Source organism: Salmo salar, chromosome ssa23 (genome assembly GCF_905237065.1).
Source record: "Salmo salar chromosome ssa23, Ssal_v3.1, whole genome shotgun sequence".
Lineage (NCBI taxonomy): Eukaryota > Metazoa > Chordata > Actinopteri > Salmoniformes > Salmonidae > Salmo > Salmo salar.
This window is the reverse complement of record NC_059464.1, coordinates 31,406,886-31,528,781: the sequence shown is the minus strand read 5'-3', so window position 1 is coordinate 31,528,781 and position 121,896 is coordinate 31,406,886. Positions and strand designations below refer to the sequence as shown.

General features: G+C 41.4%; 2 protein-coding genes across 6 annotated transcripts; both read right to left on the bottom strand.

Moving 5' to 3' along the window:
* Positions 1–319: 319 nt before the first annotated feature.
* On the bottom strand, positions 320–46,240 carry tle5 (TLE family member 5, transcriptional modulator). 2 transcript variants are annotated; one of them, XM_014169692.2, is made up of 7 exons: positions 45,217–46,240; positions 14,792–14,880; positions 12,022–12,085; positions 8,220–8,264; positions 6,684–6,746; positions 6,255–6,329; positions 320–3,831 (listed from the first exon to the last, which is right to left on the bottom strand). In XM_014169692.2, exons 1-7 carry the CDS (start codon positions 45,241–45,243, stop codon positions 3,604–3,606), a joined length of 591 nt encoding a protein of 196 aa, XP_014025167.1. In that variant the 5' UTR covers positions 45,244–46,240; the 3' UTR covers positions 320–3,603. The 2 variants fall into 2 exon arrangements, with proteins under 2 accessions (XP_014025167.1, XP_014025168.1); XM_014169693.2 differs by having other exon boundaries at positions 320–3,828; positions 45,217–46,238.
* Positions 46,241–46,481: 241 nt separating this feature from the next.
* Positions 46,482–115,565, bottom strand: LOC106584406 (guanine nucleotide-binding protein subunit alpha-11). 4 transcript variants are annotated; one of them, XM_014169689.2, is made up of 8 exons: positions 114,624–115,562; positions 114,336–114,461; positions 61,562–61,746; positions 60,229–60,383; positions 57,141–57,269; positions 54,516–54,645; positions 52,399–52,552; positions 46,482–51,993 (listed from the first exon to the last, which is right to left on the bottom strand). In XM_014169689.2, exons 2-8 carry the CDS (start codon positions 114,454–114,456, stop codon positions 51,803–51,805), a joined length of 1,065 nt encoding a protein of 354 aa, XP_014025164.1. In that variant the 5' UTR covers positions 114,457–114,461; positions 114,624–115,562; the 3' UTR covers positions 46,482–51,802. The 4 variants fall into 4 exon arrangements, with proteins under 4 accessions (XP_014025164.1, XP_014025165.1, XP_014025166.1 ...); XM_014169690.2 differs by having other exon boundaries at positions 114,628–115,562; XM_014169691.2 differs by lacking the exon at positions 57,141–57,269 and adding an exon at positions 57,800–57,928 and having other exon boundaries at positions 114,336–115,565.
* Positions 115,566–121,896: the final 6,331 nt, after the last annotated feature.

Sequence of the window (121,896 nt, the reverse complement as noted above, 5' to 3'; positions counted from 1 at the left end):
CACTACCATTCCTCGACTACTCCATCCATCTGTGACAGACGGACATGGACGGACACCTCAGCAATTATCCAGCAGTGGAGAAATGACACAGGATGTTTTTAAATCAACACTTCCGCCGTGTGGAGTGACAATGAACTACAGGGACCTCAAAGCTCCACAGGCATTCAGGCTGCTAGGCTAGTATTAGTCATCAAAAGGTCATCCTTCATTTAGTAGTAATACTGAGAAATGTATAGTAACATTACACCATTGATGCTTTAGCTCCGTGGCATTGCCTCTGGGACAAGATGCACAAGAACAAAACAGGACAGACAACAAGTGATTTGATTGACTTTATTTGTAAAGGCACCAAAAGTACTTCCTTACTGCAGAACATTTCATTTATTTATAGTAAATGTTTGTTATTTTTATATTTCACCATTTCTTTAAATGAAGCTATAATTACATGACACAAATTGTTTTGTTTTTTTGGGGCCAAAGTATGAACTTCAGTATTTTTTCATTATACACAAAATATGTATTCAAAAAATGACCTATACAAAGCTTAAAATGCTTACAATGCTTCACGCTATGGGTAAAGGGCAAACAGTGGGTCAGGGGTTAAAGAGGGACAGGTATAGATCAAAGTACTGCAGCTCCTCTAGTGTCACATCAGTACTGTAGGACAGAGCACAGGAATCATCCAGGACAGACACAGAAGATGCAGCCATATACCTGGGGTGTCCAATCAAAAACGCATATTTTGACCATTTGGCAAAACAATGTTACGCATCTAAGAAAACCAATGGTCCAAACATCATATCTCTATCATAATCCATTCAAAAGTTATTGGAGTGTGTACCCTTGTAGGATGGCCAGAATTAGGGTGACTAAATCAATGGAAGCCAGAGAAAAAACAGGGTCAAAAATCTGGAGAATTGCATTGTGTCAGCTAGGCTGGATTCTGTGCAAGAATTAAGGCTACTGGTTACCTGACAGGCCCACTTTCCCGTTGAACTCATCTTCCTCCTCGAAGCCGCAGGACATAAATTAGAGGTAATATGGATATCGATTTGAGACATGATGTAGTACTTTCTTATTTTAGTACACGGTTTTCATATTAATTCAAAATTCCTATTCCTTTTTGAAGAGTCCTCACAAAAACAAGCGTTATCTCCAAAATGTCAACAGAGCAATGAGTGTATTTTCAAAGCTTTTTACATTTAATTCAGCTCATGCCAATTTAGCTTCATGCGACCAGCGGAAACTTTGAAGACGACCACAAAATGTCAAATCCTCAAAAGTTATGCGAAACCTGCACCGCTATGTCAACAGAACTCAGTGCTTATTACCGGATGCATTAGGTTACGAAATCAGACTTTTGGGATATAATGTTAATGATATGTTAGAGAGACCCCACTGATCCATTCAGAACATGAAGAATCTTATTTGTCTTGGGAAAATGTATTTTAGAACATAAGTGAAATGATCACCAAAGCGCGTTTTCACCCACTCTGAGCAGAGTGGGTGGACACCCTACATATACACATAAAGCTTTAGATGTATAACTGTATACATAGACTGGCCCTCCACTACTAAACAAATACATCGTTAATTTAGCGGAATCTCTAAAAGCTTTTTACTCTCATTCTATTTCATAGCGATAATATTCAAACAAAGTGTATTGATCACAGAAAATGTGGACCAAACTTTAAAACATTTCTTCGCTAATAGAAAGGAATAGTTCCCCAAGAGACATGCGTTTGTGTGCATCGACCCACACGCGTTGCATATCACTACTGTTTATGTCGATAAGAGTACGTTGTGCTGTTCACAAGCAGTATTAGACTTAAAACAAAAGCCACATGTCAATCCCAGGTTCACCACTGACTGACCAAAGTTCAAATCTATATTACAGAGGTTTATGAATGCATTCACATACGGCTATGAAATCAGAGTTTTCTTGTGACGCTTTATCTAAGACATTTACACAGATCTCTACACCCTCACAGTGTAACCCACCATCAAACAGAGAGGATGTCTATTAATATAAGGGGAATACAAAAAACATACAATACATCACACGCTGTATAACAGGCTGGGATCAAAACAATGGTCAGACAATAACACCAATCCCTTCCCAATCATACAGTAAAACCAGCAGTCAGCTTCACATCTTCTATACCATTCTCCATAGCTCTAAAGATGCCTCGACCTTCAATCTTTAGTTCTAGCCTACAGCGGCACTTACAGGTCCAGTTAATAATTGCACACTTTCTCCAACAGGCTGAGAGAAACATGTTGGGGTTTGTAGAAAATATATATATATATTTTTTTACGTAAATGCACACCAAAATGATGGCGATTTGTGCTTTATCTACTCAAATGACTGATCAAAAACTTTCATTTAAAACTATTCATTGGCCATGGACAATGCATCCACATTTGTGAGTGCTGTATATGTATTCTATACGAGAGCTAAATCATGCATCATTTCTTCTTACACGAGACTCATCTTTTGAGTGAAAAGATAGTGGGCGCAGTGGACATTTTGTTCTATGCCGCTGCCTAACATGAGACCGAGATGTCAACCTGTTTCCTAGAATAGACCAGAGATCCCTGTTCAAAATAGGTGACTCAGTGGATGTCAGAGCTGCTTTCTAAAAGACTTACTGCTTTCTAGTGTTGAAGAGGCAACGGGCACTCTCCTACTGCATCACCACCAGGGAGAGAAAAGATCTGAATGCGTTTTCTATCTCGCACAATGTTAATCATCGCTGCGATCTGTACATTCAGACTGTTATGATAGTATTGATAGCATGCCTTTCATGGAAGCGGTCTAAAGTAGCTCAGTGGGTTAGACAGGGCTCTCTGGGGACTGGAATTACCAAGTTACACGCTTCACAAGAACACTGACATCTTTCAACTACTCTCCTTAACCTGGGGAGGAATCCTAACCTGAAAATCAAAGTGAGGCCAACAAATTTTCAGAACATTTTCTCACTGATATCAATGCAGGATTTTGACGTTAGGATTCAGACATTCACAAACAGTTTTTGCTGTTGCTTGTCTAAAAGTGTGTTTATGAAAACAGTATTGTGAGAGTTACCCCACATCAACCAACCGAATCAAGTTGACACAACAGAGGCTAGAGATCTGGGTGACGCGAGCCTGTCTGTTGGATCTCTTCTGGTTTGTTATTCCACTTATACTATGTGACATTCAGGCTCCCAGATGGGCCTTGGTAAAAGAGAGAGGAAGGAGACGCTCAGCCAGGGTGGCGTAAAAACACAGATCCATGTACCACTGGGCCATAAAGGGAGCAGAATGAGGGAAAAACAAATGAGCAAAAAGACAAGTCAAGATCAAATCACAAAAATAAAACACAAAATAAAAAGATATATACATGAAAGAAATGATAGTAAAAAAAAATCTATACTGTACACAAATTGGAGCAGTTGGAATGACGGCAAATGCATCAGATAGGCCGTAGAATTCTAAGTGGGAGGACTAAAAGGGGGAGATGGGGTAGAGGAGAGGGACTGGCATGGATAGATAGATATACAGGACCACAGCCCTCTGATGCAGCGGTAGTTAATATGCGGTGGAGGGCAGGAGGGAGCTTTAGTCGGACTTGTCCCCGTCCTCCTCACGGTGGCTGTCAGCTCCCTCACGAGAAGCCTTCTCCTCCTTTGCCAGCTGGGCCTGCGAGGCCAGGATGGAGGAGAGGGAGAAGAGGCCTGAAGAGGAGGTGACGGCCGGCAGGGTTGACTGACTCAGGCCCAGGGGCATGGGGGTCATGGGCAGGGCCAGACCCTGGAGCTGGGACAGCTGGTGAGCCTGGAGCTGCTGCTGTGGACAACACACACACAGCTCAAACACAGGGGAGACAGAGAGATGGGTACATATGGCTCTCACACATGCACACACACACATATATTGGCAGTCTTGCACTTTTCTTAAAAGAACTACCTATTTCTTTGAAAATAAGTTGAAATTGAAAACTTTTGGTCTCCAAACGTTATTGGATTTTCAACATCGCAGAACCATACATTATTTTGTAAACTTAAGTTGACAATTTGAAATGTAACAAATGAAGACAAATGGCATGGATAAACGTATTGGCACCCTGGAGCTAATATTTCACTGCACAACCTTTGGCAAAGATAACTCCGAACAAATGCTTCTTGTAGCCACCAATGAGCTTGCTGCAACTTTTATTGGAAATTTAGCCCACTTTTCTACAGCAAACTTGTCCAAGTGCTGTTTCTAGCTCTTGCCATAGGTTATGGATGTGGTTCAGATCTGCACTCTTCACTGGCCACTCCAGAACAGTCCAGCGCTTCTTCTTGAACCATTCCAGGATGCTTTTGATGTGTGTTTGGGGTCGTTGTCCTGCTGGATGACCAACAACCTTTAACCTCTCTAGGGTAGGGGGCAGTATTTTCACGGCCGGATAAAAAACGTACCCGATTTAAACTGGTTACTACTCTTTTCCAGAAACGAGAATATGCATATAATTGGTAGATTTGGATAGAAAACACTCTAAAGTTTATAAAACTGTTTGAATGGTGTCTGTGAGTATAACAGAACTCATATGGCAGGCCAAAACCTGAGAAGATTCCATACAGGAAGTGCCCTCTCTGACCATTTCTTGTGCTTCTGTGGCATCTCTGTCGAAAATACAGCATCTCTGCTGTAACGTGACAATTTCTAAGGCTCGCATAGGCTCTCTGAAGGCGCCAGAAAGTGGAATGAGATCTCTGCTGTCTCTGGGCTAGGTACAGGAGCGCTGTTTGTGAGTGGTCAGGCTGGTGGCTCAGAGACTGGAGATGTGCGGCCCTGAGAAGTGGCCATGTTTTTCTTTCAGCCTTTGAACGAAAACAACGTCGCCCGGTTGGAATATTATCACTATTTTACGTGAAAAATACAATAAAAATTGATTTTAAACAGCGTTTGACATGCTTCTAAGTACGGTAATGGAATATTTTGAATTTTTTTGTCACGACATGCGTCCGCGCGTCACCCTTCAGATAGGGACCTGAACGCACGAACAAAACTGAGGATATTTGAACATAACTATGGATTATTTTGAACCAAAACAACATTTGTGGTTGAAGTAGAAGTCCTGGGAGTGCATTCTGACGAAGAACAGCAAAGGTAATCCAATTTTTCTACTAGTAATTCTGAGTTTACTGAGCCTCGATGTTGGCGAGTGTCTGTTTAGCTAGCCTTGATGGCCGAGCTATCTACTCAGAATATTGCAAAATGTGCTTTTGCCGAAAACCTATTTTAAAATCTGACACCGCGATTGCATAAAGGAGTTCTGTATCTATAATTCTTTAAATAATTGTTATGTATTTTGTAAACGTTTATCAAGAGTAATTTTGTAAATTCACCGGAAGTTTTCGGTGTGTATGCTAGTTCTGAACGTCACATGCTAATGTAAAAAGCTGGTTTTTGATATAAATATGAACTTGATTGAACAAAACATGCATGTATTGTATAACATAATGTCCTAGGAGTGTCATCTGACATATATGCTAGCTTGAAAAATGGGTGTGTGATTATTTCTGGCTGGGTACTCTCCTGACATAATCTAATGTTTTGCTTTCGCTGTAAAGCCTTTTTGAAATCGGACAATGTGGTTAGATTAACGAGAGTCTTGTCTTTAAAATGGTGTAAAATAGTCATATGTTTGAGAAATTGAAGTTATAGCATTTTTAAGGTTTTTGTATTTCGCGCCACTCGATTCCACTGGCTGTTGACTAGGTGGGACGATTTCGTCCCACATACCTGAGAGAGGTTAACAGTCACTGTTTATAACACTGGACTCCAAAAACCCTTGATAATATACTGATTTCACGAGGTCCTGCACACATTCAGGACCAGGGGCAGCAAAGCAACCCCACAGTACTATCAAACCTCCCCCATGTTTGATTGTAGGGCGAGTGATCTTGTCTTTGAATGCTTCATTTGGTCGTTGGTGCCAATCATTTTGTCAATGCCGTTAGTCTTTATTTGCTCAATTAAAATGTTAAACTTAAGTTCACAAAAAATAAAGAAATAAAAATAAAACGTGTACAAACTGTGCACATCCATTCCACAACTGGTTCTTCACAAAGACCTTTTTATCATCATCAATATCATCATCATGTAAAGCACCAAACATAAAGCTCCATTAAAAGCCAGAGCATCAGATGCATCATCATAATGAAGGATTGATAATGATGAGTGTCAGACCCATAGAGGACATCCTGGAGGGAGCAGCCTACCCGGATGATGGAGTTCATCTCTGGAGGGGTGACCTGCTTGGCCCTCTCAATGGCCCCCAGGACCTGCTGCTGGTGCTGGGACACACACACACACACACACACACACACAGAGGGGGGTTAGATGGCTCAATACTACCAACACTGACCCTGTGCTCCTCACCCATTCAATTATTAAGTCACTAACACAAGGCTGGGCTTTGATGGAGAATCAATGATCCACTCCCATGTTGTAATGGGTCATCTCGTCATGGACACAAATTAGCATATCTTATCTGGATCACAGCAGAGCGCTCTGGCCCCTTTCATTACAGGGCTCGCAATGATGAATGGAGATATATATGGGGGAGAGTAGTCCAATAAGAATGATCTCATTCCAGGCTGCAGGGCACCGCGTGGGGTAAGGGGTCAGGGGTTAGAGGGTGTTCTTACCTCCTGGGACAGATAGGGGAGGACTTGGGCACAGATCCCGTTCAATCTCTTCACAATCTCAGCCTGAGGAGATAAAACACATCAGCACTTAGCTTCATTTAACACCACCTCAGTCTCACATCAACATACACCCCACCCTCCCAAAGGGCACTTCACAAGCACACATATATATTACTTTACGTTCCAGCAGTAATTATCATAACAAACTTCAATATGCAAAGCAGTGTTAATTGTGTTACTTTCTAATTCAGTGTGATATCTGAGAAGACACTCATTTACTATGCACCGCCATTCCAGACAAAACACCACACTTATCACTCCATCATCATGCACACTGACATCGCGCTCTCCTCTTAAAATGCATTTTGTGCCTCTTTCTATATGTGAGGAAGAATATGATGCACACACAGGAAAGTAAGAGGAAATGCCAAATGTTCTGTCAGGTGGGAGAACAATTCATTCAAGCTAACCGGAGAGGGGGTCTTGCAACTGGCAGGGATGGGATTTTGTTTTTAAAGTGGAGGGAGACAAAGAAGAAACAATAACCCCTTTTCAATATATCCCCAGCACACGCTGACTAAACTGTCTACAGCTCCTCAGCTGGAGAGAAGAGAAAGCTTGGGGAGGAGAAAGAGAACGAAAGAAAAAAAGGGAGAAAGAACGAAAGAAAATGAGAACGAAAGAAAGGGAGAAAGAGAAATTAAAAGGAGAAAGAAAAAGATAGAAATGGAGAAAGAGAAAAATTGAGAGAAGACAGTGAGAGAGAAAGAGCAGGCTGAACACAAAACAGACGTGAATTCTCCTCGACATTCAGTTCTACACATCCCCTTCAATTTCAACCCTCTAATGCTGCCGCAGTTCATCTGCACCCAGTCACACACACACACAAAGGCACACAAAGCATGCACACACACGTGCTAACATAATTGGGGATCCACACACAGCCCCCCCCCCCCCCTCCCCTGATTTTGTAAATATTTCATCCCCGCCAAATAAAGGAGTAGGGGTGATGAATTGTACTCATGAGGCAGAGCGGGGGGCTGTGTGTGTATGAGCGTGTATGTTCTCGAGCGTGTGTGCACGACTAGATTTTTCACTGCGTGTTCTTTGCTGCCGGTGTGGCTGTCAGGGAGGAGCCGTCAATCTTTTAGCGCGCCAGACAAGGTCACAGATAAGGCCGGGTCCACAGAGGCCCATCGCTCTCCCCCAGTAGCCGGCCCATAAATTACCACCCCACACCCCCCAGCAACCCCCCCCCCTCCGATCTATAGGCACCGGATTAGCCCCTTAGACAGCAGTATGCTACTCTTCACTGACCATGTAGTAATACACAGAGACTAGAGCTTTACCCTGCGCAGTACTGTACTGCTCCTTCCTTTAGAACAATCCCTCTGAATAGGGATGTTTTCTCAGCGATGCCAGAGAGAGATGTTTCACTGTCTGTCTACAGGGGGCATGATGATAAGAACCGATTCTCATCTCCGACAGCACCGCTGAAGGAGGGTTTCCTATTAACGTAGACAGAGAGAGACTTACCTGCTTGTGCATTTCGATGTTCAGCCCATAGGACATCTCATAGTACTGTAAAGCAGAAGGAAGATGAGGCGTTGTTATACAGTATAATAACAGAAAGAGGGAAACTCCATTATGTCCTGTGAAGTGTAGACAGATTGTCTAGCAATATGCATTTCCTTCTGTCCCACAGAGCCATCTACAGGAGACATCCCCTGGTTGTCATGCATCATGTCAATACTGTTACACCAGGTAAAACCCTTCACACACACACCCACCCAGTTGTCCTCCTGTGTCGCTGTGAGACGGAAAGAGATGGTGTGTGTGCTCGGTGTTAATGAGCAGGCCAGTGGCTCAGCATTAGCCCTGTTAAATCACCAGCTCTGTCTGTGAGGGCACAGGCTCCAGCATTCAAAAACACACGCGCGCGCGACGGGGAGTGCAGGCTGACCAGCCCAAACTGCACATCCCTAAAGCAATTATAGTGCTGGGGAAATGGAGGTGCTGGCGATAGCAGCCGGCGATGCAGGGGAACCCGATAGGCAATTAAGGGAGGGTGGACCAGGCTGGGGCTACACACACACTGATCCGCTGATGGATACGAGTGCAGCGCTGCACAGATTAGATGAGATTAAGCCAGTCAATGGATCAATTAGAGACAGAATCAGACAGCTACACGGGCCTTGCCAGAGACAATGAGATTAGCTAGAGGTGGAGAGTATGTGTTGGGGGGAAGAGAGAGATGACAACAACAGAGACAAAAGGACCACAGATGAGACTAGAGGAGGAATCATAAGAGGGAGGAGAGACAGAAAGACTGAAAACAATGACATGGAAAAAAGAGAGAGAGATGGGCACAGGGCTACAGAGAGGAAGCGGTGGGAGAATAGACAGGAGACAAAGGTAAAAGAACAAGATGGTATTTTCAATATTGCTGTATGTTGTAGTTGCTAGACTGAAATGGTGCCAAATTAAATTTGTTGTAAAAAAATGTCCTAGAATAAAAAAGGTGAAAATATGTTTTGTTGACATATTGTTGCAGTGTTAAACATCCCCCTGCCTGTAGAGGTGGTATGAATGCAGTTTTTCCCCTATATTCATTTAGCAGCGGTGCCCCAAATATACACTGATCAAAAATTAAAAAACGCAACAGTTCATATAAAGAAATCAGTAAACTGAAATAGGCCCTAATCATTTCACATGACTAGGAATATAGATATGCATCTGTATCCCAGCACGACACATCTCCTTCACATAGAGTTGGTCAGACTGTTGATTGTGGCCTGTGGAATGTTGTCCCAATCCTCTTCAATGGCTGTTTGAAGTTGCTGGATATTGGCGGAAACACTGTCGTACGTGTAGATCCAGAGCATCCCAAACATGCTCAACGGGTGACATGTCTGTTGAGTATGCAGGTCATGGAAGAACTGGGACATTTCCAGCTTCCAGGAATTGTGTACAGATCCTTGCAACAGAGGGCCGTGCATTATCATGCTAAAACATGAGGCGATGGCAGCAGATGAATGGCACGACTATTGGCCTCAGTTACTCGTCAAGGTAACTGTGCATTCAAATTGCCATCGATAAAATGCAAGTGTGTTCATTGTCCTTAGCTTATGCCTGCCCATAACATAACCCCACCACCACGGGGCACTCTGTTCACAACGTTGACATCAGCAAACCGCTTGTCCACATGACGACATACACACCATCTGCCATCAGCCCAGTACAGTTGAAACCGGAATTCATCCATGAAGAGCACACTTTTCCAGCAGTCTGCAGTCAGGTCAAGACTCTGGTGAGGATGACAAGCACTCAGATGAGCTTCCCTGAGACAAAAAAAAACAAACAATTTGCAGAGGGATGTACCTGATTGGCAATGATGTTCAGATATCCTGTGGCTAGGGCTGGGCGATATGGCCAAAATCTCATATCGGTCATTTCATATCCCGATAACGATACATAACACGATATACATATTCTGTCAATTCAATGAATAAATAATTTATATAAAATGACCACATCCGCTGCCATCACCTCATATTTCTTATTACATTTTGAATTATACTCAACAAATTAACGGTATTTGCATTTGGTACCTTGGGTCGAGTGTTAGCACCAACTCACGAATCGCCCGTTTCTCGACCGTGTAAATTGGGGCCATGTCTTTGCAGATGTAAGTTGTAACGGCAGCTGTTATCTCCTTCCATCTTCGTGATTCTTTGCCATATGGTGTGCCGCGGGCAAAAGCCTCTTGCAACGTCTGAGTCGGGGGTTTGTTTTGAGCACTCAACTGTACTTTTTTGGGTCTCATCCGTAGACTCTCTCCGTACTGTTTCACATGATTCTTGCGTAGGTGGTAATAGGTTAGTGGTGTTTGAGCCTGTTGTCGGGACCGGCCTGCAGCATATTTTGCAGAGGACGGTTTTCTAGTCCGTGTCAGACTTTTCATACCCAAACCACGTCCATGCGACCGAAGTAGCCCTTCTCTTAGGTACGAGCTCCGTGTCTCCGTGCTCTGTGTCACGTTCACTCTCCTCCATGTTTGTTTGTGTGGCAAATTTCCTTCCACACCGCACGTGTGTGAAACGCAAAGCGACGTCTAATTGACGAAAAATATTGCTGTAAAGAGTGTGATTTGCGACACAACTAAATAAACGATAGAGCATAATATGAAACGATAGACGTTTTTCTATCGTCACACGATATATATCGTTATATCGCCCAGCCCTACCTGTGGCATTCAAACATTGCTCAAGACTACCAATGAGTGCCATGAAAACACACCCCACACCACCACCAACAGCCTGTAATGTCAACACATGGCATAATGGATGCATGTACAGTATTCATGTGGTTTCCTCCAATCAGCTTGAAAGAGCAGGAACCCGGGACTCATCAGACCAGGCAATGTTTTCCAATTCTCCAGGGTTTTCGTTCCTTAGCCCACTGGAACCACAGTTTCTTGTTTTTTTGCTGAAAATAGTTGAACGCTGAGGTCGTCGGCTGCCATACCCCATTTGTGTCAAGGTATGACGAGTTGTGCATTGTTTTATGGGTCTTTGGGCACCAATGTTGTACTGGACTGTCAGTTGACTAACTGTAGCCCATCCGTTGCTCTGCACAATTTGTGTCAGCCTCCGTTGTCCTCTTTCATCAATTACCTGTTTTCGACCACAGGCTGGATGTCCTTTGGAGGGTGGACCATTCTTGATACACACAGGAAACTGTGGAACGTGAAAAACCCAGCAGCGTTGCAGTTCTTCACACACTCAAACCGGTGCGCCCGGCACCTACTACTATACCCCATTCAAAGGCACTTAATTAAACCTTTTGTCATGCCCATTCATCATCTGAATGGCACCCATACACACACCTATGTCTCAATTGTCTCAAGGCTTAACAATCCTTCTTTAACCTGTCTCCTCCCCTTCATCTACACTGATTGAAGTGATATGATGACATCAATAAGGGGTCATAGCTTTCACCTGGATTCACCTGGTCAGTCTACGTCATAGAAAGAACAGTTCCTAATATTTTGTACTCAGTGTATATGTACCAAACAGACCTAGCAGTCACACACATGAGCGCACAGCCACCGCTTGCTCCTCATCTCCCTACAGTGCATCAGTTATATTTCAGATGGTGTCAACATCATTACATTGTAATGCATTTGAGTAGAATGTCCTTTTAAAAAGTGACATTGACAGAGCAGGGTCACTCACAGTACCGCACACACACACACACACACAGTAGCACACACACACACAGGCTGACACAGGCAAACACACACACACACACACACACACAAAAAAAAAAACCTCACCATGATATAATGACGTTGCATCTCAGACTTCTCACTGGCCAGCTTGTCACACTCCAGCTTCAAACTGCAAAGAGATCAAAATAGAAAATCTTTAGGCTCCAGGAAGCATCACTCATACCTCTTCAGGAAGACAGGAAATGAATTCATCCTTCCCTCATCGGATCTAACAAGGTGTCAATCCACCAAAAGAGAAAAAAGCCTCCCAAATAAACCCTAATAAAATACCCATATTCACACCCAGAGTGATTTAAATTTCCTGCCTATAAAAAGCGGACGGTTGGTGGATGACGTGGATGTGCAGCTCTGCTCTGTGATGCGTCGCAGACAGCCATTAGCTGTAATCATGTCACAGCGCTCGCTGCAAGAGTTACAGGAGGTGACAGGACAAAGGAGGCCAAGTCTCGACTGTCACACCACTTATCACAAGCTTTCATATTGGAATGGCGTTGGTGTTGACATCCCCCTCTGTAGAGCGTTCCAGTGCATCAACATTAACCAGGAGGGAGCAGTTCTGAATATCAGACCAGGGTTTATAATGGTGTGTTTACGTTAAGATTGTTTTTGGGATCTGTGCTGTCCGCGTCACTGTGAATGAAGACTCAAATTAGGCAGAGCGTTAGCTGTGGTGAATCCTCATCATTGTCCCCAACTGGGAAAATGCTGCTCATAGCCACCGCTGATTCTGTCACTGACATGGAAAAATAGTTGATGCAAATGGGATCATATCAGCGGCGCTGTTAACTCAGCCCAAAGTGAAAAGGTTAAAGGATTCTTTATTTATTTTTTCACAACCAAATCTCTATTTCTGATGTATATGCCATGTTATAGATGGGTCCAGACACCTTTGTGATTTGACTTGTTTTTGATAAACATAAGTTTATACTATAAGGACAAACCCAGTCTGTACTTCTGCATAGGGGACTAGAAGATTAGGGATGAGATTCAGAATGACAATACACAGAGCTTTGCCGTTTTTGAAAAGGAGGCATTTGTGTTTGTTCATGTTTTTTCAGGGCCCTCATACTGCACAACTCGAGAATGAGGAAGTGATTCGTTGTTTGGGGTAAGTCTATCAAAAACAAGTGAAATCACCAAAAAACAGGTGTCTGGACCCTTCTATAACATGCCATTTACATCTAAAATGTAGTTCTTTTTACAAACAAATATTTTCCTTTAAAGAATAAACCTCATTACAATTCAACAGCAGTCCTCAGATTCTCTGACCAAACAAGTGCTCAGGGGGGCGCATTTCATTGACAGCACCCTCTCTCCCTCCATCCATCCGTCTCTACTCCTCTTTCGCCTGCAGCCTTCACTTAGCCAAATCGCTTTTTCCTCCTAAAAAAAATAATATCTGCAGCAGCGCGTGCGCAAACACAGGGGTTGGTTGTCATGACGACCAGCCTCCCCTGCTGCCACCCTACCTGAGAGCGGATTGTGATTGTCTTTGTGCGCATGTGATTGGTGGAGGTGGCCCGGGGGCTCGGAGAGACACTCTCAAACGACACTTTGATGGAGTTTTATTGCCGCTCCTTCCGCCTCCAAATCGCTCCTGCTGTCATCTTTATTTTGATTTATGTATTCCCTGATCTATTTATGCATGTGGTGGGGGGGGGGGGGCGCACGACAGTTACAATGCTCACTACTGTGCTCAGGAGACCACCTGCAGAACATTTCCCTAAAAGGGCTGAACGCAGCGTTCTACAAAGCCTCGTCTATGGCTCCTCAGCTCAAATCATTAGGCAGCGTGTATGCAAGCTCTGAATACGGCGTAGAGAAAAGGTATTCTTTCAACTGCTTCTGAAGGGGGTTAAACGGTGGGGCGGTGGGTTGTCTGGGGAATTACACACCAAAGCCCAGGCTCTGAGGTGTTCCTACTACACTAGGAATGGACTGATGATCAGAGACAGAAATTTCACACAATGAACAAACATGCAGGCTTTTATCTGCTTCTCCTCTGATGAAGCTCAATAGAACAGGGAGGAAAGAAAACCTCAGCCAATACACTTCCTAGTTCCTATACCACAGGTAAATAGACGGAGGGAATCAGAGGCAGTTGTAGCCCTGCTGCTTCAAAGGCTAGAAATCCATAAAGCGGAAACCTTCCTTGGGTAACATGAGATCCACGAACTCCACACATTTAGTCATGAATCAAACAGAGCAATACACTGTACTCTGGTACATCTCAATCCAGGTAAAAAAATAAATGACCTTGTACCATCTAGCAATTGCCAATCTTGTTATGTTGTGGTTATTGCAGGACATCAATAACAGTAATTTATATTACATGAAAGAGAACAAAGTTCTAGACTAGGGTTCTAAATAGAACTGACACACACATCCATTGGTCTGCTCTTAAAACATATGCCCTATTTTCATGTCTTCTCCTGCGGAACAACAGCACACTCCTAGAATACGTATTCTTTCAACTGCTTCCATCTGCCTCTGAAGGGGGTTAAACGGTGGGGTGAAATAAAATGTATTAGTCTTGCTGTGATTTATTTGATATTCTAGTCATGTAGGTTATTCCAGTGGGCTTTTGCACAGAACTATGTGCAGCAGTGTACTCTAGTACTGCACACTGTATACTTACGCAACATAACTCATAGCAGAATATAATTAAAGTGTTCTAATCTGTACACTCACCTACAAAGATATGGTTATTCTCAGAGTATTCACAAATGGCAGACAGGTTTAGTATCTTAACCCCTAGTTCCTCAGATAAGCCTTGGTTGAAGGGTTTGTGTGAGAAACAGTGCTAAATGGATACCTGTGGTATTGTGCTTGGAGGAACTGGAACTCGTCCTTGATTCGGTCACACGAATCGGAGGTTGTGAATTTCAGCTGCTGCGATGAAGCCTGCAAGACAGACAGACAAACACCATCAAAACACGTCAGTGAAATAAAACTAGTCTGGCCTGGCTCACACTAGGGTCGTTCCACCTCAAAAAGCACATAGGGATTGACAGAACCCATCTAAGATGATCGTTTCTGTAGTTACCGTTGAAACATTTCGGAGAAATTAAGCCAATTGATTGCACCCAAATGTACCATTTTAAATTATAGGATTCAGATACAGTACCTTCAGAAAGCATTCACACGCCTTTACTTTTTCCACATGTTGTGTTACAGCCAGACTTTAAAATGGATTAAATTGAGATTGTGTCACTTGCCCCATAATGTCAAAGTGGATTAATGTAGACATTTTTACCAAATAATAAAAAATGAAAAGCTGATATGTCTTGAGTCAATAAGTATTCAACACATTTGTTATGGCAAGCATAAGTAAAAATGTTGCATGGACTCAGTGTGCAATAATACAGTGCCTTCAGAAAGTATTCACACCCTCAACCTTTTTCCCAAAAAAATGTGTTACAAAGTGCGATTAAAATGGATTTAAATTGTCAATGACCCTACACAAAATACTTGAACGCCAAAGTGGAAGAAACATATATTTTTTTTAAATTGATGTAAAATAAAATAAATATATCTTGAATAGATAAGTAGTCAAACCCATAATTCAATACATGTTAGAACCACCTTTGGCAATGATTAGAGCTGTGAGTCTTTCTGGGTAAGTCTAAGAGCTTTGCACACATGGATTGTACAATATTTGCATATTCATTATTTCAAAAAATTGACTCTGTCAAGTTGGTTGTTGACCATTGCTAGACAGCCATTTTCAAGCCTTGCTATAGATTTAAGCCACTTTAGGTCAAACTGTAACTGGGCCACTCACGAACATTCAATGTCTTGGTAAGCATCTCCAGTGTATATTTGGCCTTGTGTTTTAGGTAATCGTACTGCTGAAAGGTGAATTTGTCTCCCAGTGTCTGTTGGAAAGCAGATAACCAGGTTTTCCCTCTAGGATTTTGTGCTTGGCTCCGTTGTTTCTTTTAATCCTAATAAACGTCCTAGTCCTTGCCAATGACAAGCATCCCCTTAACATGATGCAGCCACCACCAGGCTTGAAAATATGAAGAGTGGTTCTCAGTGATGTGTTGGATTTGCCCCAAACATAATGCTTTGTATTCAGAACAAAAAGTTAATTTCTTTGCCACATTTTTGGCAGTATTACTTTAGTGCCTGATTGCAAACAGGATGCATGTTTAGGAATATATTTTTTTGTACAGGCTTCATGCTTTTCATTCTGTAATTTTGGATAGTATTGTGGAGTAACTACAATGTTGTTGATCCATCCTCAGTTTTCTCCTATTTATTTATTTAACCTTTATTTTACTAGGCAAGTCAGTTAAGAACAAATTCTTATTTACAATGACAGCCTAGGAACAGTGGGTTGGTTAACTGCCTTGTTCAGTGGCAGGACGACAGATTTTTACTTTGTCAGCTCGGGGATTCAATCTAGCAACCTTTCGGTTACTGGCCCAATGCTCTAACCACGAGGCTAACTGCAGCCCCAATCACAGCCATTAAACTAACTGTTTTAGAAAGTCACCGTTGGCCTCATGGTGAAATTTGCTTTTATGGAGGACTGGCTTGAATTGTGAGGATGACCACAATTTACTTTCATTATGAGCAAAATCTTAGTTTCCTACTCAAAGTTGCAAAGGAAATGTTGTGATCTAGTTCATAAAAAAACACGAGACCAGCGCAATAGATGAGTGTGGTGGTATAGCAGGAACAGCGGCATCTAGTGGTCAAAACCTGATAATTTCAAACTACTGTATGGTAAATAATGCAAGAGACATCAATTACTAATGTCTCTGAACAGGGTATGAAGAAGCAATACTCCAAGCCCCAGCATCATACTACTTGTCAAACAGAGAATTGATACTGTATACTGGTTGTTGCGGTGGGATTGTGGATAACAGCGTCTGCTAAATGACTTAAATGGATTGGCCTGGGGTCTGTGGGTGGCTGGAGAATTCTTTTGGGGGGGCCCTCATCTTACTCATTGGTAGGAAGAAGTTTTGTCCAAATCGGATGTAGGGTACTATATTTATTGAACTTATTTGAATCCTATAAAGTTAAAATGGCCAATTTGGGTGCAATCAATTAGCTTACATTTTCAGATTTTAAAAGAAGTATACAAAATAATGTTTCAGGAATGTCAATCTTACCTGTTTCTAACTACAGAAACAATTTCAGAAAAATCTGAGATGGTGGGTGTCATAGTTTGCTGAAATGACTCAACAGTACGAGTGGGTATTGTATGGTCATTACACTTTACAAGCAGTGGTGGTAGTGGATGTAAACTATAAAACGCAACATGTTAAGTGCTGGTCCCATTTTTCATGAGCTGAAATAAAAGATCCCAGAAATGTTCCAGTCGCACAAAAAGCATCTCTCTAAAATGTGCAGAAATTTGTTTACATCCCTGTTAGTGAGCATTTCTCCTTCGCCAAGATAATCCATCCACCTGACAGGTATGTGATATCAGGAATCTGATTAAACAGCGTGATCATTACACAGGTGCACTTGGTGCTGGGGACAATAAAAGGCCACTCTAAAATGTGCAGTTTTGTCACACAACGCCACAGATGTCTCAAGTTGAGGGAAAGTGCAATTGGCATGCTGACTGTAGGAATTTTCACCAGAGCTGTTGTCACAGAATTGAGTGTTAATTTCTCTACCATAAACTGCCTCCAATGTTGTTTTAGAGAATTTGGCAGTACGTCCAACTGGCCTCACAACCACACCAGCCCAAGACCACCACATCCAGCTTTTTCACCTGCGGGATCGTCTGAGACCAGCCACCTGGACAGCTGATGAAACTGGGTTTGGACAAGCGAAGAATTTCTGCACAAACTGTCAGAAATAATCCCGGGGAAGTACATCTGTGTGCTTGTTGTCCTCACCAGGGTCTTGGCCTGACTGCAGTTCGGCGTTCAGTGGGAAAATTCTCACCGTTGGTGGCCACTGGCACACTGGCGAAGTGTGCTCTTCACGGATGAATCCTGGTTTCAACTGTACTGGACAGATGGCAGACTGTGTGTGTGGCGTCATGTGGGCGAGCGTTTTGCTGATGTCAACGTTGTGAACAGAGTGCACCATAACCGTTGCGAGAACTTCCAGTGCGCGTTTACAGTGACGACTGAGGCTGTACCCCTACAGTTTTAGACAGTAGCCAATAGACTCTCAATAGACAATAGCCAATAGATTGTGGCTATCAAGCATAATGTAGGCATACCAACAAAACCAATGGAGCAAATCCCATAACATTTTCACATATATAACCTACAGTAGCCTATATGTGGTGTTCAATGCTGGCCTACATTGCATGAGACTTAAAAAGTTAACATTATGAAGGGGTTGAATGCTTTTTTACTTGGTCTGTAACACCATGGGCCAAATAGGTGACTGTACATTGTATGATGCAAGAAACCACTTCAAAATAAAATTAGTTATTATTACCATACAGAGAATTAGACAATGTAGGCTACCCTCTGCTGATTTGCATATTCAAGCCTCTGAAAATACTACACTGCCCCTTTAATTAAGACATAAGCTTTATACCTGACTGGCTTTTCAAAGACAGCTTGAAATGTAGCCTACACATTTTGTGCTCTTGTAGGAAGCAGTAACTACCCATTGCTGACCGATACTTATCCATAATTGGGCTAATTACTCGTTAACTAGCAAAGATTATCAATAAATGTGCACACGCTCTGCTCTGAAACATGCATTAACTCACGGGTGATTGAAAGCCCACTCGTGGGCTACCTGCCAATAGAATTCTACACTGTTGCGCTTTGGCTCTGCCTACAAAGTCACAGACTGAATTTTGAAAAGTTAGATTATTTTTGGGGGATTGAAAAAGTGGCTGCTATGATGTTGATTCGATCACAGAAAAAAACATCTATATAGTACAAACTAATGGGGCGAACTCAATGAAGTCTTTCTCTGCGCGCCTGGAATTTCTTCAGCATGGCAGTCCTGGAGGAGGTGTGCGGCTTAAGAGGGAACATTGGTTATGGTATGGGAAGGCATAAGCAACAGACAACGAACACAACTGCATTTTATCGATGGTAATTTGAATGCACAGAGCTACCGTGATGAGATCCTGAAGCCCATTGTCGTGCCATTCACCCGCCGCCATCACCTCATGTTTCAGCATGATAATGCACGGCCCAATGTCGCAAGGATCTGTACACAATTCCTGGAAGCTGAAAATGGCCTGCATTCTCAGACATGTCACCCAATGAGCATGTTTGGGATGCTCTGGATCAACGCGTACAACAGCGTTTCAGTTCTAGCCAATATCCAGAAACTTTACACAGCCATTGAAGAGGAATGGGGAAACATTCCACAGGCCACAATCAACAGCCTGATCAACTATGTGAAGGAGATGTCTCGTGCAGCTTGAGGCAAATGGTGGTCACACCAGATACTGACTGGTTTTCTCCTACCTTTTATTGAAGGCATCTGTGACCAACAGATGCGTATCTGTATTCCCAGTCATGTGAAACCATAGATTAGGGCCTAATAAATTAATTTCAATTGACTGATTTCCTTATATGAACTGTAACTCAGTAAAATCTTTGAAATTGTCACGTTGTGTTTCTTTTTTTGTTCAGTTTAGTTGTGTCTTTGTGCCAGACTCACTGCAGCTTTATACCCAAATAGGAACGTTTTATATATTTTTTTGCAGATTGCATAATGGGTCAAGTGGGAAATCTCTAAAATGTTCCCACTCTAAAGAGTTTCAAAGCAAGGCATAACTGCATATATTATTTTGCAAATCGGCAATTTCAGCAATAATAACAGCTATACAAAAAAATGACCTGTCACATTCAGAATCCCATTCAAGACATTGCAGAATTGATGTTTGTGATTAATCATAAATGGGCTTCTTCACTAAAAAGGAGTCTCACTACATTGAGAGTTTGGACAACACTTACAACATGTTGGAATACAATTATTTTCCTTATAATTTAAACAATGCAACCAGTTTGGAAATGTGCACCCTCCGTCTTGCTGTAGATACTGTGACGTCAGGAGGTACGCCTAATAGAAGACACCTTTTCCTAAAAAGAACACAGCTGGTTCCAGATCCGACAGATTGACTGACTTGAGGTTTTGCCAAACCCGTTTTAACTTTGAAAAGATTTACAGACTTTTGATAGTCAGTATGTTAACAATCCTAAGACAAAGGAAGGCTAAATGCTAGGCCACATTCCCTACAATCAAAACACTTGGAGACCAAGTGAAAACCGCTACATACAAGTAGGCCTCATCCATTACAATCATCGTTATCACTAAGCAAAATCTCTACACAAACATAGCCTACAGGCTCCAAGTTCCAATTGATCTAACCTTTAACATCTATCCAGCCAACTGTTGCAAAGACAAAGCAAACCGTGGCTATAGTCAGCCTGACGCTGCAGGTAGCCCCCAGACAGAGCTAGGACTGGGGACGGGAGGGAATTTGGCTTCCTCAGTGTGTAACAGTATGCAAACACTTAATATACCAAAAGGTTATTGGAGTCAATAGCCTCAGAATTTATATACCTCGACATTGCTCATTCTGATATTGCTTGTGACAAAATGTCAATCTTTTATTTGTCACTTTTTGGATTATGTGTGTATTGTTATTGTATTGCTAGGTATTACTGAACTGTTGGAACTAAAAACATAAGCATTTCGCTGCACCGGCGATAACATCAGCAAATCTGTGTACGCAACCAATAAACTGATTCGATTTGAGGTACTCTAGGCTATATAAACATGCAGTAGTACTGAGTCTACTGTTGATGGTGCAGTGCTGCAAAGTGACCGAAACAAGAGTCTCTATGGGGCCTTAGAGCACACAACAGATGGATGCACATAATGTTAATGAAATACTGCCGTAATATTGTGACACATGCCATCTGGTGTGACGAAAAAAGGTGCCTGCTCGCTGTGAGAGTGTAAAACGTGTGTGCATGTGTGTACGTGCATGTGAGAATGTGTATTGTAAGTATGAGTGTGTAAGTGCGCAAATGTGTGTTTTAGTTTGTGAAGTCAGCACGTCTCAATGCAGAGAGAGATAAGCCTCCATAAAGATGCTCTGCTGCTGCCAGTGAAGCCAACACCTAGTCCTTGGAATGAATCATGCACACGCATACATAAATAAATCCAGCCTACTTTTACACTGCCTCTCTCACAAACACACACAAGTACTGTTCACACACAGCTCCAAAATGTAGGACAATCCCTAATTTGATTCTGCCCCACTCCTTTGAGATGCAATTAAAGCATTAAAAAGCTTTGTGCTCTGGTGGGGCAATAGTCTTCACTGACTACATGGGATTCATCATTTCAGGAAATTTGCAGCCCCCACCCATCCCTTTCCTCCTCCCCCACCCAGCCCAACTCCTGAACACCCCCCCCCCATATAATCCAAGTGAAATCTACTCCGCACCATAATGTCTATCTTAAACAAGGATTACAAATCCAATCCTGTTTCTGCTCGGCAGATCAGACCACAGGCTATGCTTCATGCATGCGCACACACGCCGACAATAACACAGAGTATCATCAGAAAACATCCTCCTCAATTGTAAATCCTGCCTGAGGGGAACAGCAGCGTGGGGATTGCATTTCCTGGAGCTCCGGCTCCCTGTTTACATCTCCACGGTAAGGAGAGGAAGGGGGGGGGGATATTGGATATTGCCATGACCAACTTCTGCATCACCACATTCAGGGTGGAACAGAACCAGCAGGGAATCTCTCATAGACAGATAATTAGAGGGGGATAAGGGAAATATGATACGCAACGCAAATCTGTTTACTAACGCATATGGACATTTGAACAACACTTAACACAAACCTACCTGAAACACAAATTGTTTACTGCCTTAGATGGACTCCTATAGCGACAGTAAACAAACACAGCACACAGATGTGCGTAACGTGGGGGACGGGGACAAGACGCCCCCCCCCAATATTAGAAACACGTAAATTTGACCCCATCCCCAATATTATACCATGATCAGTTTGATGGATTTGAAAACATTTTCAGACTGTAAAGCACCAGGCAGCTACTGGCTTTATGTGGCTTTAAAACTGACTCAGTTCCTCATTTTCTACAAAACAAAAGTATACTGAACAAAAATGACAACAGCTCTGGTGGACATGCCAATTGCATGCTCAATCAAAAATGAAGATATCTGTGGCATTGTGTTGTGTGACAAAACTGCACATTTTAGAGTGGCCGTTTGTTGTCCCCAGCACAAGGTGCATCTGTGTAATGATCATGCTGTTTAATCAGCTTCTTGATATACCACACCGGTCAGGTGGATTAATTATCTTGGCAATGGAGAAATGTTCACTAACAGGGATGTAAACACATTTGTGCACAACATTTTAGATAAATACATTTTTGTGCATATGGAAAAATTCTGGGATCTTTTATTTCAGCTCATGAAACCAACACTTCACATGTTGCGTTTATATTTTTGTTCAGAATATGATTAGATCCCCAACCACCAAATATGCTTTCGGTTGCGCCCGGTCCCCAGAGGCAACCGGCTGACATACTGCTTTGATCTGCAGTAACAGTTCAGCGGCACGCACTTGCTCTCTCTCTTTGTGGTGTTCGCTGAGGAGAGGTAGCTACAGGGATCATAATTAAGGGCGTGCCGTAGAAAATATGTCTGGGATGGTTCTGGCATCATAGATCCAAAATCCATACAACCACTGTAGGGCTTGCATTAAAACATGTTAAAAATGCAAATGAGGTTGATGCCACAGATCAGAACGTTTAGCTTAAAATGTTGATATGTGTATTTCTTCACATTATAAGCACACCAATGTTTATAAAAAAATACCTCAACATTTCTATGGTCTTACTTTGGCAAGGCTACTTCGAAAGGTAAGCCTAAGACATGCCTCAGAAAATGACAAAATCTCCAGGTTTTAAAACAATTACATTAATGGTTAAATAGTTTCAAAATGCTGACTGCCTCCTCTCAGATTGCAAGGTGGGTGATGGGTGATGCGCAATAGTCACTGGCCTTTCTCTCCGCTCGTGACCATTTAATTCTGAACAAACTGTGCCTCGAGTAGGCCTGGGTGAACAGAATATAGCCTTTAGACGTGAATGTTAATTATCCTACATCACATATTTATGTAATTAAAAGTCTCATTACATTTTCTGGCGCCTCCCTCATGTCAGCATTGGTGTGGACTTATCATATAGGCTACACTTTGAGATGTAGACAAATTATTTATGTACAGGTAACTGCCAAAATAAAGGAAACACCAACATAAAGTGTCTTTCTGGGGCGTTGGGCCACCATGAGCCAGAACAGCTTCAATGCACCTTGGCATAGATTCTACAAGTGTCAGGAACTCTATTGGAGGGCTGGAACAACATTCTTCCACAAGAAATTCCACACACTTTAAACTAGAGGTCAGCCGATTATGATTTTTTTCTATGCCGATACCGATTATTGGAGGGCCAAAAACGCTGATACCGATTAAATCGACCGATTTTTTAAAATATATTTGTAATAATGACAATTACAACAATACTGAATGAACACTTATTTTAACTTAATATAATACATAAATAAAATCAATTTAGCCTCAAATAAATAATGATACATGTTCAATTTGGTTTAAATAATGCAAAAACTAAGTATTGGAGAAGAAAGTAAAAGTGCAATATGTGCCATGTAAGAAAGCTAACGTTTAAGTTCCTTGCTCAGAACATATGAAAGCTGGTGGTTCCTTTTAACATGAGTCTTCAATATTCCCAGGTAAGAAGTTTTAGGTTGTAGTTATTATAGGAATTATAGGACTATTTCTCTCCATACGATTTGTATTTCATATACCTTTGACTATTGGATGTTCTTATAGGCACTTTAGTATTGCCAGTGGAACAGTATAGCTTCCGTCCCTCTCCTCGCTCCTACTTGGGCTAACCACAAACACATCGACAACAGCCACCCTCGAAGCAGCGTTACCCATGCAGAGCAAGGGGAACAACTACTCCAAGTCTCAGAGCGAGTGACGTTTGAAACGCTATTAGTGCGCACCCCGCTAACTAGCTAGCCATTTCACATCGGTTACACCAGCCTAATCTTGGGAGTTGATAGGCTTGAAGTCATAAACAGCGCAATGCTTGAAGCACAGCGAAGAGCTGCTGGCAAAACGCACGAAAGTGCTGTTTGAATGAATGCTTACGAGCCTGCTGCTGCCTACCACCGCTCAGTCAGACTGCTCTATCAAATCATAGACTTAATTATAACACAATAACACACAGAAATACGAGCCTTTGGTCATTAATATGGTTGATTCCGGAAACTATCATCTCGAAAACAAAACGTTTTTCCTTTCAGTGAAAGACGGAACCGTTCCGTATTTTATCTAACGGGTGGCATCCCTAAGTCTAAATATTGCTGTTACATTGCACAACCTTCAATGTTATGTCATAATTACGTAAAATTGTGGCAAATTAGTTCGTAACGAGCCAGGCGGCCCAAACTGTTGCATATACCCTGACTCTGTGTGCAATGAACGCAAGAGAAATGACACAATTTCACCTGGTTAATATTGCCTGCTAACCTGGATTTCTTTTAGCTAAATATGCAGGTTTAAAAATATATACTTCAGTGTATTGATTTTAAGAAAGGCATTGATGTTTATGGTTAGGTACAGTCATGCAACGATTGTGCTTTCTTCGCAAATGCGCTTTTGTTAAATCATCCCCCGTTTGGCGAAGTCGGCTTTCTTTGTTAGGAAGAAATAGTCTTCACAGTTCGCAATGAGCCAGGCGGCCCAAACTGATGCATATACCCTGACTCTGTTGCAAGAGAAGTGACACATTTTCCCTAGTTAAAAGAAATTCATGTTAGAAGGCAATATTAACTAAATATGCAGGTTAAAAAATATATACTTGTGTATTGATTTTAAGAAAGGCATTGATGTTTATGGTTGGAGCAACGTGTACCTAAGCGATTATATGCAACGCAGGACAGGGTAGATAAACTAGTAATATCATCAACCATGTGTAGTTAACTAGTGATTATGATTGATTGATTGTTTTTTATAAGATAAGTTTAATGCTAGCTAGCAACTTACCTTGTAAGAACTTACCTTGGCTTCTTACTACTACGTTAAATAAAGGTGTACATTTTTTTTTTTAAAGGCCAAATCGGCATCCAAAAATTCTGATTTCCGATTGTTATGAAAACTTGAAATCGGTCCTAATTAATCAGCCATACCGATTAATCGGTCGACCTCTACTTTAAACCCCTATGCTCCTTTGAGAGTGTCTTTCAAAGTCACTGAGATCTCTTCTTCTAGCCATGGTAGCCAAAATAATGGGCAACTGGGCATTTTTATACATCACCCCAAGCATGATGGGATGTTAATTGCTTAATTAACTCACGAACCAGCCGTGTGGAAGCAGCTGCTTTCAATACAGCCTACTTTGTATCCCTCATTTACTCAAGTTCTTTTATTTTGTCAGTTGCCTGTCCATTTATGAAACCTTTATTTGAATATTATTCCAGTGTTGGTCTTTTTAGAGGCACATTTTTTTAATGTGAATTTCTTGCTCATTTGACAGACCCATTTATTTATTTATTTCAGTAGTACCCTTATTAGCCTTTTAAAAATCACTGAATGACCTAGGTCCATGAATAAACCCATGTTGGCATTTCAAAACAAAAATAAACAACAAATGTTAATTTGGGATGGTTGAAATTGCACTTCGGGACGATTCTGGTATGATGAAAAAAGTTAGTCTCTAGCCCTGGGCAGCTATATTCATGAGTGTCCCCATGTACAAATGTTTGAACATTAAAAACAAGTAAAAGTTCATGAACATTTCATAAATGTATTCCTATGTTGTGAAACTAGTAAACTATCAGTGATGAGATTGTGTAAAGAGTTGTACCGACTGATGCAATGCTGAGTTGTCTATTTTAGCTAGGCTAACGTTAGATGGCTAGCTAGCACAGTATCTGCAGTTTCAAATGAGCAGCACTCAGTGAGTCAGTGTTCACTCTAGTGAAAAAGTAGCTAGAGCCCTTAACTTATGGCTTGGGGGCGCTATTTTCACATCCGGATGAAAAGTGTGCCCAAAGTAAACTGCCTGCTACTCAGGCCCAGAAGCTAGGATATGCATATAATTGGTAGATTTGGATAGAAAACACTCTAAAGTTTCTGAAACTGTTTGAATAATGTATGTGAGTACAACAGAACTTATTTGGCAGGCGAAACCCCCGAGGACAAACCATCCAGAAAAAAAATATTTGAGGTCACTCTTTTCAATTCTAAGGTAGTTGCTTGCAGTTCCTATCGCTTCCACTGGATGTCAACAGTCTTTAGAAATTGGTTGATGTTTTTCCTTTGTGTAATGAAGAAGTAGCCCTGTTCAGAACGAGGGTAGAGTGAAGTGTACTGTTTGATAGAGGCGCGTGACCTGAAAAGCACGCTCCACTTTGTTTTCCTCCGGTATTGAACACAGTTTATCCCGTCTAAAATGTTATCGATTATTTACGTAAAAAAAATACCTAAAGTTGTATTAGGAAAGTTGTTTGAAATGTTTGGACAAAGATTACAGGTAATTTATGACATATTTTGTAGTCATGTTGCGCGAGTTGGAACCGGTGTTTTTCTGGATCAAACGCGCCAAATAATTGGACATTTTGGATATATAACAACGGAATGAATCGAACAAAAGGACCATTTGTGATGTTTATGGGACATATTGGAGTGCCAACAGAAGAAGCTTGTCAAAGGTAAGGCATGAATTATAGTGTTATTTCTGGCGGGAAATAACTGTCGGGATGAAATATGATTGTCTGTTTGTTTGATGGGGTGCTGTCCTCAGATAATAGCATGGTTTGATTTCGCCGTAAAGCCTTTTTGAAATCTGACACGGTGGCTAGATTAACAAGAAGTTCAGCTTTAATTTGGTGTATTGCACTTGTGAATGTAATAAAGTTACATCTTTTTTATATTTTCTTTGGAATTTGGCGCTCTGCCATTTCACCGGATGTTGTCAAATCGATCCCGTTAACGGGATTTGAGCCATAAGAAGTTAAATAGAGGTCAAAGAGGATAAAAGTGCAGGACATATTTTTGGGAGGAGTACTGAGAACTAACTGAATGAATGGCTACATAGCTAGCTAGCTAACTTCACTGTACAATTCAGAATAGACTGGCACTATGTAGTGAGCTAGCTAGTGTTGTGTCTTTGCTATGGATTAAATGATATGACATGCTATTTTATAAAATCAATTCTCTAATTAATATTATCTGATTAAACTAATCATGTAAAGGTAATTAACTAGGAAGTCGGGGCACCATAGAAGAATGTTTATAGAGCTGTTGTCTTCCCGAATAAACTCTTAAAGACCTGGTAATCTTTTATATCAGCAGTCAATTATAAATCGTCACCTTATTCAGTCTCATCTGAACGTCGTAAATTCTTGGTTATCTTCACTAACCCTGGCTAACAAGTTGAATCAGCAATACAATTTTTTTTATTTATTAACTAAATAATCACACAGAATTACATATACACAGGAAGGATCATACATTGATTACTAATTATGTCATAAAAGAAAACATCCCTAGCGGAATAAACTGATATGACGGCTGGTTATACAAAGAAAGGGGGTTGGGTTTGAATGAAAGCCTTACCTTATGAAGCTATGCCATCGTAAATCAGAATCTTATGCATTCTAAATAACCACCCATTCGGAAAAGGAAAATGCAAGAAATATATTTACTCTGAGCTGCGCTTTAATAGATTGGCCAAAGATGGAAGGCTGGGTTGCCCAGCAGAGATCTCCCTTGTCCTTTGAAGAATATTTCTGGGCGGATACGTTGTAGTACAGTCGTCGTGTGGTAGAACGGATACGTTGTAGTACCCAGTCTTTCTGAAGAGATTGTTCGTCCTTTCCTAGGCCACACACATTTACAGCGGCTGCTGAAAACTCGACGTCTAGGTTGTATCACTTCTTTAGTGAATAAGAGTTCAAAGTTCATACCAAGTTGCCATACTATAAGCTCATGCTATATTCTGGCTGGTATCGTCGAAATTCATCCTTCCAGCGTGGCGATCGTCACCTCCATGTTGAAATTAGCCCTTTTAAACGTATGAACATCAGTCCTCACGTCGTCGGGAACACAATGTTAATTTCGTTCAACCATTTGCAACCAGAGCTCACGCTGAGGTTGGCTTAGTTCGCCGTCAATTGGGTCACGGGGGCTCTTATAGAAATTGAGAAAATTTCCAAATCATTTCCAACCATTCACGTGGGCGTGGCCACTGATTGAGCATTTTTTTCTTATGAAAACAATGCTCTCATTTTAAAAACTAAAACTACATTTCATCTTTTCACAAATAGTTTCATATTTAAACATTTAAGTTGATTCTATGTGAATCTGATAACTAGAATGTGTAGACTTTCCAAGATACAGTTTATGTCATCCTATCATCAGTAATAATGTCTCAGACAACAACTGATCTGACATCATATTCTTTAAGTACCAACGGATACTTTCAACTGGTTGGATTACCTAAAGATTGTTCTTTTCCCCAACCTTTTGATGTTACAATACTCTCTTCTCTCTATGTTAACAAAGGGCTTTCCAAGAGACCATTCTGTAGAGTGGAGAGAAAAGGGGGGAAAGGTATTTACAGAGGGGGGGGGTCATAAACCACCCCCAACCTGGCAACGTCATGACACTAGCTATACCTATTGCCACATAGTAAATAAATAATTTAGCTAATAAAAATAAAATAATTCTGGTTAATAAGCTAACCCAATCATTGTTAAGGCCATCCATTTTTCCCCCATATTATAATGGTATTTGGTCATGTGATTATGGCAGGGTTCAAAGATAGGAGAGAGAGCACCGCTCACGTTGAGACAGGGAGAGGACGAACAGGTCATCAGGTGAGGATTTGAGTTATAAAAGCACCATCAGTTCAACTCATCTTCACTGACTGTAGCCCAAGTGCTATAACAAATGTTGTTGCCTGCATTTTGATTTCATTTGGTTGTCATGGAGATTGAAGACGTGGCTGCTCTTAACAATGACACAAAGCAGATTGAACTGTTGCCGTCTGTCATATCCACCAGGAGAAGCTGGATACCATAGATAGGAAAACAATATGCCCAAATGTCATTTCTGGCAGTGACCCGCATAAACAGGTATTTGGTGCATTTAAGCAAATTGAGGCTGTAGAGCTGACCCCTCTCTGTACCACTATATGCCCACCTTTGTATAAGGTTGCAACCGGTTATTGACTGTTTTGAATGTGTATGTTTTTTACTTTATGGTGAATGATGAGTGGTTGCCATGTATTTTTTTAATCTATTGCTTGAGCATGACGCCATACTGATGTTCATGTTGAAGTCTACTGCTTGATCCATATTGAAGCATTAGGTTTTGACTGTCACTGAAATATTTTATGAATTAATACAGCAATTAAATTATGTAACCAAGTAAGAAGTTTCTGGACTCAGACTGCCTCGACTCCTTTAAAATGAACTAAGTATTAGAAATTTGTTATTCAAGACCATATACTAGACAAGCGTAGTAAAGGGTACACAAATAGAATAATGGGTTGACATTTAAATGCCGCTAAAGGGGTGGGGTGGTGACTTTCTGAACTTAAGAGTAAGAACACAGTTTAAAGTAATATAGAAACATTGGTGTGGGGGGGGGGGGCATGCCCTTGGACCACCCTGGAGGTGTGTTGACACCGGAACTCATTGACCCTGACCCCCCCAAAGTTACAGCCTTGCACACAGACCTACATAAGAGGGAATATATTACAACAGACGATAAGATCTTCCATCCAAGAAGAGCTCCCACAAACAATTCCATCTAACCGCCTCAGCTTAGAGGTTGTAAAGCAGTGCACCCAGTAGTGAGCGTGAGCTGGCTGGCTCAGGGCTAACCCCTGCATGTTAGGGGCTGAGGAATTGGATTGTGTCTTAAGCGCCGGACTGGGCTTTAGACACAGCAACAGGGAGTCTAATCCAGTTTGGGCCAGGAATTTGATTATTATCGCCATGGACCAGGCTGGGGCTTACCCCCATTCCAGAGACGCAGTTATCCCCCACCCTGAGCCCAGCTGATTTGACCTCGTTAAGATGCTTTAAAATGTGATTATTCTACTTTTATCACTTCTAGTGAAGTGCACTCGCAAACATAGGCTGCCCCCACCCCACCGCAAAGCCGGCCAAGAATGGCAGTCAAAACGCACAACGCAATGACATGGAGGGCATACCAGCACACACAAGCCAGGGCAAGAGCACAGGGGCTGTAACAAGCCGAAGGAGACAGCCGCACAAGGGGAAATTTGTCACGAGCGGGGAAAGCAGTGAGGGCAACAGGGCTGTAGGTTTGGAGACCATGGGCAAGATTAAAAATATCCTGGTGAAGGAGGCTGTGAGATTAGAGAGTGTGTGGTTGTGCCTGTGATTGAGGTCTCGTTCTAAAAAGCAAGGTTATTACTTACAAGGGTCCAAAAGGGCAGTACAATGATTACTCCCAGCTTCAGAAACAAATAAAAAATGGACAATGAAAGCAGAAGGCTGGAAGGCCTGACATGCATCGGACACTAAAATGCTCCCTCTGGACCCTGACTCCTATCTGCTAAACAACAAAAAGGTAGCTACCTGGCTAGTTAATCCCAGCTGGCCCACAGCCTAACCCTGGGCACTACCAGTCCAGTCTGGGAGTGCTTCCTGCCATCGATCTCTGGGGTTTTCAATGAGCTCCAAGATTAGGTGTTTTGTTGCTCAAGTCTTTCTCCTGCCTTGCGTGTATGAAGGGAGAGAGTACAGCTCTCTTGTCTGGTCTCCGCAGTGCCTGTGTTCTGGCAGGTCTGGGGCCTGTGCCGGGGTTGGCCAATCAAAAGCCCCCTCGCCTAGCCGCTTTGTTCCAGTCCAGTGCTCTGCTCAGGGGTGCGGTTACACCCCCCCCCACACCCACACAGCCACTGCTGAATACTGATGGAGGCACTGCTCCACTTCTAACCCCCCTCCTCACACACTCCCACACATACTGCTTGTACCCTCACTGACACACACACATTCAAACATCCTCATCATGCTCTGCTTTCTCTTTCATCATCCTCCACTTTGTCCTTTTCTTTCTCCTCTCTCACACACACACACACACACACACACACACACACACACACACACACACACACACACACACACACACACACACACACACACACGTTCGGGAATAAGGTATGCAGACAACAAAAGGCCAACCCACACAAACAAAGCATGCAATCATTTATGAACACATAAAACAGAGGCTCATAAAATATACCCCCACACATCACTCAGAGAGAGCGGCCAGATGGGCGGTAACAGGTGTCTCTTCATGCAATCTTCAGGTCTCTGAATAATAACAGAAACAACTCTTTCAGGTAGCACAATATAAATGCTGTGGTTCTTTCACTTCTCTAAGGATTTGAGAAGTAATGAATTCTAACCAGGAGCTCAAAATATATATTTTTTTACATACTCACTTGCAGCAATGGCAAAGTCACATTTTCAACACTATTTAGCCTTAGCATTTCATCTAGTTGGCAATCACTGAAATTGCTTTTAGTGAAATAAATGTTTTTTTGGGGGCAGAACCAGTCTCGTGTGTTAGTCCTCCATAACTGGGACGTATGAACCCAGGATGGGGAGAGGTGTATGGTGTTCATACCCTGCATAGAATGTGTGTTCATGATGGGGAATTGGAGACTGTCCCAATCCCCCAACCCCATAGTCACTTGATAACCAGCCAGTGTGGCCCCCCACAAAAATCCATATCACCTGTGACCCGTGGCTTGCACTCAGCCCCTCAATAGCTGTGCCCCCCCGCGGGGTTGGTGGGGCACTGGGCCCTCTGGCATACTAATGAGCAGCCCTGACATCTGCTGGCTGTGTGTGTGTGTCAAGCTCCACATTTAATTTGTTAAAAAAAACAGAATACAGATGAGACCATTGAAGCCACTAAGGATATCTGTGTGTGTTTTAAGACATGTCTGTACCCTTGTTATTGAGGTTGTGTATGGGTGAGTAGGAGAGTGTGAAAGACACGGGAAATCTGTATTTTAAAATGGGTGTGCAATCATTAGTGCATTGACGAGTGGATGTCAGCTTTGGCTAGAGAAAGGTGAAGATGGCACCCTTGTGTGTGTGTGAGACAGCGAGAGAGTGAGCGATTGAGCAGGGGTGGGTGGGAGTTTGTTTAATGGGCGATACAGGGGACCAGGGATTTAACCCCCCCCCCCCGTTGGAGGCTTTGGATAAAAAGGCTGGGGGCTGTACTATTAATTCAAGTGGCCTTAATAATGCCTGTGCATCCTCTGCCCCGACCCTCCCACCATGGCATCAGATCTGGGAGGAAACGAATGATAAAGCGAAACAAGCTGTGTGTGTGTGTGTGTGTGTGTGTGTGTGTGTGTGTGTGTTGTGATGATCATGTACCTGTGAATCAAGGCCAAACTTCTTGTATTGTCTATAGGTTTGAGATTTTACTCCCATATTGCCACATTTAGCAGCGGCGACAAGCTGTTCTGTGGGTTCTACTTACAGCAGAAATAGCTTTATCCATCATCTGCTTATCACTCACAACCAAATGTATGCAAATACACCTGGGTTGAAACACCTGGTGCTGGTAACAGGGGCTTGAAAGATGAGAGATCATGTTGTAACTGCTACACTACCGCCTGGACTGTAAGCACATTCGCTTTCTTAAACCTCATTTGCACAGGAGTAGTTTTATTGGGGGAGATAATTATGTGCACGAGCACAAACTACCACATCAGTAATTTAAGTCCCATCCAAATCTGCCGAATATTCCAGCCGAAAACCTACTAACTCCAAGGTCCTCTGATACTACTAGTCCTGTGCGACTCGACATCCCTGTTTTGAGAGACATGTCCAAGGATAACAGGTGTTGCTCGAAGTTTGAGCAAGAAAACAATTGATTCAAAAAATGAATGCTTAAAACAAATGTGCTGTGCAAAGCCTATATATGAAGGGCCTACATGTATAAACTTTCACGGTGAATGCTTTTGTTTATATGTTGCGACAATGAATTGAACATTGCCAAATGCACACGTAAAAAAAGTGTATATTTAATGCAACCCTTGCTGTTAATAGATTCCAAAGCAGCAATTCAACTAAGCTAAACTTTTTGAAATGACAAGTTCACTATCATCCATAACACATGCATCTCAAGTGAAAGTGCGCTGTTGAGCACACATCTGAAGGCTGGGGGGATTTTAGGACGTCTTCCACTGCGGATGGCTAAAATATTCTAATGATTATGATCACACTTCCTTCATTCAAATATTATGGCGACACTACACCAAAGAAGGTTTGGTGCAATTTAGAAACTTGGGAAGCCAAGCTCAAGTTATCAGTGTAACCTGTTATCGCCTGGACATGTTGAAATATCTTCACGCCCAGAATGAAGGGGTAATACTTACATAACCAACGTTCTCTAGTAATACTAGTCCTGTGTGAATAGGGATTCAAAACCATTCAAATTACAACACCTTAAATTGCATAGGAATAAACGGTAAAATAGCGTAAACTTAAAATTGTCACCATAACTTGGAATATACTTTGTTTATTACAGAAATATATGAAGGAGAAATATTCTACTTTAAGCATTTCACAGTTTGAGAGAGCATCTCACATCTTAATCTCCAGTTTAAATCTTCCATCATGACAGTTCTAATCTGACACATACACTACCGTTGAAAAGTTTAGAAAAGTCCTTGTTTTATTTTGAATAAGCCCATTAAAATATTTTTTTTTGGTCCATTAAAATAACATCAAATTGATCAGAAATACAGTGTAGACATTGGTAATGTTGCAAATTACTATTGTAGCTGGAAACAGCAGATTATTTAATGGAATATCTACATAGGCGTACAGAGGACCATTATCAGCAACCATCACTCCCGTGTTCCAATGGCATGTTGTGTTAGCTAATCCAAGTTTATCATTTTAAAAGGCTAATTGATCATTAGAAAACCCTTTTGCAATTATGTTAGCACAGCTGAAAACTATTGTTCTGATTAAAGAAGAAATAAAACTAGCCATTTTTTCTTTTTTTTTTTTACTTTTGACTTGTTGAGTATCTGGAGCATCAGCATTTGTGGGTTTGATTACAGGCTCAAAATGGCCAGAAACAAAGTACTTTCTTCTGAAACTCATCAGTCTATTCTTGTTCTGAGAAATGAAGGCTATTTCATGCGAAAAATTGCCAAGAAACTGACGATCTCGTACATCGCTGGGTACTACTCCCTTCCCAGAACAGCGCAAACTGGCTCTAACCAGAATAGAAAGAGTGAGAGGCACCGGTGCACAACTGAGCAAGAGGACAAGTACATTAGTGTGTCTAGTTTGAGAAATAGATGCCTCACAAGTCCTCAACTGGCAGCTTCATGAAATAGTACCTGCAAAACACCAGTCTCAACGTCAACAGTGAAGAGGTGCCTCCGGGATGCTGGCCTTCTAAGCAGACTTGCAAAGAAAAAGCCATATCTCAGACTGGCCAATAAAAATAAAAAGATTAAGATGGGCAAAAGAACAGACACTGGACAGAGGAAGATTGGAAAAGTGTCAGACAAATCTAAGTTTGAGGTGTTTGGATCACAAAGAAGAACATTCGTGAGATGCAGAAAAAATGAAAAGACGCTCGAGTGCTTGATGTCATCTGTCTAGCATGGTGGAGGCAACATGATGGTCTGGGGGTGCTTGGTGGTGGTAAAGCGGGAGATTTGTACAGGGTAAAAGGGATCTTGAAGAAGGAAGGCCATCACTCCATTTTGTAACGCCATGCCATACCCTGTGGACGGCGCTTAATTGGAGCCAATTTCCTCCTACAACAGGACAATGACGCAAAGCACAGCTCCAAACTAAGCAATAACTATTTAGGGAAGAAGCAGTCAGCTGGTATTCTGTCTATAATGGAGTGGCCAGCACAGTCACCGGATCTCAACCCTATTGAGCTGTTGTGGGAGCAGCCCATCAAGCCAATCAAACTTGTGGGAGGTGCTTCAGGAAGCATGGGGTGAAATCTCTTCAGAATACCTCAACAAATTGACAACTAGAATGCCAAAGGTCTGCAAGGCTGTAATTGCTGCAAATGGAGGATTCTTTGACGAAAGCAAAGTTTGAAGGACACTATTATTTCAATTACAAATCATTATTTATAACCTTGTCAACTTCTTGGCTATATTTCCTATTCATTTTGCAACTAATTTCATGTATGTTTTCATGGGGAAAAAAAGGACATTTCTAAGTGACCCCAAACTTTTGAATGGTATTGTATCTACAGTGCCTTCAAAAAGTACTCATACCCCTTGACTTATTCCACTTTGCCCCATGACAAAGTGAAAACATGTTCATAAATTTTTTTTGAAATGTATTGAAAATGAAAACAGAAATCTGTTACTTACAGTTGAAGTCAGAAGTTTACATTAGAGGTCGACCAATTATGATTTTTCAACGCCGATACCGATTACTGGAGGATCCAATTAATTGGCCGATTAAAAAAAAATATATATATATATATTTATTTTTTTCTCCAGTAATATATATATATATATATATATATATATATATATATATATATATATATATAATAAATAATGACAATTACAACAATAATGAATGAACACTTATTTTAACTTAATATAATACATCAATAAAATCTATTTAGTCTCAAATAATGAAACATGTTCAATTTGGTTTAAATAATGCAAAAACAAAGTGTTGGAGAAGAAAGTAAAAGTGCAATATGTGCCATGTTAGAAAGCTAACGTTCCTTGCTCAGAACATGAGAACATATGAAAGCTGGTGGTTCCTTTTAACATGAGTCTTCTATATTTCCAGGTACGAAGTTTTAGGTTGTAGTTATTATAGGACTATTTCATATACTTTTGACTATTGGATGTTCTAATAGGTACTTTAGTATTGCCAGCCTAATCTCGGGAGTTGATAGGCTTGAAGTCATAAACAGCGCAATGCTTAAAGCATTACGAAGAGCTGCAGGCAAACACAGTAAAGTGCTGTTTGAATTAATGCTTACGAGCCTGCTGCTGCCTACCACCGCTCAGTCAGACTGCTCTATCAAATCATAGACTTAATTATAATATAATAACACACAGAAATACGAGCCTTTGGTCATTTAAAATGGTCAAATCCGGAAACTATCATTTCGAAAACAAAACGTTTATTCTTTCAGTGAAATACGGAACCGTTCCGTATTTTATCCAACGGGTGGCATCCATAAGTCTAAATATTGCTGTTACATTGCACAACCTTCAATGTTATGTCATAATTACGTAAAATTCTGGCAAATTAGGTCGCAACGAGCCAGGCGGGCCAAAATGTTGCATATACCCTGACTCTGCGTGCAATGAACGCAAGAGAAGTGACACAATTTCTTTTAACTAAATATCCAGGTTTTTAAAAATATACTTCTGTGTATTGATTTTAAGAAAGGTATTGATGTTTATGGTTAGGTACATTCGTGCAACGATTGTGTTTTTTTTCACAAATGCACTTTTGTTAAATCATCCCCCGTTTAGTGAAGTTGGCTGTCTTTGTTAGGAAGAAATGGTCTTCACGCAGTTCGCAACGAGCCAGGCGGCCCAAAATGCTGCACACTAGTTAAAAGAAATTCATGTTAGCAGGCAATATTAACTAAATATGCAGGTTTAAAAATATAAACTTGTGTATTGATTTTAAGAAAGGCTTTGATGTTTATGGTTAGGTACACATTGGTGCAACGACAGTGCTCTTTCGTGAATGCGCTTGTTAAATCACCATTTGGCGAAGTAGGCTGTGATTCAATGATAAATTAATTTAACCTGTTAGGGCTAGGGGGCAGTATTGACACGGCTGGATAAAAAACGTACCCGATTTAATCTGGTTACTACTCCTGCCCAGTAACTAGAATATGCATATAATTATTGGCTTTGGATAGAAAACACTCTAAAGTTTCTAAAACTGTTTGAATGGTGTCTGTGAGTATAACAGAACTCATATGGCAGGCAAAAACCTGAGAAGATTTTATGCAGGAAGTGGCCTGTCTGACAAGGTGTCGTTCTTCTTGTCTCTGTTTATTGAAGAGTGAGGATCTTAGCTGTCCCGTGACACTTCCTACGGCTGCCATAGGTTCTCAGAAGGCGGCAAAACGCTGAATCGTGGCTTTGCAGGCTCTGGCTGAAACAAAGTAGCGCGTTTGGGTAGTGGCTGGTTACAGTACTGTGAGACTCAGGCTCGTGCCCGCGTCGACCGAAAGCTTTGTTTTCTTTCCTCTGTTTAGCTAAATGGACATTCCCGGTCGGAATAATATCGCTTTTTTTACGAGAAAAATGGCATAAAAATGGATTTTAAACAGCGGTTGACATGCTTCGAAGTACGGTAATGGAATATTTAGATTTTTTTTGTCACGAATTGCGCCATGCGCACGACCCTGATTTACCATTTCGGATAGTGTCTGGGACGCACGAACAAAACGCCGCTATTCGGATATAACGATGGATTATTTTGGACCAAACCAACATTTGTTATTGAAGTAGCAGTCCTGGGAGTGCATTCTGACGAAGACAACAAAAGGTAATCAAACTTTTATAATAGTAAATCTGATATTGGTGAGTGCTAAACTTGCCGGGTGTCTAAATAGCTAGCCCGTGATGGCTGGGCTATGTACTTAGAATATTGCAAAATGTGCTTTCACCAAAAAAGCTATTTTAAAAATCGGACATATCGAGTGCATAGAGGAGTTCTGTATCTATAATTCTTAAAATAATTGTTATGCTTTTTGTGAACATTTATCGTGAGTAATTTAGTAAATTGTTAGTGAATTCGCGCGAAGTATGCTAGTTCTGAACGTCACATGCTAATGTAAAAAACTGTTTTTTGATATAAATATGAACTTGATTGAACAAAACATGCATGTATTGTATAACATAATGTCCTAGGGTTGTCATCTGATGAAGATCAAAGGTTAGTGCTGCATTTAGCTGTCTTCTGGGTTTTTGTGACATTATATGCTAGCTTGAAAAATGGGTGTCTGATTATTTCTGGCTTGGTACTCTGCTGACATAATCTAATGTTTTGCTTTCATTGTAAAGCCTTTTTGAAATCGGACAGTGTGGTTAGATTAACGAGAGTCTTGTCTTTAAATAGCTGTAAAATAGTCATATGTTTGAGAAATTGAAGTAATAGCATTTCAAAGGTTTTGAAAATCGCGCCACAGGATTCAACTGGCTGTTACGTAGGTGGGACGAATTCGTCCCGCCTGCCCCAGAGAGGTTAACAGGCACCACATCGATTATATGCAACGCAGGACAAGCTAGATAAACTAGTAATATCATCAACCATGTGCAGTTAACTAGTGATTATGTTAAGATTGATTGTTTTTTATAAGATATGTTTAATGCTAGCTAGCACCTTACCTTGGCTCCATGCTGCAATCGCATAACAGGTAGTCAGCCTGCCACGCAGTCTCCTCGTGGAGTACAATATAACCAGCCAAGATCGGTGTCCAAAAATGCCGATTACCGATTGTTATGAAAACTTGAAATCGGCCCGAATTAAAAATCGGCCATTCCGATTAAATCGGTCGAACTCTAGTTTACATACACTTAGGTTGGAGTCATTAAAACTCGTTTTTCAACCACTCCACAAATGTAGTTTTGGCAAGTCGGTTCGGACATCTACTTTGTGCATGACACAAGTAATTTTTCCAACAATTGTTTACAGAGATTATTTCACTTAATCACAATTCCAGTGTGACAGAAATGTACATAGACTAAGTTGACTGTGCCTTTAAACAGCTTGGAAAATTCAAGAAAATTATGTTATGGCTTTAGAAGCTTCTGATAGGCTAATTGCCGTCAATTGGAGGTGTACCTGTGGATGTATTTCAAGGCCTACCTTCAAACTCTGTGCCTCTTCGCTTGACATCATGGGAAAATCAAAAGAAAATCAGCCAAGACTTCAGAAAACAGAGTTGTAGACCTCCACAAGACTGGTTCATCCTTGGGAGCAATTTCCAAACAACTGAAGGTACCACGTTCATCTGTACAAACAATAGTACACAAGTATAAACACCATGGGACCACGCAGCCGTCACACCGCTCAGGAAGGAGACACGTTCTGTCTCCTAGAGATAAACATACTTTGGTGCGAAAAGTGCAAATCAATCCCAGAACAGCAGCAAAGGACCTTGTGAAGATGCTGGAGGAAACAGGTACAAAAGTATCTATAACCACAGTAAAAAAAGTCCTATGTCGACATAAGCTGAAAGGCAGCCCAGCAAGGAAGAAGCCACTTCTTCAAAACCGCCATAAAAAAGCCAGACTATGTATGGTTTGCAACTGCACATGGGGACAAAGATCGTACTTTTTGGAGAAATGTCCTCTGGTCTGATGAAACAAAAATAAAACCGTTTGGCCATAATGACCATTGTTACTTTTGGAGGAAAAAGGGGGAGGCTTGCAAGCTGAAAAACACCATCCCAACCGTGAAGCACGGGGGCGGCAGCATTATGTTGTGGGGGTGCTTCGCTACAGGAGGGACTGGTGCACTTCACAAAATAGATGGCCTCATGAGAAAGGAATACTATGTGGATTTATTGAAGCAACATCTCAAGACATCAGTTAGGAAGTTAAAGCTTGGTCGCAAATGGGTCTTCAAATGAACAATAACCCCAAGCATAGTTCCAAAGTTGTAGCAAAATGGCTTAAGAACAACAAAGTCAAGGTATTGGAGTGGCCATCACAAAGCCCTGACCTCAATCCTATAGAAGATTTGTGGGCTGAACTAAATAAGCGTGTGCGAGCAAGGAGGCCTACAAACCTGACTCACTTACACCAGCTCTGTCAGGAGGAATGGGCCAAAATTCACCCAACTTATTTTGGGAAGCTTGTGGAAGGCTACCCGAAACTTTTGACCCAAGTTAAACAACTTAAAGGCAATGCTACCAAATACTAATTGAGTGTATGTAAACTTCGGACCCACTGGGAATGTGATGAAGGAAATAAAAGCTGAAATAAATCACTTTATTATTCTGACATTTCACATTCTTAAAATAAAGTGGTGATCCTAACTCACCTAAGACAGGGATTTTGTAATATGAATAAATGTCAGAAATTGTGAAAAACTGAGTTTAAATGTATTTGGCTAAGGTGTATGTGAACTTCCCGACTTCAACTAAGTATTCACACCGACATTGCCCATTATTCTTTTCAAAATTCAACAAAGTCTGGTTCTTGATCATTGCCAGACAACCATTTCAGGTCTTGCCATAGATTTAAGTCAAAACTGTAACTCGGCCACTCACTGTCTTTTTGGTAAGCAACGCCAGTGTAGATTTGCTCCTGTGTTTTAGGTTATTGTCCTGCTGAAAGGTGAATTCATTCTGAAGCAGGTTTTCCTCAAGGATTTTGCCTGTGCTTAGCTCCATTTTTTTCTCTCCATTTGTTTATTTTCTATCCTGAAAAATTCCCCAGTCCTTAACGATTACAGGCATACCCATAACATGATGCAGCCACCATTATGCTTGAAAATATGGAGAATGGTATTCAGTAATGTGTTGTATTAGGTTTGCCTCAAACATAACTTTGTATTCATGACAAAATGTTAATTTGCTTTGCCACATTTTTTTCAGTATTACTTTAGTGCATTGTTGCAAACAGGATGACTGTTTTGTAATATTTTGATTCTGTACAAGATTCCTTTTCACTCTCAATTACATTGTTTTTGTTCAAACGCAACAATTTCATTGATTTGACTTAGTTACAGTTCATATGAGGAAATCAGTCAATTTAAATAAATTCATTAGGCCCTAATCTATGGATTTCACATGACTAGGAATACAGATATGCGTCGGTTGGTCATAGATACCTTAAAATAAATATTATGAACATGGGCCTCACAATCTCATATTTTCGTGCACTTAAATTGCCATTGATAAAATGCAATTGTGTTAGTTGTCCGTAGCTTATGCCTGCCCATAACATAACCCCACCGCCACCATGGGGCGTGGTTCAATGTTGACATCTTTCTGGAAGATTCACTTGAAGCCAAGTTTCAACCTCTTGGCAGAGGCAACCAGGTTTTTGGCTAAAATGTCCTGGTACTTGCAAAGTTCATGATGCCGTTGACCTTCAAAGGAAACTCCAAAACTATATTTTGGTATTTGTTTCATTAGTGCACTGTTGATAGAGTCCCACAATTTTTTGCATGCCAGCAAGTTTTCAAGATATAACTTTCAAAATACAGAAAGTGTCTCAGTCAGTTGAAGGGTTCTGTAGAATGGGATGGGGATCCAGTTAGGTCTCTCACACAATTAGGAGCTCTTTCCTTCTCCTCTGCACACTGATGAAGTGGTTAGAACCTTGGCAGTCTTCTCAGACACACTGCCAGTCTTAGAACTGAGACGCATCCCGCGGCTGCATGCACAAGGGCACCCCATTCATATCACGAGACATCCAGGCTCTAGCCTGAGCAAACAATTCCTCCCCCTTCTACATTGGCACTGGCAATGACAAATTGTTGCTATGGAGCAAGCACACCGTGGTAACATAATAGTCTTGTAATTGTTTTTGCCGACATTGTATTCCAAAACTTTCATTTCAGGTTTTTTGGGGCTGGGAACGACAGGGTCTACACAGCACCAACACCGTGCAAATGCAATTGCTTGTTAAGCACATGACAGTGATGTGAACATTTCAAATAGACGTTTACTGAAGTGTTCATTTTTTTTTATCCGAATATGTACACAAATGTGAGTTATGCGACCATGGGTTGAGAGTCAGTTTTTTTCCATAGACCAATTTCTACTACCATGGGAAATTGGGAAAAAGATTTTGGCCTATTCCAGTCATAAAAAGGCACCCACCAAGGTTAGTTGTTTTCATGCTGGGAAATATGCGTTCCATTACACACAATAGCTAGGTTTTAATATGAATGGAGACAGATTTTTTGGTGAATATTGTAAAATATGCATAAAGAATATTCACATTTTCCCATGAGAGGTGTTTCCATGAAACTGACTTACATTTTAGACATTTTAGTCATTTAGCAGACGCTCTTATCCAGAGCGACTTACAGTAGTGAATGCATACATTTCATACAATTTTTTATTTTTTCCCCCCATACTGGTCCCCCGTGGGATTCGAACCCACAACCCTGGCGTTGCAAACACCATGCTCTACCAACTGAGCCACATTGAGGACAAAATGCTGTGTGTGATGACGTAGTGCACATAAAAAGTACTTTTGCAAAAACCAAGAAGTTCAATGTGTTTCCATCTACCAATGGCTGCCAAATCTTTTGCGATAAATCGCAAACTTGCCCAATCTGTTTTTGCCGCATGCTCTCTAGACATTTCGCTGATAAAGTCGACAGGGTAGGTTATAAGATATGGATAAGACAATATCATTTTTATTTGATAACTTGCAGCCAAGCATTGATCATCATCTCACCAACATTCAAATAATACCATCAATATTTATAGGAAATTTGCATCAAGCTCATCATCAAACTCTTTTGGTGGGGGTCGGGGTGGTCCGACCCTAGTTAAGTATTTCTCTCTACGCGTAGTCTGACCTTGATCTTAAGCATGACAATAGCATGCTATTCACCCGCTATTTGTTTTAGGTGGAGATCAAAGAAATTAATGTGTGTCTACAGATACACCCCATTTGATTCCTAGAATGTTTATTTTTTTTGCCTGGACTTTTTCACTGTATATAAAAAAATTATTGTGTTAAATATTAGCCACTATCAGTAGCCACCGTCAGTTATACCCACATGCATTTATAACCGTGTTATTTTCCTTACACTTTGCACCATTATATATTGTTTGTTTACGTTTCCTGTCACGTTTGTGTGGCTGTTCCTGAGGATCGCTAGCAATAGTGAATAATATTAGGCTAATGTATTACAAGTTGTGAAATAATTTGGAACTTGTAGCCTATTTGAATCATTATGGAACACAGACCATATGTATCAGTTTAAACCTGGAGCACGGTTCATGATGACTGGACCGTTGTCACAGTTCCATGATAAGTGAGGAATATTAAGGTAGATTTATAGACTACTGTTCAAATCATATTCTACACTTTTCTCACCTTCCAATATGTCGTGGATTGAACAGTTGAATATGGTAATTTTCAGGATGAATCAAACCAGAGTATTTTTGATAAACCAATATATTTGGTGTAAAGGCGTTCCAAAATTGTACAAATAATATACAATAGAGTATTTGAATGTACAAATTGGTGCTGAAAAGGAGACGAATGTGTGTATTTACATGGCCTTCTCTCATTGATCCGTAATGTTCTGAACATTCTCTCCATATACTCTAGTAAGTTAGATTTTTTTTAAAGATGTCTTTATATAAATGTACTGAAAACCCTATTAAATGACAACTCCATGAGGAAAAACACAGCAAGTGGGAGGGTTTTCACCAGGTGAATTACATTTATTCAGTGCATGCAAGGGAACAACGCCTGCAAAGCCTATTATCACACCGATAGTGTCATTGCGCAAAATAGTATGCAGAATCATCTGGATGTGTATGCAACAAAAGTTCAACATTCACCTTCTGCTACCATTTCTGTCAAGTCGTCTACGCATACAGTTTGAGCAGACATTCGATAAATCCAAAGTATGCACCACACAGAACGCGCTGCAACAGCAATGCTACAAGGCAAACGCAGCGTTCCACTGGAAATGAATTAGTTCTGGTCGGTGTGATCGACGCATAACGCTTCGATCACACGGCCAGCATCATTGCGCAAAATAGAATGCAGCATCATCTGCAAATTTATGCAACAAAAGTTCAACATTCACCTTCTGCTACCATTTCTGCATACAGTTTGACGCATAGGTTCGAAAAATCCAACGTATAGACAAGAGTAAACGCACTGCAACTGCGTCTGCAACGCTGCAAGGCAAACGCAGCGTTTCATTGGAAATGAATGTAATTCTGGTGTACCAAAATGCAATCACACTGTCGGTGTGTTTGAAGCTTAAGCCTGAACAAGAACTACTGAGAAGTGCGTAGGAAAGGCGTGCGTGTAAAAAGCGTACATTTCCTATGTCTGAATCAGGCCCCTAATGCTTTCCCACGTTGTGGTAGTACAACTTGGCATATCATCCCGTGACTCCAAGTTTACTTCGACATGATGGTTTGCGCCATCAATTTTCACGTAATTAATTTTACAGACAAAAATATACAATGTTGAACGAAATTGTACCGACACTTCATGTATCCATAACACCTGTCGTGTTTTTTTTTAATGTTATTTATTAATACGCCATTACTATACTTGCATAACAACTGGATGGAAACGTTGTTATTAAGGCACAACAATCGCAAGCCAGTACCAGCTCTACCCCTCAGTATTATTCTGGATACTCAGGTAGATACTTCACTGAAGTATTTTATTGTCAAGAGAATCATGTAGACAGCCGTACTTATTGTTGTCAAATAAACTATAAGTTCCATTGACAACAAATCATAGACAGGCAGTTCTGATTTCGAAAGTTAATTATCTTAAATGTTTTAACATTGGACATGAACCAAATCTCCCCCAGTTCCTGTATTATGTCTGCAAAGTCTCTCAACTTCATCATTTGGGGCTCCCTGTAAGAGTGATCGCTACACTGTATGCATTACGTTGTATACTTGTAGCTACAGTAAAATAGCCACCCGTTCTACATTTCCCATCTGCCTTGCAATCCAAATTCATTAGCAATGCAAATCATGCCGATTCTGTATTGAACAGAACAAATATTGTAATTGTGTCACCGACAGTTTGATGCAAATACCTGGAAATGAGCATGATTCTTTTCCACTTTAATTAATAACCTGTGAAATCGCAGTCAACAAAAGGCATACAAATGTATAAGCACAACAAGTAGCTAAGCATAATACGGGTCACTGGTGGTTAGGCATAAATAGGCCCTAACTTATGTCTGGTTTGGTAATCAAATTGCCCCAGGGGTTCTGCTTAATTCAGATTTGAAACAAAATGTGACGATCATTTTTCTTGATGGAAGTGACATGCTGAAAGCATAAAAACATTTGATGCAATACAAAGTAACGATGTCTGCTCATTGTGTAGCTAGATACAATCTAACTGGCACACGCAGACAAACAAGTTTAATTCAGAAAATAATCTACTGATTCTCCGAATATTACATTAAATCCACTTACTGAATGTCTGGATTGTGGAAACATCATGTCAATTCCTTGTTTATTGTTTTCCTTCCCAAATACGATGAATGATGAGTATTCAAAAATGCAGCCACAAAAATATTGGCTTGTTGTTCCCCTCTTTGTCCGTATTTGCAAGCTCGAAGCTAGCCAATAATCGCACGAGTTGACCAGATCACTAGCGAACGCTAGTTATTGTCCCCAAAATTGGTGATGCAGCTGGCGTTAGCTAGCTAATCAATATCTCTTGTTTGTCCAGGTGTATATCACTCGACAGAAGTAGCCTAGCAGCTACCAGCTGGAATCTCGTTTTCGTTGGTGATGAAATACAAACCTCAACCATTTGAATGGTCCTTTCTTAATTCTTCAAAGGCTGTCGCTCAAAATGATTAATCGCTGTTGCTAACGTCAGTTTTCAGGTAACTTAACTAGTACACTAGCTAGCTAAATATAATATGCATATAACTACAAATGTTATGGATAACGCTAGGTCTTTTCGTGGTTTCTTTTGTTCGGTCTTCTTTCACCGTGTGTTTTCGCCAACGCAACAAAGCCAGCTAAAGCTATATGTTCGCGAACACACAACGCTTCAGAGGGAAAACTGCTCGAATTCGCAAAAATAACAAAATGGACCTCCGTATTCGCTTAAATTGAATTCCTCCCTTTTATTAACAACTAGTGCTGGTAAACAAACAGTTGGCGCAAACAACTACTCAAGCTTAAATCATTACATTAATAACAAATCTTATAGTAAACTTTAAAGTATACACTTGCTCAGCGTCTGTCAAATCTGTCCCTAGCCGAAATCCGAATTTGTGGCGGAGGCTGAAGAGTCGACATTCCATTCCTAAGGCAAGTTGCGACGTTACAAAACGCCCCACAAAGATATCCACCGTACAGAACAAATCATATTCTATGCCAATTGGAATAGAACGCAGTGGGTGTTAAAGAAAATGTATTTCTATCTGAAACGTTCTACGTTGCACTTCTAAACATGCCCCAAACGTCATCCCAGAAATTTAATGGCTAAAGAACTAGCGCCCCCCGTGGAAGGGAACACCAAAATTCCACCTTGAATGAGTACACTAGCTGCATTTAATTTGTTTTCTATTGTTTCCCACCGGTATCAACAAATGTCAACCACATAAAATGTTTGTCTTCTGGATGCTTTTTTTGTTTAAATCATAAAGCAGCATAGGCTATATTTCAAAATCTAATTGTTCAGAAATGAGTTCATAATATAGACAGATAACACCAGCACAGAGTATAGGAACACATTTTATTCCAATTTAAAACAGATACTTTTTCTTTAAAGGAGAAGGCTATGAAAATCATTTTCATGTTAGAATGAGGTTCAGGCAACAGTGGTTGAAATGAAACATACAAAAGAGAAATATGGCTAAAATACTGTAAATCAATACCCATTAGGTCCCTTTTCTGGAGGGCTTTGCATTAATAGTTTCTCCCCCTCCCCCTTTCCCCACCCAAACCAACACATGCAATTAAAATGTGATTTCTTTAAAAACAGCAGTTTATCATTAAATACAGAATAAAATTCACCTTTTTCATTTTCATTTATTTATTCATCTTAATCACATACTTAGTGTTTATTTGTTTTAAAAAGTGGACCATGAAATATATAGGTCCTTATGATTTTTCACAACATTGGCACTTGTTAAGAGTCTGGCTCTACAAAGAAAGGGGATTGGCACATTCATTATTGTACATCATTTACATTTGGTATACTTAAGAAAAAAATACGTTACTTTCAATTTATACACCACTACACAAAGTTTATTTAACCTCTTATTTAAAAATCTATCATATTAAGTGCTCCTAAATACAAGAGTTCAGGTAATGCATCAGCCTTACAAAAGAAACAAAAAGATGCAATGATAGCTTTTAGCATTTCTATGCATCCATCACATCAGTATGGATCTCAAGAAAAAGCATTAACCATCAAGTGTATACACATCTCATAGTACCAACAAAACGTGCTTGAATGAACATGTAAGTTGCATGAATGCAGGAAGTCCCATTGCTGCAGCGCAGGTTCAGTGCATTGACCCGGGAGAAAGAAAGGATTGAAGATCAAGTAAGAGGAGACAACAGCTGATATTCTAAAAAACACCATATTCATTAATTCCCCGATGAATTCAACTGCTACAGTATATTACCCCTTCGGTACCTTCACTTGGCAAAGCATTACAATAAATAAAGTTTAACAGGCTTATTTTAAAATGAACTGTATGGAAAAATGGTGGCAACTGTTTGTATATACTGTAGTGCTAGTCAGTCTATGGCATGGCCTTGCCTCTAGTAGTGTATTCCTTCCTCAATACCCACTGTGCTGGTTTTAGTGATGACAGTACTTCTTCCGTGTTCTCCTACTAGTTATTGTGATGCTCAATTAGTGTGCTGTAGAGGGTGCACATAGCTACATACACACTGTCCATAGTCCACATGTGGAGAAAACCAATGTACTTGGTTTAAACTGACACTGACTGTATGCCCAGAAAACCCATGGTAGCATTCTCATATCTGCCAACAGCAGGGAGGGAGGCCGGCCTACGCCAGACATTTGTACAGTGTTTTTTGGAGCGAAGCAACCACACAGCACATCATACACCTCAAAACCACTGGATCACAAGCGGATGCAGATACCTACAGCAAAGAGAGCAAAAGGCGTACAATGTAACTAAATTAATGCAAAACCACTGGGGGGTTACAAGCATGAAGAGAGCCCAGCATGAGGGTCATGTGTAGAACTAAACCCTACTCTACCTAAGCAAGTAAACCACAGGTCAAAGGGGATGGAGTGTGCTTCTTGAGGTAGCAGAGCAGCACAGAAGCAGTAACCACTCTAAAACAAGCTGCCTTGTTGGTGGTGATCTGAAGTACCACTGGCAACATCTCAGTCCAGCCTGCCCTGGCAAGAGACCTTCGTACTCCTGAGAGAGAAATGAAAACTTGCCAACAAGCTCAACAAGTTAACCAAAAACATCCGTTCAGACATATGCAATTACGACAAAAAGTCTGTTCAAATTTCAAGTTGAAAGCCTCATCTGCAGTTGCACAGGAAGCATTCATATTTCTGCTTCTTATGTACAGTTCACAAATAATGTGGTATATAAAGTATTAGGTGGGGGACCATTAACAAAGGAAGGCCTTCAAATACAAGTTGTGCAACACCAAACATCCCTGACAACTCGCAAGCTGGCTTCACGACAAGGCCACATCCACCGTGGGTTAGCCAAATGACAAGGCATTACAAAATGTCCAACATGTTTCAACATTTTTAAAACACTGTGACACTTAATTAAACTAAGTCCAAAAAAAGGTAATACTTTTCCACCTTCAGTGAAAGCAACATTTATAGATATTTCCATGAATTGAAAAAAACATTTAACAACTGGTGTAGAGACAATGTAGAGGAAAGGTAAAAGTTGGACCTTTCAGCCAGGCTAGTATACAGTGGACATTAGTTAAGGGGGACTGAAGAGCATACCCAAGCCAACATTATGGGCAAAACATTCTTAGGTTGCAATTCAATGTAATTGTAAACACACAGCAAGATCTTAAACAGAGCACAAACTTCACTTTGCAGGGTAAGTGCTTGCCATGTACAGTAGAATGTGAAAAATATTTGGGCACCCTGCACTCAATTTGGCCATTATTTTTGGCACCAAAAATACAAGATATGAAAAACACGTCTGTCATCATGATAACTCTATAAAGTGTTAAGTTTCACCTAACCACTCTCACCCTACGCTCTCTGGAGTGCAAATAGCACTGTGGCAATCATATGTCTTCCAGTCATGGTCTTTCTTAGTATATAAATGTCAAGCATAGAAACATGACTAGTAGGGCACATAAAACACAAACCATCCACAACAATGGACTAAAGCCAAGCTGAAGACAAAAATGGCAGGTGGGAACGGAAGAGCACAATAAAGATTGGCTGAGGCAGGCAGCTATGCGATCCCCTTGTGGTTTTACTAGGCTCTGCTCGGGCCCAAACGGGCTGGTCAAAGTTTACAGGCAAATAGCCAGCAGAATTCATCCTCCAGTGATCACCAGCTGGCATCTCTGGACAGTTTGCACTCAACCTGTGGCAATAGCCTTCCCCTTGGCATCAACACACCCCAACACTGGCTCCCTGATTCATAACACCCACTTTAATTGCACCTATTGCTCTATATCACCCATAGAGTCCTTTAATTCTGTCAACTTTGCTAATAGTAGCCCTTATAATGAAAAGTTATGAAAACTCACCTGAATTACGTTGAAGACAATCTATCGACATATTGTTAGCTATGGAATCTTAACTATCAAGCAAAAGACAAGATATTGGATTAAAAACCAATACCAAACTAAAATCTTAAATTTCCAAAATGCAAGCACAGACCAGTTAAATTCAACCACTGATGAGTTTCCTTTTCTCTTTTTTTCCTATTTGCATAATGCACCAACCCAAAATGGAAAAGAATCTTCCCATTCTCAAGCATTTCGAAATTGAAGCAGAACATAACTGCAACTACCAAGTATGATGTCTCTAAAGAAAGATAGATCACGTGCCGATATTATTATAATAATTTTTTTACAGCAGTATGGACCCCGTCTCTCCCAGTCTCCCATCTGATGGAGACACTTCTAGATGGAAGCAGGGAGGAAGAGTCAGACAAACATCATCTAGAGCTCTGGTCCATAAATTAGACCAAAAAAAAAGAACCAAAAAAAGACTTCACTCTTATTTATCACTACCATTTCTCATTTCTATTGGCCAAATAGGGAAAAAATATCCAATACCTTTAACAAAGAGAAGCTGTACTGACACCGTGTGGAGGACCAACTTGTGACTTAAGTTAGCTGGCAGCACTAAAGATTTCTTTATTACAACAAACTATTGCTCCTTACTACTCCTTTATGTCATCTGCACAAGTACAGCAAGTTGTTTACCTTCATTTGAAGATAACCAAAATGTAAAAAAATGCACATAAACACAGTATCAAACAATTGTAATTAATTAGGCAATTGTCCAAAAGAAACTGTATAGTACAGCAAATATAAATTAGTTTTGCCTAAATTAGTGTACCAAACTTTTCAATGCAACTATGAGAGAAGACATGTAAATATACACATTTTGTTTCAGTCATCTCCATCACCCCATTCCCCAACGAGTTGGTTTTGTTCATCATATCTGAACAGTTTTGAGGGATACAACTGATACTGGCAACTTGATTGGATTTACAGCAAACAAAACATAATACATTTGGCAAATGGTACAGCATTTTAAGGAGTAAAAATCATGACAAATTAAATATAACTAGTGCTGCAGTATATTCATATTGTTGTTTTAGTTTTAGAATGTTACAAGATGCTGCCAATTCAACAAGTGCTTCTGTGAAAAATGTAAATGATGTTTTGTCTAAGGGACGGGGGAGCAGTGGATTAAGGAGGAAACTTTAACAGTCTCCAATCATGTAGGTTACATCCTCTATTGGATAATTGTGACTTTCCTCTTGGAAATGAGAAACGCTGCGGTCTTGTTCATCTTTAATTAACATCTTCATCGGGAAAGTGGTAGTAGCAATAGTCAATAAACTCACCTAAAATAATTCATAATATACACAGATCAATTTACTTCATCTCTCCCACCCTTGCTCTGTCTATATGTGTGAGCATCCACTTGATTGTAACACACACCCACACACACTTTTTACATTCAACAGTGCGAGGTGACTTCTAGCCTAGTGTGAGGTTAGGAAAAAACACACACCTCAAAGACCATGTAGAGTTGAGCTTCCCCCCCACACCTCAGCACCACCCGCACCTGTTCCAACGATATTCTATGCAGTTACCCACAACCCCCTGCAGACTGGTGGGTGCCCAGCCCCCCCCCATCCCGCAGACAGACCCTGCTGACTGTGAAGGGGGGGCACTGGCTTTTTCCTGCTTTTCTACACCTCAGCTCACCTCTCCTTCCTTTAAATCACACCAGCACCCAAGCCACCAAATCAAACAGACTTCTACCTACCTCCAAGCCCCCCTCCTTTAACAGGAGTGACCCAGAGACGCAAGCCACACCAGGTGACAAATGAGAGCTGTCAACCACCAAGTCAAGTCAGAGCAGCCTCCGAGTATGTATGTATGTATGTATGTATGTATGTATGTATGTATGTATGTATGTATGTATGTATGTATGTATGTATGTATGTATGTATGTATGTATGTATGTGTGAGTGTGTGCGCGGGTGAGTGTGTGCGCGGGTGACATTAGGAGGGACGCAGGCTGCAGTGGGCAGGGAAGAGAGGAGTGGGGGGGAATGACTGGAGCTGGAAAAACACACCCAATTAAACCATAGATAAGGAGCAGGAGGATGTTGGGACCAGGGGTGAATAGAACCTGGAATATATTACGCATGTGTGACCGAGTGTGTGTGTGTGTGTAAATGCATGTTGGTGAATGTGTCTGCATGTGTGTGTTAGTGCAGGTGTGTGTGTACGGTTTCATTTGTTGGAGTGTGTGTATAGATGTGTACTCTGTGCTGTGCGTGGGCTGCCGGTTTCTCTCAATTTCTTTCGCTCACACCAAGTTGTACTCCTTCAGGTTGAGCTGCAGGATGGTGTCTTTGACGGCAGCGAACACAAAGCGGATGTTCTCTGTGTCCGTGGCGCAGGTGAAGTGGGAGTAGATTATCTTGTCACTGTCAGGGTTCAGGTCCACAAACATCTTTAGGATAAACTCCCGGCCCGCCTGAGCGTCTCTCTGGGGCCCTAGGGGCACACACACACACACACACACACACACACATTATCCCAAAGCTACAGGCAACAGGACACATCACTGTGTACCTGTGCTACCAACGAACACACAACATTTCAAATTGAAAGGATGACATGTTACATGATCTCAAAAGGTAAGTGATTTAAATCCTGAATGGTGTGAATTTGTATTACATTTCAGTTCATTGTCTAGCCACACGGTGTCACTAAATACTAACAAAAATACCTTCAGGTCTGTTCATGCCACCTATAGAGTTTGAAATGAATAATGTTCCAATAATAAATAAATAACATGCATTATATTTGATAATTTTCCTCAGTAGCTGCCATGGTACTGGACATGGCCACATTAGCCAGTGCAGAGAGGTGCTAGGATAAAGGTAAAGAGTCGTTTACCATCAAACTCGGGGAAGTAGTCGACCAGATGGGAGTAAGTGATCTTCTCCTCCAAGAGGTCCTTCTTGTTGAGGAACAGGATGACGGAGGAGTTCTGGAACCAGGGATATGTGATGATGGTCCGGAACAGAGCCTTGCTCTCCTCCATCCGATTCTGACAGAGAAAGAGGGAGGTAGAGCGATAGGGACAGAAAGGAGAAAGGAAAGGATGGTCAAAACTCGCTTGTTTCCTTTATTTGATCTATATAAGCTATGCACAAAGTAGTCTATTTTGCATAGATAACAAAATATAATCACAGCGACTGTTCAAACAATAAACCAAAGAACTGAGGCCTTCAAGTCCACCCAAAAGGTGTTTTGTTTAGAAGTAATATCTACGTGATTCCAGGCTATTTTGAAACGGTAAAAACAGCTGCTAGCAATGTGCTTTTTCTCCGTGAGCAAACATGATAAATGTTCTATTTTTGCTGATATGGAGCGAATACATTCAGGCAGTATATCAAAACTGGAAAAATGTTGTAGGTTGCACTGGCAAGTAGAAGAATATTTGCCAGGGTATATTATTTCATTATAAATCTGATTATTTCACATGGTGGAGATGTGAGAAGCTAAAATGCTAGCTTGCTTGTAGTTTTTAGCAAGCTGCTAGCAGAGTAGCCTACAGCCAAATGGCAGGCACAAAATTAGGTAATGTAAAACAAACCTAAACTTTTATTACATGTAGCTATTATTCAAATATGCAATTGGTTTTCTTGCTTTGAAATTAGCAAACAGTGGTGATGTTTTCAGCGTGATTATTAGGTTAATGAAAAACAAACATATGTTTTCATTATTCTATGTCATGCAAAAACATTTGAAAATATGCTATTTTGTGTTAACATTTTGTTCTGTTCAATTATCTAAAATCAACCAATGTATTTCTTTCAATTCATCTATTGGGCCCAAAAAAAATTGACAGTAAATGTTACTTTTCCTATGAAGAAACAACCCCTTCTCTACTAGAGCAAACCCATATATTTGGTGGCAGGTAGCCTAGTGGTTAGAGCGTTGAGCCAGTAACCGAAAGGTTGCTAGATTGAATCCCCGAGCTGACAAGGTAAAAATCTGTTGTCATGCCCCGGAACAAGGCAGTTAACCCACTGTTCCCCGGTAGGCCGTCATTGTAAATAAGAATTTGTTCTTAACTGACTAGTTAAATAATAAAAACTTTGGTCATTCATGAGCTCATATTAAGATACTGCTATTAAATCAAGCAGTACTAACAAAATAGTGAATCTAGCCAAAAAAATTTAAATAATAATCTGGCTTGAAAACACATGGCCAATTGCTACTGCATACAACTCAATTCAGTGTAATTTTAAATGCCTGACTGCACTTGATAAAAACAATGAAATTGTCTAGTGAAACAATCATACGACTTTCAAAATATTATTGTACCCTAGAGACCAATTCACAAAGACTCCCATGGCATTTATAGGAAATAAAGGTGGGGTAGTGATGAGATGTATTACTCCCATCCTCCAAATAAATTCACCAATTTTTGGGGGAGGATCAATAAATATGTAGTTGAAAAATATAATGGGTGGAGTAATGCGCATGTTAGGGTTAACTTTGCTCTTGTGAGTTTGCTGTGGTCTGCGTTAAGTCTATGTGAGAGCAGATCTTTGGCATTATATAATCCCATTCTCCATGCAGAGGCACCCATCCTGTCTGTGTGTAAGGAGGGCCTGCTCTGCTGCTCCTGTGACATGATGTTTACTGTCAGATCAGGTAGATCCAGTAGCGAGAGCAGTGCAGGAGGATGTGGATGTCTCTACCCTCCCAAATACTCCGCCTGGCAACGTGGTGCAGTGCTGTATGAAACACTCTCTGTCATATGACCCATCAGACAGTTTGTTGTTCTAAACCAGCTCTCTCCGATGACTAAACAGCCTGATCATATTATCCTCATTTCATCTGGAGCTGCAGTCAAAGGGACACCAGCAAAATGGAAAACAAAACAAAATACAGACTTATACAAAAATAAGCAGGATATAAGAAGCTACTATCTACCGAATGACTGTAAATAAGAGACTAATGACAGTGTGCCTGGTGTGTGTGCGTGTGTTCAATCTCACCTCGTTGTCAGACTCCACCAGAACCTGGTCATACTCGCTGAGGGCAACCAGGAACATGATGGATGTGACGTTCTCAAAGCAGTGGATCCACTTCCTCCTCTCTGACCTCTGACCCCCTACATCCACCATCCTGATTGGACAGGACCAGGATGGAGAGATGAATATAGGAGAGAGGTTTTCAAAATTAGGCTAAATTCAGACATTGATGGCAAGTTAAAAAGGGGTTTTATTGTGGTAACTAGGGTATCCAACTAAATCATTTGGTGAAACTTAAACATTTGGGGTTAGTCCCGTTATCCCATTTTAGGATTCATAATGCCCAAAATCTAGCAATGAATACAGCTAACTGTCAAACAAAGCAAAAATATAATGGATATCAAGGAATTAAAATGATTGTTACATTGGGAAATTACTGCATTTTAGTTACAATTGAGAACAGCACTTATAATGCAATAAGATGTATACCCTTCTGGTCTGCTTTTAAAATACATCAGTGCAAAGAAGCACTCAAACACACTGTGTTTTTACCATCATATACAACTATTTGGAAAACATGATTATGTTCCTTTCTGGTCAGGATTGTAAGTTAGGCAGTTATATGTTAACGTATGAGAATTAAACATTGCATACTGTACATGCGACATGCATTATCCTATCAATAACTTAAATTGATAACAATTAAGTTTGATAACTTATTATGCACTAATGCAACATACAGTACAGTAAATCAAAGAAGGTGCAAGGACAGGTTAAACGACCCAAGATGAACCAAAAAGAAAAGAGCAAAGGTGTGCACTGTGCAGAGCCACATCCCAGCCCGTTCCCAGCTAAGTGGATGCAGGTGTGCCAGAGAGGCCAGATCGGGACGGCATTAGCCCGCTTGGAAGCAGCATCCAAGTCAGCCAGTGACTTCAGAAGCCCAGCAGCAGTGTGGGGAGGTAGGCCAGTGCAAAAAGGAGAGAGGAAAGGGGATTAGAGGGGGAAAAGGGAAGGATATAGAGGGGGAGAAGGGAAGGATACAGAGGGGGAAGGAAAGAATACAGGGAGAGGGGAAGAATGGGAGAGCAGAGGGAACCTCCATCACAGATCAAGCAGGGGTACTGGGTGGAGGCAAGGATTTGGGAATACCGCTACAGTTGTTTTCAAAACATTATTTTCATGGATTTCATAGAATTTTGCATTCATAGATGATGGATCAGATTAGCCATCATGCAACTCAGAAATCCTCCTATTTTCCAACAGTGGTTTAGTTGATGGGAGAGATCTATTAGTCTATATCCATGTTATCAAAGGAGGATCAGGGTTTCTTTCCTAGCCTAGTGAGCAGCAGCTACCTCTGTCCGTCCCTGGCTGGCTCTTCCGCAAAGTGAGAAAGGGGGGCGTTGATAAATGGGGTCCTCTAGGACGCCTGCCTAAAATAAAAGCTCCTTCGCATCAGCCGACCTCCTTTCCTGTAGCAGTGATGGGTGACCTACTTAGAAGGATAGGCTCTCCTATGGAGGATGAGCCAAGAGAAATCATGACATTCTCAACCACTTCAAAAAGGCAATTAAGAGAGTGAAGCGCCACGGCCGAACGCAGCAGACATGCATGTTTACTTTGTCCTCATGAAAGCCTGCCTTGTGCAGCTGCTGTGAGTACAACCCGGGCTGGGCTGCACCAGACCCCATCACTCTAACACACATTGGGTTGGGGTGGAGAGGGGGGGGCTCCTTGCATCACAAGTCTCTCCCTATCTGACTAGCCAAATATTCTCATTGAGATTTAAATGCGGAACGTCTGGATTTGCTTCAATCCTAAGGAATATCTCAGTAATATATTATTATATATGCTACATGTCCTTAAACACTGCTGTAGTGATTCACAGCCTATCCATCCAGTATCAGTAGAGTGAAGCGATGGAGAGATCCTCGAGTCCAACCTCATTGTGAGCCTGGGAGTTATTTCTAGCGCTGCCGCGCGTAGGAGGGGCTGACATGCTGGCTTCCTATCGATTTGCACTCTTTTGTAATCGCTCGTTCGCTGGTTTCATCTCCTCATGATTATCCTCTTGGAGGAGGAGGGGGCTGTTCTACACCTTGGTGCCCAGTGATCAGTCTCTTCCGCCTGGCCACTTCCAGGAGGCTCCCCCTCCCTCAGCTCGACTGGCTTGGCCCAGACGACACTAACAGGCAGCATGCCTGGTTACATCATAATGACACAAGACTGGTTACAGTCGTGGAGTACACGGTTTCTCAACATCCCTGTTATGATGACTAAATCTTCAGATGACTAGCTGATATTTAGCTCATCATTCTACTCCATCCAGTATTGTACCATGCAAAGCAAGGGGCTGAAGTGTTGTTCAGTGTTCATCTCGAGGATTACATAGTGACAACTAAGACTTGATGGGCCTGAGACAATTATGATGGGTGGGTAAAAACTGGAGATCAAACAACAATGAGGAATAAAATTAAGCAGCAGGTGAATCAGTGATATTCATTGTTCCTGTTGATCTTGTGAGAGAGAAAATGATCAATGTTCTCTGATGTTATCGCACAGTCAACATGAATATTGAAACAATGATTTATTTCAGAGGAAATACAAAACACTGGGAAGGGAGTAAAAGTGTGAATGTCTTTCTACCTGAAAATGATGCTTTGCAAGTCGAAAGGGTATTCAATGATCCCTGTGGTGGGGATGCGAACCCTAAGCACATCTTGTTGGGTTGGTAGAAAGTTGGGTTCAGCAATACGATCCAGATCGCTTAGATAGCTAGAGACCGGGAGAGAGAGAGACAGGAATGACAAAGAGAGACAGAGATAGAGAGTGAAGCATGACAGCAGATACCCCCCTCCAAAGCAAGTGGACCAGTCAGTCCCAAACAGGAGAACCCATTCCTGAGAGCTCTGGGGGGTGACCCTTCACCTGCCACCTCTACCACCTACTAATCCCCCCAATCATCTCCCAGAAAGTGAGTACAGTACCTGATAGCAGCTTTCAGAGACTCTGTTAAACCTTGCATTTGTTTTGCTTTTCCCAAAACTTTTCCCATAAAACCTTCATTATATTGGGTTCAAATTGAGGCAGTCCACAAGTTCAATAAGTTCTGGACTAAATACCCTTTTTCCTTTTTTGGTTATAGTTAGGAGTAGTGATTTGGCCTCAGACAGACTCAGAGCTGCTGATAGGAAGGAGTCTCAGAGAGCACGCTACCAGGACCCAGGGCTGTGCGGCCAGCAGCAGTGGGGGTGAGGTGGAGCTAGAATAGTGCCGGAGGTATAGGCAGCACTTCACACCAGTACCTGAAGATTACATTCTCCAGGTCAAAAGGGTACTCAATGATGCCAGTAGTGGGCACTCGAACCCGCAGCACATCCTGCTGAGTGGGCACGTACCCCTTGGTCGCTATTCGCTCTAAATCTCTAAAGTAACTGTAGAATGAAGGGGGACACATGACACGTGTGCCTGACGCTGCACAATCACCTGCACACATGCATACAGACAAAAACCAGGTATACACACACACACTCGCTTTTTCTCATGGAAACAGAAATACATACAGATAATCACATACATTGCACCCCTTCACTTTTTCCACATTTTGTTGTGTTACAGCCTGAATTTGGAAATTGATTTAATTAAGATATGTAGTCACTGGCCTACACACACACACACAGAGTACACCATAATGTCAAAGTGGAATTATGTTTTTCAATTTTTACAAATGAATTAAAAATGAAAAGCTGAAATGTCTTAAGTCAATAAGTCTTCAGTCCCTTATGGCAAGCCTAAATAAGTTCAGCAGTAGAAAGTTGCTTAACAAGTAAAATAATACGTTGCAGGAACTCACTCTGTGTGCAATAACAGCGTTTAACATTATTTTTTAAATAACTACCTCACCTCTGTACCCCACACATACAGATAATTGTAAGGTCCCTCAGTTGAGCAGTAATTTCAAACACAGATTCACCCACAAAGACCAGGGAGGTTTTCGAATGCCTCACAAAGGGCACCCATTGGTAGATGGGTACAAAAAAACTAAACAGACATTGAATATCCCTTTGAGCATGGTGAAGTTATTAATTACACTTTGGATGGTGTATCAATAGACCCAGTCACTACAAGGATACAGACATCCTTCCTTACTCAGTTTCCGGAGAGGAAGGAAACTGTTCAGAGATGTCACCTCGAGGTCAATAGTGACTTTAAAACATACAGAGTTTAATGGCTGTGATAGGAGAAACCTGAGGATTGATCAGCATTGTGGTTACTCCACAATACTAACCTAAAATGTCAAGAGTGAAAAGAAGGCCTGTACAGAATACAAATATTCCAAAACATGCATCCTGTTTGCAACAAGGCACTAAAGTAATACTGCAAAAAAATGTGGCAAAGCAATTAACTTTTTGTCCTGAATACAAAGTGTTATGTTTGGAGAAAATCCAATACAACACATTACTGAGTACCACCCTTCATATTTTCAAGCATAGTGGTGGCTGCATCATGTTATGGGTATACTTGTAATCGTTAAGGACTGGGTAATTTTTCAGGATAGAAAATAAACAAATGGAGCTTAGCACAGGGAAAGTCCTAGAAGAAAACCTGGTTCAGTCTGCTTTCCACCAGACACTGGAAGATGAATTTACCTTTCAGCAGGACAATAACCTAAAACATAAGGCCAAATCTACACTGGAGTTGCTTACCAAGAAGACATTGAATGTTCTTGAGTGGCCTAGTTACAGTTCTGACTTAAAATAGGCATGAAAATCTGCGGCAAGACTTGAAAATGGCTGTCTAGCCATGATCAACAGCAAACTTGACAGAAGAATAAAAAAAAGTATGTGCAAATATTGTATAATCCAGGTGTTCTTAAGAGGCTTACCCAGAAAGACTCACTGCTGTCATCGCTGCCAAAGGTGATTCTAACAGGTATTGACTCAGGGGTGTGAATACTTACATAAATTAGATATTTCTGTACTTAAATGTTCAATACATTTGCTAACATTTCTAAAAGCATGTTTTCACTTTGTCATTATGGGGTATTGTGTGGTGAAAAACAATTATGGCACTGTACATTAATATATTACAGCTGTATCCTGTTACTCCTCACAAAGTAACGGTAGGCAGTATCCGTTTGTAACAATTATCACCAACCCTGTTAGGGGGGCTGAATCACAATAGCTCAAGTCTTTAGGGCCAAGTAACATAACATCCTAAAATGGTCCATGTGGACATTTGGGTTCATTTTTACAGTCTTGATAACCTTATCAGTCATAAAAATACAGAGTAGCCTAATCACTACATTGATTCTGAGTCATATTACAACAAAGTGTTTTGTCCCTGGAAAGCTATAAGCATTAGTCATGGTGACAAAGTGCTTACTCTGCATTTTAGGGTTGAACAAATTCAGACCTATAATTCTACATAACAAACATGAAATTCAGGTCTCGTTAGGTTAGTTCAAATAGAACTAAGGTGGAGCAGGATGAGAAACGTTACCGTCTGTTCTTCCTCTTTCCATCGCTCAGTTTTTTTCCTCTTTCTTTTGGTCTCTTTAAATCTCTTTCACTTTCTCCTACGAAACACTATTTAATAGAGTCAGGGAGAGACGATATTCACTATTATGGTAACTCATTCTCTTCAATTTAAAAATCTCAATCTCTCTCATTCTAACGCTTCTCAATCTCTAACCACTGTAGCTATTGTGTGTGTATGCCAGAAATAGACTTACTATTTGGTTGAGTCCGAGAGCTGATATTCGCGTCTGCGGTCGTAGGCCTCCTGGATGCCAGGGTCTGTCCAAAGCATCTTTATTGCACTGATGTAGGGCTGTTCGAAGGAACACACCTTCTCCACGTCCACTTCTCGCACGAGCAGCGCGTTGGACTGGGGGGAAGAAGAGGACACCAGATAGGGGAAACAGTTGGAAAAGAGTAAAAGGTTGGACAGCGTCACACACTCACTGTAACAGTGCTCCAGGATTATTTAGACATTTCTGCATTCTGATCAAAGTTAAAATCAGAACATGTTAGGTCATTTGTACAGACTATTATCGATAGATTTAGGCCTAAAGACAGACTACTGTCTTGCCATTGATACATCCAGGCCTCTCCTCGGCAGTGACTTAGTGTCTGTACCTGGACAGAGCAGATTGGAGTAGCTGTAGCAGTCCATTATGTTTTATGGCATGGTTTACAGCCACTTTTATGGTCTATTTGAATACAGTTTGCATTTGATGATGCGGACATATAAAGCTGTGGCTGGACAATTCGATGCGGAGATTGCCAGCCAACAGTTGCCAGTGAGCGGTCCTATGAGTGGATGAGAATTCAGACAATGCCAGGAGGGAATTAGTCAGTAGCTGATTTTGTAGTAGTATTCCCCTCCTAGGCTATACTATGACTAGGCTATACTATGACTAGGCTATAGAAGTCCTGATGGGTGCACCTCTGGTTCACCAGTCCTAATTCAAATACGTCAATTTCACTTGCTATGGATATCTGCATTCAATGCCAAGTTACATGCATACAGTTGAAGTCGGAAGTTTACATACACTTAGGTTGGAGTCATTAAAACTCGTTTTTCAACCACTCCAAAAATGTCTTGTTAACAAACTATAGTTTTGGCAAGTCAGTTAGGACATCTACTTTGTGCATGACAAGTAATATTTCACTTATAATTCACAGTATCACAATTCCAGTGGGTCAGAAGTTTACAAACACTAAGTTGACTGTGCCTTTAAACAGCTTGGAAAATTCCAGAAAATGATGTTATGACTTTAGAAGCTTCTGATAGGCTAATTGACATCATTTGAGTCAATTGGATGTGTACCTGTGGATGTATTTCAAGGCCTACCTTCAAACTCAGCGCCTCTTTGCTTGTCATCATGGGAAAATCAAAAGAAATCAGCCAAGACTGGCCACTAACCATTTGCTGCTCCCATTAGTGATCCCTAATGTAGCCTCTAGATATATATCATGAAATACATTGACCAATATGGTCATTGTCCAATGAGTGGACCCCAATCCCCACCCCCCCCCTCCCTAACCCCCAGTCAGACTCACCTTGTTCTGTTCATACTTGTATTGGATCTTGAGGGTCTCGGAGGCCCGGATCATGGACTGCATGGAGGTGAAGATGTTCTGATACACCAGCTTGGTGAAGCCTCTTTTGTCCTCGTCAGTGTAGCCCGTCCCATGGATGATGCGCATCTGTTTGATGAATGTGCTCTTGCCACTCTCTCCAGTGCCTGAGTAGACAGACAGGACAATGGACAGATTAGAGCAGGGGCTCCCAAATGGATTCAGTTTGAGTGTGTAGTCCACTATCCAAGACACTGAGGTACTCTTTTATCCACAGAGAAATATGTTGTATCCCTCACAGCGCAGATACAGGCTCCCTATGTTTAAGATCGAATCCATAGCTGTGAAACTGCCATGTCCATTTGCAAAATTACAAGGAAGTTACTTGAAATAACAAACACGTTTTTTCCCCCTCGGACATCATTGCACATGCAGTTGAACAGCAGGGTATGTACGATTATTATTATTTTTTACCATGAATGATGGATGCTCCTTTACTCCTTTTATGAACGAAACAAAAACATTAACAAAGGCTCCTAGGCAAGTGGCAGTTTCACCTAATGTGGATTCCTGCTTTAGGGCGATTCCACGCCTGGATAGCCCGAAAATATTTTGTTATCTCAGATTGAAGTAAAATTAGCAGAGCCCACTCTGGAAATGTGATATACCTGTATTCTTTGAAACAACACAGTAGGTCTTAAAATAAATAAACAAAATAAAAAGGGTACATTTGAGATAATTAATGTTTAGTAAGTTAACTTGATATTTTCTTTATATAGACGTATTCCATATGTAAACATTATAAGAGTATAAGGACACCAATATATTTTCTGTATCATGTACGGTTCACAGATCATAGGGTCTTTCAGGAGGCATGTATAGGTCTAAAAGGTGGGCACTTTAAAATGGCCACTTTCATCATGATTTTCCCCAAAATTGCTTGTGATACAAATGTAAAAAGCATGTCAAATAATATTGTATTTTAGTATATTTATTGTAATTTGTACATTGTTTCTACTATGTTCTGCAAAATGAATGGCCCCCTGGGGAAAATAAAGACTTTACATAGACGATTAGTGGGCACACTAACACAGACACACACTCACAGGTGAAACTTCTGCCCTGGCAACCCAGTTTCCTTTCTACCAAGAGACCTAAAGCTTAGCACATAATGCTACAAGTGTAAAACGCTACAGGTGCATAATGCTACAAGTGCTTGGGGTGGTTGAAGAGATTTGTGCAGAGAAACAGCCTCAGGTGGCCTATACTGTGTGCAGACATTCCCGATGCCCACACATACTACTACTACAGACCTGAGACTAAATGAATCAGGCACCATAGAATAGCAGCGCTCATCATGGAGAGTGAAGGAAGTTGTGAAAGACTGTCCCAGTGCAGGTCCCAAACCTTTTGTATCTTTATATAGACATTTCTAACGGTTGTGTCCAACAATGGTACATTTGAGAATGTTGAGTCTACACATAAAATAGCAAGTGTAAAGAACGTTTAAGTATTAGAGCAGTACCCTGCCCGCTGTCTTTCCAAGATAATTAATAAAAATCCAAATAACTTCAGATCTTCATTGTAAAGGGTTTAAACACTGTTTCCCATGCTTGTTCAATGAACCATAAACAATTAATGAACATGCACCTATGGAACGGTTTTTAAGACACTAACAGCTTACAGACAGTAGGCAATTAAGGTCACAGTTATGAAAACTTAGGACACGAAAGAGGCCTTTCTACTGACTCTGAAAAACACCAAAAGAAAGATGCCCAGGCTCCTTGCTCATCTGCGTGAACGTGCCTTAGGCATGCTGCAAACCCACGGTCGCTGGACCAGACAGGACTGTCAAAAAATGCTCTTCACTGACGAGTCGCAGTTTTGTCTCACCAGGGGTGATGGTCGGATTCGCGTTTATCGACGAAGGAATTAGCATTACACCGAGGCCTGTACTCTGGAGCGGGATCGATTTGGAGATGGAAGGTCCGTCAAGGTCTGGGGCGGTGTGTCACAGCATCATCGGACTGAGCTTGTTGTCATTGCAGGCAATCTCAACACTGTGCGTTACAGGGAAGACATCCTCCTCCCTCATGTGGTATCCTTCCTGCAGGCTCAACCTGACATGACCCTCTGGCATGACAATGCTACCAGCCATACTGCTCGTTCTGTGCATGATTTCCTGCAAGACAGGAATGTCAGTGTTCTGCCATGGCCAACGAAGAGCCCGGACTTCAATCCCATTGAGCACGTCTGGGACCTGTTGGATTGGAGGGTGAGGGCTAGGGCCATTCCCCCCAGAAATGTCCGGGAACTTGCAGGTGCCTTGGTGGGAGAGTGGGGTATCATCTCACAGCAAGAACTGGCAAATCTGGTGCAGTCCATGAGGATGAGATGCACTGCAGTATTTAATGCAGCTGGTGGCCACACCAGATACTGACTGTTACTTTTGAGCCCCCCTTTGTTCAGGGACACATTATTAAATTACTGTTAGTCACGTCTGTGGAACTTGTTCAGTTTATGACTCAGTTGTTGAATCTTATGTTCATACAAATATTTACACGTTAAGTTTTCTGAAAATAAATGCAGTTGACAGTGAGAGGACATTTCTTTCTTTGCTGAGTTTATATGCACTGTACAGCCTTACCTATGGCTTGTGCATTGATGAAACTGGGTATCAGCCTACTCATTGACACCCACAGAAAACGATTCTCAAAAGTTTACACAAATATTAACATTAGCTCCTATTGCAGGACTGATGACTGTGGAAAATAACCTTCCCAGTCAGTCTATTGTCCATATTGGATATTAATATTGCACTCTTACCTATGAAATGGGGTATCAGCCTACTCAGTGGCACTGACAAAACACAACTCAAATATTACACTGAACAAAAATAAGCACAACACGCAATAATTTCAAAGATTTTACTGAGTAACAGTTCATAAAAGGAAATCAGTCAAATGAAATAAATTCATCATCGTTTTTACGACTGGCAATACTGATCTGCTTCTGTCGGTCACGTTTTAAAAAAGTAGGGGCGTGGATCAGAAAATCAGTCGGCATCTACCTTTGCATTGACTTGATCAGGCTGTTGATTGTGGCCTGTGGAATGTTGTCCCACTCTTCAATGGCTGTGCGAAGTTGCTATATATTGGCGGGAACTGGAACACGCTGTGGTACACGTCGATCCAGAGCATCCCAAAGATGCTCAATGGGTGACATGTCTGTTGAGTATGCAGGCCATGGAAGAACTGGGAAATTTTTCAGCTTCCAGGAATTGTGTACAGATCCTTACGACATGCGGCCGTGCATTATCATGCTAAAACATGAGGTGATGGCGGTGGAAGAATTGCACGACAATGGGTCCCAGGATCTCGTCACGATATCTCTGCATTCAAATTTCCATCGATAAAATGCAATTGTGTTCCTTGTTCGTAGCTTATGCATGCCCATACCATAACCCCACCATGGGGCACTCTGTTTACAATGTTGACATCAACCAAACCACTCATCCACATGACACCATACACGCTGTCTGCCATCTGCCCCGAACAGTTGAAACCCAGATTTATCTGTGAAGAGCACACTTCTCCAGCGTGCCAATGGACATCGAATGTGAGCATTTTCCCACCGAAGTCGGTTACGACACCAAACTGCAGTCAGATTAAAACCCTGGTGAGGATGACAACCATGCAGATGAGCTTCCTTGAGACGGTTTCTGACAGTTTGTGCAGAAATTCTTTGGTTGTGCATACTCCGTTTCATCAGCTGTCCGGGTGGCTGGTCTCAGATGATCCCACAGGTAAATACAGACAGATATTGAGGTCCTAGGCTGGCGTACCAGCCTTACACATGGTCTGCTGTTGAGGCCGGTTCGGCTTACTGCCAAATTCTCTAAAACGACTTTCGAGGTGGCTTATGGTACAGAAATTAACATAAAATTCTCTGGCAACAGCTCTATGGAACATTACTGCAGTCAGCATGCCAATTGCATGCTCCCTCAACTTGAGACATCTGTGGCATTGTACTGTGTGCACATTTTTGAGTGACCTTTTATTGTACCCAGCAGAAGGTCCTCAGATCCTCACAGTTCTACAGTTCTACAACCATTAACAGCATCACAGCTTAGTAAGGCAACTGCAAGGCACCTGACCGCAAGGTGCTACAAACGTTGGTGAGTATCAGCTATCCCAGATGACAGTGTGATTATGCTCTCCTTGGTCGATGTGATTAAGACCTTTAAAGAGCTTAACCTGTTAGGGCTAGGGGGCAGTATTGATACGGCCGGATAAAAAACGTACCCAATTTAATCTGGTTACTACTCCTGCCCAGTAACTAGAATATGCATATAATTATTGGCTTTGGATAGAAAACACCCTAAAGTTTCTAAAACTGTTTGAATGGTGTCTGTGAGTATAACAGAACTCAAATGGCAGGCCAAAACCTGAGAAGATTCCATGCAGGAAGTGGCCTGTCTGACAAGTTGTGTTTCATCTTGGCTCTTTTTATTGAAGACTGAGGATCTTTGCTCTAACGTGACACTTCCTACGGCTCCCATAGGCTCTCAGAGCCCGGGAAAAAGCTGAACGATATCGAGGCAGCCTCTGGCTGAAACACATTATCGCTTTTGGCAAGTGGCCGATCAGAGTACTATGGCACGTGCCCGAGTCGACCCCATGCTTTATTTTCTTTCGTCTGTTTACCTAAATGCAGATTCCCCGTCGGAATATTATCGCTTTTTTATGAGAAAAATGGCATAAAAATTGATTTTAAACAGCGGTTGACATGCTTCGAAGTACGGTAATGGAATATTTAGAAATTTTTTGTCACGAATTGCGCCATGCTCGTCACCCTTATTTACCCTTTCGGATAGTGTCTTGAACGCACGAACAAAACGCCGCTGTTTGGATATAACTATGGATTATTTTTAACCAAACCAACATTTGTTATTGAAGTAGAAGTCCTGGGAGTGCATTCTGACGAAGACAGCAAAGGTAATAACATTTTTCTTATAGTAAATCTGACTTTGGTGAGTGCTAAACTTGCTGGGTGTCTAAATAGCTAGCCCTGTGATGCCGGGCTATCTACTGAGAATATTGCAAAATGTGCTTTCACCGAAAAGCTATTTTAGAATCGGACATATCGAGTGCATAGAGGAGTTCTGTATCTATAATTCTTAAAATAATTGTTATGCTTTTTGTGAACGTTTATCGTGAGTAATTTAGTAAATTCACCGGCAGTGTTCGGTGGGAATGCTAGTCACATGCTAATGTAAAAAGCTGGTTTTTGATATAAATATGAACTTGATTGAACAAAACATGCATGTATTGTACAACATAATGTCCTAGGGTTGTCATCTGATGAAGATCATCAAAGGTTAGTGCTGCATTTAGCTGTGGTTTGGGTTTATGTGACATTATATGCTAGCTTGAAAAATGGGTGTGATTATTTCTGGCTGGGTACTCTGCTGACATAATCTAATGTTTTGCTTTCGTTGTAAAGCCTTTTTGAAATCGGACAGTGTGGTTAGATTAACGAGAGTCTTGTCTTCAAAATGGTGTAAAATAGTCATATGTTTGAAAAATTGAAGTGTTTGCATTTTTGAGGTTTTTGAATAACGCGCCAAGGGATTACACTGGCTATTACGTAGGTGGGACGATTTGGTGCCACCTACCCTAGAGAGGTTAACATTCACAAGGACAGATGGATTACCCGGTCACATACTCGGCACATGCACTGACCAGCTGGCAAGTGTCTTCACTGACATTTTCAACCTCTCCCTGACCCAGTCTGTAATACCTACATGTTTAAAGCAGAGAACCATATTTCCTGTGCCCAAGAACACTAAGGTAACCTGTCTAAATGACTATCACCCCTCACATCTCTAACCATGAAATCCTCTGAAAGGCTGGTCATGACTCACATCAACACCATCATCCCAGAAACCCCGTACCCACTCCAATTCGCATACCGCCCAAACAGATCCACAGGTGACGCAATCTCTATTGCACTCCACACTGCCCTTTTCCACTTGGACAAAAGGAACACCTACGTGAGAATGCTGTTCATTGACAGATCTGCATTCAACACCAGAGTGCCCTCCAAGCTCATCACTAAGATAAGGACTCTGGGACTAAACACTTCCCTCTGCAACTGGATCCTGGATTTCCTGACGGGACGCAGGTGAGGGTAGGCAACACAGGGAAGGCAACAACACATTCGCCACGCTGACCCTCAACAAGGGTGCCCTTAAGCAGTGCGTGCTTAGTCCGCTCCTGTACTGTTCACCTACGACTGCGTGGCTGCGAACGACTTCAACACCATGATTACATTTGCTGAAAAATTTGGCATGGGCTCTCAGATCCTCAAAAAGTTCTACAGCTGCACCATTGAGAGCATCTTGACTGGCTCCATCACTGCTTGGTACGACCGCAAGGTGCTACAGAGGGTAGTGAGGACCGTCCAGTACATCAACTGTTCTGCCTGCGGCTATGGAACCCTGACCTGTTCACCGGACGTGCTACCTGTCCCCGACCTGCTGTTCTCAACTCTCTAGAGACAGCAGGAGCAGTAGAGATACTCTCAAAGATCGGCTACGAAAAAGCCAACTGACACTTACTCTTGAGTTGCTGACTTGTTGCACCCTCGACAACTACTATGATTATTATTATTATTTGACCATGCTGGTCATTTATGAACATTTTAACATCTTGACCATGTTCTGTTATAATATCCATCCGGCACAGCCAGAAGAGGACTGGCCACCCCTCATAGCCTGGTTCCTCTCTAGGTTTCTTCCTAGGTTTTGGCCTTTCTAGGGAGTTTTTCCTAGGGAGTTTTTCCTAGCCACCGTGCTTCTTTCACATGCATTGCTTGCTGTTTGGGGTTTTAGGCTGGGTTTCTGTACAGCACTTTGAGATATCAGCTGATGTACGAAGGGCTATATAAATACATTTCATTTGATCACTCGGGCCAAGCTCCCTGCCATCCAGGACCTCTATACCAGGCCGTGTCAGAGGAAGGTCCTCAAAATTGTCAGACTTCAACCACCCATGTCATAGACTGTTCTCTCTGCTACTGCCACGGCAAGCGATACCGATGCACCTAGTCAGGAACCAAAAGGACCCTGAACAGTTTCTACCCCCAAGCTATAAGACTGCTAAATCGTTAATTAAATAGTTAACCAAATTGCTACCCGGACTATCTGCAGTGATTTTTGCAATAACTTTTGACTCATCACATATGTTACTGCTACTGTTTACTATCGGCCATGTGCTGCCATCCTGTTAGAAGGTAACAGATTATTTTATTACAGTGGTTAAGATGGATTTTCATTGTGTTCCATTGTGTTTATCGCCCCCTAGTGGAGCTTTCTGGTATTTAGAAAGACTCAGCGCAGTTATTTCTTGTCACGCTTCAGCCTCGGAAAATATTTGTTTGTAAGTTCGATTCAAGCATATTGCTAGTGATGATAATCTTGTTATTGATAGAATTGCTTACTTATCAATGTTAGTTGGTTGCATTTACACACAAATTGCCTTGCCTTTTATGTATGCCGTGAGCTGTATTACTTTGCTCGTGTGTCATGTAAACGAATTGTAAAACATACAATACTGAAGTTTTGTTAATGTTTCTAGTGTAATATGCTTTATTGTACAGAGGTGGTTGCACATTATTAGAGTAATTAAAAGAGTTAGCCAATTACCAATTGAGTAACAATTAGTTATATGGTTTGGCATCATGCCAGATACATGGTACCTTAGCATGTGCTTTGTATTTATGCAACTTCATCTTGAAATGTATAATGTACAGCTACAGTATGTCGATGTGAATTGAATACTAAAGTATATTCTTTTCTGTATTTTGCAGTTTCACAACAAATGTTGTCAATATATTCATTCAAGAAAAGTCACGCCTTGGGAGTTTTATTGAAGACTTAGTTGTTAGCTATCTGTCTAGTTTTGCATTGGAACTCAATTCAAGGGCAGAATACTTTATTCCTAGTTACAGTACCTTCGGAAAGAATTCAGACCCCTTGACGTTTTACACATTGTTACGTTACAGCCTTATTCTAAAACTGATTACATTGATGGGGGGGGGGGGACAATCTACACACAATAACCCATAAAGACAAAGCAAAAATAGGTTATATCACATTTACATAAGTATTCAGACCATTTACTCAGTACTTTGTTGAAGCATCTTTGGCAGCAATTACAGCATCGAGTCTTCTTGGGTATGATGCTACAAGCTTGGCACACCTGTATTTGGGGAGTTTCTCCCATTCTTCTGTGCAGATCCTCTCAAGCTCTGTCTGGTTGGATGGGGAGTGTTGCTAGACAGCTATTTTCAGGTCTCTCCAGAGATGTTTAAATCAGGTTCAAGTCCAGGCTCTAGCTGGGCCACTCAAGGACATTCAGAGAGTAGTCCCGAAGTCACTCCTGCATTGTCTTGGCTGTGTGTTCAGGGTTTGAACCGCCGCCCCAGTCTAAGGTCCTGAGCACTCTGGAGCAGGTTTTCATCAAGTATCTCTGTACTTTGCTCTGTTCATCTTTCCCTTGATCCTGACTAGTCTCCCAGTCCCTGCCGCTGAAAAACATCCACACAGCATGATGCTGCCATCACCATGAATCACGGTAGGGATGGTGCCAGGATTCCTCCAAACGTGACGCTTGGCATTCAGGCCAAAGAGTTCAATCTTGGTTTCATCAGACCAGAGAATCTTGTTTCTCATGGTTTGAGAGTCTTTTGGTGCCTTTTGGCAAACTCCAAGAGAGCTGTCATGTGCCTTTTACTGGGGAGTGGCTTTTGTATGGTCACTATCATAAAAGGCCTGATTGATGGAGTGCTGCAGAGATGGTTGTCCTTCTGGATGGTTCTCCCATCTCCACAGAAGAACTCTGGAGCTCTGTCAGAGTGACCATCGGGTTCTTGGTCACCTCCCTGACCAAGGCCCTTCTACCACAATTGCTCAGTTTGGCCTAGGAAGAGTCTTGGTGGTTCTATACTTCTTCCATTTAAGAATGGAGGCCACTGTGTTCTTGGGGACTTTCAACGCTGCAAACATTATTTTGTTACCCTTCCACAGATCTGTGCCTCGACAATCCTGTCTTGGAGCTCTATGGACAATTGCTTTGACCTCACGGCTTGGTTCTTGCTCTGACATGCACTGTCAACTGTGGGACCTTACATAGGACAAGTATTTGCCTTTCTAAATCATGTCCAATTAATTGAATTTACCACAAGTGGACTCCAAGGTGTAGAAACTCAAGGATGATCAATAGAAACAGGATGCACCTGAGCTCAATTTTGAGTCTCACAGCAAGGGGTCTGAATCCTTATGTAAATAAGGTTTCTGTTTTTTTTATTTTACAGTAATTTCTGGACTATAAGTGTAACAGTGTAGGTTCCGTCCCTCTCTTCGCCCCAACCCGGGCTCGAACCAGGGACCCTTGCACACATCAACAACTGACACCCCACGAAGCATTGTTACCCATCGCGCCACAAAAGCCGCGGCCCTTGCAACGCAAGGGGCAACCCTACTTCAAGTCTAAGAGCGAGTGACGTCACCGATTGAAACGCTATTAGCGCGCACCACCGCTAACTAACTAGCCATTTCACATCGGTTACATAAGCAGCAACTTTTTTCCCAGGCTTTGAACCTCGCGGCTTAAACAATGACGCGGCTAATATGGATTTTTCCCGCTTAAAAAAACATTTCTAAAAAAAAAAACAACACATTCTGTGACGTGCTCAGTTTTTTGGCGGCATGAAGCTTTCATTAGACCAATGAAATTGCCGAACGGGTTAAGGTCAAACAACTTTGTTTACTGTTTAGATTAAATCGAGCGCTCTCAAACTTCCCATCATTCTGATTACGGTAGTCATTTTGTCACCCTGATTCCTGGGGGCACAACAAAGTATTTGCAGCCACTCGACATCAGTGTAAATCGTGCATTTAAGGTGGCGCTCCGTGTTCAGTGGGAGGCTTGGATGACAAGTGGGGAGAAATCCTTCACTAAAACGGGCCGCATGCGAAGAGCAATTTATGGTCAAGTCTGCCAGTGGGTCCTGACAGCGTGGAGCATTGTCAAAAAATCCACTATCATCAACTGGTTTCGAAAGGCTGGACTGCTGCGTGTTGAAGAGGGCTCAGCGGGGGATTTGCCTCCGGATGAAAGTGACGAGAGCGGCAATGAAAACGATCCAATATAGGATGAAGCAATTCTGAGGCTATTCAACTCCGACACCGAAGGAGATGGTTTCAGTGCACAGGAGGAGGAAGATAGTGACCAATGACTTTCTTGGTAGGCTACTGTTTACGGCAAAAAAACATTTTTTGTTACAAGCCATGTTTCATTAAAGCCTATTTATTTTTGTTACAAGCCGTGTTTCGTTAAAGCCTGTGTAAAGTTAATTTGTTTCAACGTACCGGTAGGCACCTGCGGCTTAGACATGTGCGGCTTATTTATGTTCAAAATAATACTTTTTTTTTTTATTCAGTGGGTGCGGCTTATATTCAGGTGCGCTTAATAGTCCGGAAATTACGGTAAATAGATTTGCAAAAAAATTTAAAACCTGTTTTCGCTTTGTCCTCATGGGGTTGTGTGTGTAGATGAGCGAAAAACAATTAATCAATTTTAGAATAAGGATGTAAACGTAAAATGTGGAAAAAGTGGTATGAAAACACCCCGAATGCACTGTAAGCTGAAGCATGGGGTTTGTCCATCTGCATTTACCCCATTGGACACATCCTGATTGTGCTTATTAGTAATTTTATTCTAAATATATAAAATGTATAATTGTTATTCACTTGAAAAATTAGATTTTTTGGGTTTCTACTACAAAGTATGTCATTGCCCTTTTAAGACGCCACTGTCCCCTTTGAGCTCTGTTGGGTAGCGATGGCATTCTGAGTCTTTTCTGTGAGCCGGACCATTTCGCTTTCAAACAGCTTTTCGTTCAGTCTTAGAACTTGAAAAAACATGAAAAACAAATGTAAATTTAAAGCCTAAAACATTGCCTACCATTATGTCAGAAGGTGAAATTTTTACCTGACAAAATTAGATGCCTTGCAACAAAAAAAATGTACGCACAGATTTTTTTTTGCGTGGAACAGAATGAGGCTCTCACCTCATTATATTGTTCCTGCACTTAGGAATTACCAGGGAATGTTTTTACAATTTTTCTGCAGATAATCGATGTCTGGAGTAAAAAAAGCTATATTAAAAGTATGCAAATCAGGGAGCCAAATGAACAGCTCTTTCACATAGGCTATTCGGTTCCCGACATTCCCCAAAAAGAAACGTAATAAAAATAAAAAAAGCCTTTCGTTCATGAACGACCCATCACTATTGTTGTGCAGCTGCTTCTAAACCATGCTTGAAACTCTGGTAGTAACTGAATTTGTAAAACACTGCCACTTGCACAATTGAAGGAGTAAATAAATAAAATGGTAGCAATGGGGAAAAAAAACTGGGAGCCCAATTCTTTTTAACAAAGTCCAAAAGTCTTTAATAGATTTTCCAAAACTGCTTTCAAAAGTTTAATCCCGCAATTGCATATTGAATTGTTGTCCATGGACTGCTTGTTAGAATACATGTTTCCCTCCCTATTGTAACTTGAATACACAGCGAGAAGAATCTCTCACATAGAACAAACAAGCTGACTAGGTAAACTATTTTACTATTGGGTTGTCTGATTTTGTTTTATACAACATTACATTGCAAAAACAGTAGCACTGAAAAATTGCATCCTGACTGGAGTGATAACGTATACGTTTTTAATTACTTTGCCAGCAGCTACAGTAGGCTTCACACCAATGTTTGAGTTGAGGGCCACTGGGTATTATAGAATTCCCTTCATCTGAACATCAGTGTCAGCAACTATCATTTATGTCAGTTCAGTGGACACAACATAAAATATCAAATATTTTGGAATATATTTTCATAAAACAGACATGCTTCAAACCAGACACCCCCATTCCCACAGAGATGTAGAATCCATATGATGGAAACCGCCGCACCTCTGTCAGGTAAGCCTCATCAAATGAAAACGTGTGGTGGGCAGGGTCGGTCCTTCACCCACTCCAACAAGCCATCCTCTCCACTCCCAGTACCGAGGCTGTCTCCACCGCTTCAGCAGCTCTCCTCGCTCTGTTCTCCTCCTTTCTCCCTCTACATAGTCTCCTCTTCAATAACCATCCTTTCCTCCACTCTCTCCCTCCCACTGTCCTTCTGCCCCTCTTCAGTGTTGAGTGCTACCCGCTCACCCTGTTTGTTCTGCCATTGTTGCACACATGCCAGGCTGGGGAGCAACATGAAATAGCCCATTAACATCTGTTCTCTTTGTCTCCGTAGACTTGGCTGCATGGCGGCTGCTGCGGCTCCTTTCAGATCTCAGAAGCCCGAGCAGCAAGACAGGCAAGCAGTGGGCTTGCAAACCATTACAGACTAAAGGGAAGAACAGCCGAGCGCTGCCCAGTGACACGAGCCTACCAGATGAGCTAAACTACTTCTATGCTCGCCTTGAGGCAAATAACAAACATGCATGAGAGCACTAGCTGTTCCGGAAGACTGTGATCTTGCTCTGCGCAGCCATTGTGAGTAAGACCTTTAACCTCTTGGGGCTAGGTGGTACGCTAGCGTGCCACCCGTGGTGCACTCCATCAACAGCAGGTGCATTTCAAGAGCGGCAAATTTGAATCCAAATAAATGTCAAAATTCAAATTTTTCAAAAATACAACAATTTTACACCATTTGAAAGATAAACATCTCCTTAATCTAACCACGTTTTACGATTTCAAAAAGGTTTTACGGCGAAAGCATAAATTTAGAGTATGTTAGGACAGTACATTTACAAGAGTTGTGTGTAATGTTTTGTCAAGTCAAAGACAGGGTCACCAAAACCATAAAACCAGCTAAAATGATGCACTAACCTTTTACAATCTCCATCAGATGACACTCCTAGGACATTATGTTAGACAATGCATGCATTTTTAGTTCTATCAAGTTCATATTTATATCCAAAAACAGCGTTTTACTATGGCATTGATGTTGAGGAAATCGTTTCCCTCCAATAACCGGCAGTCAAGTCAGCGTCACAAATTAAATAATTAAAATTAGAAAACATTGGTAAAATATTATATTGTCATTTAAAGAATTATAGATTTACATCTCTTGAACGCAATCAACTTGCCAGATTTAAAAACAACCTCACTGGGAAATCACACTTTGCAATAATCTGAGCACTGCGCCCAGAAAAATACGCGTTGCGATACAGACTAGACGTCATGTTGGGGAGATCTAAAATCGAAAATACTATGTAAATAATCCATTACCTTTGATTCTCTTCATCAGATGTCACTTCCAGGTATCACAGGTCCATAACGAATGTAGTTTTGTTCAAAAAAGCTCATCATTTATGTTCAAAAATCTCCGTCTCGTTAGCACATGATGTAAGCCAGCCGGACTTCTCGTCATGAACGAGGGGAAAAAATATATTTCCGTTCGTTCAAACATGTCAAACGTTGTATAGCATAAATCATTAGGGCCTTTTTTAACCAGAACATGAATAATATTCAAGGTGGACGAATGCATACTCTTTTATAACGTATTGGAACGAGGGTACCCAACATCAACTCGCGCCAGGTGTCTAATGGGACATCATCGTTCCATGGCTCTTGTTCGGTCAGATCTCCCTCCAGAAGACTCAAAACACTTTGTAAAGGCTGGTGACATCTAGTGGAAGCAATAGGAAGTGCCAAAATATTCCTAAGCCCCTGTGTTTTTCAATGGGATAGGTTTAAAGTCAATACAACACATCAGGTATCCACTTCCTGTCAGAAAATGTCTCAGGGTTATGCCTGCCAAATGAGTTCTGTTATACTCACAGACACCATTCAAACAGTTTTAGAAACTTTAGAGTGTTTTCTATCCATATATAATAAGTATATGCATATTCTAGTTACTGGGTAGGATTAGTAACCAGATTAAATCGGGTACATTTTTTTTATCCAGACGTGCAAATGCTGCCCCCTAGCCCCAACAGGTTAAACAGGTCAACATTCACAAGGCCTCAGGGCCAGACGGATTACCAGGACGTGTACTGCGAGCATGCGCTGACCAACAGGCAAGTGTCTTCACTGACATTTCAACCTCTCCCTGTCCGAGTCTGTAATACCAACATATTTTAAGCAGACCACCATAGTGCCTGTGCCCAAGAACACTAAGGTAACCTGCCTAAATGACTACTACTTGTAGCACTCACATCTGTAGCCATGAAGTGCTTTGAAAGGCTGGTCATGGCTCACATCAACACCATTATCCCAGAAACTGTAGACCCACTCCAATTTGCATAGCGCTCCAACAGATCCACAGATGATGCAATCTCGATTGTCCTCCACACTGCCCTTTCCCACCTGGACAAAAGGAACACCTATGTGAGAATGCTATTCATTGACTACAGCTCAGCATTCAACACCATAGTGCCCTCAAAGCTCATCAATAAGATAAGGACCCTGGGACTAGAAACCTTTCTCTGCAACTGGATCCTGGACTTCTTGACGGGCCGCCCCCAGTTGATAAGGGTAGGTAACAACACATCAACCACGCTGATCCTCAACACAGGGTCTCCTCAGGGGTGCATGCTCAGTCCCCTCCTGTACTCCCTGTTCATTCATGACTGCATGGCCAGGCACGACTCCAACACCATCATTAAGTTTTCCAATGACACAACAGTGGTAGGCCTGATCACCGACAAGACAGCCTATAGGGAGGAGGTCTGAGACCTGGCAGTGTGGTGTCAGGACAACAACCTCTCCCTCAACGTGATCAAGACAAAGGAGATGATTATGGACTACAGGAAAAGGGGGACCAAGCACGTTCCCATTCTCATCGATGGGGCTGTAGTAGAGCACGTTGAGAACTTCAATTTCCTTGGTGTCCACATCACCAACAAACTAACATGGTCCAAGCACACCAAGAAAGTTGTGAAGAGAGCACGACAAAACCTATTCCCCCTCAGGAGACTGAAAATATTTGGCATGGGTCCTCAGATTCTCAAAAGGTTCTTCAGCTGCACCAATCGAGAGCATCCTGATTGGTTGCATCCTCCCAGAGTGCTATGAGCCTTGGCGTGACCCTGGACAACACCCTGTCGTTCTCCACCAACATCAAGGCGGTGACCCGATCCTGTAGGTTCATGCTCTACAACATTCGCAGAGTACGACCCTGCCTCACACAGGAAGCGGCGCAGGTCCTAATCCAGGCACTTGTCATCTCCCGTCTGGATTATTGCAACTCGCTGTTGGCTGGGCTCCCTGCCTGTGCCATTAAACCCCTACAACTCATCCAGAACGCCGCAGCCCGTCTGGTGTTCAACCTTCCCAAGTTCTCTCACGTCACCCCGCTCCTCCGCTCTCTCCACTGGCTTCCAGTCGAAGCTCGCATCCGCTACAAGACCATGGTGCTTGCCTACGGAGCTGTGAGGGGAACGGCACCTCCGTACCTTCAGGCTCTGATCAGGCCCTACACCCAAACAAGGGCACTCCGTTCATCCACCTCTGGCCTGCTCGCCTCCCTACCTCTGAGGAAGCACAGTTCCCGCTCAGCCCAGTCAAAACTGTTCGCTGCTCTGGCACCCCAATGGTGGAACAAGCTCCCTCACGACGCCAGGACAGCGGAGTCAATCACCACCTTCCGGAGACACCTGAAACCCCACCTCTTCAAGGAATACCTGGGATAGGATAAAGTAATCCTTCTAACCCCCCCCTTAAAAGATTTAGATGCACTATTGTAAAGTGGTTGTTCCACTGGATATTATAAAGTGAATGCACCAATTTGTAAGTCGCTCTCGATAAGAGCGTCTGCTAAATGACTTAAATCACTGCCTGGTTTGGCAACTGCTCGACCTACAGAGGGTAGTGCGAACGCCCCAGGACATCACTGGGGCCAAGCTTTCAGCCATCCAGGACCTCTATACCAGGCGGTGTCAGAGGAAGGCCCTATAAATTGTCAAAGTCTCAAGTTCTTCAGATAGTTTTGAACGGTAGCTACTATGCCATTTCCTGCACTGAGAAAAAAAAAAAAAAAAATAGGCTAACAAAGGATAGGCCTAGTGTTAGGTGGACGGATTAAGGACATAAGCCTTTATTTTTAAGACATTGTCCATTTTGACCATGTGCCAACCAGGGCCTCATTTAATCTGGAATTATTTTTTACGGCCTCTAATAAAGGAATAATCAGTAGGCGTATAATGTGTGCGTGTGTACACTACATGACCAAAACTATGTAGACACCTGCTCGTCAAACATCTCATTCCAATATCATGGGCATTAATATGGAGTTGGTCCACCCTTTGATGGTATAAGAGCCTCCACTTATCTGGGAAGGCTTTCCTCTAGATGTTGGAACATTGCTGCAGGGACTTGCTTCCATTCAGCCACAAGAGCATTAGTGAGGTCGGGCGATTAGGCCTGGCTCGCAGTCGGCGTTCCAATTCATCCCAAAGGTGTTAGATTGGGTTAGGGCTCTGTGCAGGCAAGTCAAGTTCTTCCACACTGATCTCGACAAACCATTTCTGAATGAACCTCGCTTTGTGCACGGGGGCATTGTCATGCTGAAACAGGAACGGGCCATCCCCAAACTGTTGCCACAAAGTTGGAAGCACAGAATCGTCTAGAATGTCATTGTATGCTGTTGTGTTAAGATTTCCCTTCACTGGAACTAAGGGGCCCGAACCATGAAAAAAACAGCCCCAGACTATTATATATATCTCCCTCCACCAAACCTTACAGTTGGCACTATGCAGTTGGGCAGGTAGCCTTCTCCTGGCATCCGCCAAACCCAGATTCACCCATTGGACTGCCAGATGGTGAAGGGTGATTCATCACACCAGAGAACATGTTTCCACTGCTCCAGAGTCCAATGGCGGTGAGCTTTACACCACTCTAGCTGACGCTTGGCATTGCGCATGGTGATCTTAGGCTTGTGTGCGGCTGTACGGCCATGGAAACCCATTTCATGAAGCTCACGACGAACAGTTCTGACATCGCTTCCAGAGGCAGTTTGGAACTCTGTAGTGAGTGTTATTTAAGCGCTTGAGCACTTGGGTGGTCCTGTTTTGTTCTTTTCTACTTCACAATAACAGCACACACACACACACACACACACACACACACATAAATATATATATAGTGTGTGTGTGTTGTAGTGCTGCATGCTTTAGCGTGTCCTGCGTTGCATATAACAGATGCGGTGCCTGTTAATTTCTCACTGAATCACAGCCTACTTCGACAAACAGGTGATGATTTAACAAGCTCATTTGCGAAAAAAGCACTGTTGTTGCACCAATGTACCTAACCATAAACATCAATGCCTTTCTTTAAAATCAATACACAAGTATATATTTTTAAACCTGCATATTTAGTTAATATTGCCTGCTAACATGAATTTCTTCTAACTAGGGAAATTGTCACTTGCGTTCCATGCAAGCAGTCAGGGTATATGCAGCAGTTTGGGCTGCCTGGCTCATTGCGAACTGTGTGAAGTCCATTTATTCCTAACAAAGGCCATAATTAACTTGCCAGAATTGGTTGTACAATGTAACAGCAATATTTAGACTTAGAGATGCCATCCGTTAGATAAAATACGGAACGGTTCCGTATTTCACTGAAAGAATAAACGTTTTGTTTTCGAAATGATAGTTTCCGGATTTGACCATTTTAAATGACCAAAGGCTCGTATTTCTGTGTGTTATTATGTTATAATTAAGTCTATGATTTGATAGAGCAGTCTGACTGAGCGATGGTAGGCACCAGCAGGCTCGTAAGCATTCATTCAAACAGCACTTTTGTGCGTTTGCCAGCAGCTCTTCGCAATGCTTCAAGCATTGCACTGTTTATGACTTCAAGCCTATCAACTCCCGAGATTAGGCTGGTGTAACCGATGTGAAATGGCTAGCTAGTTAGCGGGGTGCACGCTAATAGCGTTTCAAACGTCACTCGCTCTGAGACTTGGAGTAGTTGTTCCCCTTGCTCTGCATGGGTAACGCTGCTTCGAGGGTGGCAGTTGTCGATGTGTTCCTGGTTCGAGCCCAGGTAGGAGCGAGGAGAGGGACGGAAGCTATACTGTTACACTGGCAATACTAAAGTGCCTATAAGAACATCCAATAGTCAAAGGTATATGAAATACAAATCGTATAGAGAGAAATAGTCCTATAATTCCTATAATAACTACAACCTAAAACTTTTTACCTGGGAATATTGAAGACTCATGTTAAAAGGAACCACCAACTTTCTCATTGCACTTTTACTTTCTTCTCCAACACTTTGTTTTTGCATTATTTAAACCAAATTGAACATGTTTCATTATTTATTTGAGGCTAAATTGATTTTATTGATGTATTATATTAAAGTTAAAATAAGTGTTCATTCAGTATTGTTGTAATTGTTATTATTACAAATAAATAAATAAATAAATATATATAAAAAAAAAAATCGGCTGATTAAATCGGCATATCATAATCGGTCGACCTCTACTCTCCCCTCTGTGATAAAGCTGCATTGGTGTGTCAAAGCCCTGACTGGAGTTTGTCTTCCTCAGAGAGGAGCTCTGCTCCTCAGTTAACTTGTTTTCAGGCTAGACAGTGTTTCCTACAGATGGTCTGACTTCAATGAGAGGGCCACAATTAGCCTCACACGAGCACTATCCTTGAAACCGCTCTCTCTCACTGAATCCTACTGAATGAAAAGGAACCTCAGATAGATACTCAACGGAACCCTGGAGGCAGCCCAGTGAGACGGGGAGGGAAGTGAAGGGACCTAGTAAAAATGTCCAGATGTCATACCAGGTACTGTGTGAGTCAGCGATTAGAAGAACTGGACAAGGCATGAGCAATCAAACGAATCAGGAGGAAGGATTATTGTGCGATGGTGGACACAGTTGCCGGTTCTCTCAATTTCTAACACTTATGAGCACAGAAGTTACTCACACAGTTGACCAAATGACGCAAAATTTCACTTCTGGGTTAACAGAGATTAGAGAAGCAGAGACGCGTCATGCCTAACCACACAACCGGGCGTCAACCTCTCTGATAACCATGAGCTCGGAGTGATAATAATCAGTCAAAACAGATCCATTTCATTTTGTGGTGGTAGCTGAAGGCAAAGGGATGCTTTTCCAAACTAATGGAGGGCAATAACTTGAGGCTGCGGTTGGCTTCCTGACTGAGGAGAAAAAAACTGCTGAAAGTTTGACAGAGTAGAGGTGTAAGGCCCCCTTTTGTAAATTATTCCCATAATGTTCCCCTGCGATGCGATGAGGCAGCCAGAATGTCATCGGGACACTGGCTGGATACGAGGCCCCAGGCTGTGTTCACAGGGAGACTTCAATGGGTTTGGCGGTTAGCAGGCCAGGTTTAAAAGGAACTCAAAACCCTAACACTTGGGGACCCACCCGGCCGCGGAGATTTGCATTTAAGATTCCCGTCTCGATGTTGGACAGCTGCTCCAAACAAGTTTTGCAGTACTGATATATACAATTCTTCCTTATTCATTTCCCGTGACCCTGTCACAAGATGATCCCTCCCTCCCCCAGTCCCTCCTCCCTCTCTTTGTCTGTGCTGGTGTATCAGCAGCAGCTTGGTCAAGGCTGCTTCCTGTCCCTGCCTGCGTGGAGCAGACTTGTAGGCACTAGGTAGCCTGCATCTCAATAGTCTTCCGTTGTCCTCTTCTTGTCTCCTTTCCTTCATATGCACTAAGGTCAAAGAACTAGACAGGCGAAACCAAATTGGTAGACATCCTCCATATTCACCTAGCCTCTGTTTAAGACTTAAGATGCAGCTCCGGCCTCACCACTCGCTGCCAAGGCATTTCCTCAGGCCCTGGACATGGATCCTACAGGCTGCAGCCTTACGACAAGACCAAATGACAGTCATTTCTCCCGTGCCTCTCACAAAATGATAAGCATCAGGAGGGTAGGTGGGAGGGAGTGGGTCAGAGAGGAGAAATCGCCATCCGGGTGGATTCGTCTGTCTTTAGCAGATTCTGTTTGTTCCGCTGACTGAAATCAGAGGAGTAATCTGAGTATCCACTGAGTGGGCAGAGCGAGACAGAGAGGGAGAGCATCTCTGTGGAGAGCAGCTCTATTCCAGTTGGAGAGCGTTCCCAACAATCTTTTCCTTCTAAAGGACTTAAGATGTCCATTAATATTTTGCCTATTTTGGTTCCCATCTAAATCAGAACTAGCAGTACTGGAATAGACATATTACCCACTGGGTAAAGGACTAGAGGGCTTTGCAATCTCTCCTTGGGTTAATCTAAATGCGCTCCGACCGTCTAACTTCTCTCTCTGGAACTCAGAGAAAGCAACACAGGGACTGAGCAAGCGAAGCCCACACTGGTGACACCTGACAATGCAGACAGACACACATCAGACACGGTCTTAAAGGTTTAGGCCTTTCTAGGCCACAAGGGGTGGCCTAGCCCCATATCTTACATGTCGTGTAATAGTGTTTTGGTATCATCGCATCATCATAATCCTAATGAATTTAACATTTGGATAGACTCACTCACCTTAGATCCAATAGGGAGGATCAGACAGGGATACACAAGTGTGCAGCAATGCCATGTCTGGGAGTGACATAGGAGAGGGTTATCTGGTTAAGGCTTTCACAAGCTGGCACAGAACTGACGAAACTCGGGGTGTGTCAATATCACTGTTTGCTCAACCAACAGAGCAGTCAAACACAGGTTAGAACTATACTGAACTAAAATATTAACACAACATGTAAAGGGTTAGTCCCATGTTTCATGAGCTGAAATAAAAGAACCCAGAAAATGTTCCTGTCGCACAAAAATCTTGTTTCTCTCAGTTTGTGTACAAATTTGTTTACATCACTGTTAGTGAGCATTTCTCCTTTGCCAAAATAATCTATCCATCCAACAGGTGTGGCATATCAAGAAGCGGATTAAACAGCACGATCATTACACAGGTGCACCTTGTGCTGGGGACAATAAAAGGCCACTAAAAAGTGCAGTTGTGTCACACAACTAGGGCTGTCCCAGACAAAAAAAAAACCTTGGTTGACTAAGTCGTCTGTTCTTTCAACCAATTGATTGGTCAATATTTAATGTGCATTCTTCCATATATTGACACATCCTATGTGTTTTTAAATCAACTATATTCACTGAGCTTGTCGGATGCTTTAAGCACACAGTTTGATTAAATAATTAAGACACACAAATGACTAGAGGGAGTCCGACCAGCAATTGATTTGATTGCGCGGGCTGGGCTCAGACTTGGTGCGCTGTGTAAAAAAAAAAAAGACTACAAGTGACTGACTAGCACCCATTGTCTTGCTCTGCTCCCTGCTGCAGCAACCACCACATAACAAAGTGTTTATCGTGCTGTCATTGTTGCTGAAACACAATTACAGCCATTACTGACTGAAAAGTTGTCACTTAAATCCCTAATTTGTTTAGGAAAAACATGTCATATTCACTCAACCCTTGCTCTCTTTACCTGACCAATGTATGCATCGACTGCACGTGACCAAAGACCTATTCGCACGGGACTAGTATTACTAGAGAACGTTGGTTGTAATTGTTACTCCAGAATGTCCAGGATTCCAGAGGACGATTCGGACAGGATTATGTTTTTCTAAACTGACCCCTGTAATTCTTTATTTTTTTTCCCAACAAATTGACAGTTATGATGGAAGCCTGGAGGTTTTTAATTCTAGGAATCTAGGCGTGAATATACAGTATTTCAAAATGTCCAGGTGATTCCAAGTTTCTAAACCATCTTTCCTATAGTGTCGCCATAATACTTGAATTGAGGAAGTGTGATCATAATCATTAGGATATTTTAGCGATCCGCAGTACGTGCTAAAATCCCCCAGGCTTCAAATGTGAGCTAAACAGTGCAATTGCACTTTAGATGCATAAAAATAAAAAAATAAAAAAATCAGTTGTATGCTGCTTTGCGGTCTATTAACAGCAAGGGTTGCATTAAATAGGCTCAATATTTTTTACTGATCAATTCATACGCACAAAACAAACAAAAGCAATCACAGAGTTGATAGGCTACATGTAGGCCATTCATATATAAACTTATGCGTCGCACTTATATCAATTTATCGAATCAGTTATTGTTTTCTTGAGCAAACTGCGAGGAACAAGTTTCAAACTCTGAAATTTCCCCCAAAAAACAGGGATGTCGATTCTGACTGGAATTGTTACTCTCCTGCCATGTAAAAATAACTGACAAAGCAGATACGGACGGGACTAAAATGGCAGATGTGGTGTTTTGTGCTCGTGCACATAATTACATTACCCAACCTCCCACAGTAAAACTAATCGCGTCCGAATAGGGCACAATAGGGCCTGACATTTAGCAAATAATAATCATATCAATAAATTGGTTATAACAAACTCTGAACACCGTAACAGCAAAATGGACGCAGAGGACGTGACGTGACAAATAAACTAGAAACGGGAATACATTTGAAAATACTGGAGTTCAAGAAAAATAAGGAGAAGCACTGCGTTCATATTATGTTTGCCAAACAGGTGCTGTATAGATTACAATATAATTTTTAATCGTTTGGAACAATGTAAACACTAAATAAAGTATAAGCGTACCAGAGAGTCTGTTGTAATGTTTTTTTTTTGTTAAGCCTTTATTACAGTCAAGAATAAAAAAGTTGCATACATTCATTCGTGAATGCAATTTCCAAAATGGAACGGCTTATTTATTGTATAAGCTTATTTATTGTATAAGCTAGGCTCGCTTTATTTTATTTTAAAACTAAAATGCTTGATTTCAAATCATGAATGACATGAATAAATGACTGATTGATACAGTAGCCTATATAAGTATTGAAATATAGGCCTAAGTTAGTTACGGTATTAAGACTTAACAGGATGTACTCTTAGTCCTACAGCTTGATGGTGGTTATACAAGGCTGCTATACTAAAGCCTTCTAATGACATTATTTATGATCATAATAATAATACCAATACGGAGATCAAGAAACAGGAGCATTATATTTATAAATATTCAGACAATTTGGAACAGTGTAAACACTAATTAAATTATAAATAATACCGGAGGCTGTTCTAACAAAAGTATAAAGCCTTTATTACATCAAAGCAAAGATTTAAAATTTGTAAAAAAAAAAAGTGAAATTGTTTACTTGACATGTTGCGTGAGGCTTGGTGCTCACGGAATTAGTAGGTTATTAAACAAACACTCAAAACAGGCAAAGGAACCAGGATCTGTCTTATTTCTGTAGATATATTGATAGTTTATAAAGCCAGGCACATTTAACAGTTAGGCTATTGATTAAAGACCTAATTAAGTTGGGGTGTTCTCTCTCCACACTTTTCATAGACAATTAAGCAAGGGCTGTTTTCTCATCTTCTCATTCTGCTGCTGCCTCCGCCGCATTGTTCTCAACCCCAATATGCTGGTTAATTTTGCTATTATGCACATAGCAACATGGTCTAGGAAAAGGCGCCTATTCAACAGCGCACTAATGTGTTTCAGAACAGTAGACTGCGACCACTATCCAACGAGGGAGAAAGCGCATTTGTTATAAAATTATATTTTCTTAGTGTTGCACCACTGTTTATGTAAAATAACCATATACCATTTCAACAGCACGTCAGACTGATGGACTGTGCCATCCCCACGGCCTCCACAATGGATCAGTCCACTCAGCGCGAATCAGATGGGTGTCTTGTACACCATGATAAAATGTTTTTTTTTGCTACTTCTCAACTAAAGAAATCTCGGTCAACCAATAGCCTATCAAGCAAACAATCGACTAAATGGGGTCAACCCTACACAAGACACTGCCACAGGGAGCATACAATTGGCATGCTGACTGCAGAAAACATCCACCAGAGTTGTTGCCAGATAACTGAATGTTCATTTCTCTACTATAAGCGGCCTCCAACGTCATTTAAAAAAAGAATTGGCAGTACGTCCAACCGGCCTCACAACCCAGACCACGTGTAACCACGCCAGCCCAGGACCTCCACATCTGGCTTCTTCACCTGCGGGACCGTCTGAGACCAGCCACCTTAACAGATGATGAAACTGAGGAGTACTTCTGTCTGTAATAACGCCCTTTTGTGGAGAAAAACTAATTCCGATTAGCTGGGCCTGACTCCCTATTGGGTAGGCCTGGCTCCCTAGTGGGTAGGCCTGGCTCAGTGACTGTGCCCCTGCCCAGTCATGTGAAATCCATAGATTAGGGCATAATTTATTTATTTCAATTGACTGATTTCCTTATATGAACTAACTCAGTAAAATTGTTGCATGTTGTGTTTATATATTTTTTCAGTACACAAGTACCAGGCCATAGCCTTTCTTCGCACAGTACTGTCCAGTTAACATCAATGAGCAATTTTCACACCAAATACACAATCTCATGCGGTCTGTTCATTCATTTCAAATCAAATGTATTTATAAAGCCCTTTTCACATCAGCAGATCTCACAAAGTGCTTATACAGAAACCCAGCCTAAAACCCCAAGAGCAAGCAATGCAGATGTAGAAACACGGTGTCTAGGAATAACTTCCTAGAACAGGCTCTGATATATGCACTTCTGTGCCGTTCAGGACGGCCTAGGTGCTCAGTGTCTGTGTAAATCACAGCCATGTCTAATGTGACACTTCTAGATTGCTGGGTCTACATCTCACTAGAACAAAATGAAAATAACTCCATTGATGAAGCACTGCAGTCACAGTGGCCCATAAAATGAGTGAATATATTTTAGGCCTATACTTATGTGGGTGAACCTATAATATGGTTACCATTTACCTGACGATTTTATCAAAAGCGACACTGTACAGTATTTTGAGTAGGAGGCCCAGGCAGGAATTAAACCCACAACCTTGGTGACATGGTGTTGCCACAACTTTCCAGCTGTTGACACCTCACTCCAAGCCACTAAGACATTGGAACGGTCATTACCTCAGCAGCAGCAGACCTCACAGCCTCCACCACTAACTGTTCTATGCTGGTCAGTCTCAGCTCTGTCTAGGACGCTAGTGATTATTATGATTATTAGACATGGAAATCATGTGGCCACTCTTACAGTTTGCATGGCGATAAAGCTCCCATGCAAACACCCTCTAGTCGCCAAGGTTTTTCTGGATCAAAAAGGTGGTGGGCGTGGCAGTCGGCGCCGTCAGCACAGCTGAATTTTAGAGGTCCCCATCATGGCGGTGTGGAGAAACGTTTATATTTCTAAGCCAATATCCTGTAATTGGACTCATTGTGCTATGCAGCTGAGAGAAAGGTTGCAGTTTTACAGCACATTTCCTGTGATTCTTCATATTTCTGCCACGGAGAAGAGAAAATTGTGCTGTTTTAACGGTCGTTTCCTGCAATTCTACACATTTTGCCATGGCTAATGCCGTGTTTTTTTGCTCAAACATTAAATCTATACTCTGAAAATCATTGCTTTGGGATTTTTCAAATTCTCCTTGATTGTATAGCTTTTATTAGGTTTAAGTAGACAAAGCATTTTCCATCTCGAAAATGCTAAAAATATTGTAACCATTTTGTACACTTTGGACTTACGCGACCCGAATAAAAATGCTTAGCCGGGCCGCCAAAGAATTTCAATGGTACAAAAAACACTGGCCTCATCTCACTGTAGCCACCACCAGTTAACGTTAACACAGTGATAATACACCACTTTGAAAAAAACAATGCCACTGCTTCCCATCTCAAAAGAGAGGCACGCCACTGTATCTGTAACAGATTGGAGTTATCCCTCTGTGGAAGTCTGAGCTCACCCACTGTGGGCAAAGGTACTCTAGACTTAGCCGAGTCATCCCGGGGTCAGGATTAACATGTTGCTAAGATTTCCTACATCCCATTAATAGCTGGGTGGAGATTGTCTTGAACGTCCCATTGATAGCTTCTGTATAGATCAAAATGAAATGACCTGATTTTTATGTAAGCAGCAGTCAGCTCACACATGAAAAACAATTCAGAGCATTCAAGAGAGTTGGGGCCATAATTAATGGCAATTGAGACTACTGGTACACAAAACAAATGCATGTGGTTGGCTGAAGCAGATAGAGAATCCTAGATTTGTATTTAATACAGCTATGTTGTGTGCCATAAACTAGAATGACAGGTCAGGCTGTACAAGCCCTTTCATATTTCAAATAAGCTCATGAGTGGGCAGGGCCCATTAGGCAGGATTAGACGGAGCGGCATTTCCCGAGCTAAACTGACCAAGACTCACCAACAACACATATAGGCTACCTTACCATTTAGTAGGGCTGGGAATTGCCAGTGAACTCACGATACAATATTATCATGATACGATATGTATTGTGATTCTATACATATTGCGATTTGATGTTCAAAACGATGCTCACCATATGTCTGCTGCAGATGGACAAGAGAGCCATGAGAAAACGAGTTTTGATATGTCATGGAAATAAGTGCTGAAAACAAATTGTCTCCCTATTTAAAAAGAAGATGGATAACAAGTTATGAAGTAAAAAATACTGGAATTTTGGTGCAGGTACAGCAAAGTAGCGCAAAAACAGAGTATGATTTCAAAGAAAGTTCACATGTATATTTGAACTTTTTGAACTTGAAAACTAAAGCTACGTTCAAAAATAATAATATTGCAATATTGTCCAAATGATACATCATCAAAAATACATTTCCCGATATGAAACTATCGATTGGGTAAGCAGTAGGTCTACCCACTATCAAAAGCAGGGGCACAAAATATTGTCCATGCTCAGTGTCCCTCTCCAACAGCATTCTGTTGGAAAGACACACCTCTGTAGCGCTCCACCAAATTTACAAATCATGTAGCCAATAGCCTACAATTGAAAAACGAACGCTTTCTGTAGCCTACAGGCTGGAGATCAAATTTCTGACAATGTCATGAGGGCGGCAATTTTGTCTCACGTGGGCGCAGCAGAACAGCCAGGACCAGGCCTGTGTGTGGGCCATTAGCAGCTATGGATGAGTAAATGAGGCAGTTTAGTGGCAGCCAGGTGCTCAAGAGTGGTGTGCCTTAGTCAGTACAGTTGCTGGTAAAACATAAAATGGGTGTCAAATCAAAAGATAATTATTTGGGTGTGCCGAAAAACAAACACTTTGTCTTATCACCTAATCTCCTCTGCATCTCAACAGGTGCTGTATGTGCAAATTAAACAGATATCCAGACATAAAATAACACAGAATTAACATATGCCCTATCAAAGTAAATATGAATAGTTCCTGGGGGGTACAAGCAAATAAGTTAGTCTATTATTTCCCTGAGCAGAATGACACACCCCTAGAAATGTCTACGGTAGACCTGACTCACATAAATGCACTGGTCATCACTGACACAGCAGCAACCACATCCAATAAAGGTGTGGATCTCGGGACTTGCACCAGTGTTCCCCTAAAATGACTCACACAAGACGGGATTCCCAAATTAGCTCAGTTTTCCAACTGTCTAAAATGGATCCGATTGGTCAAAAAGGACAATTAGTGGAGAAAAAATAAAAATCCGAATTGGGCTGAGTTGGATCAGTCTGAGCTGACTGTGTCTGTGTGTCTGTGTGTGTGTGTGTGTGTGTACTGTACTATGAGTTGAGCCATAAGGGAGACTAGGCATCTACCACCCCACTAACAGATTGGGGGGGGGGGGGCAATGTAGCATGTTTTGTCCCCCCCATACACTTTGGTTCTGAAATCCCCTTCACCCCACTACCTTGCCAAGTGTTTTAGCTACTAATGTATCAATATTGATTGTTTACAAATTAGCTGTGTCATAGCCAATGAATATCTCTCAAACCTCAACGTCAATAAATACAAAGGAGTGGATTGTGGCCTTCAGGAGACAGCAGAGTCATCAATCACACATCAACAGTGGAGAGGGTGAAAAGCTTCATGTTCCATTCACACAAAACAGTGTGGTGAAGGCACAACAACACCTCTTCAACCTCAAGGAGGCTGAAGAAATTCATCTTGGCCCCTAAGACCCTCACGAATTTGTACAGATGCACCCTTGAGAGCATCCTGTCGGGCTGTACTGCATCACCGCCTGGTACGCCAATTGCACCAACCGCAGGGCTCTCCAGAGGGTGGTCCAGTCAGCCCAACGCATCACCGGGCCTGCCCTCCAGGACATCTACAACACCCGGTGTCACAGGAAGGCCATGAAGAGCAAAACGAACTCAGACACCCAAGCCATGGCCTGTTCACCCCACTACCATCTAGAAGGCGGAGACAGTACAAGTGCATCAAAGCTGGGATTGAGAGACAAAAACAGTTTCGATCTCCAGGCCATCAGACTTAAATTGTCACCACTAGCTTGCCTCCGCCCAGTACACTGCTCTGCACCTTAGAGACTGCTGCCCTATGTACATAGTCATTGAACACTGGTCACGTTAATAATATTTACATACTGTTTTACCCAATTCATATGTATATTACTGTATTCTAGTCAAGGCTCATCCTATATAACTACTGCTGTACAAACCTTTCCTATTCATATACTGCCTATACACACCATTACATACATGTACACTCACCTGCCAGTTTATTAGGTACACAATGCCGTTCACAAAAATGGATTGGTCCTACATACAGTGAGTCACGTGGCCGTGGCTTGCTATATTAAGCAGGCAGACAGGCATCCGGTTACTGTTCGATTGAATGTTAGAATGGAAATATCAAGTGACCTAAGCAACTTTGTGTGGGTTATGATTGTTGGTGCCAGGCGCGTCAGAAACTGTATCTCAGAAATGCCCACCCTGCTGGACTTTTCACACACGGCAGTGTATAGAGTTTACAGAGAATGATGCGACAAATAAACATCCAGTCAGCGGCAGTCCTGTGGGCAAAAACAGCTCTTTGATGAGAGCGGTTAAAAGAGAATGGCAAGAATTGTGCAAGCTAACAGTGGCCACAGACAAATAACAGGGCAGTACACCAGTGGTGTGCAGAACGGCATCTCGGAACACAGAACTCGTCGATCCTTGTCACAAAAGGGCTATTGCAGCAGACGACCACACCAGGTTCCTCTCGTATCAGCTAAAAACAACAAGCGGCTCCAGTGGGCACGCAATCACCAGCACTGGACAATTGAGGAGTGGAAAACGTTGCCTGGTCCGACAAATCAAGGTTCCTGTTGTGTCATGCTATTGGCAGAGTCAGGATTTGGCGTAAGCATAATGAGTCCATGGACCCATCCTGCCTGGTGTCAACAGTACAGGCTGGTGGTGGTAGTGTACCACTGCCATCGTGCAGTTGCTGGACCAACATCCCTGTGAAACTTTTCCATACCCTGAAGAATTCAGCTGTTCTGGATGCTAAGGGGAGTCCGACCTGGTACACAATGTGTACACAACCAATAACATTTCATTTGATTTATAGCACAACTTTGGATTTAATCCCCCCCCCCCCCCCCCCATCTCAAAATTGAATGGTTTTGACTGTTTTTAAGTTTTTAGTGGTCTTCTCTTCCCTTGCTTCAGCCATGAAGTGCGCCTCACACAGGCAATTGCTGTAGCATCCTCGTTATGAAATGATTAACTTCACCCTGTATATCTAAAACATGACCTTATACAGTGCATTCAGAAAGTATTCAGACCCCTTCACTTTTTCCACAGCGAGGTGGAGGTGACCAAGAACTCGAGGTGACCAAGAACTCGATGGTCATTCTGACAGAGCTCCAGAGTTCCGCTGTTGAGATGGGAGAAGGACAACTATCTCTGCATGATTCCAACAAATCAGGCCTTCATGGTAGAGTGGCCTGACGGAAGCCACTCCTCAGTAAAAGGCACATGACAGCCCTCTTGGAGTTTGCCAAAAGGCACCTAAAGGACTCTCAGACCATGAGATAAAAAGATTATCAGGTCTGACGAAACCAAAATGTAACTATTTGGCCTGAATGCCAAGCGTCACGTCTGGAAGAAACCTGGTACAGTCCCTACGGTGAAGCAGTATGGTGGCAACATCATGCTGTGAGGGTGTTTTTCAGCAGCAGGGACTGGGAGACTAGTCAGGATCGAGGGAAAGATGAATGGAGAAAAGTACTGAGAGATACTTGATGAAAACCTGCTCCAGTGCACTCAGGACCTCAGACTGGGGCAAAGGTTCACCTTCCAACAGGCCAATGACCCCTAGCACACAGCCAAGACAATGCTGGAGTGGCTTCGGGACAAGTCTCAATGTCCTTGAGTGGCCCACCCAGAGCCCGGACTTGAAACCGATCGAATATCTCCGGAGAGACCTGAAAATGGCTGTGCAGCGACGCTCCCCATCCAACCTGACAGAGCTTGAGAAGATCTGCATAGAAGAATACAGGTGTGCCAAGCCTGTAGCGTCATACCCAAGAAGACGCAAGGCTGTAATTGCTGCCAAAGGTGCTTCAACAAAGTACTGAGTAAAGGTTCTCAATACTTATGTAAAATGTAATCAGTTTATAAAAATGTGTAATAAATGTTAAAATAAATGTTTTGCTTCATCATTATGGGGTAGCGTGTGTAGATTGATGTGGGAGATAAACAATTTAAGAATAAGGCTGTAACGTAACAAAATGTGGAAGAAGGCAAGTGGTCTGAATACTTTGATTCTTTAAAGCAAAACTACCAAAACTATTGCTGATGGTGAACATGAACAATGGAAATAACATCTATTGTAAGCGCTGTTCAACAGGTATAGCCAGATGAGCTCTCTCCGGTAGCTTACAATTTTCAACAGCACGTACAGTTGCAAGAAAAAGTATGTGAACCCTTTGGAATTACCTGGATTTCTACATAAATTTGTCAAAAAAATGTGATCTGATCTTCCTCTAAGTCACAACAATAGGTGTGCTTAAACTACTAACACAGAAATTATTGTAGTTTTCTTGTCTATATTGAATACATAATTTAAACATTCACAGTGTATGTTGGAAAAAGTATGTGAACCCCTAGGCTAATGAATTCTCCAAACTGAGTCAGCTAATCTGGAGTCCAATCAATGAGACGAGATTGGAGACATTGGTTAGAGCTGCCCTGCAATATAAAAAAAAAAAAATCACAAAATGTGAGTTTGCTATTCACATGAAGCATTGCCTGATGTGAACTATGCCTCGAACAAAATCTCAGAAGACCTAAGATTAAGAATTAGGGATGCACGATATATCGGTGAACATATCAGAAATCGGACGATATTAGCTAAAAATGCCAACATCGGTATCGGCCCGATGTCTAGTTTAACGCCGATGTGAACAACCGATGTCAAAGCTGACGTGCACACCTACATAACATAGGTGCATGACGTAATGACGCCACATAAAATGTTGCATTACACGTGCAACACAGCATTCCTAACCTAGCCCACAATGTCTGCTGTGTGGATCGAGCAGTCAACAAGTCGAGATGTCATTTGAAAGAGTAAAAACATTTCAGCGAGACAATTCAAAGGCGAAATCCATTAACGCCAAGATAAAGGAATTCATTGCCCTTGACAATCAACCGTTCTCTGTCGTGGGTGATGTACACCGGTACACACTAACATTACCAAGTGCGCAATTGTTCAGATGTTGCCCTACCGGAGTTAGTAATAGCGTCACTGCTATTAGCTTCACGACATACTATGGAACGCCGTTTGGGTCTTTGCGTGTCAAAAAAGATACGTCAAATAACACCATTTGATGCGTTAAATAAGCTTTTTAAATTTGACACGTCAAATAACACCGTTCTATTATAGAATGTTGCGTGTTCTGAATTTGCATGTGCAAGCCAAGCACCACCGCTAGCAGTACCAGTGTCAAAACTGTACAACAAAAAAAGTCTGCAAACAAGCAAACACCGGCCACGAACCATGGGTTTACAATACCGCGTTGGCAATAAAGCATTATTTGTTCGACCGCAACTTCTGGGGTAGTTAACTAGCTTTAGCTTGGTACCTAGCTAGCACCAATACAACCAGCCTGAAAACAAGTACCAGTAAAAACTGCAGTCATTTTCTATTCTTAGCAATGATTTAAGAATCCTTGTGACTAAGTGTTAGCTAGGTAGCCACTTGTTGTTAGCCTATTGAAATTGAACTTCAGTTCATAAAAATAATGGCTAGCCAGCTACTTAACCCTGTTGCCCAAAGCTAACATTCTAAGCAGCCAGCTAGCTTCATCTGGCAAGTGAGGCGCGACCTGACCGGGTTATGTGTTGTGACGCTAGCCACAATAAGGATTAGGCACAATAGTGGAATTTGCGGTTTGCATTCAAAATAAAAGTACCTCTTTGAAAGTGATGCAGAAGGTTACAATTGACATTCATATTGCACTGTACAGCTTTGCCTAAGGATTGGGGAACAATGAAATGGGGTATCAGTCTACTCAATACCCAATATATTTTTTTCCTAACATCCTCCTCAGAGTTATCAGACTCCAAAACAACCATGCAGTATTATTATTCCTCAGGAATAGTGTCATCAATACACATAGGTTGACAATAAATGTGTCTCAATTCAAAGTCCTGCAATAAGAGCTACAATGCTAATGTTCTCTGGGTGTCATGGAGTAGACTGAAACCCATGTCATTGAGCTACAATCCATAGGTAAGGCTGTACAGTGAAATAAGTATGCCCCCAATGCAATTAATTCTAAAGTATAATACATCCAGAGTGACCAACAGATTTTAGTCCAATTTACCAATGATTGTCTTTTGTTGATTTTATATAACATTCCAACCTTGTTTAGCATGATCTATTCAATTATGGCATAATTCTACTATTTGTATTCATTTGCATCACTGTCAATTACATACTTTTATTTTGAAGGCTAATTGCAAAGTCCACTATTGTGGCTAATCCTTATTGTGGCTAGCTTCACATAGATGGGGCCGACCACCATTAATCAAGTAAGAACGTCTTATAAATTAAGGTTATTTTAGATGACACCTAGCTAGTTAACTAGCTACTGAAACAGATGTCGTTTTGCTATGTTTTTGGGGAAGAACATTGTTTGCATCCATGAACTAGCTAGCTTTAAAAATAAAAAAATTAAAAAAAATGATGACCAGCACTGTAGGTGCGCGAGACAACTTTACCAGCATCATAGCATACGTATCGATGAATCGTTGTGACATATGAAATACGAGTGAGTGTAATCAATGTGCAATAATTACGTAAAAAATGATGAACGCGTTAAATTATGTGACGTGCAGTCATTTTCAGGTCCTGATTGGTCAATAAGCGTATTTGACATGTCAAACAGTGTTAATTGACGTGTATTTTTCTTTTTACATGCAAAGACCCAAATGACGTTCCATAGAAATCCAGGTTGAGAATGAAACGACTGAACAACGAAACAGCACAGCAAGTAAGTGAAAGAAATGGGTTTTGATTATGTTTTACTGGTAATGGGGACATACGTCAATGCCAACAAAATAACTTTTTGGTCAGTGTGGTGCGTAACCTTTATTTAACTAGGCAAGTCAGTTAAGAACAAATTCTTATTTACAATGACGGCCTACCCCGGCCAAACCCGGACGATGCTGGGCCAATTTTGCGCCTCCCTATGGGACTCCCAATCACGGCCGATGTGATACAGCCTGGATTCGAACCAGGGACTGTAGTGATGCCTCTTGCACCGAGATGCAGTGCCTTAGACCGCTGCGTCCGTGTGTATTAACTATTTAACTAATAGAATGCTAAAAAAGGCCTCTAAAATGTACAATATCGGTATCATTTTTGGGGGGGGCAAGGAAAATATCGCATATCAGTATCGGCAAAAATGTCAGTTGCGTCACTATTAAGAATTGTTGACTTGCATAAAGCTGGAAAGGGTTACAAAAGGATCTCTAAAAGCCTTGATGTTCATCAGTCCACGGTGAGTCAAACTGTCTATAAATTGAGGATGGTCAGCAGTGTTGCTACTCTCCCTGGGAGTGGCCGTACTGCAAAGACTACTGCAAGAGCACAGCGCAGAAAGCTCAATGAGGTTAAGAAGAATCCTAGAGTGTCAGCTAAAGACTTACAGAAATCTCTAGAACATGCTAACATCTCTGTTGACAAGTCTACTACACGTAAAAGACTAATGAAGAATGGTGTTCATGGAAGAAACCACTGCTGTCAAAAAAAAACATTGCGGCACGTCTGAAGTTCGCAAAAGAGCACCTGGATGCTGGCAAAATATTCTGTGGACAGATGAAACTAAAGTTGAGTCGTTTGGAAGGAACACAACACTGTGTGGAGAAAAAAAGGCACAGCACACCAACATCAAAACCTCATCCCAACTGTTAAGTATGGTGGAGGGAGCATCATGATTAGGGCTGCTTTGCTGCCTCAGAGCCTGGACAGCTTGCAATCATCGTTAGAAATTAATTCCCACGTTTATCAAGACATTTTGCAGGATAATGTAAGGCTATCTGTCAGCCAATTGAAGCTCAACAGAAGTTGGGTGATGCAACAGGACAACGACCCAAAACACAGAAGTAAATCAACAGAATGGCTTCAACAGAAGAAAATACACCTTCTGGGGTGGCCAAGTCAGAGCCATGACCTCAACCCGATTTGAGATGCTGTGGCCTGACCTCAAGAGAGCAGTTCACACCAGACATTCCAAGAATATTGCTGAACTGAAACAGTTTTGTAAAGAGGAATGGTCTAAAATTTCTCCTGATCGTTGTGCAGGTCTGATCCACAACTACATACGTTTGGTTGAGGTTATTGCTGCTAAAAAGGAGGGTCAACCAATTATTAAATCCAAGGGTTCACATACTTTTCCCACCCTGCACTGTGAATGCTTACAGTGTGTTCAATAAAGACATGAAAACATAATTGTTTGTGTGTTATTAGATTAAGCAGACTGTTTGTCTATTGCTGTGACTTAGATGAAGATCAGATCAAATTTTATGACCAATTTATGTAGAAATCCAGATAATTCCAAAGGGTTCACATACTTTTTCATGCCAATGTAGATAACCTAGCAAATTACATAGGTTTCCCAACTAATAAAGCCCAATATCACATAAGCCATTTTAGCTGAAAGTACCACGCAGATCAGGAACAGGCAACCTACCTCACATTGATCAGCTCATGAAGCTGAGCACAGTGCGCAGTTTGACTAGCCTACTGATATTGCCTGGGGCTGTTCGACATACAAAATTACTTGTAGATCAATTACTCCACACAATTACACACAGTTTGACACTGAAGGAGAGCGGAGAGGACGCATCAGTAGTCACAAAATATTAGGTATTTTGGGAAGGTACAATGAAATCGCTTTTCTGACGGATGCATGCTACATTTCGATTGGTTTGGGTCTGCAGACTGATGCACTTGTATCCTAAAAAATTTCTAATTCGGGGACCAATACATATCGGAGAATCTCTACATCCCTACTCTGCATTCGATGTGTCAGCTGGAACACAGAGCAGAGAGATGAGAACACGCACACTTCTGAGTCCTGGCACTCAGCTCTCTAACACACACACACACACACACATCTAGGAGGGTTTCAGCACAGGGACTGAGTGTGTCAGTGGATGTGCTGCCTGGCACAGTGGCGGTGGAGGGAGGTAGAGGTGGGCCACCCAGTGGGAGGCAGAGGGGGCTGGGGACACAAATCCACTCACAGCAGAGCAGCATCTCATTAGCCAGAGGAGAGCTCGTCCTGGACATCAACAAGTTGAGCTGCCTGGTATCTGAGTCTGGAGCTCAGCAGCCTAAAACACTTCCTTCTGTTCCAGAGAGCAGGGTCTTTCAAAACACCGAAAATGTAGGACCGGGGGGTTAGGTGGCTAGGCGACCATCTGTCTTGACCTATAATTACAGCTACCTAACTAAAAGGCATATGTACAAGAACGTTACATGCACTCCGACACACACATAGAGTCTGGCATGAATGAAAGTGTAACAGAGTAAACCTCATACAAGGCTGTTGCTGCTGCAGCTCAGTTCTGTACACATTTATTCACTTGTAACTTTCATTTGCTACAACGAGGAGTGCACCTCCTAAGCCGGCTTCTCTAAACAGCTAACACAATCAGCCACACCCCTGAGAAGAGCACAAATCACAAAGGAACAGCACATTTATTTAGTTCTGAAACACAACAAAACCACCACTACATCGGCGTTCTTAAATGGAAGCCACAGATGCTCAAATCCAAGGTCATTAACCCTTTTAAAATAATTTATGAAAGTGAAATGATTAATCATTTTGCTCACAATGTAATTTCCCTCATTAAAATTGAGTAACAAAGACTGTCAACCTGTGTGTACTGAACACTATTCAGAAAAATTATCAATGTAATTCTCAAATGTGACTGTGATTAGCTAAAAACAAATATATAGTAATACAGACCCCTCCCCCTGATAACAGTTTGCCACTGGAGGGAATCCTCAAGGTCCTTGTTTATCTTTGCAATTAGTGATTTTCAAGGCAGTAACACCAATGAAAAGTGCTCGACATTCAGGGCTGCCCCGGGGAAGATTTAGAAATGTTTCGGGCCAGTCAATTATCCCAGTCAGTAAAAAAAGTATAATAATATTGCAATTTTTATCTAGGCTATATAAATTATTAGAAAAATATGAATTTCCGAAGCTGTTAGTTCATTATGTCGACTGTTTATTACACGTGCGCCACACACACACACACCTCGTTTGAGATAATCGGTAGGGCTGAGAGAGATAGCGCAGCACTCAAACCACTGGTTGTTGAGTGGAGCAGCTCACTGAAGACAGACAGTGGTAGGGGTAGGAAAAATGTTGCAAGTTATGATATCTACCAGTAAATGTTAAGGACAAAGGGTATGCAAACCAGGTATTTAAAAATGTAAAAGTCTTGGAACATTAGCAATGCGCAATTCAGTCATCATTGAACAGCCTACATTGAATTCAGACATTTCCTCAAGCCAAATGTTGAGCCCTGAATGACATACAACTTAGGGACACGTGTTTTTATTGATCTATACAATAGATCTTTCATTTCTAGCATTCAAAATAAAATGCTAAAATCTTAAAAACAACCCAATTTGCTTGCACTAAGTACCTTAAAATAATGTAAAAAAAATTGCAGTATAAAGAAATTGCATTGTTTACTCAAACCGTTCAATATAAACAAAAACACATGACGTGTTTTTAATGGTTGCAAAGGCGAGTGACACAAATGCCACCGCAATACAAGAACGACCAAGCACAGTGCACTACAGAATCAACAGTAGTGAATATGGATCCCAAATGAAGTAAGGATGAATTAGATAGAACTCAAGTTCAGGCTTAAATGAACAAACAAAGACGCAATGCAATATGACATGATTAAAATAGTTTGGGGAATGGCCTCGAGGGGGAAAGGAGTTCCAATAACAGGCCTTAAGGTTATTTATTATAGCTGCTGGTGGTAGGGAGGTGGATGGTTTTCGAAAACTGTTGTTGAAAATCACCTTTTGAGAGAACGAGGGTAATTTGACATAAATACATCAAGATTTACGCACACTGGATGAGAGACAAAGGTGATGATTGCAAAAGCCCATAGGTTAAACAGCTAGCATGAGGAATGTGCATTATTATAAGGTGCTTATTATAAGGTAAATAACAATGTGCACATGGATAACAGGAAAGAGAAAAAAAACAATTAGCTCTGCTGATCTGTTTATTCATTCCCACTATGCCCGTAGAATAGGAAATAAAGTGAATTATGTTATGCTTACTGGATGAAGTTAAATGAGCATTCAGACCAGCCTTAAAGATCGAACTTCCGTAAAACTACATTTGATGCCATATTGCTTCACACTGCCATTCTTTGAATACTAATAACATCATTTGACATCCTTTTCCATCCCCTAACTGAAAGATTACAGCAATTTAGAGTTGATCTTTCAACATTTTCATTTTACCATCTCATTATTTCTTTGGGAGGAAAAGCAGGGCAATATTGTTCCCTTCTACTATGATATTTTTAGTCAATATCCTTGCCAATTCAGATGCCTGCTAACACACTGCCACTGAACTGGGGAGTTGTTGGAGCCTTAACAGGGCTGTTAAAACCTTTCACACTTCTGGCAAGACAATACCTTGGCCTATACCTTATGTTATTCCTTGCTCCTACATCTGTATTAACCAGTGGGTAGGGCCAGGAATCAGCTATGCAGCCTGGAGCTTTCCTAAACGAGTCACATGATCAGGAAAACTCCAACGAGGTTTGTTAAAATTCCTCATCACATTTCAACCGACAATAAACCTGACTTTATGGTCTTATAGAAGGGCCAGTGAAGTGTAATCTTGATTCCTTTCCTCCTTTTCTGCAGAGACCTCACCAAGGCCAACTGTGCTGAGGAAGGCCAGGCTTGTTTTCTCTGAGGAGAGATATTGTATGAAGCAGTGTTCATGACTGTGGCCATACACTTAAAGCCAACTGCTAACTAGCATGACTGACTAATCTAGTCACGACAAGAACTTATGTCAACTACAGACAGAACTGTGACATGGTGGTAGGGAGGTCATTTCTTCCATGAAGCCATAAGGTAAACGTTCAGAAACAATATACACTGAACAAAAATAAACACCATGTTAAGTGTTGGTCCCAAATGTAAATGTAAAAATAAAATAAAAAAGGAGGTGCAACTCAATATTAGCATGGTGTTCCTAATGTTTTGTACACTCAGTGTAGTTTACCCAGTAGCAGTTTTCCATTTTTTCATGAAGAGTGTAAAGTTGGTAAAATAGTTTTACCAGCAGTATGGCGCAGTCAGGAGAAGCTACATTTCTAAAAGTTCCAAGCGGTAAAAACTATTTGTTTTGAGACAGGGGTGTCACCAAAACAATGTTGTATTCATTAGGTATGTAGCTAATTTTGAAAAGGCGCATGATGATATATTACAAGCTCAAAACATATTTCAGCAAAAATGACAATTATGACAGTAACTGTGGGCTTTTGCATGACAATTAATCCTAGCCCTAATCTTTACCCAAAATGCCATAATCGTCACAGACTTACTTGGGATCTAATAGTGATTGACCACCTCCACTGATGGACATGGATGTTTTAAATCTGCTTTGTAGCAATTTCTAGATGTGGTAGCCGATCACAACATAGATGTATTTGTATAGAGATCTGCCAGCCCTGTCCAATTTTTTTGAGTACCAGACGCACAAGGCAAATTGGAGAACTAGCACGCACCGAATTGGGGTTTACCTTCCACGGAGTGGAAAAGGGATTTGTCCATGTGTTTACGTACAGCTGACAGTCGGCAAACTCAGCATCACAACAAACAGTAGGAGGGGGCAGACACTGGGTAGTTATGTCGAATAATGATGTATTAATCTCTTCATTTCCAGTGACACAAACTCCATACATGTCTGTGTGTTGCAGCTCGAGAATCGGGATGTTAGATTTTCTCAGTGGATTTATTTTTTACTAAAAAGGTTAAAAAAAAATTAAAAAGTCAGGCCCTTCTCATTTCTGCGTACTTTTAAGATCTCGTACATGGACAGAGAATTGGGTAGTTGGTACGCAGAATGAGTGCATGTTGGCAGGTCTGTGTATATTTGAGATGGGATACATTTGCAGAACAAAGCCTATGAATGGATTGTCATCTGAATAGTTTGTTAATGTAATTGGATTTCAGAAGTTATTTTTAATGTCAGGTGTAGACTCAGCCTAAGGCCATTCATTAAAATGTGTACAATTTGCCCAACTTTGTCCAAATCCCTGGAAACCCATTTGTTCCCAAAAGCCACCCTTAATCCAGATATAGGCCAAACACTATATTCTCTCCTGAATTAACCTGAAACATAAAAACACAAAAAAGATTTGACAGTCGCTAGAATCTCCCAGAACGCCCAGGTTTCCTGGCCTCCGTTCACACACTGCTAGTGTAGCAGCTAGGCCTTGTTCTTCGCATTTCCTTTCATAAAAGGCCATCATGCCTTAGTTGGCTTATGAATTGGCAATAACTGTTCCAGAGTTAATAAGGCAGTGGTCAAAAAAAGAAATCAACGGCTGGCTATATTAAAAACTCTTAGTATGCTTAACCAATGCCCCTTGACAGAGATCAGCTTGTACAAAGACCTTGATGATCCAGGTTTTCCGGATTAAAGCCTATGGTTTTAAACACACTAAGAAATAGGCTTCCAAACAAATCTCATTAACACTGAGAAGAACCAATTAAAATGTGCAATTATGAGCAGCAAATAGAGGGAAACCGGCAGTTCCAAGTGTGTGTAGAGACATGGACAGAGTTTCTGAACAAGTTTAACACATTCTGGAGCAGGGGAAATCTACCTGATAATGTAGCAAAACATAGCCTATTGGTCTAACATTTCAGTAACACCTTCAAAATACTGTACATTTCCCAGTATAAAATAGTCACCTACAATAAGCCTAATACTTAATTCTTGAGCACCAAAAATATGGCCTGGTAAAGTACAAAAGACTGATTTTCAAATTCACATTACGTACACTAGTGTTGTCGAAATATCAGAATTTTGGCTTCGATACCAGGTTCAGTATCACGATTAGGTTTGCACATTTTGGGGGAATATTCAGAGGTGGAAACATTCCGTGGGAATTAACGGGAATATGGGAATTAATGGAAATATGCAAATTAATATTAATACCACTTAAAATTGAGATGTTTTTTGTATTGGATATATTTACCATATAACATAAGTCAACATAATTGAAATGATTAAATCCTTCCAATAGAAAAATAAATAAAATGTAGTTACAAATTGAACTTTAATGAAATGGGATGATTTCACTGAACAACAAAAGAAAGGGAATACTGAATGATCCATAGCATCTCCCACAAACGTTTTCAACATACATCTGTAAAATGATAGTCTAGAAACAAAAGCTTTGGTTGTCTTCCTCTCAAGCAACCATGTCTTCTCCCTGGACCTCCTCAATGTCCACCTCTTGAACATCAGACTCTGAGGCCTCATCTTCACTGTCACTTTCCAACCTTGTTGAGGATGGCTCGTTGTCAGGCTCAAAAAACCTCAAATTTGGCACGGTGGAAAATTTGGCCTCATCCAGGCCAAGGTGGTAAGACACGGTAGTGATGACACCATAGGCCTTGACGATCTCTGCACCAGACAGGATTCTCTTGCCAGCATACTTGGGGTCCAACATGTACACTGTGGCGTGTATGGGATTCAGGTAGAAAGAAGTCTTAACACTTTTTGATGTATTTCAGAACGGCAGTTTCCACTGCTTGGGGCAACAGTGAAGTGGGCAGGACGGTACAGATTTCTTCTCTTACATCTGCAAGCAGATTCTGAACATCAGACAAGATGGCATTGTCTCCCTCAATCCATGCAATGGCAACTGCTATAGGTTTCAGGAGTTTCAGGCTGCTTACCACTCTCTCCCAAAATACATCATTCAGGAGGATCCTCTTGATGGGGCTGTCCATATCGGCAGACTGCGATATGGCCATTTCTTGGAGAGACTCCTTCCCCTCCAGGAGACTGTCAAACATGATGACAACACCACCCCAAAGGGTGTTGCTGGGCAGCTTCAATGTGGTGCTCTTATTCTTCTCACTTTGCTGGGTGAGGTAGCCATTTCATTGGCTCTCTTGTAGTGTATCCATTGTTTTCAGTGCCATGATGTCCTTGAGGAGCAGATTCAATGCATGAACAGCACAGCCAATCGGTGTGAAGTGAGGGTAGGACTCCTCCACTTTAAACCAAGCAGCCTTCACGTTCGCAACATTGTCTGTCACCAGTGCAAATACCTTCTATGGTCCAAGGTCCCTTACTACTGCCTTCAGCTCATCTGCAATGTAGAGACCGGTGTCTGTTGTCCTTTGTGTCTGTGCTCTTGTAGAATACTGGTTGAGGGGTGGAGATGATGTAGTTAATTATTCCTTGCCGACGAACATTCGACCACACATCAGAGATTACTTCAATACAGTCGGTTTTCTCTATGATTTGCTTGACCTTCACTTGAACTCTGTTGAACTCTGCATCCAGCAAATTAGTAGATAAAGCATGTCTGGTTGGAGGAGTGTATGCTGGGCGAAGAACATACAGAAATCTCTTCCAATACACATTGCCTGTGAGCATCAGGGGTGAACCAGTGGCATACAAAGCTCGAGCAAGACATTCATCAGCATTTCTCTGACTACGTTCCTCCATGGAGTCAAAAATAACTTCTGATTCCAGGAGGACCATGAGCTGTTGCTATCAATAAGGTGTCCGATTCACCATTTTCACCTCGAATAGAAGTAGAGGGACTTTTGTCAGAGGTTGCTTGTTGTGAGCGCTGAGGGAACTTTATGCAATTGGCCAGATGATTCTGCATCTTTGTTGCATTCTTCACATATGATTTGGCACAGTCTTTGCAAACGTTACACAGCTTTTCCTTCTACATTAGCTGCAGTGAAATGTCTCCACCCATCAGATAGCGCCAATGGCATTTATCTGTAAGGATTAGAAAGAAAAAAAAAGAGTAAAAAAGAAACAATACACAATTCCATGTACAGATAAATAGTTAAGCAGTTAGATTAAACAACTCCTTTGTAAGATAAATGTTTTAAAATGAAACATGTATGGAAACAGGTGATTTAACACTCCTCCGCTAGCAGGCTCAAGCAAGCTAAAACCCAAATGGTAGCAAAAGCTAACTAGCAGAAATTGTTAACAAATTAGAAATGATTTAAACAAACATCGCTGTAGGCTACTATTTACTAGTTAACAAAAAATTCTTTATGTCATAAAATATACTCACCCCACCCAGTATTGTAATCAAAACTTACCAGAAAGCATGTAGTCCTTGGCTCAGACAAGTGTAGTAGTGTGGGCTCAAAAGCATCTCATTAGTGTGCAAGATCTTGAGAATCAGCTATACATGTGATGGAAGAATGCACTGCGCATGCAGAGGGTTGCAATTCCATTGAATTGGGGATAGTTTAACCAAAATATGCCACAAGACCTAGAATTGCCTTATGTGTATCCCACAAAAAAAAGGTTCACTGTTGTAAGCCAACTTTTTTGATGAATTTAAGCAAAATACCCGGGCTTAACTTATGGAAAATTTTCGGAATGTTTCCGACCCTTTGCAACCCTAATCACGATACTCGATACCATCACCAGGGCATAAAATTTCATTTTTGGTCTACCAGCCACTGCGGCAGGTAGATTTAAAAACCTACCGCTCAGATGTTTTTACTAGCTACATTTTTTCTTGCAGGTAAAATTACACCAACAAAACATGAGCATGCTTTGTAATGTTTCTAAAACATGTATTAGTAGTAAGAAGTAATGTGGTATATTATTGAATTTTTTTTTTGTGATGTGATTCACTTAACCTGTTATGGCTAGGGGGCAGTATTTTCACGGCTGGATAAAAAACGTACCCGATTTAATCTGGTTACTACTCCTGCCCAGTAACTAGAATATGCATATAATTATTGGCTTTGGATAGAAAACACCCTAAAGTTTCTAAAACTGTTTGAATGGTGTCTGTGAGTATAACAGAACTCATATGGCAGGCAAAAACCTGAGAAGATTTCATGCAGGAAGTGGCCTGTCTGACAAGGTGTCGTTCTTCTTGTCTCTTTATTGAAGAGTGAGGATCTTAGCTGTCCCGTGACACTTCCTACGGCTGCCATAGGTTCTCAGAAGGTGGCAAAATGCTGGATCGTGGCTTTGCAGGCTCTGGCTGAAACAAAGTAGCGCGTTTGGGTAGTGGCTGGTTACAGTACTGTGAGACTCAGGCTCGTGCCCGCGTCGACCGAAAGCTTTGTTTTCTTTCCTCTGTTCAGCTAAATGGACATTCCCGGTCGGAATATTATCGCTTTTTTACGAGAAAAATGGCATAAAAATTGATTTTAAACAGCGGTTGACATGCTTCGAAGTACGATAATGGAATATTTAGATTTTTTTGGTCACGAATTGCGCCATGCGAGCGACCCTTCTTTACCATTCGGATAGTGTCTGGGACGCACGAACAAAACGCCGCTATTCGGATATAACGATGGATTATTTTGGACCAAACCAACATTTGTTATTGAAGTAGCAGTCCTGGGAGTGCATTCTGACGAAGACAACAAAAGGTAATCAAACTTTTATAATAGTAAATCTGATATTGGTGAGTGCTAAACTTGCCGGGTGTCTAAATAGCTAGCCCGTGATGCCTGGGCTATGTACTTAGAATATTGCAAAATGTGCTTTCACCAAAAAGCTATTTTAAAAATCGGACATATCGAGTGCATAGAGGAGTTCTGTATCTATAATTCTTAAAATAATTGTTATGCTTTTTGTGAACGTTTATCGTGAGTAATTTAGTAAATTGTTAGAAAATTCCCCGGAAGTTTGCGGGGGGTATGCTAGTTCTGAACGTCACATGCTAATGTAAAAAGCTGTTTTTCTAGACGCCCATTATGGCCGATTACATTGCACTCCACGAGGAGACTACGTGGCAGGCTGACCACCTGTTACGTGAGTGCAGCAAGGAGTCAAGGTAAGTTGCTAGCTAGCATTAAACACATCTTATAAAAAACAATCAATCAATCTTAACGTAATCACTAGTTAAACTAGTAATATCATCAACCATGTGTAGTTAACTAGCTTGTTGTGCGTTGCAAATAATCAATTTATCATCGAATCACAGTCTACCTAGCCAAACGGGTGATGATTTAACAAGCGCATTTGGTGCAACAACAGTGCTTTTTTCACAATGTACCTAACCATAAACATCAATGCCTTTCTTAAATCTGCATATTTAGTTAAGAAATTCATGTTAGCAGGCAATATTTACTAGGGAAATTATGTCACTTCTCTTGTGTTCAGCGCAAGCAGAGTCAGGGTATATGCAGCAGTTTGGGCCGCCTGGCTCGTTGCGAACTGTGTGAAGACCATTTCTTCCTAACAAAGACCGTAATTAAATTTGCCAGGATTTTACATAATTATGATATAACATTGAAGGTTGTGCAATGTAATAGACTTATGGATGCCACCCATTCTATAAAATACATAACGGTTCCGTATTTCACTGAAAGAATAAACGTTTTGTTTTCAAAATGATATGGTCAAATCCGGAAACTATTAATGACCTAAGGCTCGTATTTCTGTGTGTTTATTATAATTAAGTCTATGATTTGATATTTGATAGAGCAGTCTGACTGAGCGGTGGTAGGCAGCAGCAGGCTCGTAAGCATTCATTCAAACAGCACTTTACTGCGTTTGCCAGCAGCTCCTCGCAATGCTTGAATACAGCGATGTTTATGATTTCAAGCCTATCAACTCCCGAGATTAGGCTGACAATACTATAGTGCCTATAAGAACATCCAATAGCCAAAGGTATATGAAATACAAATGGTTTCGAGAATTCCTATAACTACAACCTAAAACTTCTTACCTGGGAATATTGAAGACTCATGTTAAAAGGAACCACCAGCTTTCATATGTTCTCATGTTCTGAGCAAGGATCTTAAACGTTAGCTTTTTTTACATGGCACATATTGCACTTTTACTTTCTTCTCCAACAGTGTTTTTGCATTATTTAAACCAAATTGAACATGTGTCATTATTTATTTGAGACTATATTGATTTTTATTTATGTATTATATAAAGTTAAAATAAGTGTTAATTCAGTATTGTTATAATTGTCATTATTACAAATATATATCATACATTGTATGATAAACATTAAAATATGATGGCCATGCATACATTTTGCAAAAACTACCTTGCTTTTTAACTATCAATTAATTTGTGGCTGCTAGCCAAACAGGGTTGCATTTCTGTCATCATCTGATGAAAATGAAGCTATTTTATGCCTAATGTGTTGCACTAATGTATTTTCTGTAAAGGAAAACTATATTTGCACGCCCCTGAAAACTCTATTGAACCAAAAAAAGACTTTCAAATGCAGGTGAAATACACTGCTCAAAATAATAAAGGGAACACTTAAACAACACAATGTAACTCCAAGTCAATCACACTTCTGTGAAATCAAACTGTCCACTTAGGAAGCAACACTGATTGACAATAAATTTCACATGCTGTTGTGCAAATGGAATAGACTAGAGGTCGACCGATTAATCGGAATGGCCGATTAATTAGGGCCGATTTCAAGTTTTCATAACAATCGGTATTTTTGGCCACCGATTTGCCGATTTGTATTTTTTTTTTCATTTGATGTTTATTTAATTTTTTTAAACCTTTATTTAACTAGGCAAGTCAGTTAAGAACACATTCTTATTTTCAATGACGGCCTAGGAACGGTGGGTTAACTGCCTTGTTCAGGGGCAGAAAGACAGATTTTTACCTTGTCAGCTTGGGGATGCAACCTTACGTTAACTAGCCCAACAATCTAACCACCTGCTTTACGTTGCCAAGGTAAGTTGCTAGCTAGCATTATACTTATCTTATAAAAAAAAAACAATCAATCAATCATAACTAGTGTTTAACTACACATGGTTGATGATATTACTAGTTTATCTAGCCTGTCCTGCTTCGCATATAATCGATGTGGTGCGCATTCGCGAAAAAGGACTGTCTTTGCTCCGACGTGTACCTAACCATAAACATCAATGTCTTTCTTAAAATCAATACACAAGTATATATTTTTAAACCTGCATATTTAGTTAATATTGCCTGCTAACATGAATTTATTTTAACTAGGGAAAATGTGTCACTTCTCTTGCAACAGAGTCAGGGTATATGCAGCAGTTCGGGCCGCCTGGCTTGTTGCGAACTGTGTGAAGACTATTTCTTCCTAACAAAGACAGCCAACTTCGCCAAACGGGGATGATTTAACAAACGCGCATTTGCGAAAAAAAGCACAATCGTTGCACGACTGTACCTAACCATAAACATCAATGCCTTTCTTAAAATCAATACACAGAAGTATACATTTTTAAACCTGCATATTTAGCTAAATGAAATCCAGGTTAGCAGGCAATATTAACCAGGTGAAATTGTGTCAGTTCTCTTGCGTTCGTTGCACGCAGAATCAGGGTATACAGAATCTGGCTCATTGCGAACTAATTTGCCAGAATTTTACGGTACTATGAAATAACATTGTAGGTTGTGCGATGTAACAGGAATATTTAAACTTATGGATGCCACCCGTTAGATAAAATACGGAACGGTTCCGTATGTCACTGAAAGAATAATGTTTTCGAGATGATAGTTTCCGGATTTGACCATATTAATGACCTAAGGTTTATTATATTATAGTTAAGTCTATGATTTGATATTTGATAGAGCAGTCTGACTGAGCGGTGGTAGGCAGCAGCAGGCTCGTAATAGTCAAAGATATATGGTTTAGAGAGAAATAGTCGACGCGTCATAATTCCTGTAATAACTTGCGGCTGAACTTGAAAGGGGTTCCTTCGTTATTTTACCGTTCATGTCTTCCATAGAGAATGTCTTGATCTACTTCAAATAAGGTCTGTGTTTTGTGCTTAAACCGCCTCGGCGTTTTGATACCCGTGTAAATCTCACTAGGTAACGTTTGTCAACATATTTTCATAAATCCACTCTACAAATTTTTTTATCTTTGCTTATATTGATCAGAGTTATATCCTATGGATATCTACACAGTTATAAAATTGGCAAGGTGGTGTAAGCCTAAACCAAACACAGACCTTATTTTAAGTTAATCAAAAAATATCCTATGGATCACAGGTAACTTAAACTCTATTTTTATTATACAAACAGTTGAGAGTATTTGTCTCCTAAGCAGACTCTTCAGTATCGTTGTCACTTCAGAGCTGTGTGCGTGTGTGTATATATATAATGTGTGTGTGTGTGTGTGTGTATATATATATATATAATATATATATATATATATATAAAAATGACAATAATAAATCGGCCGATTAATTGGTATCGACTTTTTGGTCCTCCAATAAATCGGTATCGGCGTTGAAAAATCATAATCGGTCGATCTCTAGAATAGACAACAGGTGGAAATTATAGGCAATTAGCAAGACACTCCCAATAAAGGAGTGGTTCTGCAGGTGGTGACCACAGACCACTTCTCAGTTCCTATGCTTCCTGGCTGATGTTTTGGTCACTTTTGAATGCTGGTGGTGCTTTCACTCTAGTGGTAGCATGAGACGGAGTCTACAACCCACACAAGTGGCTCAGGTAGTGCAGCTCATCCAGGATGGCACATCAATGCGAGCTGTGGCAAGAAGGTTTGCTGTGTCTGTCAGCGTAGTGTCCAGAGCATGGAGGCGCTACCAGGAGACAGGCCAGTACATCAGGAGACGTGGAGGAGGCCGTAGGAGGGCAACAACCCAGCAGCAGGACCGCTACCGCTGCCTTTGTGCACGGAGGAGCAGGAGGAGCACTGCCAGAGCCCTGCAAAATGGCCTCCAGCAGGCCACAAATGTGCATGTGTCTGCTCAAACGGTCAGAAACAGACTCCATGAGGGTGGTATGAGGGCCCGACGTCCACAGGTGGGGGTTGTGCTTACAGCCCAACACCGTGCAGGACGTTTGGCATTTGCCAGAGAACACCAAGATTGGCAAATTCGCCACTGGCGCCCTGTGCTCTTCACAGATGAAAGCAGGTTCACACTGAGCACATGTGACAGACGTGACAGAGTCTGGAGACACCGTGGAGAACGTTCTGCTGCCTGCAACATCCTCCAGCATGACCGGTTTGGCGGTGGGTCAGTCATGGTGTGGGGTGGCATTTCTTTGGGGGGGCCGCACGGCCCTCTATGTGCTCGCCAGAGGTAGCCTGACTGCCATTAGGTACCGAGATGAGATCCTCAGACCCCTTGTGAGACCATATGATGGTGCGGTTGGCCCTGGGTTCCTCCAAATGCAAGACAATGCTAGACCTCATGTGGCTGGAGTGTGTCAGCAGTTCCTGCAAGAGTAAGGCATTGATGCTATGGACTGGCCCACCCATTCCCCAGACCTGAATCCAATTGAGCACATCTGGGACATCATGTCTCGCTCCATCCACCAACGCCACGTTGCACCACAGACTGTCCAGGAGTTGGCGGATGCTTTAGTCCAGGTGTGGGAGGAGATCCCTCAGGAGACCATCCGCCACCTCATCAGGAGCATGCCCAGGCGTTGTAGGAAGGTCATACAGGCACGTGGAGGCCACACACACTACTGAGCCTCATTTTGACTTGTTTTAAGGACATTACATCAAAGTTGAATCAGCCTGTAGTGTGGTTTTCCACTTTAATTTTGAGTGTGACTCCAAATCCAGACCTCCATGGGTTGATAAATTGGATTTCCATTGATTATTAAAGGAAAAAGTATTTAATAAGATTATTTCATTCATTTAGATCTAGGATGTGTTATTTTAGTGTTCCCTTTATTTTTTTGAGCAGTGTAGTTTAAAAAGTTAATTTGATGTCTGCGTTTTGAAAATGCTGATATCTGACCTCTAACGCAGGCCCTTTGCGATACCACAAAAAAATCAAAAAAGTTTTAGCCAAAGTCATAGAATGGCACTTGATCCAGACAGAAACTCAGCAACTGCTCTGTTCAATCGTTGGGCATCTTGAGTTCCACATCATTAAACTTGAAAAATTGTATGTCAGTTTTTTTGATACAGCCATGTATGCATCAATTAATCAATTTGACTTTGTTTTTTACGAATCTAACTACAAAACAATGGTAAATCTCTATTCATAAACTGGGTAAATCAAGATGTAGCCTAGGTCTATTCACAATACAGGTGAATGCTTATTATTTAATAGGAGTGTGTGCCTGCAGAGTTATTGAGCTTGTATTAGGTGATTTCATTTGGCTAGAGATGACAATCCCTTCCATTTAGTACTTATTTTATAGGCAACTGATAGGAGAAAATTTTACTGTACCGATCAACATTTGCATAAAAAAGCTCTCTTTTATAAAAGTGTGCGCTGTCTCTTTAAGAAAGTAATGATGACATTTCCAAGGCAGAATGTGGCTATGGAATCTAGTGGAAACCAGACAGGAGGAGAGGGAGATGGAGACGAAGACGTGAATGAGTTTGTTGAGAGAGAGAGACTAAGTGAATTAATAATTTTTTGGTGACAATCTTAGAAATCAAAATATTTAGCATTATGGTTTAAATATTATCACAAACAAAGTACTAGGGCAGTGAATTCATCTGTAAGCTAGCATGGAAAGTTAGCCTACAATTAAAGCTGGAAGCTTCTGGTATCGTCTTGAATTGTAAAACAAAAAAAAGTGTTCTAGCCTGTATGGACATTGTTTCAAGAACAGTAATGAACAGTTTCAACATCTCTACATGCAGTGCTGCATTTATTGAAGTGTGTTAACTTCTGTGCAGCATGAGTGGGGAGCTAACAATGCAGGCCAGACAGCTCTAGCAATGAATGAGTAAGTAGAGTAGACACTTTGGACTATAAAAGGGGCTGCACAGATTGAGAGGATCAAGTCTGTCTATCACGTGAGATACATTTGACTGAAGTACCGAATGTAACAAATTCTACTACCAAACCATTTATTGAAAAAGTACCAGTTTCGGTATAAGCGCAACACTAATGTCCACTCCACCAGCGTTTGTGCTGATCCAAGCTGTAGTGGTGTGTAAGAGTAAACTATGTCCATGCTGGTATTCATACTGTACATTGGTCACTCCTTATAGAAATCAGTTGCTACTATTACAGCAACCATCAAGATCAAACCAGCCATTACTAGGGCCATGAGTTTTTCCTAACCTCACCAAGAAAAACTCTGGTTTCTAGTTATAAGTTATCGGGTCATGTGGTCAGGTAAAAACGTATGGACCTACTTACCATCCCAATGGGTTAAATTATGCAACTTCTCTCCCTACTACACTGCTCTGCATGTAGAGAAAAGTATGAACAAGGTGAAGTCAGTTGTGTGATGCCTCTGTTGTCCAAGAAGCCTCTATGTTGTATTTCTTACAACCATGTCATCAACCTGACAGTCACTGTGATACAGCTCAGTTATGTCAGCCCTGGAGGCACAGCGGCACAAAAGGCCCACCACGAGGATGTCTGATTTTGTGACCCAAGCTCCAGATTATGTCTCTGATCTAATTATTTTCTTAATTGCTGCTCCTTCCCCCCCCCCAACTATAAAAACACAAGAACGATCTGAAGAGACATTAGCTCTGACTACAGAACCCATGAGACTTAACCCACTGTAGCTTACTTACTGAACAGCGTAAACTAGCCTATACTCTAGTAATGCATGCAAAGTTGATTTCAGTTTGCCATTCAAACTAGACATCTATGATAACATAATTAATCTTTGATAAAAACAGAAGACAAATCTAGAGTGAACAAAGGTCAACTGAGCCAGTGTTTGTTGTTCAGTGGTGGTGTTGAGGCTATACGCAGGTATACGCTGTATACCCACTTTTTCTTCCAGTGGGCACTTCTACACTTCTTAATCCCAAAGTAGTGTAGTGGAGGTTTACGCCATATTAAAAATGTAGTACAAGAGAGAAATCATGCACAAAGTAGCCTACACAAACCACGTGAAATATATATTGGAATAGACTAGCATCTAGGCAGCAAGAGCGCACAGCTCACAACTGGTTATTGCATGGAGCAGCTCACAGAAGAACGACATCGGTACCCGGTAGGGTTGGTAGGAAAGTAATTTGAACTTATATCTACCAGTAAATGGTAACTAAGGATATGCTAACCAGGTATTGAATAAGTTTGGTCTGAAGCCTTGGTTGAATCTTTGCCATGCGTAATTCAGTCATCATCCGCTGTTTGAATAAAAATGTTTAAAGGCTTTCCCAAAATAACCTTCCCAATTAAAATGTTGACTGCAAAGTATGCCTACTTAGTAGAATGATATAATGATGATTTGTATCAATCGGGATGGCATTTGATTTGCAAACTCTGCCATCACATACGGCGGCAGGTAGCCTAGTGGTTAGTCCAGTAACCGAAAGGTTTCTGGATCGAATCCCCAAGCTGACAAGGTAAAAATCTGTCATTCTGCCCCCAGTTAACCCACTGTTCACCGGCAGGCCGTCATTGTAAATAAGAATTTGTTCTTAACTGACTTGCCTAGTTAAATAAAGGTTACATTTAAAAATAAAATGGGACAAAAATACAGTACAGAAACACAACTAGCCAAAGGGTCTCTTGCTAGGTGAGCAATTGTAAACAGCAACTACACCCCAAAAAAAAAAAAAAAAACATTTTTCCCAGACCTAAAAAATGGTCTCCTGATAATAAGCATTGTTGAGGTCTTACATCACATGTCCTTTTCCTATACAACAAAAATGTGATTGAGAGTGAAAACCTGAAAGATCTATCTGGAAAAAGAAAACTATAGGCAAACATTTTGGTAAAATTACAGTATAGCCACTTCTCCAGGCACCACTGGTGTTGATGAATGTACAGCTTTGACAGATGGGCCATTTCAATGTTACCATAATTTGTGTAGAAACATAGGTGTTGGGCCTATGTAGTAGCAGGATTTCGAGTACAGTGTTCTTCTCAATGCCATTCAAATCATAAAGTGAAATCGGCTTTATATAAATCGGATAACGTAATCAACATAGGGAAACTGTGGTTTACTTCAGCAGTCCTGTTATGTAATTGGGGGCAACTTGCTTTGCATACTATAAATCTTTATACAGCAAATACACTGTCATATCATTAGACATAGCAACAGCATCATTTATGCCCTGATGAATGGTATCACTTCAGCAGTGATGCCTTATTGACTCCGACATTTAGAGCAATCACATACGAATTCCAGCAATTTAAGATGCATGCATCTTTCTGCATAATTCAATTATGGGTTAGGGGTGTGTATGGAGGAAGAATGGTTTAATGTTACTGTACCCAATAAAAGCAGTTTCAGTTCCCTCCTCGCGTCTCTCTTGTCTCGGCGAAGCTGCTTATCGATCTCGGCGTTGATTCGTTTGGACTCCTTCGCCTCCTCGCTCAGGCAACAAGCCATCATGGATTCTAAAGTCATCACCGCAGTATTTAAAAGCCCGGCTTGAATGGGGCGCCCACGCCTCACACTTAGTAGCAAATAATTGTTCTGATCCCTTTTGTAAATCAGAATGGACAGTCCAGTGGTAAAAACAAATGAGTGTTGTGGATGCAACAAATGTAGTCAGTTACCTACGATTAAGTTTGCCCTCCTTCGAAGACGCCTGTGTGCGAGCTACTGTAGCATTGGCAGCAGCTACACCGAATATTTCACAGCCTGCAAGTCTCGTGCAACTGTCAAGTTTGGGTTAATATAGTTGAAGCAGACACAAATATAGATAATAGGGCCCAGTTTGCTATGCTAAACTCGACAGCAACTAGCCAGCGACGACAGCTGAATTTGCTAGCTAACACTTGACAGTCATCTGGATAACTAACTTAGCTAGCTATTTTGCGTTTCTCTCCAAAAACGAACAATCTGTCTTGCCAAATGTTGTAGTTGGCTCTAGCATCAACTCCTCCAACGCATCTAAATTGCCGTGTGCTTACCAACCCAGGTCCTGGAGACAAGGGGACAAACTTGGCTGCCACATCTGTACAGTATCCTGCTTCGCCTAGCCGCCCCAGAACCAATACCTTAAAACGCCCGAGAAGTGACAAAGAACGTCTGTGAAACTGTCCATCAGCTAACTAAAGGAGTAACTAGTTGTCAAACGGCAAACCACAACGTGGATTTAAGAAAAAGATAAAAGCCGCAAAATAATCCTTTAAAAAAATAGCTTTATTTAGCTAGGATAGGAAGCTAGCAATCTCGTGTGTTGCTTTTGCTAGCTAGCTAAATGTGGCTTACCCGCTAGCGGTAACGTTAGCTAGCTGGCTAAAATGGATAGCTAGCCATTTATATTACATTTAGCTAGCTAACGTTCTTCATTGTGGTAACATTTTCCAAAAACTTAGCTAGCTATGTAGACTCAAACTAGCTATCAAAAATGTATAAAAACCTAACTGACAGCAAATGTGACCTTATCTGTTTTTCGCCCCCTTTGAATATTTTTCCTTCATCCCTCGGTGTGATGTACACACTACTTTGTTGCTGGCGACACTTCGGGAAAAAGTGACTGACAGAGCGAAAGCAAATCAAAACGGAGAATGGAGGCGGTTAATCATAAGGGAATGGGTTGGGTTTACGCTGTCTACGGGCAGGTTTTAAAAGTTTGTTAGAGAAACCTACAAACTCTTTCCTTTGGTTTTCACTAGTTACCCCAGCCACAAAGTCGAAATTGGCTCGTACAAATTCATGAAATCAGAAATGTACTTTTTGGTCATTATATAAGTTAGCAGTGGTTATAGTTAGGTTTGAAATCACAGTTTAATACGGTAATTTGTAGAAATTGGCGTGGTTTAGATATAAGTATGACAACTAGTGACGAACTACATTCTTTCGAGGAACGTCAACCACGTTCCAGATTTAACTGGATGGACAACGCCCATCCCGTCAAACGTCGTTAGTCACTGCCGCGTTTTATTTTACTAGGCAAATTCTCATTTACAATGACGGGTTAACGGCATTGTTCAGGGGCAGAACGACAGATTTTTACCTTGTCAGCTCAGGGATTTGATCCAACAACCTTTCGGTTACAGGCCTAACGCTCTAACCACTAGGCTACCTACCGCCCATGTTCATATACTCATCGAAGTTACTATTTCCTAGTTGTGATGTCAGAAATACAACTTTGTTTAATAAAAGAGTGTCTATTATATATACAGGACCAGCCAAAAGTTTGGACACACCTACTCATTCAAGGGTTTTTCTTGAATTTTACAATTTTCTACATAGTGAAGACATCAAATCTATGAAATAACAAATTTGGAATCATGAAGTAACCAAAACAAGTGTTAAACAAATCAAAATATATTTTATATTTGAGATTCTTCAAAGTAGCCACTCTTTGCCTTGATGACAGCTTGCACACGCTTGGCATTCTCACAACCTCCTCCATGAGGTAGTCATCTGGAAAGCATTTCAATTAACAGGTGTGCCTTGTTAAAAGTTAATTTGTGGAATTTCTTTCCTTCTTAATGCGTTTGAGCCAATCAGTTGTGTTGTGGTAAAGTAGGGTTTATATACAGAAGATATGCCTATTTGGTAAAAGACCAACTCCATATTATGGCAATAACAGCTCAAATAAGCAAAGAAAAATGACAGTCCATCATTACTTTAAGACATGAAGGTAAGTCAATCTGGAAAATTTCAAGAACTAGACATTTTCTTCAAGTGCAGTCGCAAAAACCATCAAGCGCTATAATGAAACTGGCTCTCATGAGGACCGCCACAGGAATGGAAGACCCAGAGTTACCTCTGCTGCAGAGGACAAGTTCTTTAGAGTTATCAGCCTCAGAAATAAACGCTTCATGGAGTTCAAGTAACAGACACATCTCAACATCAACTGTTCAGAGGAAACTGCATGAATCAGGCCTTCATGGTCGAATTGCTGCAAAGAAACCACTACTAAAGGACACCAATAAGAAGAAGAGACTTGCTTAGGCCAAGAAACACGAGCAATGGACATTAGACCGGTGGAAATCTGTCCTTTGGTCTGATGAGTCCAAATTAGATTTTTGGGGTTCCAACCTGTCTCTTTGTGAGCTGCAGAGTAGGTGAACGGATGATCTCCGCATGTGTGGTTTCCACCGTGAAGCATGGAGGAGGAGGAGTGATGGTGCTTTGCTGGTGACACTGCCAGTGATTTATTTAGAATTCAAGGCACACTTAACCAGCATAGCTACCACAACATTCTACGGTGATACGCCATCCTATCTGGTTTGTGCTTACTGGGACTATAATTTGTTTTTCAACAGGACAATGACCCAAAACACACCTCCAGGCTGTGTAAGTGCTATTTGACCTAGAAGGAGAGTGATGGAGTGCTGCATCAGATGACCTGGCCTCCACAATCACCCAACGTCAACCCAATTGAGATGGTTTGGGATGAGTTGGACCGCAGAGTGAAGGAAAAGCAGTCAACAAGTGCTCAGCATATGTGGGAACTCCTTCAAGACTGTTGGAAAAGTATTCCAGGTGACTACGTCATGAAGCTGGTTGAGAGAATGCCAAGATTGTGCAAAGCTGTCATCAAGGCAAAAGGTGGCTACTTAGAATTTATTTGGTTACTACATGATCCCATGTGTGTTATTTCATAGTTTTGATGTCTTCACTATTATTCTACAATGTAGAACATAGTAAAAATAAAGAAAAACCTTTGAATGGTACTGTATATCTGCCTAGGTGATGAAAAACCCTTCAGTAATGGAATTTAACTTCAATATGTTATAAAATACATTTTGTCAAGATAAATATGAGTGTTAAGGTTCTGAATCGTTCAGTGGGGTCTTTCTCTAACATATTAACATTATATCCAAAAAGTGTTTTTGCCCAATAATTTCGTAACCTAATACATCCGAAAATAAGTTTGGAGCTCTGTTGACGGTAGCGGTGCGGGTTTCTATTAACAGCTTTTAAGGATTTTACACTTTTTGGTCGTCGTCTTCAAAGTTGTTTCTGCGGGTCGCAAAAAGCAAAATTAGCATGACAGGAGCTGAATTAAGTGTAAAAGGCTTTGAAAATAAAAAGCTTGAAATGCTCAGTGCACCGTTGACATTTCACTGAGATATCTTCTAAAAAGAACAGGAATTTCGAATTAATAGGACAAGCGTTTACTAAAATATTAAAATAATATGTAATGTCTGAAAATCGATATCCATCTTACCTCTATATTGTTTTGTATTCTGCAGATTCGTAAAGTAAGATGACGAGTTCATTAGGAAAGTGGGCGTGTCAGGTAGCCATTAGCCTTAATTCTTGCACAGAATCCATTCTAGCTGACGCGATGCAATTTTCCTGATTTCATTCTGTCCTCCATTGATTTAGTCATCCTAATTCTGGCCATCCTACAAGTGTTAAAACTCAAATAACTTTTGAACGGATTATGGTAAAGACATGAGGTCCAGACCTTTGTTTTCCCTAGAGGAGTATCTACACAATTAACATATTATATTACCCATTGGTAAAAAAAAAAACATTTTTGATTGGACACCCTATACGATATTAGAGTTACCGCTCTAACGATGGAAATGAGACACCATACAAGGTGAAGGAGCATGGCGGGAGTAGATGTCCAAAGTGAAACAACAACCTCCCAAGCCCCCCAACCCATTAAACTTAATCTATATCATGCTGAAACAATTAGGATTATTCAGCATGTCTACAACCTTTTCAACAGTAACATCTGTTACCCCCAGTAACTCTTTTGCCATATCCACAATAACCTTCAACCTGGCATTTCTGCTTTCCACAACCCGAGTCGTGTTGATAACCTTACCAATGAAAGCTATGAAGTTAACTTTATTCACTATCAAAGTGTCCTTTGACACAGCACATTAATGAGTGCAAGATTGCTGAAAATGTCTCAAAACCATGCCAGGACCAGCAGATTCTCCAGCCCAACATTTGGTCCACTTAGTACAGGAGCAGCCATGGAAGCTCCATCATTCCGCACTGTAGTTCCACCTATCTATCTTACAGCCTCTGCATACAATACATCATGACTGATTCTATATCTGTGAGCCTCTCTAGCCTCTCTCTGCACCTGGCATCCACCAAATGCTACACTATGTTCCCCTCAACAATTACAACACTTAACCTTCACATATCTATGGAAATAGATATTGAGACCCCAATGATGACTCCACTAGTATAAGATAACATGGCTTTTAATCTTCTTCCCTTTAAGCTTTTCCATTTGCAGAATCTTCCCTTGCTGAGCCTGGCTAACACAACATATGAACAATCTACCATTTCCGATGAACTAATTTGACTTCACCTATCTCTTTCTCTACAACGTTGGTTAGTCGGATAGGGTGTAAATGAGGCCCTGTGGTCTTATCAAACACCATCACCACTTTCCACTCCAAAACATTATTACTCTTGCTTCCTACTTTGGCTTTCTTTATACTTTCTTTGCTATGCGCTCCACTGCTTTCAGTATCATGATATCTCTTCTTCCTATGTCTTTCCACTACAGACCATTCTGGTCCTTGACCCTCATCCTCCCCTTCCATATCATCAAAACTGACATCCTTACTGTTCACATTCCAGCACAGCTGTTGATTCTCCAACATTCTCCATTTCCTCCATTTGGTCCCCACTACTCGCCGCCATTTCGGCTATCAGACTTGAGTGGAGTTGGAGAAGAAGAATGGAGAACAGTAGTATCAAATAATGGAATGATAAAGAAGAAAGTGTTAAACTGAAGGGGATGACAAGTGTATGTCAGACAAGGATTTGTTTCTTGTTGGGATGCAATTTTTGATAAGGATGGTAATCTGTGAGACCCGTTTGGGGTCTCGAAGAAGGTGAATCTTGTGCTGGGAAAAGTGGGATCAATCAGTAACCAGGTCCTAATTAATTGTGTGTCTGAGGAACAAAAGAAGAAGGCAGTGGGCATCATTAATAATAATAATAATAATAATAATAATAATAGTAAATTTTTTTTTTTTTTTTACAAAATTGTAACACAGAGTAAATACAGAGTAAATACATAATGAGCAATGATAGCTTGGCTTTATACATGGGGTACCAGTACGAGGAAATTGAGATAACCAAGTAGCTACCCAGACTAACTATTTAGCAGTCCTTTGGCTTGGGGGTAAAAGCTATTCAGGAACCTGTTGGTCCCAGACTTAGTGCTCCAGTACCGTTTGCTGTGCGGTAGCAGAGAGAACAGCCCTCCGCTTACTGTAGTCCACAATAAGCTTCTTTGTCTTGTCCACGATGAGTGAGAGGTTGTTGTCCTGGCAACAGACTGCCAGGTCTCCGACATCCTCCCTATAGGCTGTCTCAGCGTCATTGGTGATCAGGTCCACCACTGTCGTGTCATCGGCAAACTTAAAAAAATTTTTTTTATTGAATATCCGAAATATACAATATACTAGCAGTGAAGCCGCACAACAACTACACGATACCAGTCATCCAACAGACTCCCATTCAGAGAGACACACAGAAGCATCCAGGGTCAATGCCCTGCTCAAGGGCACGTTGACAGATCTCCCACCAGGCCAGAAAACGTGAGCCCGAACCCTCCAAGATCCCCCCACAGTAACCCAACAGCTGTCCCTCAACCATTCGAGACCCGTCCTACAGTCCCCCCCCGAAGAAGAAAAATAAAATACAATTAATTCCATTCCCCACCCCCAAGAACCCCCCAATGCACCAACCAAGAGAATGAACTAAAGAGAAAAAAGAAAAAGACAGAAGAAAACAGCAAACAACAATGCAATAAAAAAACAAAAAAAACAAAGGACATCAAGGACAACTAAAATCATAACAGCAATGCCAACTATACAGTTAAAGTCGGAAGTTTACATACACCTTAGCCAAAAACATTTAAACTCAGTTTTTCACAATTCCTGACGTTTAATCCTAGTAAAAATTCCCTGTCTTAGGTTAGTTAGGATCACCACTTTAATTTAAGAATGTGAAATGTCAGAATAATAGGAGAGAGAATTATTTATTTGAGCTTTTATTTCGTTCATCATATTCCCAGTGGGTCAGAAGTTTACATACACTCAATTAGTATTTGGTAGCATTGCCTTTAAATTGTTGAACATGGGTTAAAGGTTTCGGGTAGCCTTCCACAAGCTTCCCACAATAAGTTGGGTGAATTTTGGCCCATTCCTCCTGACAGAGATGCTGTAACTGAGTCAGGTTTGTAGGATTCCTTGCTCGCACATGCTTTTTCAGTTCAGCCCACAAATGTTCTATAGGATTGAGGTCAGGGCTTTGTGATGGCCATACCAATACCTTGACTTTGTTGTCCATAAGCCATTTTGCCACAACTTTGGTAGTATGCTTGGGGTCATTGTCCATTTGGAAGACCCATTTCCGACCAAGCTTAAACTTCCTGACTGATGTCTTGAGATGTTGCTTCAATATATCCACATAATTTTCCTTCCTCGTGAAGACATCTATTTCGTGAAGTGCACCAGTCCCTGCAGCAAAGCACCCCCACAACATGATACTGCCACCCCCGTGCTTCACGGTTGTGATGGTGTTCTTCGGCTTGCAAGCTTCCCCCTGTTTTCTCCAAACATAACGATCGTCATTATGGCCAAACAGTTGTATTTTTGTTTCATCAGACCAGAGGACATTTCTCCAAAAAGTACGATATTTGTCCCCATGTGCAGTTGCAAACCGTAGTCTGGCTTTTTTATGGTGGTTTTGGAGCAGTGGCTTCTTCCTTTCTGAGCGGACTTTCAGGTTATGTCGATATAGGACTCGTTTTACTGTGGATATAGATACTTTTGTACCTTTTTTCTCCAGCATCTTCACAAGGTCCTTTGCTGTTCTTCTGGGATTGATTTGCACTTTTCGCACCAAAGTACGTTCATCTCTAGAAGACAGAAGGCG

Coding starts and splice junctions, on each gene's coding strand:
- tle5 (XM_014169692.2), bottom strand. CDS start 45,243: ATGATGTTTCCACAATCCAGACATTCA. Junction 8,265..12,021: donor TGCAACGTCATTATATCATG/GTGAGGTTTTTT, acceptor TCTGCTTTACAG/TACTATGAGATGTCCTATGG. Junction 6,747..8,219: donor ACATCGAAATGCACAAGCAG/GTAAGTCTCTCT, acceptor TTATCTCCTCAG/GCTGAGATTGTGAAGAGATT.
- LOC106584406 (XM_014169691.2), bottom strand. CDS start 114,471: ATGACTTTAGAATCCATGATGGCTTGTTGCCTGAGCGAGGAGGCGAAG. Junction 61,747..114,335: donor ACTGAAACTGCTTTTATTGG/GTACAGTAACAT, acceptor CTGTCTACTCAG/GCACTGGAGAGAGTGGCAAG. Junction 57,929..60,228: donor CTCTCGGACTCAACCAAATA/GTAAGTCTATTT, acceptor TTCATTCTACAG/TTACTTTAGAGATTTAGAGC.